The 144,179-nt window shown below is 34.0% G+C and overlaps 10 protein-coding genes and 1 long non-coding RNA gene across 21 annotated transcripts; 7 read left to right on the forward strand and 4 right to left on the reverse strand.

The window, feature by feature from the left end:
• The first annotated feature begins 1,100 nt into the window (after window positions 1-1,100).
• LOC148760441 (uncharacterized) lies at window positions 1,101-7,403 on the forward strand. Its single transcript, XR_016023205.1, has 2 exons — window positions 1,101-6,301; window positions 6,968-7,403. It is a non-coding gene; the product is annotated as an uncharacterized LOC148760441 (long non-coding RNA).
• A 6,145-nt stretch (window positions 7,404-13,548) lies between these two features.
• On the forward strand, window positions 13,549-14,205 carry LOC18586929 (putative protein phosphatase 2C 55). Its single transcript, XM_088810484.1, has 2 exons — window positions 13,549-13,911; window positions 13,975-14,205. Exons 1-2 carry the CDS (start codon window positions 13,549-13,551, stop codon window positions 14,203-14,205), a joined length of 594 nt encoding a protein of 197 aa, XP_088666610.1.
• Window positions 14,206-14,921: 716 nt separating this feature from the next.
• ABO6 (DEA(D/H)-box RNA helicase family protein) lies at window positions 14,922-30,828 on the forward strand. The gene is made up of 19 exons (XM_007010526.3): window positions 14,922-15,365; window positions 15,496-15,650; window positions 15,771-15,858; window positions 15,962-16,198; window positions 16,658-16,753; window positions 18,316-18,504; window positions 18,634-18,793; window positions 18,882-19,012; window positions 19,770-19,940; window positions 21,182-21,454; window positions 23,489-23,683; window positions 24,119-24,322; window positions 24,902-24,971; window positions 25,385-25,533; window positions 26,925-27,233; window positions 27,322-27,381; window positions 28,358-28,510; window positions 28,602-28,712; window positions 29,684-30,828. Exons 1-19 carry the CDS (start codon window positions 15,150-15,152, stop codon window positions 30,143-30,145), a joined length of 3,429 nt encoding a protein of 1,142 aa, XP_007010588.3. The 5' UTR covers window positions 14,922-15,149; the 3' UTR covers window positions 30,146-30,828.
• Window positions 30,829-48,465: 17,637 nt separating this feature from the next.
• On the forward strand, window positions 48,466-55,062 carry ALA1 (aminophospholipid ATPase 1). The gene is made up of 7 exons (XM_018129247.2): window positions 48,466-50,768; window positions 50,871-51,177; window positions 51,900-52,608; window positions 52,700-52,823; window positions 52,955-53,174; window positions 53,606-54,064; window positions 54,585-55,062. The coding sequence occupies exons 1-7, from the start codon at window positions 49,268-49,270 to the stop codon at window positions 54,802-54,804; spliced, it is 3,540 nt and encodes a 1,179-aa protein (XP_017984736.2). The 5' UTR covers window positions 48,466-49,267; the 3' UTR covers window positions 54,805-55,062.
• A 2,477-nt stretch (window positions 55,063-57,539) lies between these two features.
• On the reverse strand, window positions 57,540-62,004 carry LOC18586934 (putative inactive leucine-rich repeat receptor-like protein kinase At3g03770). Of its 2 annotated transcripts, none has more exons than XM_007010535.3 (7): window positions 59,623-61,662; window positions 59,309-59,439; window positions 58,871-59,111; window positions 58,361-58,566; window positions 58,223-58,272; window positions 58,018-58,129; window positions 57,540-57,880 (listed from the first exon to the last, which is right to left on the reverse strand). In XM_007010535.3, the coding sequence occupies exons 1-7, from the start codon at window positions 60,953-60,955 to the stop codon at window positions 57,623-57,625; spliced, it is 2,331 nt and encodes a 776-aa protein (XP_007010597.3). In that variant the 5' UTR covers window positions 60,956-61,662; the 3' UTR covers window positions 57,540-57,622. The 2 variants fall into 2 exon arrangements, with proteins under 2 accessions (XP_007010597.3, XP_088666863.1); XM_088810737.1 differs by having other exon boundaries at window positions 57,821-57,959; window positions 58,069-58,129; window positions 59,623-62,004.
• Window positions 62,005-65,473: 3,469 nt separating this feature from the next.
• On the reverse strand, window positions 65,474-73,297 carry NOL (NYC1-like protein). Of its 2 annotated transcripts, XM_007010538.3 has the most exons (13): window positions 73,009-73,297; window positions 72,722-72,790; window positions 71,845-71,906; window positions 71,635-71,721; window positions 70,800-70,867; window positions 70,660-70,708; window positions 70,505-70,590; window positions 69,371-69,428; window positions 68,259-68,309; window positions 66,488-66,538; window positions 66,355-66,396; window positions 65,834-65,944; window positions 65,474-65,699 (listed from the first exon to the last, which is right to left on the reverse strand). In XM_007010538.3, the coding sequence occupies exons 1-13, from the start codon at window positions 73,295-73,297 to the stop codon at window positions 65,652-65,654; spliced, it is 1,071 nt and encodes a 356-aa protein (XP_007010600.3). In that variant the 3' UTR covers window positions 65,474-65,651. The 2 variants fall into 2 exon arrangements, with proteins under 2 accessions (XP_007010600.3, XP_017984889.2); XM_018129400.2 differs by lacking the exons at window positions 68,259-68,309; window positions 69,371-69,428.
• Window positions 73,298-73,534: 237 nt separating this feature from the next.
• Window positions 73,535-75,507, forward strand: LOC18586937 (pentatricopeptide repeat-containing protein At2g13420, mitochondrial-like). The gene has a single exon (XM_018129399.2). The coding sequence runs from the start codon at window positions 73,535-73,537 to the stop codon at window positions 75,122-75,124; it is 1,590 nt and encodes a 529-aa protein (XP_017984888.2). The 3' UTR covers window positions 75,125-75,507.
• A 954-nt stretch (window positions 75,508-76,461) lies between these two features.
• On the forward strand, window positions 76,462-77,861 carry LOC108663815 (putative B3 domain-containing protein At2g27410). Its single transcript, XM_018129473.2, has one exon. It carries the CDS (start codon window positions 77,005-77,007, stop codon window positions 77,827-77,829), a length of 825 nt encoding a protein of 274 aa, XP_017984962.2. The 5' UTR covers window positions 76,462-77,004; the 3' UTR covers window positions 77,830-77,861.
• Window positions 77,862-80,299: 2,438 nt separating this feature from the next.
• LOC18586938 (uncharacterized) lies at window positions 80,300-86,726 on the reverse strand. 2 transcript variants are annotated; one of them, XM_018129472.2, is made up of 15 exons: window positions 86,283-86,726; window positions 85,971-86,068; window positions 85,485-85,647; window positions 85,269-85,379; window positions 83,806-84,858; window positions 83,568-83,720; window positions 83,371-83,470; window positions 83,190-83,284; window positions 82,811-83,002; window positions 82,673-82,729; window positions 82,523-82,594; window positions 82,251-82,349; window positions 81,480-81,611; window positions 81,199-81,372; window positions 80,300-80,942 (listed from the first exon to the last, which is right to left on the reverse strand). In XM_018129472.2, the coding sequence occupies exons 1-15, from the start codon at window positions 86,682-86,684 to the stop codon at window positions 80,781-80,783; spliced, it is 3,063 nt and encodes a 1,020-aa protein (XP_017984961.2). In that variant the 5' UTR covers window positions 86,685-86,726; the 3' UTR covers window positions 80,300-80,780. The 2 variants fall into 2 exon arrangements, 1 of the variants encoding a protein (XP_017984961.2); XR_001929915.2 differs by lacking the exon at window positions 80,300-80,942 and having other exon boundaries at window positions 81,232-81,372; window positions 81,480-81,625.
• A 1,776-nt stretch (window positions 86,727-88,502) lies between these two features.
• CSTF77 (Tetratricopeptide repeat (TPR)-like superfamily protein) lies at window positions 88,503-116,273 on the reverse strand. 8 transcript variants are annotated; one of them, XM_088802508.1, is made up of 23 exons: window positions 115,941-116,273; window positions 115,803-115,865; window positions 115,577-115,686; window positions 113,432-113,532; window positions 111,665-111,714; window positions 111,395-111,535; window positions 111,148-111,276; window positions 109,845-109,891; window positions 109,294-109,357; window positions 108,199-108,319; window positions 107,962-108,020; window positions 107,811-107,879; window positions 107,309-107,449; window positions 106,945-107,009; window positions 105,947-106,043; window positions 105,579-105,638; window positions 105,056-105,208; window positions 102,929-102,995; window positions 102,736-102,837; window positions 99,023-99,196; window positions 89,894-90,136; window positions 89,153-89,346; window positions 88,503-88,839 (listed from the first exon to the last, which is right to left on the reverse strand). In XM_088802508.1, exons 1-22 carry the CDS (start codon window positions 115,998-116,000, stop codon window positions 89,183-89,185), a joined length of 2,280 nt encoding a protein of 759 aa, XP_088658634.1. In that variant the 5' UTR covers window positions 116,001-116,273; the 3' UTR covers window positions 88,503-88,839; window positions 89,153-89,182. The 8 variants fall into 8 exon arrangements, with proteins under 8 accessions (XP_088658634.1, XP_088658633.1, XP_007010609.3 ...); XM_088802507.1 differs by having other exon boundaries at window positions 111,395-111,553; XM_007010547.3 differs by having other exon boundaries at window positions 111,665-111,726.
• A 592-nt stretch (window positions 116,274-116,865) lies between these two features.
• On the forward strand, window positions 116,866-117,711 carry LOC148760442 (uncharacterized). Its single transcript, XM_088810485.1, has one exon. It carries the CDS (start codon window positions 116,866-116,868, stop codon window positions 117,709-117,711), a length of 846 nt encoding a protein of 281 aa, XP_088666611.1.
• Window positions 117,712-144,179: the final 26,468 nt, after the last annotated feature.

The raw sequence follows: 144,179 nt of genomic DNA on the forward strand, positions 1-144,179 counted from the left end.
TTGTCTTTGGAGAATCAATTCTTCTATTCTGAGATGTTGTTCTTCATGAAGTCTGAAGCTTTCGATCTTTGGAGAATTAATTCTTCTATTTTGAGATGTCGGATCTTTTACAACTAGGTTCAAAGGTGACACTTTTGCAATCATGGAGAATCGATTCTTCTACCTCAAGGTGTCGGTTTTTCGCTATGGTCTGGCACGAAAATTTGAATTTGAGCTTGATTTTGGCATTCCAATCTTATCTAGTTGTACCATTTCTTTCTTGGTCACCAAGTTTTTGAATTTTAATTTGGTACTTTAAGAACCGATATCTTTTCTATGTAGAATTGATTCTTTCTTTTTTGCATTTTTACCTTCTACATTCTATCTCTCTAGAATCGATTCTTTGTCTCTAAGGTGTCGATTCTTCACAAATCTTGAAGCTTCTTCTTTTCTCAGAATTGATTCGTCACTATTGATTTCTACTTAAGAATTGATTTCTCCTTCTACATAATCGATTCTTCCTGTGATCAAGAAATAGATTTTTCCTTCTTCTCATTTAAGAATCAAGTCTTTTCTTTTGAGAATTTGATTCTTAGGCTGGGCACTTTGAATTTTGAAAACAAGAATTCTTTGCAGAACTAAAAGACATTTCTTTAAATTCAAGAGCATGATCATCTATATTCAAAGCATGTTCAATCAATCTTAGCATTTTAATATATCTTTCTCTTAAGTTTAGTTTTAAAATACCTTTGAGGATTTTTTTCTTATTCAAAAGTATTTTTCATTCATTTTAAGCTCATTAAGTTTAATTAATTTTGTCATTTTAAAATAAGAGTAAAGCTAACATATGCCATTTACAAATTTGTTGATTTAGTAATTTATTTTTCATCTAAAGAATAAATTGATAACGCTTGGAAATTACGATCGTATCAAAATCTATTTGGAATCTACGTCAAATTATTGAGATTTGTTCTTTTATATATAAATAAATATATATATATATATATGACATCATTATTACTATTAATGTATTTTTTTATTATTTAATGTCTTGTTAATATTATTAATTTTTTAAATGAGTGAGAATTGGATGATATGTAAAATTCTCGTTGACTGCCGAGTGTCTTTCACTTAAAAAAAACCAGCGTTTAACTGATGAAATGCCAACAGACTTGTCTACTAACTATTACCAAAGGAAAAGATTCTATCGATTTTTTCTTGGTAAGCCAGTGGCTCGAAGCAAATAAAAGGTGTGCGAAGTTTACTGACCACAGAATTTCATCGATAAAGTAGTTACCTGCGCAATTTACCGACCAACGTTGTCGATGGAAGCATCAATCAGTGAAGATATTAAGATGCCGACAGAATTACGGTTGGATTTTTTGTTGATAATGCCTTTGTTCATGTGAGATATGTTAACGATACATTTACTGACTAAATTTTCATCGGTAGTTTCAGTGTTTACATATCGACTGAATTTTCGTTGGTTATTTCATCAGTATTGTTATTTTATATTACCGATAAAAATTTTCATCGATAAATTCGTCTGTAATTCAAATATTAAATCCTGATTGGGATTTCCTCCCACTTTCCCCTTTCTCTTTCACTCTTGTCTCTCACGACCCTTTCTCATCTGAGCTACCTTTGCCTAGTTGTCCCTGACCGGCTGCCGTCTTGTCCAACTGAAGAGTCCCTAAAGTCAACTACTTCCAACCCAGCCCCCATTGGCGGCCCGTTTTGCTTCTGTCGTTTGGCCAGCCATCTTTCCTCTCCCATTCAACCATCTTTCCTCTCCCGTTCGACCCTCCATCCCCCGATAGCCCAAGTAAGGTTGCTAGTGATGTAAACCCTTAACCCCTTTTTTTTCTTTTGAATTTCATCTTAGAATTTGAATTCCATCCTAGAATTTGTTCCTGGTTTTATGCCTAATTTGGTTTAGTGATGATGTGTTAAATATTGTTTTGTGGCTACAAAGTTTGTTGAATATTGGATACTGAATATTGGGTATTAGGATATCAGGGGTTTAGGATTTAGTTGGTTGAATATTGAATAGATTGTTCTACAAATTGTTTAGTTGGGTATTGTTCTACAGATTGGTTTGAATGAATTGCTATTATTCAAAAGACACTGTGTTGATTGTTTTAAGTGCTGGTTTTAATGAATAATGCAAATATTTAATGTATTTTAGGTTTAGTGGTATAATGCAAATATTAAATAATATATTTAATGTAAGTTTGAAGTATTTAGGGAATTTTGTTAAGGTTTTGCTTATCATGTTACGTTTGCAATAGGGTTTAGTATGTAATTAATTAAGTAAGTGAGTAAATTAATTAATTTACTAATTACTATTTAGCATGAAATAATTTGGTTATAGTTATTAGATTTATATTTTATTAATTAAATAAAATCAATAATTTTGGGGCCCTAAACCTTTTTGCTCTTTTAATTATTGGTTCTATGATATTTCCTTTTAAGATTTTATTAAAGATAATTGGAGTCAGTTAAAGAATAGAAATAATAAAAGTCTGAAAATTTGCTGGGGTCGGAAAAATATTTGACTAATAATAAAAGGGTGGCATAAGGATCGGTGTGGTGTGGTTCCAAAGAGAATTGAGATGTTGGAAGTAGAAATCCAAGATTTAAAGACGGTTTGGCAATTAAATTGTTTTGATTTTAGTATGAGGGAAAGGATCATTTCTAAAAAGGCAAAACTATGGGCCTTATAAAGAACAGAGGAGAGGAAATTGAAACAACAGTCTCAGATTAGATGGGTTTCACGAGGCGATTGAAACACCCAGTTTTTTATGCTATGTCCTCTAATAGGAGACGACTCAATAATTTGGGAAGCATCTTCGTGGATGGAGAAATTGTTGAGGACCCATGTTTAATTAAAAAGGAAGTCTTGAAACATTTTTAGAACTTATTTTCTAGTAGAAGAACTTTGAAAATGGTAGATTCACAATGTGGCATTAGGCGCCTAAAAGGGGAATCAACTCTTTCACTAGAGGACCCTTTTTCTGGAATTTGAGGTATGGGATTTTGTCAAAGAAAGTGATGGTGACAAGGATCTTGGGCCTGATGGTTTTAACTTAAAATTTTCAAGTCTTAGTGGTCTGCGATCAAAAAGGATGTCATGGAGTTTGTACAGAATTTCTATAATACTGGGTGTTTGGGTTTTGAGGTAAATGAGAGCTTTATCACTTTGATTCCCAAAAAGAAGAATCCTACCTCAATCGGGGACTATAGACTTATCAATTTGGTTGGAAGTATTTATAAACTAATAGCGAAATTGTTGGTTAATAGATTAAGAAAGGTTATTGGGGAGGTTGTAGAGGCACATCAATTTGCATTCATCTCTGGGAGATAGATTCTAGATTCTACACTATAGCCAATGAGTTAGTGGATACTATGAACAAGAACCGTGAGGGGGGTTTACTGCTAAAGGTAAATTTTGAGAAGGCTTATGGTAGTATTTGTTAGGATTTCATGGAGCTTACTATGGAAACAATATGAGTTGTGTGAGAACTGCATCAGTTTCGGTCGTTGTGAATGGGTCATCAACAAAACCAATTAAGTTGTAGAGAGGGTTGCAACAAAGGTGTCCTCTATCTCCTTTTTTATTCAATCTGGTTGTCAAAGTCTTCAATTGTTTGATGGTGAAGTTGTGAGATATTGGTTTTTGTAAAGGTGTGCCAATTGGCAATAAAGGTTTGCACATGACACATTTGCAATTTGCAAATGATACTCTTCTCTTCTGCAAACTGAATCTTGAATAGCTCTTTAATATGAAACGTGCGTTAAGAAGTTTTTGGATCATGTCTGACCTTAAGATTAATTTTACGAAAAGTTGTTTACTTGGTGTTGGAATGGAAATGGAGATTTTGGAGTTATGGGCATCTAGAATCCATTGTAAGGGAGGTAATCTTCAGACAATATATTTAGGCCTTCCATTGGGTGTGAATTTAGCCTTTTCGTGAATATGAAAACCTCTTATGGGTTGAGTGGAGAATAAACTAGAAGGGTGGAAAGCTAAACTCTTATTTCATAGGGGTAGAGTAACCCTTTTGAAGTTAGTGATTAATAGTCTACCTATTTACTTCATGTCCCTATTTAAAATTTCACATGGAATCCCAGATGAGATTAAAAAGCTTCAACGATGTTTTCTTTGGGGAGGTGCAAATAATAACAGAGGGATGCATTTTATTAGATGGGATATCGTTTGGCATGAAAAGAAGAATGAGGGCTTAGGCCTGGTCGATCTTGAAACCAAAAATAGAAGTCTCTTAACCAAATGGATATGGAGGTATGGGAATGAGAGAGAGCATATATGGAGGAAAATCGTGACAGCTAAGAATGATTATGATCCGCATGCTTTATTGCCTAAAGCTACTGTGTCTCGTAATTGCTCGAAGGTATGGAAATATATTATATCTCCACTAATTTCTACTGACAAATTCTTCTTGCAAGTTAAAGCTAATCTAGGAGTGACCATAAAGGGTGGATATCAATTCCTCTTTGGCATGATTCATGGTTAGAGGACTTAGTCTTAAAGTTGGAATTTCCTAGACTTTTTGCATTGGCTCAAAATAAAAATGGTCGACTCTGCGAGTTTGGACAATAAATGGATGAAGAGTGGCAGTGGCGTATTGAACTTAGAAGGTAGTTATTTGGGTGGGAGTATAAAAATGGATACGGTTGTGGAGTTACTTGAGAGATTTTACATTAAGAGAAAGACTTAGCAATGGCATTATTTGGAAAGCTGCTCCTAGTGGTGTGTTCTCTACTAAGTCTTTTTTCAAAGTTGCTAATATGACTCATTCTATTGAAATTGACTTATAGAAAAAGATTTGGTTTGGGTATGCCCCTTATAGGGTTGAGATATTTGTGTAGCAATTGATGTGGGGAAAAGTAGCCGTTAAAACTAAGTTAGTTAAAAGAAATTTGATTGGAGAGGATCAATCGTTGTGTGTCTTATGTAAAAGGCATCCAAAGACTATCAATCATTTGTTTTTTACTTGTGAAGAGTCTTGGCATGTATGGCGTTTATGGTTATTAGATTGGAACTTTAGCTGGGTTTTTCCTTTTAATGACTAGAATTTTTTTCTTGCGTGGACTTTTGTGTGTATCAACAAGGATAGACTGAAAATTTGGACACTTATTTTCTATGCAATATAGCCTGGTCAATTTGGTTATTTAGAAATAATATTTTATTCAATAGGAAAAGGTGGGATGTCAAGCAGTTGTATGATTTGATTGAATTGAGGATAGCTATGTGGAGTAAAGCTAAATGGCCTCAATGAATAGAATCACAAGAATATATATTCAGAAATCCGAATCTTGTTTCCATAGTTTCCAAATCAAAGTTGGTCAAGGGGATTACCTTGTGGGAGGCACCTTTGTTGGGTTGGGTAAAATTTAATGTGGATGGTGCATCAACTGGTAACCCGGGCAATTTAGGAATTAGGGGAATCTTATGAAACTATAAGGATGATATTATTATTAAATTCTCTAAGTCAGTGGGGATATGTGATGTAAATTTCGCAGAAGTTCTAGCCATCAAAGAAGCTTTTGTCTTGTTCATTAAGTTCCTTAGGAATTCACAATTAAACCTATGAGTAGAGAGTGACTCCAAGAATACAGTGACATGGTTAAATAATCCTTCCAAGGCGCTATGGCGTTGTGGATAGGATATGATACAATTAGGCAGTCTTCAAGAGGTTATTCATCAATGGAAGGTTACACATATGTTGAGAGAAACTAATGGTGAAATGGACTTACTAAGTAAGGAAAAAGTTGATAGGAGGGAGGTACTAGTTCAATTTTTTGGGACTACTGAATAAGTGAAACGTTGAATGTGGTGTGTATGCGTTACTGGATAAATGGGACGTGTCTACTGCTTTTATTTAGATAGGAACCCAGTTATGCCTTGACTGGATATGTATTGTAATCAGATAGGTGTTTTTGCTCTAATCTTGGTAATTGTCATTTCGTATTCAAGTTGGAGATGATTGGTGGGTTGTGTTTAGTCATTGGATTGATGTTGCTGTTATGGCAGTAAGGATGTTTGGTGGAGTCTATTGGCCACAGGATAATGCTATTAATAATTCTGGACGTGAACTGCGGTCTCACCCAGTCAGGGATTATTTTCTGTTTTGTGGTTGGACTTGCTGTATATTCAGGCAGGTGCAATTGTCTGGACATTAGTGACGCAATATTCAACTTCTCTTCCAGGAGTGATATGCGACTAAGCTTCAAACAAGTATTCATTGCTGTTTTTGGTCCAAATATGCAAATCATATTCCCTTCTTGGCTGCTGCGGAAGGTTTGTTGCCTTGGATATAATATATGTTGTGGGATTTTTATGAAATTTGAGGTCATAAAAATTCTACATTTCAAGTCTACAAATCTCCAATTTTGGGTATTTCTTGTATTGGGTTTTATTTTGCTCTCATTGTTATGTTCTTGTAAATCTAAGTCCAAAGCATACTTTTCGTTTTGACATATTGCAATAAAATTGAGTATTTTTCAAAATAAATAAAATCAATAATTTATTAGTGATGTGTTTAATTAAATAAGTAACATTTCATAATTTAAAAAGCAATTCAATAAATAGTGTTTGTTATGTTATTTAATTAAAATCTAATTGTGGAAATTTCCCTTGAAATAAACTACTTTTATTAATCATATTTTATTTGTAATTCTAGTATTTAAAAAATATTTTAAATAAAATGAATAATTTCTTAGGGTTGTTATAATTAATTAAATAAGTGACTAAATTAATTAATTTAATATTTACTTATGTAACATGAAATAATTTGATTGTAGTTATTAAAATTATATTTTAGTACTAATTATTTAAATAATTTTATTAATTAAATAAAATCAATAATTTATTGCGGATATACTTAATTAAATAAGTAACATCTAATAATTTTATTGGGTCTACTTTTAGGACCTTGTTTCTCTTCTGATCTGGGAGTTATTGTAGGTGATGGTTCACTGATCTCATTCTGGAATGATGCATCATGCATGGTTGGAAGATATGATTCTGAAGGTAGTATTCCCAAAATTATTTGCATTAGCAATGAACTAAGAAAGAGGATTATGTGATTATGGTCAATGGACAAATGATGGTTGGCAATGGTAAATCGAACTTAAAAGCCAACTTTTTAGATGGAAATTCAAGCATTAAACACCATTGTGGGGCTATTTAAGGGAATGTACATTGGGTGAGGGATTCAAAGATGGAATCATATAGAAAGCTATACCTTGTGGTATGTTGTCTTCCAAGCCATTTTGTAAAATTGCCAGCAATTCTTATTTAGAATGTGATGAACTCCGGAAAAGAATATGGCTTGGATATGCTCCATATAATGTTGAGATTTTCGTATGGCAATTGATGTGGGAAAAAATTGCAATCAAAATGGAGTTGGTGAAAAAGAAATTTAATTAAAGTTGATCAAGTAATTTGTGTTTTATGCAACAATGATTCTGAGACTGTTTCCCATCTTTTCTTTTCATGCCATGAAACTTGAATATGTAGTTCTCTAATTAGGGTGTTTATTGGGTGTCCTAAAAAACTTTTCCTAGCATGGAGAGATATTGGGAAGAATGACGGTAAAAAGAAAACTTGGTTGTTTGCGTTTTACGCTATAACTTAGTCCATTTGGTTATTTCGAAACGATATTATTTTTAATGGAAAAACTTAAGACATTAGATAGATTTATGACTTGATTAAACTTCAAATAGCAATTTGGAGTATAGTTAAATGGCCAGAGTCAATAATTTCAGTGGATGATGTGTTTATAAACCCAGCTTCAGTTTGGTTAGTTTAGAAACTGGAAAAAATAAGTAAACAAATTATATGTTTGAAACCTCAAACAAAATGGGTTAAATTTAATGTTGGTAGAGTTTCAGCTGACAATTCGGAGAAGGTAGCAATTGGAGGAGTTTTAAGGGATGTTCAGGATAAAATCATTATGAAATTCTCAAAGCAACTACATTTATTAATAAACTAAAATTCATATTTTATTTGTATTTCTAGTTCTTAAAATATATTTTAAATAAAATGAATAATTTACTCATTACTATTTAACATGAAATAATTTGATTATAGTTATTGAATTGATATTTTATTACTAATTAATTTATTAATTTTATTAATTAAACAAAATGAATAATTTATTAGGGACGTACTTAATTAAGTGAGTAATATTTAATAATTTAAAAGGCAATTAGATAAAGGTTGGATTCACTCTCTTTTGAATCCGAAATCATTGCTGCAGCAGTGATCTTTCCTTTGAAGTGGGATACATGATTATTCACTTGAGCAATTTAGGATTGCAAATATATGAATCAGCAGCCTGGACAGAGGTGTGAGTAATAGAGGTGGGCGGAAGGCCATGTTAATTAATTAAATATCTAATTTTGGAAATTTAAAAATCAACTGCTTTTATTAATTAACTAAAATTAATATTTGGAAATGGAATTCTAGTTTTTTTTTTAAAAAAATTTAAATAAAATGAATAATTTATTAAGGTTGTAATAATTAATTAAATAAGCGACTCAATTAATTAATTTACTAATTACTATGTAACATGAAATAATTTGACTATATTTATTAAATTTATATTAAAAAGATTCATGTGTTAGTAATTTATCAATTACATAAATTAGTAAATTTAGTAAAATTTAAAATTATTCAGCACAAGGGTACCGGAGAATTTATAGACAACAAGTCCAAGACTTTCTTTTTAAGTAATATGTGTGTATATATTCAATGTATATGTTGCTTACCAATTAAATAACTTAATAATTTTAATTGATTTTCTATTTGTAGGAATCCTACACTTCAGTTTTATCGTAAAAGTACAATTATGAGCCACTAACTTCGCCGGAGTTTGATCTTGAGGCATGGATCGAGGCCATTGGAGAGCCTAACAATACTTGGACCCACATCTATGGATTTGGCTCTAGAGTCCCTACTTTGAGATTGCTAGCTCCAACTGAGACTTCTGAGTCTACTTGTGGTATTGTCGTTGCATGACCTCCTCTACCTCTTACATCTAAGCCCAGGGGATTTTGACAATTGGTTAGTAACTTTGATACCTTAATGACGTTGGTGGGCAGACTTAATAACTTGTTGGAGTTCATTGCAGTAAGGTTATTGCCTTCAGGCACCTCTAGGTTTTCCTCATCATTATAGTCTGAGTTCCTGCCTTTACGACAGTAGCTAGCAACCACCCCCACCCTTTCAATGAGCTTTGTATTAAATACTTCTTTGGATTATGTTCAAAAATACATTAGATTTTTTTATTAATTATGATTTGTATTACATTGTTATATTTTTTTTATATGCATATATGTTTGCTATATGTTTACTTTTATCAATAACAACATCATATAATAATTTTATTATCAACAGAACAAAATTTAATTAAAAAAATAGTTTTGTAGTTATTATCAATGGAATTATCGATAGATATCATCCATTACCAATGAAATTTATCAGTTACCAATGAAATTTAACCATTACCAACAAAGTTCATACAAATTACCGATGAATCCCAAGCCATCGCGGACAGACATCATCGTGTGAGATTCCAACTCCGTCAACGATCCATTGGTAACATACCAATGGAATTGTCAATGGATTTACTTTGTCACTAATTATCAATGAAAAATTTTCATTATTGACTAAAAACCTGGCTGACAAATTTGACCCTTTTCCAATAAAAATACCGATGAAATATTTAGTCGATAACTTACCAACGAGATATCCCGTTACTGGCGGGTTTGCCATTAGTGACAACCCCATTTTCAAACGAATAACAATAAAAATTTCAGTTAGTAATTTCTGCGGTAATGTGACATACCGACGGAATCAGAACTATTACCGATGAAAATTTCCATAGTAATGCCATGGTTTTTGTAGTGTTTTTCTAATTGTGCCCTCCCATAAAAATGCTCTAGCTCTATCCCTAGACATTACTAAATCTTTAGTCATATATATATATAGAACCGGAGAAGTGAATGAAACCGTTGAATTCAAACTAAAATGAGCTAGGAAGGAGAAAAAAAAAGCCAATATATTCCTTTGAACCCTACTTAATAGTCCTCTTAGAGACATTTCTAATTGCGGATTCAAATATTGAAAAAATCTCAATAAGCAAGTTTGTTTTTCATATTATATTCATTCTCTTTAATTTTTTTAAAAAATTTTCCCAATGAACAATTTTAATCTTAATATATAAAGATTAATTAAGTACTTGACATCATATACGGAATTAAATCTAAGTGAAAGAAATAAAAATAATTGCAAAGGCTTTGTGTTTGTCTTTTATCTTGTATCAAATTTATAATCTTATACATTGCAGTTGGTCAACCAAGTTGATAGTCCTACTCCTACAAGCTTGAAAATGCCATATAATAATGAGCTTAATCATGAAGAAAGTTCATCGATAGTAGAGAATCCGAAATTGGAACTTTGATCCCTACCCATTAAATACCTACCGATAGTGTCATTTAAGCCTTAAGAGCAAAAAGAATCTTGTTACAATTATCAGGCACATAATAAAATGTTTCTCAAATCCTATAGAAAAGGATGTGCAAAGACATTTAAAAGCCAATCGCCTTTGTTGTAGTTAAGTACAAAAGGTTCAATTGTTAATTAACAACAGGTTTCATAATTATTACTTGTTTCTCTTTTCAAAAAAATAAATTATTGCTTTGTTTCTAGTTTGATGAATATTCAATTTGATATATTTTTCAGTGGCTTTTTCCAGTGAAGAAGGCTCTTTGAAGGCAAAAAATATAAGGAAGATATGGAGGATCGAGAAAGTATCTATCGCTCATGAACTAATATGATATGGTGGTGTCTACACTGTCAAACATACATTATTTATTCAACATTTATTATTAGTACTTGAGTACAGACAAATGTAATTATATATGTATTTTTTCAATTTAATGTTAACATAACTAAAAATTTGTTATTGGTTAATATGTATAATTTTTTTATTTAAAAAATTATATATATGTACAATGTCAAATATGTATTATTTATTCAACATTTGTTATTAGTACTTGTATACAGACAGTGTAATTATATATGTATTTTTCCATTTTAACATTAACCATAACTCAAATTTGTTATTGATTTATATGTATAATTTTTTATTTAAAAAACCATGGGAAATAGAAATATTCAATTTTTATTTTAATATGTTTATGTTTAATTTTTCTTCTATGTTTACAATCCAAAAAAAAAGTGAATATTTAATTTGGAAAGAGGAATGATTTATCCATTTCCATTTTAGTGTTTAATAGGTTTACTTTTAATTAATTTTTAATACTCCCTCCAATGAAAAAAGTAATTTATTTTATAGCAAAAAAAGTTGCTTTTATATGTATGTTTCTTTTTTGCAAAGCATATTCAAATTCCATTTTAAATCTAAGCATACATATTTTTTCATTGAAATTTATCGATTAGGCAAACACAGTATGTAAGTTAGAATATTGTTAAACCAATATTCAAATAGCTATGATCTCATGCAAAAGTTAGAACTAACTATTATGACTTATCTTAGAAAATAATATTTTGCTTTCTATAAAAAAAATAGAAATAATTTTTTCTTTTTAGGGGATTACTTGTTAATTTACTATAATTTGCTAGATTGATTGTTAATTTACTATAATTTGCTAAAGTGATTAGATAAATTTTGCACAAAAAAAAAAGAGTGAGAGAAATAATTGGATACACCTATTAGGTTGGTGATTGAAAGCGATTCCGTTAATGTAGTCAGATAGAGTAAGCACCCACAAATAGCTTCATAGGGTATAAGAAAAATTGTCCTACACATAAAAAAATTAGGTAGACAAATCACTAGTCAGGAAATTCATCATAGTCTTAAAGAAGCCAACCAATTTGCAAATGGACCTGCAAAGGATGGTGTTGAAAGGAGGGATAGTTTGCTATTTGTAATTGGTTGATGGTTGGTGCTAACTTATTTATGCAAGGTGTTTTCAAGTGGTATAGTGGCGGATGGAATGGGGGGCCAGGAGGGCTCATTCTGTAAAAAAATTTTAAAATTGCATAATATATTCCTACTTTTTTAGAAATTTACTTTTATAATATTTTTTTTGAGATGCCCTGTAACAATTAATCAACAACTAATTTTAGTAGACTTATGGATTAATGATGTCCAATCTTAGTATGCAATAATTCTTAAAAAATGTCTTAATTTTATACTTAACAAATAATTGAAGTTATTTGTGTAATTCTCACATGATTTTTTTTCCATCTAAGTTACTTTAGGTTTGGCAAACATTAAAGTTTTAATATTATTGTTCTCGCCCCCAAAATGTGAAATCTTGACTCCACCATCGACTGTGTGGTCCAGAGTACTAAGGTCTACCTTTCTTTTTGGTAAGGCTGGACTAGGGTATGGAAGTTTTATGTTTTTTGAGTATTGGTATTTGGTTTTGTGCTATTTATGGTTGTGAAGGGAATGCTAGTTTTTTGTCCCTTTTGATTGTGGTGTCTTTTCTTGGTTTCCCAATTACTTTGGGGGTGTAGGTGTGATTTCTTACATGGGTTTGTTTTTATGGGTGTGGTTGCAAATGTTTTATGTTAGGGGGTCAATAATGAATGTATCTAAAGTTGCTCAAGGAGGGTTGGCTGTTTTGGTTAATTGTGCAGACTTCGTGTAATGAGGTAATATGTGGGCATGAATATGATGAATTTCTCTTTGAAGATGCAGAACTGAACGTATGATTTTAGTAGTTAGTAGAGGATTCTTGGTTGATTAGTGACATCTTGTACAGTTCTATAGCTTTTTGTTTTTGTACATTTTGTGCATATAGTGCTGAGAGGGGCCCGTTATGGAGGAGTGAATATATATAAAAAAAAAAACAAATAAAAGATATGATAATCAATTATGATTTAAGAATGCAAAAATTAAAGCATGCATGGTGGTTATAGCACAAAATAAAAATTTGTCTTATTTAAAATAAAAAAAAAATCTCCACAAATGAATAGTTTAAATGCTTATATTATATATTGTAAATTAATTTTTCAAAGCATTATAAGTTGGTTAGCATAGATTTCTTGCTATAGTTTTCAAGGATATGTGCTATAATTTTATTTTGATAAAAAAATTATTTTAAAGCTTGTGTTTATTATTGTTACAATTTTCAATTCTTATATGAGTCAGAGAAGAATAATTTTAAATAATCCTTATATTAATCGAAGTAGAAGAAAATTGAAAATACTATTCCACTATATATATTTCATTCCCAACTCATACTTCCTAGTTTCAATTTTAGAGTTTTCCTTCTTTGATACAGATCCATTCATCAAAGTTCATCTTATAAATTTTTTTATAAAAAAACACAAAGAAAAAATTTGAAATCATAGACATGCAGACAAAATCGATAGTTGTAACAATCTAGTGAGTCTTGGTAATAAGAGAATATTGAAGAATCGTTGAATTGTTCTTGAACAAATATCTGTAGTAAATCTCTAAGCAAAAACTTGATAATAAAGTCTTTTCAAGCCGAAGATTGAATATGAAACTTGGAGCATGTTATGTTGCAAAGGACAATGAGTTGAAGCCTTTAAGAGAGGATGCTTATTTTATTTGCAATAAGGAACAAACTTTGGATGTGGTTGATGGTGTTGGAGGATGGGCAGCCAAGGGTGGGGATGTAGGCGAATATGCTCGACAGTTGATGGCTAACGTCATCATAGCTGTCCATGAAGAGTATATGCTTAAGAGAAGTGTTGATCTTAGGAGAGTTTTGCATGAAACTTACTTTCATACCAAGGTTGAAGGATCATTGACATCTTGTATTCTCACATTTAAAGCAAGTTTGTTGCATGCTGTGAATGTGCGGGACAATGGGTTCATCGTGTTTAGGGATGCAAAATTAGTCTGTTGATCACCCATTCAACAACGTAATTTCAATTGTCTTTATCGATTGGGGAATAACAAGACTAGTGATAGACCTGATATGGCAATGGAGTTAGTTTTGAGGGTGGAGGCAGGGGACATAGTGGTTCTTGGCATCGATGGGCTACTTGATAACATGTATCCAACAATGATGGAGGAAATCTTGAAGCGCGAAACAAAAGGACAAGAAGGAAGTGTTTGTCTAAAGAAGGTAGCACAACAGGGTATGCGTTGTACAACTCGTTTGACAAGTTTACATCTCTCCATTCGCTGAAGCTGCAAAAAAAGGCAGGACTGAATCATATGGGAGGCAAAGTAGATGACATTACAACTGTTGTAGGGATCATTTCATTTTAAAGAGACTGCAGTTGGACTGCTTCCATTTTTCTCATTCTGATAAATCATTGTCAATGTATTGCTAACATGAGTGTTGATTTGAGTTTGTTACCTTGAGCATTGCTTCATTAATTACTAATTTAATTTTGTCCTTTTGTACGTAATTGATTAAATTATAATAAGAGTCAAACCATTTTCATAGATATATTAAAACATAATTGAATAAAGAGTAATAGGGGTAACCAACCTGTTCTCTACCAGCGGTTGTGATGTGAAACGTAAGTATTTTCATTTAGCTTTTAAAAGTACGGCTTATAAAATTTTACCTTAAAATTTATCTTTTATTTTGATTGTAATATTTAAATATTTATCAAAAATTTATATATATATATATAAATATTCAAATGAATACATTGCTTATATTATATTGATTGATAATATATATTTGAGTATTTAGTTCATTGATTGGTACATGATCACTTTATTTAAAAAGTGAATTAGAATGTATTTTTTCAAATTAAAAAAAATTAGTTGAGAATATTTTTAATATAAATTTAATAGTAAAATATTTGTTAGATATTTTCAATTAACGGGCCAAAGAGGAAACTTTTTTTCATGGGGCTTCATCCATTGGCCATTTCCCTATTAATCGTTTTTTTTTAATTTACAGCCCCATCCTTAAACCCTCCTCCCCACCATCAACAATCCCAAAACCCTAAATCAAATTATCAAACCCTATTCAAAAAATTGAATAATCTTCTCCATTTGATTTTGATAATTTTTTATTGGGGTTTTGCGAACAGAAAGTATAAGAATTTGTTGTATTTATTGAATCATTGAATTGAAATCAAATGTTTGAAAGATGAGACTCTGCTGCCAACAATGCAGAATCCGAAGCTAAGAGGTCTCCTTTTGGGATTCAATTTCACTCATGCCAGAGCGAACACCTTGTTTGATTCACTGCTTTTTCTACTCCCGAGTTCTTCTTCTTCTTCTTCTAATGCTAGGTTTTGTCACCCCAAACGACGGCGTTTCTGCGGGTATGCGGCCGAGCAATTCTCAGATGATGAATACGAGTGCGATTTTGAGAGCCATAAGGTCCTTTTTGTTTCCCCTTTTTTGAGAATTAGCTTATTTATTTTAATAATATGTATGGTAAAGAAGGAGAAACTTGTTTGAATCAAGGCTGGAAATTGATCATTTATGTGATATTATTTATTGATATTAGGCGTCTTCTTCTGTTGCCAACATTGATGAATGGAAATGGAAACTCAGCATGCTGTTACGCAGTGAAAATGACCAAGAAATTGTATCTAGAGATAAAAGAGATAGGAGAGACTATGAACAGATATCAAACCTTGCCAACAGGATGGGACTTTACAGGTTTGTACCATCTCTATTGTGTATAACATTATATTTGATGCACTGAAAATATATGTTAAGATATATTCTTCATGAGAAAGAATGATTCTAGGCCCGGTTATGTGTTCTTATTTTTTTCAGTGAAATGTATGGAAAAGTGGTTGTTGCAAGCAAGGTTCCTCTTCCTAACTATAGGCCAGATTTGGATGATAAGCGGCCGCAACGGGAGGTAACAAGTTTTGGGAGCTGCTGATAAGTTTTATATTCTGTATAGCTTAAAAACAATATTTCCAGAATGGAGAATTGAAATGTTTGATGATTTATTTCGGTAGGTTGTTGTACCATTAGGCTTGCAAAGGAGGGTTGAGGGTTTACTGCAAGAATACCTTGATCGACTGCAGTTAAATTCTGGGAACGTCAGAGACAATTCAGACAATGCGAATTCCATTGATCAGGCTGAATATGTGAACCCAGATGAGAATCCAGATTATTTCCTGGATAATTCTGTTATGGAAAAGGTTCTTCAGAGGAGGAGTTTGCGATTGCGTAATATGCAAAGAGCTTGGCAGGTATGATCTTTTCCCTTTTCTTCTATTTTTTTCTTATCTGCAATGGGAAATAGCTTTGCGGGCATGGCTTGCTTATTATTATTTTTTTCCTTTAATGCTTTTGATATGTTGTCAAATTTGCTTCTTTACTTCGGCAGCATTTGTATCTTTTATTTTCTTGCTTTTGTGCATTCTAAGATATACTTTCATGGTTTTCTTCTTTTCCCCTTTAAAAAAAGCATATTCATCTTTGTTTTTCCCCCTGTACTTTGTATAAGATTTATCTGCAGATGTGATGTTGTATTTATCACTAAAATGTTTGTACTGGTATCAGTAACTGAAATGTTGCAAATGTCAGAAAGCATTACTAGTATAATATGTCTATTATGATTACTATTCCGAGTAGTTATTTAATGAGTATAATGAGTACCATGAACTTCCTTATCTATCTTTATGATCGCTTATCCTTTTTATTTTCAGGAATCACCTGAAGGCAAGAAGATGATGGAATTTCGAAAATCTCTGCCTGCATTCAAGGAAAAGGAAAGGCTGCTTCAGGCAATTGCACGTAATCAGGTTTTGAGTGTGGAACTTTTTTACTCATTTTCAGCAAGCATATCATATCAAACAGACTACCATTATTGCCGAGAGATTTCCTTCTGTTCACTGTTTTGTTTAGAGAAGTTTCTGGTTTTCCATTTCTTTGCATTTGTTTGGTTTCATCCTCCTTATGGATTTGATTCATTATACACAGCTGGCTTGTTTGTTGTTCTGTTGATTATATTATAATTATCGCAGTAGATCTATCTATACCAATACATAAAAAATGACTCCAGCCGGTTCTCTGCTTGGTAGCTGGCAGTAATACTCGCTTTCTTTGGCTGCGGCACTTCAGTTTTTTATGGCTTCATATTGCTGCTGTTGAGCCTGTAACAAAAAAAAAATTGACAGATTCTTTTAATTCTTCACAACTGAAATATTTGCTCCTCCCAAACTTTCTCCTGTTGCAACAAAATTAAAGCACCATGGTGCAGGCCACAGCCTAGTTACATGATTAATATTGATTTTGACTTGTATTAGCATATATATATATATATATATATATATATATATTCCTATATGTTAAGAAAATTGAAGTCACTTGATAATCTTTAAAAGTATGAATTATACCAGTCAAATAGACATCGTTCTTGCTACAAAGACTGACTGAATGACTGGATGTTTGTTGAACATATATCAGGTTAAAGTTTAATCAGTCAACCATAGGATAAGGGTGTTAACTTTTTGTAGTAAGAAATGTGAGAGAAACTTTAGGTCTTGGAAAAGGAAGTCAATTCAGGGTAGAGTCTATTAGAAGTTAGATCTGAAACAAGAATCAACTTATAGAGGGGTATATAAATCAAAAGGAGAAGGTTCACCTGGTAAGAATTATTTCTATTTAAATTAACAGCTTTCGTAGTGTCTCTGTTCCATTAGGTAAAGAAAAATTCTGGGGATAAGGTCCTAATTTACCACTTTACCTAGGATGATGGATCAAATTTACCACCCATCTTTGAACCGGGTGCAATTTTACCACTGTACTTTCTAATTTCGTTCAAAAATGGTCAAAAGTTTCTCATAAAATATTCTTTTACCATTAACTTTTGACCATTTCTAAACCAAATTGTAAAATACAGTGGTAAAATTGCATCTGTTAAAACATGTGTGGTAAATTTGATCCATCATCTTAAGTAGAGTGGTGAATTTAGACCTTATCCCAAAATTTTGGACTGTTGCATATTGTAATTCCTCCTGGTTTTGGAGTTTTGTCATTTTTCTCTAGTCTTTTGTTTTCATTTCTTCAAATTTATTGTGAAACAATAGAAAAGGTACATTTCCTTGTCTGTTATTTAGAATGCCAATTAATCAGTTTCTTGTGGCTTTTTATGTTATGAAACATCATAAATTTGTATGCATGAATTTAGAATATGTTTTCTGTGCAAATGATTACTCTATAATCGCCCTGCTTACAATTTACCACAAACAAAAAAAAAAGAATGAAAAACACCTCAGGAATCTCTCTAAAGTTTATACCACGCCTCATCTTATTCATGCCTGTGCTCTATAGTACCATTCTTAATTGTTTGTTACAACTGTAGGTCATAGTGATATCAGGGGAGACTGGGTGTGGCAAGACCACTCAACTTCCACAATATATATTGGAGTCAGAAATAGAAACTGGTCGTGGAGCATTCTGTAGCATAATTTGCACACAGCCTCGAAGAATATCTGCAATGGCAGTTGCAGAAAGAGTGTCTGCAGAAAGAGGAGAGCCTCTCGGGGAAACAGTGAGTCTTCTCTTTCTGAATAGACAGGCACATGTGAAAAATAATATAAAATTCTTTGCTCAAATGTATTTTTAATTTTGAAAACTTTTTTATTCTTGCTTCCATACTCCAACAGAAATTTTTTGGTAGGTTGGTTATAAAGTTCGATTAGAAGGAATGAAAGGGAAAAATACCCATCTGCTTTTTTGTACCAGTGGTATTTTACTCCGACGGCTGCTAAGTGACCGGAACTTGAATGGTATAACTCATGTTTTTGTTGATGAAATTCATGAACGAGGAATGAATGAAGGTGCTGTCCTAATAAACTCCTTTGGATGTGCATCTCTCTTAAAAAGCAGTCAAGCATGATTCTTAATATTTGAGTTTATGTATTCCAGATTTCCTACTGATTGTGTTGAAGGATCTTCTTCCACGTCGTCGAGATTTGAGGTTAATTTTAATGAGTGCCACTTTGAATGCTGAGCTCTTCTCCAATTATTTTGGCGGGGCACCAAAAATTCACATTCCGGTAAGTCAAAAGTTGAGCTTTCTCTTTGTATACTGATTTGTGGTGTCTATTATTGTAGGTATTCACAAATAAGCAAGCTGGGAGTGTCATTTATCTGAATGATAAATTTTGCTTGATCATCTGTTTCCTTTCTATTTTAGTTGGAAATAAGAGTTTAGGTAGTCATGGTTCCGTTTTTATGCAATTTTTAATTTTTATGTATTTTTGGGTTGGATGAGTTGTACTTCTAATTTACCAAAAAAAATTGTTGAATATTCTCTGGACTCCAATGTGGATTTGTCTCTTCATTCCAAATATGAAAATTTCCTCTCTCCGCACACACACACACACACTTAAATAAAGGAATTCAGTGATAGTTTTGAATGATGTAATTTGTCACCATTGTTACAAAACTTATTTTAAAGAGGATTGATATTGGGAACTTATTGAAATTTATAATAAAAAAGAGATAAATTGTTGACTCATTAAAAATATAATAATGAAATTTTGGTTCCTGCATATAGTCATTCCATTTTTGTCTCCTGAAGGAGTTCATCGATTTTTATTTCCTACCTTGGTTATTTCTCTGGTACGAAAAGGTCTATAATTTGGGCTAGCATTTTTGCCCACTTGTTTTCATTTTTTTCTCTTTTATTGTTGCATCTATTTATCTTGAACCAGTTTGTGATTTATATATATTTTACTTTGGGTTTGGAGATGAGCCTTTTACCCAAACTCTTCATTGGGCAAGTCTAAGTTTATTCATGTTATTATTCAGGGCTTCACATATCCAGTCAGGGCACACTTTCTGGAAGATGTGTTGGAATTCACCGGATATAAGTTGACTTCTTTCAACCAAATTGATGATTATGGCCAAGACAAAATGTGGAAAATGCAGAGACAGCTTGCCCCACGGAAAAGGAAAAACCAGATAACTGCTCTTGTAGAGGTACAGTATAATTACTTGGTTATCAGCTGGGAACACTGTGGCATGTTTGGCTCGAAAAATTGTCACTGTTTGATGTAGTGCAAATGAAAGAGCTTTTGGAAAGATAATGTTTGATTCTAAGCAGTCTAAAATTTGTAGGATTATTGGCATTTGTCTCATGGATGAATACAGTGATATTTTCAACTTTTTGATAATGGAATTTCTTGGGTTGAGCTTCAACCCCTGAAGATTTGACTTGTTGAAGGGGAATACAAACTTCAATTAGGCCAGTTTGGTATGCTTGGCTTCAGTGTTTTATTTCAGAGTTCAGACTCTTGTACTTAGAAGAGGCTATTGTACCAGAAAGTTAATTGTGTTTGGTAATGCATCCAAAAACTTACTTTTGCAATAAGTGCTAGATTCTTGATCTTTTCATCACGAAGTAACTTTAAAATGAACCAAACAATTAGAAAAATGTTCATAATAGCTTTAAAGTAATTATGAACCATCATAATACATTTCTAAACAAGCTTATGGTAAATGTTGTGGTTGATTTGTCTCCAATCAAATGAAAGTATGGTTGTATGTCCTTATACAAGAGCAGGTTCCAATCCCACTTCTAATGCATACTGTTAGAATTCTGCTTCTTTGCAACTAAATTGGCTAGCTTGGGGCTAAATAGCAGTTAAGGCATTAATGCTGCAAGATGAGGATCATTCCATGTCAAGCCTCATACGAAGCTACCTTAGTATGACTGGTACTTGACGATGAGCTGTAGAGTGAAATTAATTTATTCATTGCATTCAGTTTGAACTTTCTGTTGTTCAAACAAAAGTATAGTCTTTTGTTGTAAGATGTAGCCATTTAAGTATTGGATTAAGTGATTTGAGCTTATTTGGGCTTGACATACTTATTTAATTGAGGGTTTTGCAAATCATCTTTTGAGGGTTTACTGAGCAGTAGATAGCATTTCTTTACATCCTATTTTTAATTCTAGTATGGTTTTAAAATAACTTCCCTTAGCAGTTTGGTTCTTTTTTGATCCATGTTATGATTGCTTAATCTATTTTCTTTTGGGTCTGATATGATTGCTTAATTTAAGGCATGGTTTTGTTGTTTTTATTTTTTCTCCTTTCATTTTCTGTGACACTAGTACTTGTGTGTTGTAATGTGTTTGATCAAAACCTGTTAAAGCTAAAATTTCCTAAAAGGTTCTGATTATAGCTCTGAATGTTTGGTCCTTTTTCCTCATATTTCTGCAGGATGCTCTGAACAAATCAAGCTTTGAGAATTATAGTTCTAGGGCACGTGATTCTCTGGCATGTTGGATGCCTGATTGCATAGGATTCAATCTTATTGAGGCAGTTCTATGCCATATATGCCGAAACGAAAGACCAGGTGCTGTGCTAGTATTTATGACTGGTTGGGAAGATATCAGTTGTTTGAGAGATCAACTTAAAGCTCATCCCCTTTTAGGAGATCCTAACAGGGTTCTGCTTCTAACATGCCATGGTTCCATGGCAACATCTGAACAGGTGGGTTTATTTCTGTTCTGTGAATCACCTGAAGTTTCAGGATGAAATTAATGCTTGAAGGTTTTAAAACCATTGAGTACAAGGTCCAAAGGAGTGTAAGATAGGATCATTTGATCAGGTGATGAAAAAAGAGTTTATAGGAGCATTTTTGAACACATGAAATAGAGCTAACTTATATAGTTTTTAATAGCAAAAGAAGTATTTTGGTCTAAATAATTAAAGTATCCACCTTTGGTTAGAATATATACTACAAAAACAATTAGATGTCTATGACTTCACACACACACACACACACACACATTCATTTTAAAGGTTCTAGTCTCTTTCATTTGCTAGAAATTATTGATTATTAGGTCTTTTGAAAGTTTTTAGCAATGTAGTCAATCAAGTGATCATTGAGAAAGCCAGTTTCCATTTTATTTTGAAGCCTTGTTTTAAGAATTTCATGACTAAAAAGGTTGCTCATTTGTCACAATTATGATATCGCAATATATTACACTAATTTAGTTTTAGAATTTGTTTCCACATCAATGATCCTATGATATCAAAAATAAAGACCTTATGCTAAACAAAATTGCTTTCGCATTTTCCCATTAAAGAGTTAATCATTTCAAATAAAATTCACGCTTTTCATCATTAATTAATGGGTACTGAGCAGTTGATTTTCTGAAGAAAATAAAAGAATCTGTTCTGTATAATAAGAAATTGGAAACTAAAGCATAGCTAAGTTGGTCGGCCATGGATGGAAGAAAACTTTGACTAAAGCATAGCTAAGTTGGTTGGCCATGGATGGAAGAAAACTTAGTAAGCTCTGCATTCCTGAGGTTAAAAACCACGAAATCTTAAGGGTTTGCATTGAGTTGTTTTCCATAAAGATAAAGCATTTTTTTGTAGAGGGCAGGGTGAGGGGGAGAGATTGTAGAGGGTAAGGTTCCTCTGAACTTCACTACTGACTACATGCAACATCGTCTTAAACAGGTCTTCTGGATTTATATGCCATCTGTACTATTTAGCTAGCACCAAACTTGAGTTCTATTAAACTCTTTCATGGGCACTATCAAGCTCTGTAATGTCTTGGTTCTTTTTAGCACAATGTTTGAGAGGTTGCAGTGTTTTATTAACAGCTTTTAGACTCTTAACTTCATTTTGAAAATAACAAGAAAGGAAAGAAATTTTAGAAAGTTATGTTGTGTATCATGTGAGGACAGAGAGAAGGTTAATATAGAATATTCGCAGTTTTGGACAAGAAAGAACCAAAATATGGGACAGTGGGCATATCTAACATTAATTCCCATTAAAGTTCAGTAGATCTAAACCCTATTTTATGGTTCTTTAATTGTGCATGTTCAGTGTCATGAATGTTTACTGGTTACAAATTACTGTCTTTCAATTACTTTTTTCTTTTTTCGTTTTTTTTCTCCTTATAAGATATCAATGTAGACATGAGCACCATACCTTCAGCTGTAAATTTACTTCTCTCTCTCTCTCTCGCTTCACTGCTTTGTGTTGGTTCATTACTCCATTTACCCAACAAACGGGTAATTTCACCAGCCTTCCCCTTTTATTAATTCTATGATCAATGAAAATGACTTAACAAGCCCCTTTAGTGAGGCTATTTTTTAAAAATTATTGTCCTTTTTGGTTAAAAAGAATGTGGAATCCAAGCTGGATGTTTCAAAACTGTCATTAACGCTGAAATAAATTTTCCAAAATAGAAAATGCTTTAGAGGTTAAAAATATTGCTGAGATCTGCTGTTCAATTTGGTAGCGAAGTAAATTGTAGAGAATGAACAGAAATGAGCAGCAGTGTTTTACACTCACACATATATAAAATGAGCAGCCTTTCCTAATTAGCTCAAACTTCTTAGCTCATAAACTTAAGAAGCGTACATTCTTGAACTCTCCCAAAGCAAAGCTACTATTAAATTGAAGTTTGTAAAATTTAAGAACTCAGAGGAAAACCTCATTGGAAATTTTTATGCTCTTGCACTAGTGAGTGTTATTCATTTGACTCTCTTCTGTTGTTTTCTGCAGAAACTAATATTTGAGAAATCACCTCCAAATATACGTAAAATTGTTCTTGCTACAAATATGGCAGAGGCAAGCATCACAATCAATGATATAGTTTTTGTGGTAGATTGTGGAAAAGCAAAAGAGACCACTTATGATGCTTTGAATAATACGCCATGTCTGCTACCTTCCTGGATTTCTCAGGCATCAGCCCGGCAAGTAAGTATTCTTGTAATTAGGCTTATATCATTTGGATTTTCCTTTTATATTTACAGTATACTCTGTATATGTATATCTCTATAATATATAATTTTGACCTTGTCAGTTGCTGGGTCACTCAAAACAGAAGTTGTGTTCTGAAATTTTTCAATATCCTAATTGTACATGTGTGCATATCCATTTCTCCAGAGTTGCTTCTTTGTGTCTGCTTGCCTGAGAGTAGAATTGGTTTTTCTGGGGCCTAGTTCAACCTGAGACCTTTTAAAGATGACTGATTTTTAACAGCTATTGGGATGTTTAAAAGAGTTAACACTTTGTTGTGGACTCTGTTGTATCAGCCACTATTTGAATTTTTTTTTTTTGGACGTTTATGGTGCCTACTTTTCTCTTGTCATGGCTGATGTAAGTGGTGTTGGGTAATATTTTGGTTTGCAGAGGAGGGGTAGGGCTGGTCGTGTGCAGCCAGGCGAATGCTACCACCTATACCCCAGATGCGTTTATGAAGCTTTTTCTGAGTATCAACTTCCTGAACTTTTAAGAACTCCTTTGAATTCTCTCTGCTTGCAAATAAAAAGTTTGCAGGTTGAAAGCATTGGAGAATTCTTGTCTGCAGCTTTGCAAGCACCAGAACCCTTGGCTGTAAGCATTATATTGGCCTTTTACTATGTATGGTTTCAAGTATCTGTGTGTCTCCTACCAAGATTGCAATTTGATTTTTTTATGATTTCCTATCTTTATTACAATATTATTTTGCTCTTATAAGAGAACAAAGTTTCCAATTGAAGAAGGATCAGGACTAATACTTCAGTGCAGGATTACACCATATGATGCCATTTACTACTGCTTTGAGCAGCAACTTGGAAATTCAGATAAAATAGACTTATCCTTCTTGATCTGAAAATGGTAAAAGAACAAAATTATAGAAATTTGCTGTGGATGAAAAATGGGTGAGGACATGGTGATGTTTGACTCTATACATAGTAAAGGTGGCTAACGTCTTTTTTGACATACAAAAGAAGAAAAAAGTACAGGGAGAAGAAAGCAATTTCTTACCAGTGCATGCATGAATACCGTTATACATTATGCATGCAAGTGTGTGTGTATCCTTTCATATACCTCTTGGCAATTTTGTTTTCTCTCTTGCCTGTCCATTGGCATTTTTGTTTTCATTTTTATGAATGCTGCACAGTGAGTTGTTGACAAATAAATGAATGACAGGTCCAAAATGCTGTCGGTTTTCTGAAAATGATTGGGGCATTAGATGAGAAGGAAAATCTGACAAGTCTCGGTTAGTTTGCTATTCTTCTGCTGGGTAGATGCATTTTGGTACATATACTTTATACCTATTATTCCCTCCATAAGAAATTGAATGTCTATCTTTCCTTTTTGGGGTGTTGAAGAATTATGTTTTCTTTTTTTTTTTTTATTCTGAACACCTAAAACTAAGACATTTCTAAATTCTACATTATTCTCGTGATTTTTTTTTCAACTTTTTGGATTAAAAACTGTAAAGCAATAATAAATATAAGATATTTTAAAATTTTTAAATAAAAAACTATGAAGTCCAAGTTTTTGTTTTTTTTTTTCCTCTAACTCCTTGTAAATCAAATGTGGACATTCAATGTGGAATGGTGGGAGTACCACCTTTGGCGTTGTTACTTATTTCCTTCTCTTTTGTGTTTTTCCCCTCCTCCCAATCAGGAAAGTTCTTGTCAATGCTTCCTGTAGATCCCAAGCTAGGGAAAATGCTAATCATGGGTGCTATCTTCTGTTGCTTTGATCCTGTTTTAACAATAGTGTCTGGACTTAGTGTCAAGGATCCTTTCCTTTTGCCTCAAGACAAGAAGGATGTAAGTATATAAACATTAGTTTACTTGATGGAATTGAACTTTGTTATTTTGCTCTTGCATCTTTTGATATTGGTTTATATTTGTCGAGAAGTATGACAAAGACCTGACTGGCGTGGTACTATCATATGCTTGTAGGGAATATTTGTATGAATATTTATAATGGTTTCCATTTTTTTTCCTTCGAAATATGCTCCCTTCTCTGTCTTGCCACTCAAATCAAAATTGAGAAAAAAGAAATGTGACCCCTAACAACCATTACTTTTCTGCAGTTGCAGTATACAATGCCTCTGCATCACTGAGTTTTCTATTCTTTTTGTTTTTTGTTTTATCCTTTTTTAGTTTCAAAATGGTTCAGCTGGAAACCAAAATAATGCAGAGGTGAGGGGTGGGGGGTGGAGTGGGGCAGTGTTGGGGGCTGTAATAACTTGAATGGCTGCCTGATCCCCACAAAAGAAAACCTGGTTGCTCTGAATGATTTTTGTTTTGATAGCTGTCCATCATAGTGCTATTTTAAGGTACAAGTTGAAAAGAACTGCTAGTGTTATACTGATAATCGTGGATATGATATTTGAAGTCAGAAAGTTGACTGGGAACAGCTAGAGGGATATATTCTAAACATCTCATGTTGGAATGCTTCTGGAAATCTAATTAGAGAGAGTAGAAACTTTAAATAATGGCTACTGCTTTTGGTATAGTGCAAGAAAGCAAAGTGTCTGTAATCATTTAGTTGGCTTCACAAGTGGAAATAACTGGGATATTGGAGCATTTTGTAGCTATAAAGCTTTCAGAGATTATGAATTAAGAATTTTCTTCGACAAATATAATTGGAGCTTCTAAAGTAGCCTGCCAAAGTAAGCTGAACTTGGCTCAAATATATCTCAGCCATTGACATATATCCTTTTTCTCCATTCCTCCATGTTCAAAGGCCATGCTGGTTAAATATCAAAATCTTTTTCAGAGTGGCTCAAACTCCAACCTGAAATTTGATTGGTTTTTTAAGCTCAACCTCCTGAAAGGAATTGGGGTGTGCTCTTGTTACTCCTAATGAACTGCCAATTGTTTACATGTATTCTGTTATTTATAGCAACCAACCTTTTGAACTCTATATTAACGAAGGTATTCTCTTGGTATTTGCTATTTGAGGCCCATCTCTTCTATGGCTTTATTTTTTGTTATAATGTAGTTAATGGTGTTGTCTTTCTTAATTTTTTTTCTTAGTACTTAATTACTTTTATTTGTAGAAGTTAATTTTTTAATGAGATGACAGTTACTTTGCTAATCATTTAACAATGTAGGCTCACAATATTTATAGATTTTGCTCGTACTAGCAATCCACATGGCTGTTTTAATCTATCAAGTTTCTTTAGCTAATAATCCTTTTTATGTTTTAGTTAGCTGGGACAGCAAAGTCTAGATTTTCAGCAAAAGACTACAGTGATCACATGGCTCTTGTCCGTGCTTATGAAGGTTGGAAGGATGCAGAAAGAGAAGGATCAGTATATGAGTATTGTTGGAGGAACTTCCTGTCTGCACAAACTCTTCAGGCTATTCATTCACTTCGGAAACAATTTAGTTTCATTCTAAGAGAAGCTGGCTTGGTAGACACAGATGCAGGCTCAAACAATAAATTAAGTCATAACCAGTCTCTGGTTCGTGCTGTCATATGCTCTGGACTCTTTCCTGGAATAGCATCTGTAGTGGTAAGGGACCTTTATCGTCTGAACATGCAGCTTCAATATGTCTCACTGATTATATGAGATGACATACCATTGTGTGCTTTATGTGCAGCACAGAGAGACATCAATGTCTTTTAAAACCATGGATGACGGCCAAGTTTTATTGTACGCTGTAAGTGTAAACACCTAATCAAGAAAAATTAATAATACTGTCTACTTTTGTTTTCAATGAAGATCGAACGTCTACTTTGCTCCTAGGCAATCCGTCTTTTTCATCATAGGATACAGCAGTTGCTAATTATTTTTTTTCATTTATATTATGACTCCTTTATGCAAGAAAGTTATTGCTTCTACCCATATTTCTTACTTTTTGAGGTCAATCTTTTTGTCTTTGACCTTTTTGTTTTTAGTTTATTATTAGTTAAACTTTGGAAAAAATTCTTAAGGAATTTTAATTCACAGATTTTCATTCTTTTTTTTTTTTGAAAAAAAAAACAAGTCAAGAATGTATTTAAAGTAACAAGGATCAATATTGAAAAAGTTTGGCCCCCAAAATACAAAACATTGATGGTAATTTTGGGAAGTAATAGCTTATCTAGGAAATTCATGCAGTACCAACCTATCCAGGGGCTAGTTTGGGAATATCCTCAATTATTTATTGTAATTTCTTATTCACCCTACGTGGACAAACTTATTGGTCATTTGACATGATTATGGTTAGTGAATAATGCCATATAAATTTAGGGTGGATGTTGTAAGGGATATATAACCCAGAATTATAAGTTTGTAACTATGTTGTTTAATGTTATGCCTTAGTTACCGAAAAAGAAAAAGGTGAATTTAGGGCTTTAGTGTGCATTACAATATTTAGAGAATTTTTTTTTTTTCAGAACTCTCTCCCTCTCTTTCTCATGCTCACACATATGCATCCCAGTAATTTCTGATAAATCCTTATTTTTCTCCTAACAGTCCCTGAATAATAAAACCTCTAAAACCATTATAACCAGGTTTTCACAATTTTAGAAAACTCTTCTGGTCAGTAAATGGGCTTTCTCTTCCAGTGAAGATGTTTTAGATGTTTTTCATTGCCAATTTAGATTCCAAATGCTGCTGCTATTGCTTGATGCTGGTAATGGTTTTTGCTTCAGAATTCTGTGAATGCACGTTACCAGACTATTCCTTACCCATGGCTAGTCTTTGGTGAAAAAGTAAAGGTCAACACAGTTTTCATACGTGATTCCACTGGTGTATCTGATTCTATGTTGATGCTCTTTGGCGGTGCTCTAAGCTGTGGGGTACAGGTGATTTCATTTGTTGATGAGTACATGTTATTTTCAATCCTAAGGAATTCAACTGCTAGGTATTTCTAATTAATCTCTTGGTTGTTTCCAGGCTGGGCATTTGAAAATGATGCAAGGGTATATCGATTTCTTCATGGATTCTAGCTTGGCAGAGTGCTATTTGAAGCTCAAAGAAGAACTTGATAGACTTATTCAGAAGAAGGTGAGCTAGGATACCTCAAACATATTTGACTGAAAACTTTTAGATGTCCTCCAACAAGATGCATATGCAATTCATATGATGCATTCTTTTAGAGTAGTAGAAATTAGAAAATATGTCTTGTATTAGTGCTGCGCTGGATTCTATTTCTTGTCTTATAATAACATTATTTTGGGTTACTTTTAAAGTGGTTTTTATGACTATATTTATTGTGCTCTACTATTTGAGGGTAAAAACTGTCTGCTCAAGCCATTGATCTGAGGAATCAAGAGTGGAATAGGAATAGATTCTCTGAAAGTGCATCCTTTTCTGGACGATGTAAATATGTTCTTACATGGATGCACTTTCTAGTCTTTATCCTGTTTACTTTTTTTTCTCCTTTTTCTGTATTGTAACTGCAAACTTCTTTAGATTTGTTTATGTTGTACTTCAACTACTTAGATTTTCCCTTATATGTTTTAAAATATATAGTCAAAAATCGAATTTTTTCACTTTGGTGTCTTTACTGTATTTATTTTATTAGCTTAATATATACTGCTTCAATTTGCATGTCAATCTCTTCAGTGTACTTTTTTGTGCTGCCTTATTGTTAATTCTTTGTTATCTTTGATTTTAGGATAGTTACCCATTGTTTGCAAAATATCTGAATGGTTATTGGAAATAGGAAATAACTTCATTGTATCGGTTGACCTTCAGAATCATCGAACCACTGCTTTTCTATTTTTCTTTCATCACATGATTGAATAACTAATTCAAAGATTTCACCAATTCGAGATTATTAATAGATAATTATTCCAATTGCTGGCTTTTAGGACTGAGTTCAGATATAGCATTGATGGAATTTTTTGCTTCAGCTCCATGCTGAGGTGCACCAAATCAGAGCAGCTTACTGAATTAAGTTTTTCTTTTGACTTTTGTATTTTCTGCTTGATGTGTCCTTTGCTTCAAATGATATGTTGCCTTCTTATATGCAGCTTCAAGATCCTAGTGTTGATATTCACAAGGAAGGAAAGTACCTTATGCTTGCCGTTCAAGAGCTAGTGTCTGGAGATCTATGTGAAGGGAGATTTGTTTTTGGCCGTGAATCCAAGAAGCCTAAGGATTCCACTGACAACAGTAGATTCACAAAGGATGGAACAAATCCAAAGAGCTTGCTACAAACTTTGTTGATGAGGGCAGGCCACTCACCTCCAAAATACAAGACGAAGCATCTAAAGACAAATGAGTTTAGGGCACTAGTGGAATTCAAAGGAATGCAGTTTGTGGGAAAGCCTAAGAAAAACAAGCAGCTTGCAGAGAGGGACGCTGCTATAGAGGCATTGGCATGGTTGACTCATACCTCTGACAACAATCAAGACGAAGATGACTCCCCACTTGATGTCACCGACAATATGCTAAAACTTCTTGGAAAGCGTCGAAGATCAAAACGCCGATAGGTTCTGTTTATTGTATGTGTACTTTTCATGGCAGCTGAGGTTTAAACAATGAGAACTTTGGATATCCAGTGTTGATCGTAGTTCAAATCGTTCTCATCAATTCATTACCTGAAGCCAGTAACATAAGATGTACAATGATAGGGGGCTTGAAAGAGGAAGGGGTGAGGTCTGCATCAGTTGTACGAACTTATCGGTGAAAGGAAAAATCAAGATCTCTAAGCAATACATGGCGTAAATTTCAGCATAAACAAGGGTTCAAAATATTGGGAAGCACATAAACATACAAGGATGAAGCGGTTTCAGTTCAATTTTGTCACTTTATAGAACCAGTAGCATCTTTGTTGCAAGCGTGGACTGTCAAAGAAGGCAGTGGTGGCATGTATATGCATATAAGCTGCATATAGGTATGTAAAGAATTTAATAAAACATAGCTGTGCAATGACATTTTTTGCATGCCTTGATGTATGATTCCTTCTTACTGGTAACTTATATTTATTTAAATGGGATCATCATGCATGCCTGATAGAAGTTAGATTAGATGTTAGTCGTGATAGTTGAGTCTTAAGGTCAGGTTTTCTATATTTTGTACTGTTTAGGTGGTTGAATACTATCTGCCCGTCCAGCAAAGAGCTGGTCCTAGTGGTTATAGGCATGGTTAAAGAGTAGCAATTTTTCTTGGCGAAGCATTTCATAATTATTGTATATCCCTTTGTCTGTCCCTCCCTTGCCTTAAAACGTAGTCAGGGAGGCAACAATGATCCCATTCCATATAGCATGTAAGGGGCAAAAGATATTATAATCGTGACATGAGTTGCTGTGGTTTAAGTTATGAGTATTAAATTCTATTAATTACCTTTAATTATTGTTCCAACCCTAAAAGAGAGAGAAAAAAAATTGACTAAAATCAATTAGTTTTAAATTTGGATTTATAATTATTTAAGCAAGTAATGCTTTTTTACTGGCTTCGAAAAGCTTTTTACCAACCAAATTTAAGGGAAGAGAAATCATTACAAAGCACAATGAAAAGCTTCAATGTTCTCTTTTCTCTCATAGTGTCTTTGTTTGTAACAAGGATTGCTGATCCTATCAGGGCATATAATGAGTCAAAATTTTGTTACCAAGGTTTTCATTACTATATTAAAAACCGGAAGTGTCTTTAACAAGCATTGTAGTGCACTTATACTATTTGGTCAAGTTTGTCATGAGGCATTTTTCACCAAAAAACCGTGTGTAATTCATGAAATTTTTTTTATTTTTAAAAAGTTTTAAAGTTATTTTTTTTTTATTTGTCTCCCTCTTACTCTTAGAATTGGGAAAAAAAAAAAAACTTAATGGCTATTAAAAGAAATTTAACCCTCATAAATTAAAAAAGAAAACTCATGTCTTTAAATACGTTCGCATTTAATTGTAACTTGAATAAAATTAACGCATGAAACTTAAATGTAATAAATGATATCATTTTAACATCATCAATGTGTCTCCCTCCTTGTGATTACCCTATAAATAACTCTTTTCCTGGCATGTAAACCTCGTTGGACAAGCCTTTTACCAACCAAATAAAAGAAGAGAAATCAGTAACAAGCATAATGGCAAGCTTCAAAGTTTTGGGTCTCATGATGATTTTGTTTGTAACTAGTGGTGTAGTCATGAGTATAGAGGAGGTGGTTGACCCTATACAGGCCTATAACTGTGAAACCAAAATGAGTTTGAATTGTGTAATGGAGGTTTTCGAAAGTATATGCAATAAAGCCAAAAGTGTTACTGATAAGTGCTGCGGTGAGCTTATGGTGCTTGGTCAAGTTTGCCACAATGCATTATTAAAGAGGACACTTCAACTTCCTAAATTCAAAAACGTTGATGCATCCATACTTTTGAAAAGGAGTATCCAAACGTGGAACAAGTGTGCTTTCGTCGTTGACGGTGTTGCACCATCTCCATCTCTTTGAGAAGGATGTTGGAAATTTTTATACAACAAAAATTCTAAAGAATAATGCCTTCACTATTGTCTGTTTCCATATCACATGAAGATGCTAATAAGGGGTGATGGTCTGTTTTGTCTTCTTTTCTTTTCTATTTCTGTTAAGTTATTATAAATCGTATGTTGCAAATTGTGGAATGTAAAACTAAATTATCAATATACTGAAGAAATGGTTAAAGTTGACTATATATGGTTTTCATTAACTTGCAAAGAATTGAGAAACACTGGATATGGTGACTACCCTAAAACGTAATTCTATTGGCTACCCTTTATCTCTTTAATTGAATTTTAGGCTTAACTGTTTATTTTTATTTTCCTTTTGATTCATGAAATAATATTTTGATGCATGCAAGAAAGTGTCGTAATTAATCCAATCCTAAAGTCGGTGCCCTAAATTCTTCAAATTCCATTTTATTTGCTTTAAACTAAATAGCATTATGAGTGCAAATGTGAAAAATAATTACTCTTTTTGTAATTCTTGATTTTTCTAGTTTAATATCTTGTTATATGTTACAGTCCCTTAAAAGCATTATTGTCTCTTTGTAAGCTTTGATCTCTCCATTTGCCTCCACATTTAGAAAGTTTTATAAAGATCTTAGATAAGAATAACTCTCAAGCCTCCATACCAATGGAAAGCTGAGTGAAACTAGTAATTATGAGTCGTGTGCTCTCGATAAAAAAGAATCTATTTTTCTCTGTATATACAATAAATTCATTTTTATAAGAAGAAATGCAATTTATGTAGAGAAAGTTGACGTAGCTAGTTACATTGAAGATTTATTGATACTAATGGAAAAAGTTTAGTTTCTTCCATTGCGTTTTGTCATGCTACTTTTGAACACACATGTTTTGATGTTCTTTTTCTCTTACATGGTTTTACATAAACTTGTTTTATTCCCATTTATGAGCTTTTGGTCACACATATGGTATTTGAAATTGCATAAAGAACAAGGCCATGAATGACTTATTGAAAGGTGATTTTGCGGAATTGATATGTGAGCTACATGGTGGTTAAAAGTATACTGTGCTTGAATTAAATAGATGAATGAATGAGTATTTGATGTTGGCATGGACAACCTTGGAATAAGGTTTGTTGGTCGTGGAAATTGGCCTTTCTAGCAAGGCATGGTGGTAGACATATTTAATGGTAAGACACAGGATTGTGAGGCCTATCTAGCAAGGCTTGGTGCTAGACACGTGTAATGTTGAGACACATGCTTGTTATTCTTATCTAGCAAGGGCTATGGTGCTAGTCATTGTCGGTCTTAATGGAGTGCTAAAAAGGGGTGAATAGCATCAAAAAAATCTGAAGAAAACTCTTTAAGTTTGAAAAACTTTTGAATGATTTTGAAGTGGAGAGTTTAAAACTTGTTAAGTTAAAAAGCACCAAGTAAAAAGAAGGTAAAGAGCAGTGGACATAACATAAATATTTATAGTGATTCGGTCCCCTTAATTACATCAACTATCTTGATCTTTCAATCAAGGATTTTTAACCTAACTTTACTAAACTAATGGATTTGATAGCTTCCACCAAATTTTTACAAAGTGAGCTTCTAACCCAAGCTCAAAACCTTTACAATGTTCCTTAAGCTTTCCTAAGTTTAATCTTCCCCTGAAAATGCCTCACAAAGAGTATAAAGATGATGGAGTGATAATTCTTTGATATAGAGTTATTTGGGATTAATTTTGATAGTAATTTAGCATAGTTTTTATAATAATGCATAAAAATTGGTAAGTTTTATTTAATTATTTTATGTTAGTTAATTTAGGTGAGTCAATCTAATCCCAATTAATTTTTTCCTTAGTTTGGTATTAATGTAATTAAGATAGGTTGTTATTGATTTATTTGTACTTTTGTAGGCGTTTGATAAAAGAAAAATTTTAGTGAAAGAATAAGAGCAATTTCAAGTTGTAGACTTCCACTGCACATGTTTTCGTATTCCAATCTTAACTCTCTCTACAGAGCTTCAAATGATATAATTCTTAGACCATTGGAAAGATAAAATAAAAATCTACAACTTACATGTTTACCACTTTGCCCAGTTCGGCTTGAAAGGTGGTAAAAAATCTTGTCGAAGTTGACACATAGTAGCAGTCATAGAGCAATTATAATTTCTGATAATTAATTGGTCAAGACCATAGCTCACGTCGTTTGATGAGAAAATTCTGATTGAAATTGACTTCTTTCTTCATCCAACTTGACCTAATTTCAAAACCCTATAAAAACAACCTTTCAGAGGACTTTTAGGGAAAAAAAAACCATATTGACAATTGATAGTCAAGTCACAAAGTCATTAAAGTTACAAAAGAATTTGGAAGATTCAAGGAGATTTGGAAATCAATAATACAATTCTTGGGTTTTTCTATCTTTTTGCTATTCTCTTATTTGTTAGTTTTGTTTTTAATGTTTAAATTTTATTTAATGATGATGTGACTTGATGAAGAGCTAAATTATTAATCTAAGATTATGATTGAACTCAATACGTAGTTTGTTTGATTTATTTATCTTTCTTTTACTTATGTTTAATGGATTTAAGTTATTTATTTTATTCTGTTCTTAATACTTCTAGTTGTTTGGCCATCAATTAGATTGAATTGGAAACCTAGGTTAAACATTGACAAAGGAGATTTAGGTAGACCTTGAATAAAATAGCATATGATCGAATGCACTTAGTTTATTAGGTGATTTAATTTGCATATAGGGTAGACATACACTATAAGCATAAGTAGCCTAAATTAGAGCATGAACTTGATGAATCTTTCTTCAATTTAATTTGTTTAGACATATAGTAAATTAATTGAAAGAGGTATTTTTATGAGAAACTCGACAGAGACTTGTAAATAATTTAAGACTCAAGGTTAGTAACTTAATTCATTAAACTAAGTTAAAAGAGAGAGACAATATTTAGATAAAGTATTAAGAGATCTTATAATTTTAGTTTTGGTAATCACTAGAAGTTAATAAAATAATTTTGCTGATATATTTTAGATTAGTTTTAGTTATTAGTTTATTAGTTTTAATTTTAATTTTAATTGTTTTGATAAAATTAAGATATGTTAATTTTAATAGTTAACAGTAAAAATTAATTCAATTCTCTGTGGGATTGACAGTCTAGTAATCACTATATTATCTTTGCTTTATGTATACTTGTGTGGATACAAAATTGAACAACAAGTTCTAATAGCTAACAGTAAGTATTAATTAAACTTGTTGTTCGATTTTCTTTCATTGAATGTGAAGTTAAAGTTTAACATGAATGAGGCATGTTTTCATCATCTGATGCATCTAGTGAAAGAGATGTTGCAATCGAATGAATCATTACCAAAAAACTTCTATAAATTGAAGACACAGTTGAAGGAACTTAGGCTCGACTATTAAAAAATTCATGCATGTAAGAATAATTGTGTCTTATTTTATAATGAATATTCCAAGTTGTCTTATTGTCCATGTTGTGGTCATCCTCAGTATAAACCGAATAAATCAAAAGGGAATGGAGAAAATATTTCCTTTTAAGATTTGACGATACTTTCCACTAACACCAAGATTGCAAATGTTATAAATGTCAGGCAAAATTGCAAAACATATGACATGGCATGCCACTCACCAATCTAATGATAGAGTGCGTAGGCATCTTGTTGATGGTGAAGCTTGGCAACATTTTAATCGTACCCATCAGTTTTTTGACTTTGAGCCTCGTTACGTCAAACTAGGTTTATGTTCAGATGGTTTCAATCCATTTGTGTCGACAACGAAACCATATTTTGTTTAGCCGATAATACTTACTGTCTATAACTTACCTCCATGAATATGCACGAACCAATCATACATCTTTTTAGTATGGTCATCCTGGATAGGACAAGTCCTGGACAAAATATTAATGTGTTCCTTCAACCTCTAATTAATGAGTTAAAAGTTCAGTGGAACAAAAAAGTGGTCATAAACGATGCCTTTATCACAAAATTTTATTCTATGAGCAACACTCTTGTAGACCATTAATGATTTTCCTTTATATGGTATGTTGTCCAAGTGAAGCACTCATAGACGTTTATCATGTCTATGTTGTATGGAACATGAAAAGAGTTTCTTCTTGGAGTACAAGAAGAAGCCCTGTTTTTTTTTTATTATCATCGGTAATTCTTGTCGATGGATCATCCTTTTTGCTACCAAAAAGATAAATTTAAGAAACGTGTTGAACAAGACTCTCCAATTCCTCGATTATCTTATGTCAAGATCTTGGAACGATTGGAATCAATTCCAAATATCACGTGTGGGATAAAGGTGGGTGATCAAAAGCTACCGGATTTCGATCAAACGTATAATTGGGCTAAGAAATGCATATTTTAAGAGTTATCGTATTGGCAGGTGAATCTCACTCATCACAACTTGGATGTGATGCATATTGAGTGTAACACATTTAACAATATATTCAACATGAAGATTGATGTCCCGAGAAAAATGAAAGACAATATTAACACTCGTTGTGATTTAGAGGTGTATTGTAGGCGATCGAAATTGCACTTAATTGCAAATAATGGTAAACTTTTAAAACTGAAAACCTCATACACTTTACCTAAAAAGCAACGGAAAGCTGTGTGTGCTTGGGTGAAACAGTTACGATTACTAGATGGTTTTGCCTCTAACCTAGCAAATTATGTGAATAAGCAGAAATGAAAATTTTATGGGATTACAAGTCATGATTGTCACGTTTTCCTACAATGGTTGCTCCTAATTGCCTTACGTGATATGGTCCCTCAAGCTATTTGAAGTGCAATCGTTGAGATCTCACATTTCTTCGTGATTTATGTGCAACCGAACTGCATGTTAAGCATATCAATGCATGAGAAGGAAAAATGTGGAAACCATATGCAAATTAAAAAAGATTTTTGCCCTTAGTTTTTTCAACTTAGTGGATCATTTACTGATCTATTTGCCAAACGAAGCTAAGGTTAAAGGATTGGTTTATTATAGATGGATGTATTTGTTTGAGAGGTTACCCTAAAACCATAAATGTAATCAAAATTTTAGTTATTTGATAATTAGAATATAAAAACAAATGTTGATTTTTAGGTTTTTACATCATTTGAAAAAAATGTGAAAAATCGAGCATCAATGGAAGGATCCATTTGTGAAGCATATATCATCGACGAAATATTACCATTTTGTTTGATGTACTTCGAACCTATAATCCCAACAAGAATGAACTGGGTTTCACGAAATGACAACAGTAGAAAGGTTGATGCAGTCAATCATCTGTCAATTTTCACTTATCTCAGTGGACCTTTAGGTCAATTTGAGAAATGTCGATATCTAGAGCAGGAGGAGTTCTACGCTGCCCAACTATATGTACCAATGAATTGCAAAGAGATATTACCATACATTGTGTTAGTATAAGTTTAATCAAACATTTAGAAAATTGTGAATGGAGAATGGTATTAGTTTGTGATTTATGTTCTTCCCATCTATAGGATGTTCAACGATATGGTTAAAAAAAGAGCAGTACGGTACATGTAAGAAAAATTGGAAAAAGTTCGTGACACATCATTTCGTAATTGGTTTAACCAATCTGTAAGTTATATTTAATAAATCAATTTGATTTTGTTAATAATTGAAAGTCATATAACTTTTTCACAAGTATGCCAATAGACGAGTCAAATTGATTCTTGTGTTATCAACTCCTATCACGAACCTAGTCATATGGCAAGGTGTTTCAAACGTTATTACATCAATGGATACAAGTTTCACACATTGGATTATGGTCATAATTGCAAAACGGTGAACAGTGGTGTCCGCATCAAGGGAAGTTGTTATAATGATTACAATCATGACTTTTATGGATTGTTGGTTGATATTGTTGAGTTAGAATACTTTGGTGTCAACAATTGAGTTGTGTTGTTCAAATGTCATTGGTTTGACATCGACAAAGTTGTTCGAGTAGATCTAGTTCACAAGTTAATCAAAATTAGACACAACTAGATTCTTGCTAACAATGAGCCTTTTTATTTTAGCCAAACAAGCAACTCAAGTATACTACACTTTGTATCCATCAAACAAAAGAGATTAACATGATTGGTGAGCAGCGTCAAAATGAAGGCTCACTGTCGATTTCCCATTACGGATAATAAGCAAAGTGATGGGAAAATGATAAATCTTAATGAAAGGATGTATCAAGAAGATGAAGTTTCCTTCTATTCATGATTTAGTCATAGTTTGATCGACCTTGACAATAATACAATTTTTCTTAGTGGTGAATATGAAGAGGTTAATATGTTTATCAATGTTAAACATAATGAAGAAGATGATGAAGTTGAATATAGAGAATATGACAAGATAGAGGAAGAATCAGATGAACAAGATGAAAATAATATCAATGATAATAAAGATGAGAACGAAGAAAATGATTCGTTTGTTTTGTTGATGATTGATGGATTTTTCTTTTTTTTGTAAAACAAATGTACAAATTTATTTTTTGGACTTTTAAATTAAAACCTTATAAAGTTCATTCGTTATATATGTAAGACTAAATGCTCAAATTGAGGCTAAATGTTTAGGCACCTTTTCAATTAAGGGGCAAATATTTCAAGTATAACAATCAAGGTCGAACGCTTTTAGTTCCTGACAATGAAGGGCCAAGGTGAAAGGTTCTAGTGCGTGTAGGACACGTGCATGACGTGGACACTAAATTTTTAATATGACGTGTAACAATTACATTTTCAACATGGCGTGTAACAACTAAATTTTAAAACTCAACGTGTAATACTACATTTTTCAAAACTGTCATGTCATTAGCTCATGCAATTTTTTGTTGTGTGTGATACACCTCCCATCCACCTGTCAACTTAATCCTTAATTGTAAAGAATCGAAATGTTTGGTCCTTGATTGTTATAATTGAAACGTTTGGCCTTTAATTTAAAAAGTACATAAATGTTTAGTCTCAATTTGAGCATTTAGCCTATGTGTAATGTCGTAGATTTATTTATTCACATTTAAATTAATGTTTATATATGTGCATATTTTTTTTTATAGTTATACTAACAGTTGTACATTTTTTTTCTTATTGGATAGACATGGTTAAGTTAAAGAATAAGAAGAATAAAGGCTATCAACGACAAGCCAGTAGCACTGGCCCTTCAGCTACCCCACCTCATGTGCCGCATCCTCTGTCGCATCCTCCCTTTAGACCACGACCTCTCACTTCAACAACAAATGTTTAGGTAGTGCCAAAAGTATCGATGTTGAGTCCAACTACTTTAGTCAAAACCCCCACTCTAGACACTGCTACTGCATCCAACAGCACGTCGTAGGCTAGGGGTTGAGGGATAAGTCTTGGCTTGCTGACTCTGACTCATCCAGACCAATGGATATTTTTGCATCCTCTCAAAGAGAGGTGATTCCTCTACCCTAATTTATTTCATTAATTATATGCAGTCATTTAGTTAATTAATTAATGCGTTATACTAACCAATAAATCTTTTTTGTAGTACTTTTGAGGAGATTGGTGTTACTCCCATGATTACAAAGATTATTAGGAGTAACTTTTGTAGGCCTTAGCCAACATGGAAGCAGGTTCCTCAGGAGCATAAGGATAACATGTGGCGTAAATTCGAGGCAAGATAAAGATATAGTATTATTGTATATTTATAATAATTTTCTGTACTAAAATTTTTTTTGATGTAGGAATCTTCCACATAGGTTGTTGCAAATGCAATGGAGGTCTGATCCATATGGGAGAAAATTCACAAGGAGCACTTCAAAGATTTATAAGGGATGAGCGTGATAAGGCCAAGAAGGAAACAGGTGACCCCGACATGGATCTCTTATTGATGAAGGGTAAGGCACAACTATGGATCATTGTTAAGGTATGGTACTAGCTTGTTGATAACGTTTGGTCCACACTAGAAAGGCAATCACGCTCATGCAAGGTCAAGTAGAGCCGTGTGACAGAGAAAGACGGCAACGTTGCAAAACATACAGGTGGTTCCATGCCTCTCTCCCTACAGAAAAATAGGATGGTATGTGGTTTCATTTTAGTAGTACAAAAATCATTGGATGTTTATATTGGATTATTGGTTGATGTTTATATTGGATATTTTTGCTATTAATTACAATTTGTATTATATTTTCATATTTTTTATATGCATATATAAGTTTACTATATGTTTATTTTATCAATAACAGCATCATATAATAATTTTATTACAAACAAAACAAAATTTAATTCCCAAACAATAAAAAAAACCTTGTTTTGCATATATTACCGACGAAATTCATCAACAAACGATGAAATTCAACAATTATTAACGGAATCATTGACGGAATTCTTCCTTTATCGACGGAGTTCATACAAAATATTGACAGAATGCCAATGAAACTATTGCCATTGCCGAAGGATACTGCTTGTAAGCTTTAATGCCGACTCTGTCGACGATCCTTTGACAATTCAATCAATATTGACCAACAAATATATCGATGAAGCAATTTTGTCAGTATTCATTGATAGAATTTATCAACAGATCTTAATCTGTCAGTACCTTTATCAAAGGAAATTGTAGATAGAGTTTTCCTATCATCGACGAGAAACGCCTGATAGATTTAAACCTTTGCTGATGTAACAACCGACGAATCACTTGGTCGGTATTTTATCGATGGAATAATTCGTCATTGACGACTTTGCCATTACCGATCGTTGAATTTTTGATGGAGTACCAACAAAATATTCTGTCAGTAAAACCATTTTTTTTATAGTGTTTGTCATGCTACTTTTAAGCACAAATGTATTGATGTTCATCTTCACTTACATAGTTGTTATGAAAATTACCCAATAAACAATAAAGATAAAACTTAGAGAAATAAAACAAATAGAAAACCATAAGAATTTATGTGGTTCGGTCTCTTACCTACATTCACATAGTGAAACTGTTCTTTTATTATTGAGAAATTAAAGTACAATAAATTGACCTCTATGATTCCAAACCAACCCAAGATCTCTTGCACACCTTTTCTCAATAACCTCTCAAAAACATTCACTCAAACCACTCTAACTCCACCTAGAACAAAAGATAGAGTTACAAGGTGTTCCCTCTCTAGAGCTCTCAAAGAACTGCTTTCAATTCTAAAGTATAGAGGTCCACTTTTATAATATAAAAGTTCAAAATAGAATGTAATTAGAACTCGATGTGGAATAAAAAGTTTAAAATCATACAACTACTCAATGTTGTACACAAACAAGAATCGTAATCAAATAAAATCTAGAATTTTAGTCAACCTAATACATAGTTTAACATAAACCTATTCTATCTTGATGTATGAGCTTTAGGTAAAAGCTAATTAGAGCTTCTATTGAATCTACATTTTTGTTATTATAATATTTTTATAAATTTGATAACTTCCAATTTGATATATAAACTTTTCAAACAAATATCATTTAATTCTACTATTCAACATTTTTGAAGTGGCTTTTGATAATATCTCATTCCTAATTATTTTATTAAATTTTGGCGTAATATTTAAATAATATGGTTCTATTTTTCTTATTTAAAGTTAACTACGAGAGGAAGAAAAGGAAAACGTATTCAACTTTGCATATATACCAGTAAAAGTGCAGAAGAAAACCCTAATACTGTAGAAAATTGTCAAACTAAATGCATGTTCCTAAACTTTAATGTTCATGAATAAAGACAAGGGGATTAAAAAGAAATCATTTAGGTGCTTTGCAAAAGTAATCCACCATTACATTGATTGGGGTCATACCTTTATTATGCATAATGAAACTTCACGTGCATGTAAAGATTATTCGTTTAACATAAAAACCTAAACTTTAACTTATCAAAACTTATTTATTTGTCTCACAGAAAAAGCTTTAGATTTTTTTCTTCAAAAAACCACATATTAAAAGGTATATTCTAATTCATGAATTTTTTTTCATTTTAATTTCACATATTTTTAATTCTTTTTTTTTTTTTTTTGTCTATCTCCCACTTACTCTTAGGATTGGGAAAAAAAAAACTGAATGGCTATTAATAAAAATTTAATTCCCATATCTTAAGAAGGAAAAACTCATGTCTTTAATATGTCTATGGTTAATTACAACGTGAGGAAACTTAATGCATGAAACTTATATGTAATAAATGATACCATTTTAACATTATCAATGCATCTTCCCCTCCTTGTGATTACCCTATAAATAAATCTTTTATTGGCTTGTAAATCTCGTTGGACAAGCCTTTTACCAACCAAATAAAAGAAGAGAAATCAGCAATAAGCATAATGGCAAGCTTCAATGTATTGTCTCTCTTGGTGGTTTTGTTTGTGACTAGTGGTGCAGTCATGAGTATAGAGGTGGCTGACCCCATACAGGCATATAATTGTGAATCCAAAATGAGTTTGAATTGTGTTATGGGGGTTTTCACAAGTATATTCAATAGCACTGAAATGGTTACAGATAAGTGCTGCGGTGAGCTTATAGTGCTTGGTCAAGTTTGCCACAATGCATTATTAAAGAGGACTCTCCAACTTCCTAAATTTCTAAACATCGATTCATCAGTAATTTTGAAACGGAGTACTCGAACATGGAATAAATGTGCTTTGCTCATTGACAGTATTGCTCAATCTCCTTATCCTTGAGAAGGATGTTTGGAATTTCTTATACAACAAAAGTTCTGAAGAATAACGTACGCTTTCACTATTTTATGTTTCCTAATCATATGAAGATGCTAATAAAGGAAATTTTCCGTTTTGTCTTCTTTTCTTTTCTATTTCTTATAAGTTATTATAAATCATATGTTGCAAACTCTGGAATGTAAAACTAGATTATCAATATCCTAGAGAAATTGTTAAAGCAAACTATGGTTTTTGCTAATTTGCACAAGATTAAAAAACATTGCGATATGATGACTGCCCTAATACATGATTCTATTAGCTAACCCTTTGTCTCTTTAATTTAATTTGGATAAACTCCACATACACCCCTTGTGGTATAACCATTTCTCAGATAACACCCTAAGTTTCTTTCTTTCCCATCCAATATAAAACCTTGTGTTTTATTTTTATTCCCATAGAAGCTAATAGGTTTAATTTTCGGTAAAAAGACAATAAATTCCTGTATCCCTTTATTCCTTTATTTATTTGTCTAGATTTGTTGTATTTCCCGCTGTTTCTTTTCTCTGTTCAAGTACCTTGCTCCCTTTCTTAATAGGTAGAGGAATTGCAGGTTTGTGTTGAATGTGCTAAATTTTGGATCCAACTATGTTTCCTTTCTTTAATTTTTATAAAGGATTTTTTAGTGCAACAAGAACGAAAAATAAATAAATATGAGTTCGAGTAAGAACTCCTGTACCAAGCTGCTTATTGTGTGGACAAAGCGAAGCGCTCGTTCCCTAGCAACTAAGGCAGAGGGCTTTTTTTTTTTTTTTTTTTTTCCGAAAAGCATTCATAAGCTTTCATTCGTTTTCAGATAACAGAACAGAACACCAACAGGGATTAGAGATATTGGTCGGTATCGCCATTTGCCACTTACAAGTAGACTTGATAATTTTAAACACGACACGTTAACACCATAAAAGAAAACAAGAGTTAAACATGTTTTAGGTTTAGTTTTAACGTGTTTCGTGTCTTAACGTGTCAGACACGACAAACACGTTTAAACACATTTACTTAATTGTGTTATCGTGTTTAAACATGCATACATAACACGTTTATTAACTTATTAAAAATTAATAGTTAAATATTATTTTAACTTTTTATAAATAATTTTAAATAATTATTTTAATAAATTTTTTTAATTTTATAAATGTAATAATGTAATTATTAAGATTAAAAATTATGAATGATTTTTTATATTATTAGTATTTGAAAGTTAGATGTTAATGATGTATTTTAGCATATTATATGATAATGAATTTTATAAATATTATTTATATTAAATTTTATTATATTTGATGTTATTATTATTTTTGTTTTGTTATAATTATTTTTATAATTATAAATTTTAAATTTAAATAATAAAATTATATTTAATTGTAAATATTTTTATTTAATTGTGTTAAACGTATTATTAATCGTATCGTGTCATATATTGACACGTTTAATAAACGTGTTAATCGTATCGTATCGTGTTACACGTTTATTAAACGTATACGTATACGTGTTTTAAATTTACGACACGAATATTAAATATGTCGTGTTCGTTTTTAGTCTTAACGTATTTCATGTTTAATCGTGTCTGATACGTTTACGATACGAAAATACGAATTGTCAGGTCTGCCTTCAAGTACACCTCCCTAATATTTTCACATAATCGTCGGTCCCAACAGGGGTATCAAAATAATCCCTGCAACCATAAACAGAAAGGACCTACAAAAAAGACAATCCCCTTATACTGTACAATTTCATAAGGGGCGTCAACCACAATAAATCCATGTTCCTATATACAAAAATCTGCTGTCAATAATATTAACCAATCTAAAGTCGGAAACATCACATGGAAGAAGTTTCAGAACCTCGACTAAGGGGTAGACTGAGGCATTCCTTCATCATAGTAAACATCACAACTTAATTATCACCATAACAGCAAGGATTGCGTACCTAGTGAAGGCAAGGGGCGCTTAACAATCACCATAGTTGCCACAAAAACTACTCCCTTGTATTATCAGTTCAAAGACTGCACTCCAACCCTAACCAAATTTCATAATGGAAAAACAAAAGAAAGAAAAAAACTAAATCTGTAATAAATTTGGCAACCTTAAAATCAAGAAAAGAAACCTATGGATAGATCCAAAACTTAGCACATCCAACACAAACATGCAGTTCCTGCACCTATTAAGAAAGGAAACAAGATACCTAAAAGGAGAGGAAAAACAACTGGAAATACAACCAATTCAAACAAATAAAAAAGGAAAAAAAGGATAAACGATTTTATTATCTTTTTATAGAAAATTAAACTGAATGTTTAACTCGCTAACCCCTATAGGAATAGAAATGAAACATAAAGTTTTATACGAGAAAAAAAAAAACTCAGTGTTATATAAGAAATGGTTATACCACAAGTAGTGTATGTGGAGTTTACTCATTTAATTTTCGGCTTAAGTGTTTATTTTTATTTTCCTTTTGAATCTTGAATTATTATTTTGGACGTATGCAAGAAAATATAGTAATCCAATCCAAAAGTAGGTGCTATAATTTCATCAAATTCCATTTAATATGGAATCAAAAATTCATGAAAAACTTTCTTCATCGCTTTAAACTAAATAGCAGTATGAGTGCAAATGTGAAAAGTAATTGCTCTTTCTATAATTCTTGATTTTCCTAGTTTAATCTGATGCCACATGCTATATTCCTTAACTCAATTACTTAAACGTATTATTTTCTCTTTGTAAGCTTTGCTCTCTCCATTTACACCCACGTTCAGAAAGGTTTATAAAGGTTTTAAATAAGCATAACTTTCAAGTCTCCATATAACCATCGAAAGTGATATGATTTTTTTTTTTTACTTGAAATCCAAGTGAAACTAATTATTATGGGTCGTGTGTCCTTGATGGAAAAAATCTATTTTTCTTTGCATATATAATAAATTCATTTTTATAAGAAGAAATGGAATTTATGTAGAGAAAATTAACAAAACTAATTTCATTGAAGATTTATAGAGTCTCAACTTCTATTTAATATGTTTTTTATTATTAAAGATTTTCATAAGTTTGATCATTTCAATTTTGATATATAAAATTGGGAAAACTAATAATATTTTTATCTCTTTATTTATTTTATGTTTAGGTGTCTATTTGTATTTTTCCTTTCGAGTCCTAAAATATTATTTTTCATGTATTAAAGGAAGTGTTGTAATCCAGCCTGAAAACTTTGTATAATTCTTGATTTTTCGATTTTAATCTCAAGCATCCACATTGAAATCTTTCATAATGCTATTGAGTTTTTCATATTAAAAAAAATGCTTCTTTAATTTAATGTATATTTTCTTAAATTCATAACACTTTGCAAAAATCTATAAATATAAAACACTTAGACAAAAAAAAACTAATGCTGGGTTTACACCAGTCATACACCAACACTAGACATGTTATAGTCCATAATTTAATTACTTGAAAGTTATTATTACCTCTTTATAAGCTTCAATATCTCTTTTTACGTGAGGTTTATCAAGTTTTATGTAAAGGTTTTAAATAAATTTAAGATATAATATTTAAAAAGCATCTCAATTATTTAGGAAAATTCTAATAATCTTTTATATTTTTGCTATGTTCAATTAAATCTTTGTTATTTTATTTTGAACCATAGAAGTCAAAATACTTTTATTGTAAATCAAATAAACTCTTATAACTAGTGATTAATTTAGTCAAAAATAGTATTTATTATTTCACATCACGTGATACTTTGACTAATGATAATTAGTTAATTATTAATCATAAAAACTTATTTAATCTAAAATAAAAGTATAAAAATTTAATTGAACATAACAAAATAATAAAAATTTATTTAAATTTTTTTAAATAATTTAAGAACTTATTTTAATATTATACTTAATATAAAGTTATTAAATATTAATAAACTAAAATATTATGTTACATTATTATTAAATTAATATTTAAAAAAAATAAAATTACTATCAATTTAAATTTAAGAAGTTTAAGTTCAAGTCTTTTTGGGATCTAATCGTTTTAAGTTTGGGTTAATTTGAATTTGGATAAATTTGGGTTTAACTTGTTGACCTTTATTTATCGGATCAAATTTAATTGAGTTCAATTTCAAATAAAATCAAATAACTTTTTCAAATTTCAAATTACCTTTGCGAGGTTTAATTCCTCGAGATGCATATAACAAAAAAAATAAATAAATATATAAATAAATTCTTGTTTTAAAGGTATTGAAGTTTCCAAATGAATTCCAACATAGAATAAAATTCAACAATTATGGTCCACCTTGACGCCATTTGCTTTGAATTTTGGAAATTTGACCTCATTCCTATATACATGGTATTGGAATCATCTAAAGAAAAAAGGCCATCCTTCATTCCGCGATTGAAGACTTTAAGCCTCAAATTCATTAATTACTACATTTCTTTTACAGTTGTAATAAAAATTCCCACAACCAATCTAATCTTTATCCCCAAAAAGGGGAAACCACCTAAAATGTCAAAGCAAAGAGATTGGTTGTATAATTTTTATTTTTATTTTTTTTTTATTTTGAGTTATATTGTTTAAGTAAAAGATTATGTACTAATTAATAAATTAAATGTTCGAGTGTAATTACATAATTTTTTTTATTGCTGCTATTATTCAAAAATATATAAAATTTTTAATATACTTAAAACATTTTCTTAACTTGCTTTATGATAAAAAAATATGAAAAATAAAATCAAAAAGAAAAATTTTAATTTAACAATTATTTTACGGATTATCTCTAAATAATATTCATATTGACTATATTATTAATTTTTTGGAAGTGAGTTTATTCATTTCATTGCCATAAACAAAAGCAGAGTCTCCTTCTTATTCCATCGTCAATAACAAAAGTTTTTAGCTTAATTAAAGGTTATGGGAATAGAGTATGAGATAGAGATAATAAATCTAAGTTAAAATTTTAAAAATTTAAGTTTTAATACAAATTATTTAATTAGAATTATAATACAATATTATTAGACTATAATCTTTTTGAAAGGCAAAGAAAATAAAGACTACAATATCTAGATAGAATTATATTTCAATCCTGTTAGTTTGTTAGAATATAATTATAAATAGGATTAGACCTTTGAATACTGTTGGTTAGAGACTTAGAGTTATATCTAGTAAGATGTTCATTGATAAAACCATTTTTTTCCTTATCCATGTAGAAAGATTCCAATTTTATAAACCTTTATTTAAATTCTAATTTTAATTAAGGCTTAGAGTTAAATATAAACTCAGATGCCAAAATCAACATCATTAATCATTGAATGACAAAGATTGTAGTAATTTTTTTTAAAAAAATAAATTTAACAAAGTAGTAAAACTCTTTCCATTGTAGCATTAATTAATTAATTAATTAATATGCTTATTCTAAGCAGCAGATAATGCTAACCTACTAAATCCAAAAAAAGAAAGGAAGAAAAAGAGCAGCAAGAACAAGCAAAAGAAACATCAATCACCTCTCTCTCTCTCTCTCTGTCTGCCTACTTTCCTGAGAGGGAAACCTCATTTAATAAGACACCCTTTAATTAATAATAATAATAATGGCATTCAGATAGCAGTACCTCTTTTTTGGGAAGTCCACACCTTCTAGAGAAACAGAGACAAAAAATAAATACAAATCAATGAATTGTTGTAATTTTCTCAATCACTGTCCAAGAACCTTCTTCTGTCTTTAATGTCAAAGGGGCAGCCAAACTAGAAGACATTTCCTTTTCCTTGTCAAACAAAATTGGGTTTGGTTTGTCAAATGTAATGAAACGAAAGGGATTTGATCGTTCCTTGTTGCCACCCCATCAAGACTTCCTCAATCTTTTCTTTCTTGTGAAGGCCGCCCTCGTCTCTTAAAATGCCTTTGACTTTGGACATTTCCCTCTCTCAAACACGCCATTGCAACAACAGAAAAGAGAACCCCCCAATCGCCATAATTCCCACATCTTCCTTTCCTTGTACAGATACTCCATTATCCCTTTCGATGGCTTCTTCTTGACGCTACTTACTTAAATTATATACCAACAAAGATTAACAAAAAGGTTCTTTCCTTCCTTCTTTCTTTCTTTGTATGTGTACTTGTACAATATTTATATGTATACATATATTTTGTATGTGTAAATTATTGTGGGGTATGCCCCTGGCTTTACTCTGCTGATTGGAAATCTGGGTTGTCTTTTTTTTTTTTTTGTTTCGTAATATCCGTTGCTGAAGTTTGGTTGAAATCATAGTCTGGGTACTTCTTGAATTTTGTTGATTTATTGACTTTGAGCTGTTAGAGAGGTCTTTGATCCAGAGAACATAGCCACAAAAATGGTTTCTAGATTTTGTTACTGTATTTTATATTCCTCTGATCTAAGATAAGAGAGTTGACGGGGAAGATCATAGCCTCAAAAGTGTTTTTGTAGATTTTGTTAGTGTATTTTATATTCCTCTGATCTAAGATTAGAGAGTTGAAGGGGATCCTGGATTTGTTTTTGGGATGGATTCAAAAACCCCAGTTGAGAATTTGTATAGTATTGAACCCGCCTTAAGTTCCTCCTCAAGGAGGAGCAATTTTTCTATTCAGTCCAAGGCTTCAGGTGGCAATTCGATTAGGGAAGTGACTTTTACTGATTTGGGATCAAAGCCTGTGAGATATGGATCCCATGGTGCTGATTCAGAGACGAATGCCCTGTCACAGAAAGAGATCAATGATGAAGATGCTAGGTTGGTACATATAAATGATCCTGTCAAGACAAATGAGAGGTTTGAGTTTGCTGGGAATTCCATTCGGACAGCAAAGTACTCAATCCTAACATTTGTGCCTAGGAACTTGTTTGAGCAGTTTCATAGAGTTGCCTATATATACTTCCTTGTGATTGCTGTGCTCAATCAGCTGCCTCAGCTTGCGGTATTTGGCCGTGGAGCTTCCATTTTGCCATTGGCAATTGTCCTTCTGGTTACAGCAGTTAAGGATGCATATGAGGACTACAGGCGGCATAGGTCGGATAGGATTGAGAATAATAGGCTAGCATCAGTTCTGGTAAATTATCAATTTCAACAAAAGAAATGGAAGAACATTCAGGTTGGTGAGATAATCAAGCTTCATGCAAATGAAACTATTCCTTGTGATATCGTGCTGCTCTCCACTAGTGATCCAACTGGGGTTGCATACGTGCAGACTATTAATTTGGATGGAGAGTCCAATTTGAAGACACGATATGCAAAACAGGAGACCCTTACGAAGATTCCTGAAGAGGGGAAGATTACTGGGTTGATTAAGTGTGAGAAACCCAACAGGAACATATATGGGTTTCAGGCCAACATGGAAATTGATGGGAAACGGCTGTCTCTTGGTCCCTCCAATATTATTCTTCGTGGCTGTGAGCTCAAAAATACTGCTTGGGCAGTTGGGGTTGCTGTCTATGCTGGCCGTGAGACCAAAGTGATGCTTAACAGCTCAGGGGCCCCATCTAAGAGGAGCCGGCTTGAGACCCATATGAACTTAGAGATAATCATCCTCTCTCTGTTTCTTATTGCTCTATGTACGGTTGTGTCTGTCTGTGCTGCTGTTTGGCTGAGGCGCCACCGGGACGAGTTGGATTTCTTGCCCTTTTACAGAAGAAAAGACTTTTCTGATGGGGAAGAAGATGACTATAATTATTATGGATGGGGAATGGAAATATTTTTCACATTCCTCATGTCAGTAATTGTGTTCCAGATCATGATTCCCATTTCATTGTATATTTCCATGGAGCTAGTCCGGGTTGGTCAGGCTTACTTCATGATTAGAGATACCCAGATGTATGATGAGTCTTCAAATTCACGATTTCAGTGTAGGGCTTTGAATATAAATGAGGACCTAGGACAAATAAAATACGTTTTCTCTGACAAAACCGGTACACTTACTGAGAACAAGATGGAATTTCAATGTGCAAGCATTTGGGGGGTAGATTACAATGGTGGAAAGGCCTCTTCAGTAGATGGTTACTATGTCCAAGGTAAACAACTAATATATCTTTACTACTTCTGTGTGAGAAAGGAATTTTTTTTTTGAGGTTTCTTTAGCATAATTCTGACTTAACTTATTTTTTCTAAATCAGTGGATGGTAAGGTTTTGAGGCCTAAGATGAAGGTAAAGACTGACCCAGAGCTTCTACAGTTTGCGAGGAGTGGAAAAGAGACAAAAGAAGGCAGTCATGTCTATGATTTCTTCCTTGCTCTGGCAGCTTGCAATACAATTGTGCCTCTAATCATAGATACGTCTGATCCTACTGTGAAGTTGATAGATTACCAAGGAGAGTCTCCAGATGAACAGGCATTGGTTTATGCTGCTGCAGCATATGGATTTATGCTGATAGAACGAACTTCTGGCCATATTGTTATTGACATTCAAGGAGAAAGGCAAAGGTAATCTGAAGTGCTGACTTTTATCTACTTGAATTAATTTCCACAGTTTCTGTGATATAGTTATATTATGATGACCTCCACTAGCACCAGTATAGTTACTAAATATGAGTTTTTTGCTATCAATGTTGCCTTATTTTAGTATCAATTTAAGATTTAAGAATTGATATTGAAACTTCTTGTGGTTTGGGGGAAGAAAGAAAAAAAAAAGTTGGGGGTGTGGGGTGGGGTTGTGGGGGAAGGAGATGAAATTGCAATTTGCATGTTTGCTTGATTGCGCCAAGATAGCCTTCTGTTGTCTCTCAACGATGACAAAACTGCAAGATTTGGAATTCTTTTGCCTGATTCAAGCAGTCAAGGTTGATGCAAGGCAGTTTGTCAGATCACTGGAGAGCTAGAATCTGGGAGCCGATGGAATTAAATTCTCTGTGAGAAGCATGGTAGTTATAGATGCAGTTGTGCATACAGTTTTAAAGTTTCTATACATAATATGTTTTTTCCGCCATTTTTTGGTCTTTGTTATAGAGAACAAATATATGATCGAACTCATTCATAACAGTAAACACTCTCATTAAAAAGAAAGAGGCATGTCACAGCATTTTGTACTTTTAAGGCCACATTGGCGTTTGAGATGCTTCAAAAAAAAAAATGTGCTGGTGTTGTACTTCTGGACTTGAATTATATTAATTTTTCAATGTTGAATAAAAATGTTTTGGGCCATGCAGGTTCAATGTTTTGGGTTTGCACGAGTTTGATAGTGATCGGAAGAGGATGTCTGTTATATTGGGGTTCCCTGACAAATCTGTAAAACTGTTTGTAAAAGGTGCTGACACATCCATGTTTAGTGTCATAGAACGATCCTTGAATGTAAATATAATACGCACAACCGAAGCCCATCTTCACTCTTACTCCTCATCGGGTTTGAGAACACTTGTTGTTGGGATGAGAGAACTGAGTACGTCAGAATTTGAGGTATGGCACTCTGCATTTGAGACAGCAAGTACTGCTCTGATGGGTAGAGCCTCTTTGCTTCGGAAGGTTGCTAGCAATATAGAAAACAATCTCTGTGTACTGGGTGCCTCTGGTATTGAAGATAAACTGCAAAAAGGAGTGCCAGAAGCCATCGAGTCTCTTAGAACAGCTGGGATCAAAGTATGGGTGTTGACTGGGGACAAGCAAGAAACTGCCATATCAATTGGGTACTCCTCAAAGCTCTTGACAAGTAAAATGACGCAATTTATAATTAACAGCAACTCTAAGGAGTCATGCAGAAAGAGTTTAGAAGATGCCATCATCATGTCTAAGAAACTCATGACTATATCAGACACTGCAAATAATGCTGGGGGAACTTCGGGAGCTGGTTTAACTCCAGTAGCCTTGATTATTGATGGTACCAGCCTTGTATATATTCTTGACAGTGAACTTGAAGAAACGGTAAGGAGTTAGAGACTTGCCTTGGTTTTTTTGTTTTCTGTTTCTGATATCCTGCATGCTGGTGTGACTTATTTTTCATATTTGGTTGCAGCTCTTCCAATTAGCCTGTAATTGTTCTGTGGTTTTGTGTTGTCGGGTGGCCCCGTTACAAAAAGCCGGAATTGTTGCCCTTGTAAAGAACAGGACTTCAGACATGACACTTGCCATTGGGGATGGTGATCATCATTATCTTGATTTTCTAATCATCGTCTTATGCAAAAAAGAAAAATTAATATTGTCAACTTTTATCTGCCTTTTATTTTGGTGGTTTGGGCTGATTTAAGAAATTCTTCTGGAAACTTGACAGGTGCTAATGATGTTTCAATGATCCAAATGGCGGATGTGGGAGTTGGCATCAGTGGCCAAGAGGGTAGGCAGGCTGTAATGGCATCAGATTTTGCAATGGGGCAGTTTAGATTCTTAGTTTCTCTTTTATTGGTCCATGGCCATTGGAATTACCAGCGGATGGGCTACATGATATTATACAATTTTTACAGGAATGCAGTGTTTGTCCTTCTTTTATTTTGGTAAGTTTTAGATAGAGTGCTTGCTCAATTATATTATTTATTCTTGTACTTGTGCTAAATGCAAATATTCAACCTTCATTGGGTAATTGTTGGCGGTTTAAGCAAGCCTTGATCGCCTGAGAGACTTTATCTTTTGGTTTTTTCTAACTGGGCATATAGGGGGGTTAAGGCTATTAAATGTCCTCATTGCATGCTTTTAAATGTATCTGATTGATCTGTTACTTGTACACTCCTCTATTACTGTTCTAGACAAGCCTATCTCCCTCAAAAAATAAAAATAAAAAAGTACTATTTTTCCTTTGCTCAATTAGGATAAAGATATTGAATTTTGATCCCAGCTGGTTCCAAATCATAATTTACACTTTATTTAGAATAGAAGTTGAATTGCTTTTTGGTCAATTGATTAAATTTCATCTGCATGCTTTGTGCAGGTATGTGCTCTTTACTTGTTTCACATTGACTACTGCAATCACTGAGTGGAGCAGTGTGTTGTATTCTGTAATCTACACATCAGTGCCTACGATTGTTGTTGGTATTCTTGACAAGGACTTAAGTAGAAGGACTCTTTTAAAGGATCCTCAGCTGTATGGGGCTGGGCACAGACAAGAGTGCTACAACAAAAGACTCTTTTGGATAACAATGATTGATACTTTCTGGCAAAGTGCAGTTGTCTTTTTTATTCCTCTTCTCGCTTACTGGGGCAGCACCATTGATGGATCAAGTATAGGAGATCTTTGGACAATTGCAGTTGTTATATTGGTTAATTTGCACTTGGCCATGGATGTCATCCGGTGGAATTGGATAACTCATGCAGCCATTTGGGGATCTATAATTGCAACATGCATCTGCGTCATCATTATCGATGCTTTACCATCATTAGTTGGGTACTGGTAAGCCCCTTTATCATCTGATTTGATATCTGTAGTTTTATTTTCTTTAATTTAGCTTATTACTTTCTTTTGAATGATGAAGCATGTTGGGATAATTTTTGTCATACTTTCCCCATAACATACCTTAAAAGATTAGGTTTTTTCCTTGCCTGCTAACAGAGCAAAAGCATGTAATACAAATATATATTAATACATGCATACATATAGATATGCTTGTGCCTGTGTGTGTATGTGATATGAACATGCATATGAATACATGTACACATCCAAGTTTTCAGAGTTTCTGTGTGCTTAGCAGCAGCCCCGTGGTTAGGAAATCTCAATTATGACTTGTTGCCCTAAGGAAAATGACAATTGTTATTGATGGTAAAAAATGTCCTTAGTCGATTCTAAACTGCTATTGAGTTACCATAGATCAGTACTCCAGTTATGCATTTAGAGTAAATGATTTATTGAATTTTTAGAATTTTAATTCTCAATGTATATTGTCTGACAATTGGCAAATGATATGAATTGACAGGGCCATCTTTAAAATTGCAAGGACGGGATTGTTTTGGTTGTGTTTGCTTGCCATCATTGTAGTTGCACTAGTTCCGCGTTTTGTTGTGAAAGTTCTCTATCAATTGTACACACCTTGTGATGTTCAGATTGCAAGGGAAGCTGAAAAGTTTCAGAGTCAGAGGGCGACTGGAGCTTTAGAAGTAGAAATGAATCCAATCTTGGACCCTCCAAGGAGATGAAAGGTGATTTTGTTCCTTCACCCCTATTTCTTTTTGTAAAGTATCATGTTTCTTCAGGCTTCTGCAGAGTATTATTGTTCATTGCCGGATTTTCATTGTTTGCTATCCAAAGGATAGAGGTGTTATTCCTTAGGTTTGTAGTTTACGCAGTTGTAGCTAATAAAATTATTTCATGTAAACTAGCTTTGTTTACAGCACAGAGAATCATACAAAGAAACATACACGAAATTTTCAATGAATAGAGTTTTTTCTCATATACATTCTTGATTGTATTCCGACTGGAAATTATGAGGCTATTTAAATCTGTTTTAATTATGTAACTTTATGATCCATGATGTTAATACCACATTGGGCAATGACCTTGTTAAAAGCCTTCAACCTCATGAAGTTGCATTCATGGGGGGACAACAGAGATCCTGATGAGCTGTCATTCTTCTAAATATGATTGAGTTGGAGGAGCATGAGATGATCTTGCTGTCTATAATCTTGAAACGCCAACCTTGTGGCAATTACCAAAATAGAGAACAAGATCTACATCTTTGATCTTGTCAAACAAGTAACAGCAACATGTTGACCAAGATCCTGCAGTTGGCCTGCAAGTTCAAACCAAAACATGAGAGGATCAAAGGGGACAAATATGCATGTCACACATTTTGGGAATACTTCTTGGACTTTTCCAAGGTCTTGCGTTATTTTTCTTTTAAAGAAAGAAGCCAGCAGGCTTTAGCAGGTTTGGGTACTATGGTGAGTTTCTAGAGGTAAATTTATGGGAGTGAGGTAGTGTGATGCATGATATCATTTGTTTACACGCGACACGACAACACGATACGAATATGACAAATTTAAGAGAGTTTACATTTTAACTAATCGTGTTTCATGTATTAATCATGTGAAATTTATTTATTACATTTAAAATCTTTCAAGACACGATTAATTAATCGTATTATCATATATTTATATAATTCATGATCTATTTATTATTCATTTATTTAATTGTGTTCATATGTCATGTAAGCAAGTTTAATACACGATTGAGGTCTATTTATTGATTTATATAAATATATATATATTTTATAATAATTAAGATTTATTGATATTGAATTTTATTATATTTTATAAGTATTACAATATTTACAATTTTTGTTGTAAATTAAAATAATAGAATTATATTTCAATTGTAAATATTTTAGTTTAATCGTTTAATCATGTTAATCGTATCAATCGTGTTGATCATGTAAACAAATCATGTTGTGACATATAAAATTTAACCCAACACGTCTAACAAACATATTAACATCATCACGTCATGTTACACATTTCTTAATATATCCGTGTACGTATTCATGATTTTGATACAATTAATTAATCATGTCGTGTTTGTATTTACATATATAAACGATTAGTATTTTATATTTACATGACATGGTTAAAACACGAATTATCAGATCTATATACTTTCGGTCAATAGTGCTCTTACCCTAAGCCAACCTGTATAATTTAAACCACATGGTTTTTGTTGTCATATTTGGTTAAGCAGATCAAATTAGAACAAGGGCATGCAGTCTATAATTCAATGTCCCTGCCATTTATGTAAAAGTGTCTAAAAAAATGTATCAGCTGGAACCTTTCATGCGCATAAGTTAAGGGCACATTTGGTTCATAGAACATTTGACTCTTGCTCGAAATATATTGTCATGATTTTCAAATATGTCTTTGTTTGGTATGATTTATGGGTTGGGATCTAAAATTTGATAATATCGAAAGTAATCTCATTCGATGTTATATTTATACGCTATTTGTTTTTGAGTAGGATTGTGATTTTTGTTTAGTTAATTTTCAAAAATTTCAAAAATCAAAATACTAGAAAGCTATTTAAATTTAGGTTTTTGATTGTTTTTGCCCTAAGTTATATATTTTTTTTTGAGAGACTAAATTATTTCAATTTATACACTGACCCAAAAATTAAAATATTGAAAAAAAAACTTAATTTGATTGCTTTTGTTGAAAATGGCAGTTAATTTAGTCAGATTGAACTCAATAAAAAGATTAATTAGGTTACATTTGTGAAAAATGGTAGTAAATTTTCCTGCAAAAAATCAAAATTAAATCTTGCTTTTGTTTCCCTGTTTTCTAGAGAAATCTTACAAATCTATTTAAAAAATAAAAAAGAATATTACGTAGTCGTTTGCCTGTCCCTAACATTTGTTTGTAAGTTTACTGGTGTCTATTAGCATACTAGAATAAAAGCTATTTCCTTGTAAATATGCTTTGTCTCTATCATACAATCTATATGTTTTAACAGTTGAGCAAGCTTATATTAAAATGGGAATGACAACTTACAAGAAAGTATGGGCATTTGGGGAAGAACTTGCAGTTAGTAGATCATATGATTGAAGTTAATGAAGAGGGTGTAACCAATACTATCAATGCAATGCAATGCAAGGTTAGTTCTTATTATGTCACGTGATGTTGACATTTGATTCACATAATGAAATGACCCACAATGGACATTATCAACCCCTCTCGCTGATGGCTAGATAGGCACAGTCGGAATAGGAAAATATCATGATTGGGCAAAAATTTAACAGTTTTTATCAAAGAAAGCATGTGATTTATACTAAAATATGAGTATTAATGCCTTTGTAATAATTTCGATATCTGTAATTTCTGACTGGAAAATTATTTTCTTTGACTAAACATTTTTGTGCCTTGAAAATATGAGAAACATGTTGGAATTTTGTGTCACATGGGTATATAAAATTGATGGGCTAAAACTTGAGTTTGACACATAAACATCAAAACAAAAGTTAAATAAAGGCTACATTTTCTCAAGAGATGATATATTTAGGTGATGGATGTGGTGAGAATCAAGTCTCCATGGATCCTGAAGCTGTGCTGCAAACTGCAAAGTCCAAAGAACATCTTCAACAGAAGGCCTATCACCTGCTTCATCGGAGAGGCATCTGAGGCATATCTCCATCACTGTCTTCAATGACTCAGCTGAGCATTCCTTGACAATTGTTGGATCCACAATGCTTCTTCGAGCTGTATCATCCATCTTATTGCTTACCTGTAACTGCAGCACAAGGCACACAATGACCAAGCGTCACCTTTACTGAACTTGTTCCTAGTCCCAAGGAGTCAAGCTGAAGATACTAATGTATAGGAAGTGAAGAAGAGAAAGTAGATGCTAGGGAAACACTAGCAACTCACAATATCTTTTACAACCATGACATCATTCTGGGACATGATAGGCCTTCCTACCAGAATTTCGACTAAGATTACGCCTATGTCATAGACATCATCTTTATCCTCATGATTTTCCCTGCATATGAAAGAACATGATTACAGGATTAAGACATAAATTAAAGTAATTGTGAAGGCAACTTCGCATTTTCCAATAGAATTAACTATGCACCTTCCTCTAACATTTGCTTTTAGTCCAGGTAAAGAAACTCCAGCACCCCCCTGAAATGGTTTAAAATGAGCTATCGAGTCAAAGAATTGATTTGTAGCAAATGTAACCAATCAGCTTAAAGGAAAAGGTTGATCATACCATTCCCCCATTTTCAGCTAAAAGAGGGAGGTTATAACTGCTAATCTTAGCAAGAAGATTCTGATCCAACAAGACATCTGTTATCTTCAGATTATTTGAAAATACTCCAGGTAGAATCCCTGCATGGAGAAACTGAATACCCTTTGCTACCCCAATTGCAGCTGCTATCCTTTGTGTCCATTTAAGCCTTTGTCCTGGTAACCCTTCTGCAAAACTAGAATGTTAGAGAAGGGTAGCATGAAACTGTAAACATTAACACAGATCTGTCAGTAAGTACAATATGGCAATTCAGCATGTATAACTTACAATATGGGGACAAAGATCCCCAAAATAAATGCATTTCTTATTCAGCTACCCAGGCTGGAAAGCAATAGCAAAAGGATTTACTTAAGAAAGTTTTTGGTTCTCAAGAAGACAGATCATACATAAACCTGTCTTTCTTTTAGTTTAAGTACATTTGCCTCGTGATACATATAATTGCTATTAAGATTCAATAACAAAGAATCGTACCGGAAATGCAACCTCTCAATGTGCCATTTGGAACAAACTCAAATACGAGATTTATGATGCTGACACTTGAATCATCTGGGCAATACTCAAAACAGTGCCCAAGGGCACTAGCCAGGTGGCTATGTCTGAGTTTTGAGATCGTCTCAATATGGTGTGTGTATGTCTGTGAGCTATGCTTCTTTCTCATCTTTAAACTTCTAATGGCAACAAGAGTTCCATCTGCCAGCTTCCCTTTATAAACCTGACATTCTACAGCACGTAAGTTTGATCTAGAATCATCAATTGCATCATGTGAAACTAACAGTGACACATAGCAACCAACTGAACAGATTATATTAGTAAATGATGCAAAGGCACACATACTATACCAAAGATTCATTGTGTGCCTTCTGCGTAACACTTAGTTAGAGAACTATAAAATCTAGATGAGGTGCATACCTGACCATGTGAACCTTCACCGATGATGCTTGAAGGAGTGAAATTATTAGTGGCCTCCTTAAGCTCTTCCAAAGCAAAGACACGATACGCAGGAAAATTAGCTCCCAGTTTCATTGTTTCTGATATATATCCTGCAAATCAAAGATTCACTATATGTCACATGCCATATGCATAAATATTCTTTGTTCTTTTTTTTTTTTTTAAACCCTTTTGCAAAATCCAACTACTTTCCTAAATCTTAAGTTACTCTGCTCTGGTTTGAAAACAATGGAGCCATAGCAAATGGAAGAGAGAAAAGGAAATGAGGATCTTACTTGCATCTGATAGAAGCTTGACTGGGTTGACGGTTGACACTTTCTCCATTATTAACCTTGTGGAAAGTGTCTTCCCGGCAACCCTGTTGTTTCTTCTCTGGATAACCAAAAAACTCAAACTACCTATTACTGCTATTCCAGCAATTCCTCCCACTATACTTGATGCAAGCACCGCCTTAGCATCATGTCTCTTATACTTGAGCTTTCGAGGTAAAACTTTTACAGCCAATGCTTCATTGTGGCAGAAGTTAGAAGGATGCTGCTCTTGTTCTTCATCTGATAAACAATTTCTAGCATACATAACAGCCCTGCTCTTGAAGGTTGGTTGCAGACATGCAGGCAAATCCCCAGTCAAAAGATTTGAGGATAAATTTACAAAAGCAAGTTCATCATTGCAGGACATGTTTTGGAAGAGCCTACCAGTAAGCTTATTAGCAGATACATCGATGTAATTAATTGAAGGCAATGCAAACAAAGATGGCAAAAACGGTCCAACAAATCCGTTGAAAGAAATGTCTAGCTTTTGAAGCTCATAATAGGAGCCTAAATCAGCCGGGATGCCAAACTGAAAACTGTTGTTTCTGAGTACGAGAGTGACCACTTTGTTATGCAAAGCAGGGAAGTGAGGTCCAAAGTAATTGTTTTCTAGATCAAGAACTTGAAGGTTTGTCAATTTCTGAAGATCAGGCACTTCTCCAAACAAGTGATTATTTGCGACACTGAGAATTCGAAGATTCTCCAAGCTTGCAACGGCACTTGGCAGAGTCCCAAAGAGTGAATTATTTTTCAGACTCAAAACCGTCAAAGCATGAAAAGAACTAAGCCAACCTGGAACTTGACCAGTGAACTTGTTATGGTCAAGAAAGAGAGTCTGCAAATTCCACAAATACGAAAGTTCCACTGGAATGAAGCCAGTGAAGTAGTTTGAACTTACATTGAGTATTTCCAGAGAAGACAGCTTACCAATACCACCAGGCAGAGGCCCCCACAAGCCTAGAGAAACCAAAGAGAGGACTTTCAAATTTGATAAACTAACAAGACTTGCAAAGAAAGCATCAATGGAAAAGTTTTGAGGCAATGGAGCGACCCCATTGTTTCCAATAACATGAAGCTGAGTCACATTATCTTCATAGCAAACCACAGTTAACGATGGTGTTGGTTCAATGTTGCAGAAGTCCCAAGTGTTGTCAAAGCTGCTAAGAACTGATGGATAGTTGAGAAGCTGCTGGATTTCCCAGAGGGCATTGGCTTGAGAGGGTTGGAGCTGGTGCGAGAGATGTACAGAATGAAAAAGAGTTAACAGAAATAGTAGAGTGTAAACTGGATTTGCCATAAAAATTTATCAGATGACCATTGGTAGTGGGACAAAGATTCTATATGAGCTTCAGCACTGAAGTATGAGAGACAGAAAGCGTCTTCTTTAATACAAATACTCCTTTTACTAATCCCCTCACTCTTGCTTCTACCTGCTTGTTCTATCCCCTCACACTTGTGCAACACAAACAACAACTCAGATTTTCTGTTTCCACCTTTGTAATAGTATTCGTACTATGCTGTCATAGACTCAACATTCCAATTAATGTTGATTGCCACTTCATTAATCACCACTGTTATACAACAATAACTTTTGTTTTCTTACTTTTAACGAGATAAGGATACATAGCCTGCTATAATCTCTTAGCTAATGACTCTTTCATAGTCTAGACTTATCTTGATCTCGGTGTCTCTAATGGGGAGTCTCATATTAACGAATAGTTAAAGTAGACTTTGATACTACTTGCCATACACTCACACTTCCAATTCAAAAGACGTGCTTATTAAGTGATAGAAAATCTGTATTTGTAAGTTCAAAATCCATTCCTGTAAGCTCAAAATCATAACCATGCTCAACGACATTTGTCACCAGTGGGAAAATTGTGAAGGATGGAATTAAACAAGAAATGGGGTTAAGGCTTCATTTACGTAAGAACGTTGTGTCCTGTAGCTTAAAGCACTGTAGCACAACGTGCAATGGACTGTAGACGTAGGACAGAAAACAGACCAAAACACTGCAGCAACAACATCATAGAATCACGTAAACAAACAAAATGGGATTTTATTTAGTAAAGTTAGAAGCAAGAATTCAGTGATTGCATTGCCCAAAGCACATCAGAATCCTGCAACAATGAAGACATAAGCTAATAAAAGAGTTCATAAAGTGCACAAATAATTACAAGTTACAAGGAAGAAAGCAGATGGAGGGCAGGCGTGTAGCTTTGTCTTGGTATGAAGAAAGCCAGTCGGGACATTGTCCCTGGAAAGAGATGTGCAACGGGCAGCATCTCCTTCTCCAAGATTCGGACTACTTGTTGTCCTTCCCCTTTTTAGTCACTCTGTTTTATCTTCACCTCAAATGGCTCTGTTTAATCTTTTTAGTCACTCTGTTTTATCTGTACCTCAAATGACTCTGTTTAATCACATAATTAAAATCTTTTTCTTAATTTCATAAATTTCACTCTTCTCTCTTTGGAGAATTTAAAACATGATATTTGAAAAAGTTTTTTTGAATTATTTAAAAAAATAAATTTTTGTTTTTCTATTAAATTTAACTAAATCTTTATATTTTATTTTACATTAAATAAGTTCTTATGACATTAGTCAAAATACCACTTATTATTTTATGTCTATGTTACGTTATGCTAACTTTTAAATTAAAATTTTACTATACATTTGGTCTACGAAATGGAATAAGTGAATTATTCAAATTTTGTATACTTGATATAGGCCTTTGTCCTTAATTTTTTGTTCGCATTGACTTTAATTTATGTTATTATAATTTATACCGAAATTTAAATTTTTTTATTCATTTTGATATTTAATGGTTAATAATGTCAAAAAAATAAAAAAAATTATAAAAAATAAATTTTATATAGAGAAATTAAAAAAAATGAAAAAAGAACATAATTCGTGAACATCTCAAAAAATAAATGAAAAAAATGAGATGAAAGTGATATTTAATAAAACCTATCAATTTATCGAATCGATTTGTCTTATTTTAATCATAATATTTTTGGGTTTTACTTGACTTAGAGAATCTTGCCTCCATTTCAAATTGATCCAAGCCTATTTTAGCAACTAATTAAAATGGGAATTAATTGTTTTATGGGATAAAATGAAATAAATTTGAGTACTCTACTTAAACTAACTGATTAATTGGAAAAATATCTTCCTTTCTTTTCGACCTAATATACAAGTTTTAGTGCTTGTTTGGCTTATCCCATGGAAAAGGAAATGGTTCGGTTTTCAAGATTTTAAAATTTTTTAACTTATTCGTCGAGTTCATTTCAATTTTTAGATGAAATTATAAATCAAATAGTAACAAATATTTAATGAGGCTTTTTTTTATATTCTCAGTTTTATTTTAATAACTAATAAAATTATAGAGAGAATTATAATATATATTTTTCACATTCGTTTAATTGATTCTCTAGATTTAATTTATTTTATTCTTTTTAATTAATTTTTTCACTTTAAATGTCAACTTTCTTTGGATATAAAATGCTAAGTAATACTTTAATTAATAAAAATTAATCAACTATTAGTCATGAAATAAAAATTTATTTTATTTGAATTTTTTAAAATAATTTAAAGATATTTTTAAATATTATATCTTAATTTTAAATTCATGACTAATGTAATATTAGGCAAAACTTAGTTGAATAACCAGATGATGAATTTTAGTGGTGGAGTCAAGATTTCAGATTTAAAAAAATAAAAAAATTCAATGTTTGAGGGAAGAAAATTATAAATTATTAAAAAAATAAAAAATAAAATTATAAATATTTAAAATAAAATAAAATAAAAAATATAAATATTTGAAATTTTGGGGGCGGGCCCTTACGATGCCCACCTCCCTCCGCCTGTGATGAGCCTGGTTGTCACGATCTTCGTAACCGATGGGGTGGGGGGACCCAAGGGAGGAAGGTTGGTCCACATGAGTTCACGGGAACGCAACACCGTGACCCAAAATTGACAAGACGAATGTTGCTTTCAAGGTGTGAGACTTGGAACACAAAGCCAAGCCAAGCCAAGTACCATGGAAATCAAGGCAAAACAAAGCCACGTGGCAATGACCCATCAAATAACAATAATGCAAAGGCACTTGGTTTTGTACCCAACAACTTCCTAACTTCCATGCACATTTTGATTGCTGTATTATTGAAGCCACTCAGTCACGGGTGAGTCTCCTATACCCACCGCTTGTCTCTTCTCCTTTTTGGCCGGCAGAGAGTTCTATCTAAGTTTGTTACTCCAACAGGTTTTAAATCTGAATATAAGGTATTCGTACTCTGTATAATTAAGTTAAATATTTATAAAAATATGATTAGTGGCGGAGGTAGCTCAATTTTTAATTGTTTTTTTTTATATTTATGGGTATAAAATTGTAATCATATAAGTTAGTCACTCTTATTTAAATCAAATTTTAAGTTAAATTTTAGAAGTTTGGGTTCAATTCTTTCTAAGTTCAAATTTTAAAATTATTTTTCATTTTCCCTTATAAAGTAAATTCAAATTTTTCTTATAGAATAAAAAATAAATTACTTAACTGCTTAAATTTGAAATTATTTTTTTCTTATAAAGTAAATCTATTTTCCTTATAGAGTAAAAGATGTATTGTTTAATTGTCTAAATTTTAAATTATTTTTCTTTTTTCGTTATAGAGTTAACCCATTTTCCTCTTTATAGTAGAGTAAACCCAAATTTTGAAATTATTTTTCTTTTTTCCATTGCTTAATTGCTTAAAGAGTATAATTGCATAAAGAGTAATTTTTCACTTTAATTTTTCTTAGAATTTTTTTATTAGTTTTGAACATTTATGCAATATGTACTTTTCTAAAAGTCCTTCATTTTTTTAACACAACACTACTAAAATATTTTGTATTATTGTACATAATATGTTATGATCCTATGGAGTAAAAGACACATTACTTAACTGCCCAAAGAGTATCATTTTTTATTTTGATTTTTCGTACAATTTGTTGATTCGATTTAAGCACTTATGCAATATGTCATATGTTAATATGAAAAACTGAACAAGAATGTGATTAAAATATTTAAAAATTTTCAATAATCTTATCTTACTTTTTCTAATTAATAAGTACAAAATGACCGTTAGAACCATTGACACGGATTTAGTTTTCGATGAATTCAAAAGTATTAAAACTCGTTAAACACAACTTATAATGTCTAACGTGAAAACTATTTATATTGATAAATTTGAAAATTTATATTCAAACTTTAGATAAAAATTTTTTGTTATAATTTTATTTTATTTTAAAAATGATTAATTTTTTATTCCGAATCGAATTATTGACTCGATCCATGACTTTGTATGTTTATTTTTTAGCCACTTCTCTTACAAAATCTTGAATTCGCCACTGAATATTATTTAAGGGTATCCAATTTCATCTTTTATAAAATGGGTGGTAACTGTGCTGTTCTAGTGGTTAGAATATCAGAGCTAAAAAGCTTCTTGTTCATTGCTAGCATTGGTGTGCAAAAAGGATTGATGCTGCTGTTGGCGACTTGGGAATTCTTCCAGTACAATGCTTCGGATGCATGTGATTTTGCTTAAGGCTTTCAATTCTCTAAATATGCTTTTGCGAATATCCAACACTTTGGAATCAAGTCCACCTTAAATTCCATAATTTAATGTAAAGTGATTATTATTTATTTTAATAAAATATTTAATAAATATGTATATTTACTAAATATTAACTAAAATATTCAAATACAAATTTAAATTAAGATATTTCAAAAATAACGGACACCTTATCCATTGACATTCTTATTTTACGATGCTACATGCGAGTAAAGACAAGATGAATTTCCACATTTTGCATTAACTTATTGCACAATGGTTGAAGATAAAGTGGAAACAGTGGATCAGAACTAATGAAGCAGATAGAAATGGTAAAAGCATCCGGGATAACACAGTATTTAACTATGGATTTGGCCAAAAAGGGGTGGGGGTGTTGAAATATGGAAGTTCAATCTTCAAGCATGTATCTGTTTCTTCTTGCACCAAATGCTAGTCTCTGCATCAAAAGGGCAGGCACAAGGTAGAGAAAGTTAGTGGAAATGCTCTACTTTAATGCAACATAGGTTAAAATATTTGAGGCCAAGTAGTTCAAAAATGATAAACTAACAGAAATTGCTTCCACTTCTTAACTGAAAAGATCTGAGAGTAAGCTTTCAATCCAGTGAGGAACCGAATATAAGTCGGCTTCCATGATCCATTTGCTGGGATGGACCTGATATTTGGGACCAGGTATTCTGCAACCTTTGAACCCCAAGACCCCATCCCCCAAAAAAGAACAGAAAATGATATAAAAAAATGAATAAAGAAAGGGTGACCTTCTTGTCAAAGTAGAAACCAATGAATGTTTTATCGAGAAAAGCAACAGACCTTGGATGACAATAAAGTAAACCAACCAATACACTATCTATGCAAAACTAACCAAATTCTAACAAATTCATTAAGATACTTGCAGTCTTATCTCAGCTCGTGTCTTCGTCTTTGCCATTTTTAAATAGACACTTCAAGTCCATCTTTTTCCTTTCTTTATTTACCTTTTTTTGGATAAATTCATCTTTTTTTTTTATTTGATCAAGCATGACCTTCGACATGTCAACACTAAAATAAATAAAGAACCATAGATGAAGCTTTTATATTGCTACTCTGAGTCTTACCACTTCAGCTGGTTCTGCCAAAACATTGATGAAAAACTTGGCCTGGAAAACCAAATATTAGTTGTTTCAAAAAAGAAAAAAACGAACCAAAATCAGAGCAAGTAACCTAAGAAGTATATGATGCATAGTTGACCTGCTTTGTGGTTGCACCAGACATGAGAAGATCAGTTGTAACCATTCCTGGCTGAAACAAAGAAGAGAAAGCAAATGACCATAGGGAAAAGGAAAAATAGAAATAAATAGCATTTTCTTTTTTCTTTAATCTTTTGGCGGGGTGAAGCATTTGTCATGATCAATTACAACAAGGAACTTCAGATAACATCAACTCTGGAGACCCAAAAATGAGGTCCAGAAGTTTTTCTTTTCTGAAACTTGCATCACACACAAGAAAGGAAAAAGAAAAGGAAATCGAAAGGTCAAATGGCAAGTAGCTACAACACATGGATTAAACAAACAGAGGGGAATACAATTACAAAGGACAACGAGTGAGTATGAATATGCTACTTTCAGGTTAGCATTGAAAGCCAAATTATGCAACAATGGTTAAAACTATTCTGTGCATTCCTTTTCACCTGAGCACCTTTTTACTCCAGGTGCACCACCCACCAAAGGCACAGCAACGAGAGGTGAAAGTTCTCACCTCCCTCTTCAGTAGACATATTGAATTGGCAATAAATTGCTCAACTTAATAATTTTATGATGCGTGGGTGCATGGTCTCATAAGAAATGCATGTATTATCACCTTTACAGACTTGCAAGAAAACAGTACAATCAGCCTTTGACAAAAGCATTTCGAAACTCAAATCATTATCTCTTCTCTGCTTGGTCAAAGTTGAGACCCCAAAATGAGGATTGAATAAATTAAGATTGGTCTTTAAAACCAAAAAAGGTTGATTCACCTCTCTGCATTCACTAGGTTGCCATTGATATCCACAAGCATTACAAATCCAAATAAAACTTTGCATACCGTTTGAACTATAGTTCCTCTTAAAGGGTTTCAAGACTTAATCTGCATGATCCACATCAGTGGTATCATTTAAACTAACCACCAAAGCACATTTGGGCTCATGGAGAATATTTTGGTTATAGAATGAGTCCACAGTAGAACATTGACCTTCTGACAACTGAAGTAAAAACCCTATTGAAGTACCATGAACAGCGGTAATTTGGATAGAAAGTTTTTAGCTTGCAAACTGCATGCAGGTCGTTAGTGGTCATTTTGGAAGGGATAAGACTATTACTTTAGTGGAGCGTACGTAGTAGGTACTATTGTACCTCCTTGCATATAATAAAAATAGTGTCTTAGGGTCATACTTGCTAGCTTTGTGTAAGCTAAAAAACAAAGCATTGGTCTTTATACTCCTTCCAACTGAAAGAGAGTGATAAATGACCACATCAAAGTTTTTGAGGCATATACATATTTTGAAAGAAAATTTAGAAAATAAGGCTCTTGTTCTTTTTTGAGTTCATTTTATGTTATATAGACTTTATTTACGAGGATTTGTTCATATTTAAATAGGTCAGTACCAGATTATTGAGGAAACCATTTGATGATTAAGACATGGAGATTCTGAATATTGATATAGAAACATGAATTTTGAGGTTTGGCAATAGGATTTTAGATTTCAGCTTCAATTTGCACAAAAAAAAAAAAAATCTTCTGATACTGTTTATGTTCCTTAGTATTCTATTTTTTGTACTGTTGGTTCTGCATCATTAATTTTGAGGGGAACCTGTGAAGAACTAATATGAAAGCAACAAATTTAGCTTACTGCACAAACATATCAGGCAGATTTGAAATAAAAACTAGATAAGAAAAGCACAGAAATCAAGAAACATCATTCAACATGACAGGCTTAACTTTAAGAATTGGAAATTAGATGATTCTTTAATGCAAAACATACCGATAGATTATGTACTACTACATTCTTAACATCTTGCATCTGCAGTTCAGCCTGTGAATAAGTCAAAAGACCCAGTATTACAAATGAACTTCCAGAAGGAAAGTGCTTACCAAAGAAAATTTATAAAAACAATAGTACATCGAGAATATTATATTAGTTGGTCTTATTGACCGTATCAAAAAAGTTCAAAGGAGAAAACGAAAGAGAAAGTAGAAATTTTTGACAAGAACGTGTTATGATCTATTGAATTTTCCCATTATATATCTTGTTAGGAGCACCTATGATATCTATCACACTTGTTTTGTCAAAAACTAAACAATTCATATTTCAAATCATCAGAAGAGAGAAACTCTAGAGGGACTCCAAACCACACTCTATATATTAGGATCATTTTGGGGGGAAAGATGCAAGGGGAAAAATCTCTGACAGCCAGTGCACACCAAATACAGATGGTATATGATTTGTCATTCACATATCAGAGTTTTGAAGGGGAAAATAAAGCATTAGATAACACCTGGATCCTACATGCATGCGTAAAGAGTGCATGCAAATGCAGTTACCTATCAAAATCACTTTGACGAAGATGAATTGTGAGCCTCATTATACTAACTTGTAAAAAAAAAAAGGAAAAACAAAAAGAAAGACCCTCTTCTTAAACTTGAATGGTTATAGTTGTATGTCAAACAGAAGCAAATATCCTGAAAAAACTTAATATTGTGATTAAAGGCATTGCTGCACTTATTTTGTAAACTAACACACAAATAAACCTGATTTTTGACAGTAAGCTTTCAGCACCCAATTAGAAGATATGCCATATAAAAAGAACCTCTAGATGTTCTTTCAGAAAGGAAAATTAAAAAAAATATACCAGATCGCTTAGAATAATTCTCAATTGTCAATGTGAAAGAAAGGAAACAATTCAGTCAGTTTCCCCATAAGGTACTGAAATAAAAGCGTGCTACTGAAAGGGTGCATCACTAAAAAACTGGAAAATACAAGAAATTGAACAACATAGTAACATGTCAGATTGGGAAAAAAACTGCCATGGCAGACTGAATTCTTTTGAATGAAATTTACTGCAAGGCACTGTGCGAGAGAAGTTGAGCAAGTACCTGCAGTGATTTTGTCAAATGCACTACACTACGTTTGGTTGCTCCATATGCAGCAAATCTATTAAAAAGGAAGACTGATAATCAAAGAAAAAAAAAACAACTAATAATATGATTGAAGGATTTGAAATACACAATGTGATGCATTGCTTGGAAGGATGGAAATTAAAATATTTAACACAACCCTTGATAGGTTCTTAAGCTGCAATACCTAGGAGAGCACTTCATTAGCATGACTAGAATCATATCAGAATAGTTGACTATAATATTGCAATTATCCTATAAGATACAAGCTAAGCAAGACCCATATTGTCCTACGTGAAACATGCAAATGCCAGACTAACAGAGAGTATCACTTAAATAAAGCATAAAACATTCAACATAATCCTGCTGTGAAGTAGTAATGAAGCAAGATATACAAATGAAAGGCATTATATGTGGCAGTGGGAGCAGGTAATTGATATTGCCGCCATAAGTGGCTGGGATTGCCAGTGAGGATGATGCTGAGACAACTTTGTGCAAATGCAAGATAGAGAGATATTTGTAAAGCAAGATGCCCCAACAGAAACTGAACTGAACAATCCATTTAAAACATCAAGGAGAGATCCAAAATTGAGTTCACTATCAAAATATAAACAATTAAGAAAAAAAACCTTTTTAACGGCATTCACTTGTTTTCAGCAAATCAAGCACTTAAAGAACAATATGAATACACAAATGAAGCTTCACATAATTGTGAGAATTATCAAGGTACTTACGAACCTACTATTAACAAAAGAAAAAATTTGACTCATTTTAGGCAGCAAGGATGCTGGGTCAAAAATTCTAGGAAACAACCAACACAGACTCACAAAAGTTCTTTTCATATCACTGCCCCTTATGTGATTCACCATGAAATTGTTACCAGCTGAATGTATTGTGAACAAGAACAAGCAATAGGGAAATCATCTATGCATGATAGAAATTTCCTATACACACAGCACCCTTTAAGAAGTAAAATGTAACTATATTCGACACATAAAGCTGATTATGTCATGTACAACAACCTCCAGCAGATTGTTTTACAACTTGTGCAAGAAGCGGTTCAAAAAAATAGCACCCAAACTTTCTAGCTAACAAGAATAGGAATTAAAATACCTAGGAGTTGGCCTTCCATCTGAACCAGCTCCATCAATATTGAAAATATGACCGCCTCGAGGCTGCTGCAACATCATCTTAATGGCCTGAGATACAACAATATATCAGAATGGAACTAAACAGGGCCCAGCAAGAAAAATGAAAATAGTCTTTACCTCTCGGCAACAAATCATAAGCCCAAGGGTGTTTGTAGAAACAACTTCACTGCATACAGATAATCCAAAATATAAATCTTTGAAAAAAAAACAAAACCAAGCCTAAAAAAGAAAGAAATGAATGGTATATTGAAGCCCACATAAGATCTTCATCTGATGCTTCTGCCAGTGGTTTATAACTATATGCATTTGATCCTGCATTATTAATCTGCATCATTCTCAACAAAAGGTAAGACTTTAAAAGGAGAAGAGAAACATTGCTGAAGTTATAGGTAAAGGTTTGTGCGGGAAAGAATACAAGACATCATGAATTAAAATGACAATAAATGTAAAAGAGAGAGAAATCATTTTGGGGATTGATTAAGAGATTTGTCAGAAAAGCATGTTCCAAGATATGGAACTACAGTGGAGGTAATGATAAACATATGCAGTACCGCAGATCAACGTTTTAGAGCAACTTCAAACAGAAAACATGCTCACAGCCTACTTTGTAAACTAAAAAACGTCATGTTTGATTGCATCAAATTATGATGAACGGCTCTATAGATTAAATCAACCACATATTTACATGTTTATGACATTGTAGAAATTCACTTTCAAGTCTGGTTACAATGGCTGGAACTGAAAGAAGCCATCATCAACTCATAGTCATATGGCATTCATTGCAAAAATACTACATTACAGACTTTATTATCTTTAGCAGATCATGTGATCTATTCTGAAAATTAAGCTCCGTACATAACTAAATAAATAAATAAAGGACCAAAATAAGGACTTAGCTTCAACATCATTTTCCTATATAGCAGTTTGTTGAATCTTACTCATCAAGACCATCGATCTTGTAAATGACCATGTAAGTAGCTAGAATTTTGAGCATCTAGAGATATCAGAATTATTCCCCAGAAAGAAATTTTCCACCAAAATGATATGAAACATGAAAGAGATAAGTAAAGGGACAAAGATAAGACAAAATACCCAAATATCAATGTCTCCCAGGTTCTTTTGTGCAAATAAAACCAAATTCTTCACATCCTGTGCCTCTCTAATGTCACATTGAGTACCCTGTGAATGAGATTATTCAAAGCAGCATTAAGCCAGAAAAAATTTTATGAGTGGAAAAAAAAGCAGAAAGAATGTAAGAAGAATGTGGAATACAATCATAAAAACAAGTCATAGAGGAGGTACCCACACACGCTGCTCCTCATATTCTTCTCTGAGGCTCTTAACAGCAGATTCCACCCGTTCAGCTGTCCAAATATCAGTTGAGCAAGTGCAACACTAGTCAGTCAATTCCAATTTCTAATTACCTTTCAGATGAAAGCTCTAATCTGATGATTCATCATCATAGGGTGATGAATGAACATCAAACACAAAGTGATGCAAAGTCAACAGAAAATTTCAAGCAGTTCCAATTTCCAATTACCTTTCAGATGGAAAACTCTAATCTCCGATGATTCATCATCTTAGAGCAATAAGTGATGAACATCAAACACAAAATGATGCAAAGTCACCAGAAAAATGCAAGCAGTATTACAATGGTAATCATATCATGGAATGATAATATAAAATATTATCCAAGAATAGCAAGATAGTACACTGCGTATCAAACTCAATATCATTAAACAAAAATTTCAAAATTAATACTCTAATTGAACTTTATACTGAACACTCGTTCTTAATTAAGAATTTCCAATTACAAAACTAAGGGCTGAAAGATTGACAGGGAAAGACAAAGTACAAAAGGGAGAAAGGATCAATTATATCAGCAGTTGACCACCAGAAGATGAAGCTAGATTTATGAATTTCCCTCCACAATATGCTCATGGAAAATTAAGACACAAAAAGAATTCAAGTTTTTAAGATACCCTTTAGATTGATATCTTCAAGGTAACTAACTTCTACTTTCTTTCTCATTACATATTTTTAACGAGACTAAAATACTCTAATATTTTTATCACATTATGCAAATGGCAGACAACTTTAGCAAGTTATATAATAGACAAATTGCAATAGAGCATACGAATTTGCTGATAAGAGTTGAGAGAAGCAGTAGTAGTCTTACCAGATCTTGAACAAATTACGACATTGTCACCTGCTTTGAGAAATTCTTTCGCCAATGCATACCCTATTCCTAAAACCAACAAATTCGCCTTTTTAGCTTTTCTAAAAATCAAAGAAAAATCACTAAAATATGTGTACTTGTGGCTTGTTTAAGCTGTCTCAACAGTTTTTCCTACATTAAAAATGGACTTAAATCTTAAAATCTTCACCCCAAGTTTCTTCTTATCAAGAAATCCAGGCCCTATCCACAAAAATGTCACTAGTAAGCTTTCAGGCAAAAGGAACAACCTTTGCTTGAGCCAGTTATAAGAACGTTGTAAGGAGGAAGCATGGGTTGTGTCTCTCCTGGCGTGGCAGCTTGGGCTTTTACTGATAATGGAGAATAGAAGGAGGTGGTTGGAGTTGGAGAGAAGGCAGAGTTTTGGAGAGAAGCATTAGCAAGGAAAGGTTGAAAATGGGTTGGTTTGGAGATGGGAGGGAAGATAACTGGATGGGCTCCTGGAGACCAAACTGGAGTCAAGAATTGGCAACAAGTAGAAGAAGCAGCAGTCGCCATTGAAGAGATTATAGTCGCCATTGAAGCAGCTTCCAAACTCCAAACTGCACAGACTGTTAGCCGCTGTGGCTATAGTTTATGGCTTCGTTATTATCCACGTGGCATGATGCTGCGCCTCTTCACATGCCAGGTCAGCTCCTGACTGACCCATTTTTTTCCTTCGGGTTTTTTTTCTTCTAACGTTAAAGCTTGAAGCCCCTTTCTTCTCTTTGATTGACTTGAAAGTTGAAAGGATGTTGGCTTGAAGTTGGATCGAAGATGGCGTTTAGATTATGCGGAACACGCACTCTCCCCACCGCCATTTCCCTCCGCTTCCTCCCTCTCTCCTCCCTCCGTTTCCTCTCCTCTCCTTCCCTCAACCTCCCCAAACTCCAACCCTCGGAGGAAGCTGATTCCCTCTCCCAACTCCTCCTCGCCCACCACAACCCTTTCCACTCCATGGAATCCTCCATCCAACTCCACGGCATCTCCCTCTCCCCTTTCCTTCTCGACCAGATTCTCCTCCGCCTTCAACACTCTTCCAAGATTGCCCTCTCCTTCTTTCTCTATTCCAAATCCCTCCCTCCTTCCCCATCTTCCCTCCTCTCCACCACCTCCTACAACCTCATCATCGACGTTCTCGCGAAAGTCCGCCAATTCGACGTCGTTTGGCAGCTCGTTCTCGAAATGGACCAAACAAACATCCCCCCCGATTCCTCCACTTTCATGATCTTGATCCGCCGCTTGATCGCCGCCGGCCTTACCCGTCAAGCAATTCGCTCCTTCGATGATATGGGATGTTTTGTTACTGCTGACAATGAAACTGATACTGACAGTTCTTGTCAAAACAGTTCGTTTTGCTTTTGTTTCTTGCTCGACACACTCTGCAAATACGGCTACGTGAAGGTGGCTGTTGAGATTTTTAACAAGAGGAAATCTGGGTTTCGGGTTGATTCAAAAATGTATACAATCTTAATAAGCGGGTGGTGCAAGATTGGTAGAATCGATATGGCAGAGAGGTTTTTAAAGGAGATGATAGAAAAAGGAATGGAACCCAATGTTGTCACTTACAACGTGATGTTAAACGGGATATGTAGAAGAGTCAGTTTGCATCCCGATGACAGGTTTGACAGAGCAATAAGGAATGCCGAAAAGTTGTTCGACGAAATGCGCCAACGAGGGATTGAGCCTGATGTAACCAGCTTTTCAATCGTTCTACATGTATACAGCAGGGCTCATAAGCCTGAGTTAACACTTGATAAGTTGAAAATAATGAGGGAGAAAGGTATTTGCCCGAGTGTGGCTACATATACTTCAGTTATCAAGTGTCTTTGCTCATGTGGGAGGCTCGAGGAGGCAGAGAAGTTGCTCGGTGAGATGGTGAGTAATGGGGTTTCTCCTTCAGCTGCAACCTATAACTGTTTCTTTAAGGAGTATAGAGGGAGGAAGGATGTGAATGGTGCTTTCAATTTGTATAGGAAGATGAAGGAGGATAGACTATGTGAGTTGAGTTTGCATACATACAACATCTTGCTGGGTATGTGCATGAAGTTGGATCGAATCGAGCTGGCAGAGGAAATCTGGAATGATCTTAAAGGGAGTACAGCAGGGCCTGATTTGGATTCTTACACATTGTTGATTAATGGGTTATGTGGGAAGCAGAAATGGAGAGAGGCATGCCAGCTTTTTGTGGAGATGATAGAGAAGGGTTTACTTCCTCAAAAAGTAACTTTTGAGAGACTATATAAGGGTTTGATACAGTCTAATATGTTGAGGACTTGGAGAAGATTGAAGAAGAAACTTGATGAAGAGTCCTTAATTTTTGGTTCTGAGTTTCAAGACTATCATTTGAAGCCGTATAGGAGATAGTTCACTGTTGTTTTCTTGTATCCTACTCAACTGTGCAATGTTCATTGCTTTGCCAAATTATCAAACTCAGTAAGCTCACTTTTTTGAGAATAGATAGATTGATCCATAACCTACTTGAAACTAATCCCATTCCTCATGGCAACTTATGTTGTATCATCTCAACTTGTTTTGCTGTCATATCTTTCATCTCATTAAGTTGAGAGCTTTTTTTTATATCTATTATCTGATATGCAAAACCATTTCCATATGTCCAGACTTGGGTGCTTCACCTGTACTAAGATACAAATACAGCTGAAATCTAGTTAGATCCATTTCTATAATGTAACATAAGGTGCAATTTTATGCCAGCACGGTAAAGGTAGAAAGACTCAAAAGCAAGGTAAGAGCTGGTAGTTTAATCGTCTGGAGAGCATGTCTAGGATGAGATTATCCTGCTCTTCCTTTTCACCACCAATTGACACATTACCCCTTCAGGTCCAAGAACTTATTGCCACAAAGTTTAACCCCAAAATCCAAAGCATGAGACATGGTTTTGAAATATAAATCCATCATCAGAAGAGAATATATAAATCAGGTCATCTAGCCAATCTGAATCTACCCCAAGTACCCTTTCCATCCGTCTATTCACATTTCCCCACCTGGACTGGTTTTCAAAGAGGTTCTCTACTACCTTTGCCATCTCCATTATATTGCCATTCGAATTCCCAATGGTCAAGCTAATTGACCCATTCATCTTCCTCAAAAAACAAAAGACACGACCCCACAACTAAGATACATTGTTCTCAATCAACTGTTCCCTCAACATTGGATACAGTTCATATAAAAATAAAACCAATAAAGCTTTTGTATATGTGACAGTCAAGAAATTTGTATCATGCATTCCATCAAAAGAAAAAGAAACTATAATATCTATAAACATATCACACGTTCTTCTGATAAAACGAAAAACAGATGGAAATGGAATTTTAAATTCTTGTATCGATACAAGTTACATTGCTGATATTAAAAATTAACTTAAATAACAATTAATCTGAAGTCGGAACCATGATTTTGTCTGGTAAATATTACAGGTGGCTGACCCAACACACAGAAGGCTCCATACATACGTTGTATTTATCAACGGCCGCCATGGGAATCAATCAGAGCATCGGCAGTATGGGTTTTAATGCTCGCTCAAATTCGAGGGCTTCGGTAGTAAATAGTAACCCGAAAATGAAAGAAAAAAAGGGGTATCTGTGAACAGAGTTATTCAAAACTTATAGAAAACGGGGAGGAAGGAACAGAGGACGGAAAACGGGGGATGGAGGGGGCGTTCTGTCCGGTATTCTGACGCCGCTTGCGCCGCCGAGGAGGGAAAGGAAGAGAAGGAGAGGAGGTACGGTGGAGAAAGAGAGAATAAATAGTTAAAGAAAATAGTATTTATCTAAATAAAAAAAAGTAATTAAATAAACCAAAAAATAAAAAAAAAATTCAGTAAAATCTGGAAAGAAAAAAAGGAAGCCAGCTAAGCTTCCAAGACTCTCAGATAATTGGTTTACCCATTTTACATTTGGCTATTGATCGACGGCTGTCATTAATTCTTATCCATTCACGGTTTGTCCCGGTTAAGTGGAAGAGAAACGGAAGTAAGCACTGAGTAGGTGTACTTAACGCATTGGTGTACTTGTACTTCATGTCTTCGGGCCACTTATCTTCAAAACAATCTGTACCGTTAAACAGTCAGGATTACGATGCTTGGTTACAAAGCTAGTATTCCAGTTAGAACAAGGAAATAAAACTTGTATATATTCATATCAACAGCAACTATTTCTTTCGTTGGTTTGTTTATCGACAAATCTACCATTGATTTTGGGTTCTTGGAGAGGTTGAGAAAATCAAAGATGTTAAAAGATTTAGACAATGTCGACGATGGTGGTTCGTGGGAGGAACTGAAGAAGGAGAGTGAAGTAGGGACTGATAATGAAAGCCAGCGGTTAAGCAAACTAACTCTCTTGGCTTTGGAAGGGTTTACGAATGGCTTTGTAATGAAGAAGAATAAGAAGATGATGATCATTGAGAAAAAGGGTATCAAGCGTGGCTTTGGAACTGGAACTGGAAGCAAAAGTCCTTCCGTTGAAGAAGAAAAGGAGGATTACTTGATCAAGAAGCGAAAGAAGCAGAAGACAAGTGATGCCAAGAAGCAGAAGACAGGCATCGAGAAGAAGCAGAAACAGAGAAAGGGTTTCAATCCAGTCGAAGAGCTTAGTGCATTAGGCTTAGAACCACCTCCCGATATGCCTCAAGTATTCAAGGATCGCATCGAGAACTTGGGTGGGACTGACATAAAGCTGGTTATACAGAAGTTCATAAAGCCCACTGACTTGAACCCAGGACACAACCGTTTGTCAATGACATTGAAACAAGTTAGGAATAAGTTTTTAAGTGAAGCTGAGGAGGAAAAATTCAAGAATAATCGGGGGATGGATGTTATACTGATAGAACCATGTCTTGAGGTATCTAAAGTACACTTGACCAAGTGGCTCATCGGAGGGAGCTTTGCATATGTTTTCAAGACTCAGTGGAATCAAATTGTCAAGAACAATGCTGATACTCTCAAGCCAGACGCGGTCGTACAAATTTGGTCGTTTCGAGTGGGACCTGAATCACAGCTTGGTTTTGCCATTATCAAGGTTAAAGAAGGGAAGATGGTCTCTGAAATTCATTAGATAATGAGTTGAAGATTTCCATGAATAAATTGTAGAACAGCCCAAGGCTTTTTTCTTACCAATCTTATTTTAATTTTTTTCTTTCACAGTTAATGTTTCAAATTGTAAATATGTTTAGATTACTTACAAGTGATATTCAATTTAATGATGATGAATTAATTGTTATGATTGTTACAGTGAATGAATACGTTTAGCAAATACCAGCTAATAGATATACATTCCTCTTAGCCTCACCTGATTTTGTCTAGTAAATATTACAGGTGGCTGACCCAACAGACAGAAGGCCACGGAGCTAATATAAATGCATTTGGCAAAACATTTTCTTTCGGCCCTTTAGCCTCACCTGAGTCAGCCAGCACCAAGAATATTTGCAGAAAGAACTATCTGTAGCAGACCAACATGCAACTGGATTATCTTGAAACGATGAATATTTGACAAGAAGCTAGGGTCTTGTCATAAAACAATGTTCTCACATATGTTCCCCACCTTTTTTTTTTTTTGATACAAAGCAATATTCTTACTGTAATTCCTAACCAGCACGTTTGGTTCGCGGAATAGACAGAAATAGAATAAAATTATTATTCTGTGGAAATAGAATAATTATTATTTTGTTTGGTATTGTGAATGGAATAGAGCAGAAATTACTATTATGACTTATCACAGTGTTTGGTTGGTAGAAATAAGATTGAAATAAGAAAAGAATAGATGATACAAAGACAAAAATACCCTTGACCATATTAACAATTATTTTCATAAAAAAATAAAATTATCCTTATTATCATTTAAATATACATTTATCTCAAAAGATAATTATCCATCATAATTATATTTTTTCCTAATTACTAAAAATAATTATAATTTAATCACATATTTTTATAAATAGATAATTATTTAAAAATATAATTTAATTATATTATATTTTATCTGTTTGTATCAATGCAATTATGTATGTTTAGAACTTCTATGATTCTGTAATTGTTGTTAGAATTCTGATATTTGAATTATTTCAATATAATATATGATGTCTAGCTCTACACACACGCGCGCACGCATATATATATATATATATATATATATATATATATATATATATATATATATATATATATATATATTAGTGTGTTGTCTGTTTAATAAGCTCCGGATGGTAATTTTTTTTAATTCAATTGAGAATTATTTATAAGATAGATATATAATAGTAATTATTTTATTATATATAATTGTTGATGTACAGTAATATGTATAAAATATTATTTTACAAAATATGTAAATAGTGTTAGTTATGTACAAAAGTCGAAACAAAATTTGCACTTGGGTCATGGATATTTGACACTATTTGTGCAAAATTGGTGCCTTGGAGAAAGCAATTTAGTTTTAATACCATATGCAGAAGACGAACCTGAAAAACAACACACAAAACAGTTAATCAATTAAGAACAATATTATGGCGTGGGAGGCAGATATCCGGCCTTCACCATCTCCAAAAGCCAAGCTGAGAAACCATATTTGCAAGTAGAGCCACAAACACCTGACACCCATAGCTAAGCAAACCGAAACCCCCATTGTACTGGTCAAAAGCAAAAATCACCAACTAAAGAAGTCAAATCGAAATTTGAAAGACATGTCAATCGAGGCTAGATGTCAAAAACCGACCAGAAGACACGATAAGTCTTCAATTGATCACAATCCAGATCACTAAAGAGAAAGGCGGCAACAAAAAATCAAGGAGAAACGCAATCCTGTGTAAGGGATTGAGAAATGTTCAAACAGAACTATCTAGAAGATTTGCACAAATGAAAGGAGAGAGCAAATAAAATTCAACAACACCAAGCAACACCAGCCCGCATTTCCACCTTCTTTAAAAGCGACCCAAAAAACAGCCACGGGTGAGCGGCTGAGAGAGAGGGGCAGACCCACGGGTGAGCGGCTGAGAGAGAGGGCAGACCCACGGGTGAGAGCGGCTGAGAGAGAGGGCAGACCCACGGGTGAGAGCGAGGGGAAGACCCACGGCTGAGAGAGAGGAAGATGACCAGCTGAGAGAGGAGATGAAGGAGGAAGGATGACTGGCTAAGAGAGGAGATGAACACGGGGGAAGGGTGGCTGATAGAGTAGAGGAAGACGGTCAGCTGAGAGAGAATATGATTTTCGGGAAGGTTGAATCTGCTGAGGAAGATGGGGGAAGGAGGAAGAGAGAGAAAAAAAATAGTTTTTATAGGAATAAAGTGGTGACTTAATTAAACAGTTGAGGGTATTATAGTCAAATTATAATTTAAACTTATTCCCCCGGTCAGAGAATAGATAATACCGGGGGAGAGCGGGTATTAGCCATTCCCACCCCAAAGTCATATTTGAGGAATTTCTATTCCTCAGAATGCCTATTCCGCCCTCTTGTTTGACAACCAAACAAGGGAAACGGAATGGCATGGGAATAGCTAAGCCATTCCCCCAACCAAACATGCAGAACATGATATATATACAAAATTTTCAGTCACAAGATAACTTCCAGTGAACTTCAAGATAGAATATCCATGATTGACTTTTGTAAGCATTGCTTATCATGAACATGTAACAAAATGTAAATCAGGAACTAATATCAACCTGCTGCTAACTGCCTAAATCAACCGCACCACACAATACTGATAGAGTGATATGATTTCCACACCATCAAGAACCTAAAATCTAATTGAAATGTGTACTTTCTACACCAGGATTTTGATTACCAATGGTACAATTGGACTCCACAGGCAGATGGTTGATCAACTCCATAATCTTGATGAAAAGATTAAACCCACTGCCAAACCAACTGATATCTTCAAACTCACCTTGTCTGTCACAAACTCGCAGATTATAGATATGAGCATTTTTAGAGACTATCATTCAAACTGCCCTGATCACACCTTGTATGGCGATAAGGCATCGTAAGTAACAGAAAGCAACTGCATTAATTCTGTTCAATTCGCAAAGGCCTTCCCCAGTCTTGCAGTAGCACTTTCAGAGCTAGGGGTGGTCATCAAGTTTCCACCATCAGACATGTAGAAATTGTTGTAATTAATTCTGGCAACCAGATCAGCCAAATGAGGAAAGTGCCCCACATTGAGCTTGAAAGAGAGGACCTGCATTGTCAAGACAAAAGCCTTTCAATTAGAGAATCCAACTTAGCACATTATGTATCTGCTACTTTAAATGAAAATTCTTGTTGCTCCCACCCCCCAAAAAAATAAACAAACATATTATATGCATGTAAGGATGGATATTTGTCTCTATGCACGCATATTTCACATTCTCAGCAAACACTGAATGAGATGCAAACTGATAGCAACCCCAAATCCAAATAAAAGGCTAATGCAATCAGGAAGGGTTGGAGAGTACTCTAAGGAGGAAAGCAATGCAATCATCAAACTGCTTCTCAATCCGGTCCACTTCCATTTCACATCTGGCCTTAATTGCAGAAACTGTTCCACCACTGCTTAAAGTCTGCTGTATGGAATAGAAGTCCAGAGCTAGTCCAAGAATGCTGTTGATTCGGCTTGCAATCAGAGCCCACTGAGAATCAATGAGATCATCAAGCAATAATCAAATGATAATTCCTGAAAACTTTCAACCTACAAAGAGTACACAAGATTAAATATCAAAATATCTGGAGATTCTACCAGCTTATCTGGAGCCACAAAGCATTGCCGATGAATTGATAACAAGTAGGCCTCATGTACTTCTATAACTTCATCCAGAGACCCAGCAGCTGCCATTCCTTCACAAAGTTCACGCCATGCGCTATGATACACCTGATCACCAAAAGCTAGTCAGAGATTTGAAAGGCTTAGTACTTTTATACACAGAAGCAGCTATCAAAGTCTGCCTTACCACTAAAATGCATTAAATATACATAAATGCATTTTAATTAAATGGCCTGAAGACCTAATAATGTTAATTGTCAGATAACCACCAAATACATGTTTTTGGAACCATGAGCCCCTTATTGAAAACTAGTTAACAGCAGCATCTTATGCAATCTTAATAATACTTGAAAGGATCTCTATACATATATGTATATATAATTAAAAACAAAAGTGATGTCGGGAGAAAAGCCACAAAAAGTTAGTATGTTCAGAGAATTATGAGATAGAGCATTCTTATTTACAAGTAAATGACTCAAAAAGTTTGTATAATAAAGCTAAGAAGTTGATTTGGCTTCCATTTCACATCATGTTTCTCAGACAATCCGACAGTACAAGAGGTCATTAGACACAAATAGGAAGAAGAAAAAAAGGATTAACAAGTATAATGTTAAAAGGACAATGAAATTATAAAAAAAAAAGCTGCAGACAAAAGTTGTAGAAGATGGTTAATGTAAAGTTGAAAAAGAAAAAACAGAAACATAACTTCTAAAAATAAGGTAATATTAGCATCAGGAAAAATCTTACTCTATCCATTACGTATTGGTGAAAAGCATCCACAAAATGAAGGAGTTTTTGCTCCACTAACCAGTGGCGCTTGCGATTGTTTCTTACAGTGCCTTTATCCTGGAAAGTGATTACTCAAAGAATAAACTCATGCATCAAAGAAATACTGACATCAGCATGATTTGGTCTCACAATTGACCACCCATGTCTTCTTGGTGACTGTGCACTATTATGGAGAAATCAATGATTATTTGATAGAAGAGCACTGTGAAAAAAAAAATGAAAAAAATAACCTTCCACATCCATCTCCGAGCTTTATCAAGTGCAAACTTAGCCCGCTTGACCTTCAGCAAGAATGCCATGACCTACATTGAACATAAAACAATTGAGGAACATGCATATTTTTAGATGACAGCACCTTACAACCAAAGTGAGAGTAGTACCTGATTATACTTCTTAATTGCCTCTGAATTAGCTATCAGTTCAAGGGGCCAAGAGACCTGCCATGTTCAATGCATGAATTTTAAGGACATGACTCATAAGTGGGGGAAAGAATAACTAAGATTGACTATGGAATTAACCTTATAAATGAATTTCACAGAGTCAAGGCCATCAATTCCATAGCTGTGTGGACGACTTTTATGCAGAGCTGAAGCAACATTAGCTGTATTAGTTTGCTCATCACCATCAATACCATGAGTCTTGGAAATGGATACCACCAAAGAATCTGGTGCACTGAGTAGCAAGCCATCAGCTGAGTTTCTAATGGATTCCTGTAGTGCATAAGCTTAAAACATTATCCCAATAGGAATTAAAAAAGTGCAAATCAGATGATTGTACATCGCATCAAACTGAGAGATTGGCAACTTTCAACTTTGCAATGTGGGCAAAAGCAACAAATCATCATCCCATTAAATACAAAAGATGCTAGACCAATTAAACCTTTGCTCAACTATTCACCTGCAATATTGTGTTCAACTCAAAATCATCATCCCAAGTTTCTCCTTTATCCAGCTTATTGAATATCACTGTCAAAAAGTGTTGCAACAAATCACCTGAACATAGGAATGTATAAAGAAAATGTCAGAGAACTAAGATCTAATAACCAACCGCCATACATCAGAATCAACACATATAGTACCTGAACCTAACAAGTATATGGCACGCAATACCGCAAGCTCATCCATCAATCTCCAACCATTCATTAACTTTGACAGGATAAGGCTGCCAATATAATCCACCTAGGACATTAAACCCAAACATTATAGATATATAAAAAGCTTGTCACAACTAAACAAATAAGTAAAAACTAAAGGTTTAAGGAATTCAGCAATTTACCTGCTTCTTGATGTAGACAGTGAGACATTCCTGCATAATAACCATAGGAAGTGGGGTAGTCCTTGGCTGAAAAGTTTGAATCCAGCTAAGTACTCTTGATAAAAGGGTGCTATTCTTCTGGAAAGGCAAGAGCTCTGACATGTGGATGTCATCCTGTTTCCAGATTCACTTATGTATCAAAAATGCTTGCAGGGTTTGCGGTAGAAATTGAGTTTAAAAAATATCAATCTAGCAATACCTGTAAAGAAGGAAGAAGAGTAGGAAAGGGAAACAACACTTCCAACAACTTAGTGTCATGCTGAGCACGAAGATGATCAGATTCACCAAACTGGAAACCAAGAGTATAGTTTGTTCCATGAAGTCCAGAAACTAGCTCATTTTTCTCTCCGAAAACAGCTTTTCTTAAGTATTCATCATTTAAAGGAGGTAAGTAAAACTTTTCTGATAAGTTTAGTGCCTTCCAGGAATTCCTGTTCTTATCAAGGAAAGTTTGACACACAGTAAGGACTAGATTTTCTGGACAGAAAGATTGTTGGAGCGAAAATTTATTTTCAACACCTATAACCATATTTTTTGCTTTTGTAGCTGGAAAACAACATGAATCCTTATCTGCAGGCTCTACATCTATAGACTTTTTCTTTAACAATGAATCAACCAAGAAGTTATACCAGATCTTCTCTGAGTATGTTGAAGGTGGCAAGGGTTCAGCAGTCCCATACTCCATGATCTGTTCTTTCACATATGAGAACATGGAAGATATAACTCCAGCTTTGCTCTGGTCACCTTGGCAAAAGTATTGAGAGATGTGATCACCATGGCCTAAAAGACCCGCCAATGAAACACAAAATATTTCAGCCAACGCTAACCCTGTCATGCATTGCCAATGATTCATCTTGTTTATATCGCAGTCATCATGATAACTCTCAAAACCATCATTGCATTTATCATTATTTTTGCTAGAAGGCAATGTTGATGTCATGGGAACATGGCGGATCAGCTGCAATGATTTCCCAGCAGAAACAATTGACTTTGCTATGTCCTTAATAAATAAAGGACACACTAGAAGGTCTCTATTGTTTTGCTCTTTTCCTTTCATAGAACTAGATGTAGAAACAAACTCCTTTTCAGCTGTTTCCTTCTTGTTACTAGTCCCAGGTACATAATCATTGGTATCAGTTGGGGCAGAGGGGTCAACTTTTAACTTGCAATTTTGGACAACCCTTAGTAAATAGCTCTTTTCCCAGAACTCAGCCTCATCAACTGAGATTGCTCTGTTAGCATAAAAGAACATCTGCCAAAAAGACCAAAGACAATGATTGGGAATTTAGGAAGGAGTCTATAACAATGCATTAAAACCTGAAAATAGAACCTATAACAGAAAATCACCTCATCTCCACTGTGTAAAGATATTGCAAATTGGAAGTATAGTGTCAAAGGTACAAAAATCAGAGACAAGAGGCATACTAAAATTCAGCAAATATATGAAGAATGGAATCCTAATTGCAAACTATCATAAGCATTCCCAAAATATTAATGAATTGATATGCCCAACCCCAGTCTTCATAATTGCATCAAGAGAGATTTAAAAAAAGGTAGTTAATGATGGTGCTTCACCATTCCACCAAGATGGAATTTCTGGATATATTGAAGTGAAGAAATTATTTCAGGCTTTAGAATAAATTCAGCTTGAATCAAAATTACCTCCTCAAAAGGATCATCCAGTGTCCCTTCAAAAAGCCAGGAGTCAAGACCCTCAATGTATGGCAGTAAGGTTCCAACAAATATATGAACTAGCATCTGGTATACATCCCCCTGAAATTAGCACAAGCTCTAGTTTTGAATTGCATACACCAAGAAAGTCACACAAATAAGAAGCGACACATGAACACTGATCACTAATGAGAAAGTAGATACAACCTCACCACCTTGCACAAGACATGTTTCACCAAGCTTTAGATAGAGATGGTCAAGGATATGAATAGCAATTTCAGCAGATGGTATACACGAAGTAGGCTCAAAGCATGCTTGGGGAATGGCTTCGTGAACTATTTGCAATAGATATTCAGCACCTGAGCAAAGGCTAATATTAATGAAAAATGATCAGAAAAGTTCACTAGAATAAGAAACCTAATGTCATGACTTAGAACAAAATGAAAAAAAAAGAAACATGTGAATTCGAACTATATGCACACGTACATCTAACACCGAAAGAATGATGCATTACAGGTTCCCTCTGGTACAAATCAAACAATGACACCAATTCAAAAGGCAAAACCAACTCAAAAGTTAACAATAACAAATTATACACCTTGAAATTTCAGAAACTAAAAACACCATGCCACTTAAAATAAAACTAAACGCCTGTAAGTTTTTTAAGGTGAAAGTAAAACAACATATACCAACCTCGATAAAGAACTTGTTAATCCCAACAGGGTCAGCATCGTTTCCCCATTTGAATTGCTGATCTTTGTTTCTTCCTTCAAAGCAATATCACGCAACCTCTGCACTAGACACAACAATGTGACTAAGTTTTCAAAGCATTCATACCAAACACAAGACAACTAACCTTCTCATGCAATGGAAAAAAAAAAAAAATCTTTACCAACTAAGGTACCATTTGATTCACTTTTACTACTCACCCTTTACTTTCAACAGTAAAAAGCCAAAAAAACAAAAACACCCTTTAAATAAAAGAAAAAGAAATGATATTATGACCTTGAGCCATGAAGAAACGGAGGAAGCAAAAGCTCTCAAAGTGGGAGGAGGAGATCTAAGCTGCGTCTCCACTTTAGAAACCGCAATTTGTACAAGTTCCAAACACGTAGCGGCATACATGAATTGGTTGAGGATCGCGCCGAGGCTCAACTGCGACAAATGCGTCACATAAATCCCATTTTTCACACAAAATCGCCGCCCCTTTTGGTCCCAGGAAAACAAGGAACCCGAAAAGCCTTGCAACATCCGAACAACTCCTCGAACCAACTCCATTTCCGTGGTCCTGGCAGAGGAAATCGGGGACGAAAATTGGACGTCATTGTCGGAGAAGACCCCATAGATTTTGTTGATCAAACTTTGAGAAGCATCTGGGTTTGAACTGATTAAACTCGTAGTTTTCATAATAAAAGAAAATTAAAAAAAAAAGTTTTAAGAATGGGGAAATAACAGGAACGAGGAAATGTTGTCTTAGAAAGAGTGGAAAAGTGTTTAAATATTTGAGTGGCCAAAATAGCAAATGGCGCCTGCATGTTTCTTTTATTATTCAATTTAGCCCTTTTATTAATTTCTTTTAGTCCCAAACCTAAATTAATTTAATTTGAACTGCCCAAGAAGTTAACAACTCCTATTAATCTAGATACATTCCGCAGTTTTTAATTTTATAAAAGAATTTATAAATTTATTTCCACGTAATGCTTGAAAAATCTTTTAAATTATTTAAATAATTTTTTATTTTATTAATTCTCAATTATTTCTCCTCTTTTCAATCAAATAAAAATAATATGTATTTAATTATATCTAACAGTTATTTTTTTCCTATATATAAAACCATTTTTTTTCAATTTATGACATTGAATTTTTCTTTTCTAATTTGCTCTTTCTTATTTTAACTTCAATAAAACAAAACTCATTTTCTTAATTTTAATAAAAAATACCTCATTTGAATATTTAACTTTAAATCTTTAAAAATATTTAACCGTCTTGGAATACATTAATGAGAGTCTAAACTTCATTGTATGGTTGAGAAGAATGTGAACTTATTTTTTATATGAATAATTTTTGTATTATGTCAAATATGTTAAAATAACTCTTTCTTACTATAGAAATTATGTGTGAATACTATTATATTGAGATTTATTCATATAAGAATGTATTTATATATTAGCATTTGTTGTGAAAATTGTTTGATTTTTGACATATTTATATATATATATATATATATATATATATATATATATTTTGCATCCAATATCTAATTTAAATTTCTAATTTCATAAATTTAGAATTCTATTTCTCATATTAAATCCTTTAAAATACCATATTTTAGATTTCTTGAAAATTGCCACAATTGGATCTCTTTTCTTTTACTCGTGGTATTTGATGTTGTTTCCTTTATTATGATTAGTCTACTTGATAGTTTTGTGGCTCACTAATTTTTTTTTTTAAATTATGCTTAAAATTGATTTGAATGTAAGTTTGAGTGTTCGATCAGGGTTTACAAGAAAACAATATTAAATTTAAAAAAGATTTTTCTTGCTATTTTGGAATAATTCTTGTAACTTTAAAGTTCAAGCTTTTATTCGTATATGAAAAGGATGTATAAAGGCAGAATATATATATACACTTCTAAATTATAAAAAAAAAAAATTCAAATGATTATCTATTCCTTGATTGCGTTCAATTAAGTTTTTGAATTTTAATTATGAGCTAAACAAACTTTTATATTTTTATTTTGATCTAAATAAACCCTTATTACTAATAATTGAATTAGTTAAAATACTATATCATATATTGACACGTTATAATAGATGATAATATAATATATTAATGTGACATTAACTGTCATATAAATATAAAATAACAAGTATTCTAACCACTCAACTATTAATTATAAGAGTTTATATAATCCACAATAAAAACTAAAAAAACTTAATTGAACTTGATAGAATAATATCAACTTATTTGAATTTTCTTAAATAGTTCTAAACTTTTTTTTAACATTATGACATGTATAAATCTACCTTGTGTACATATGAAAAGATCATTTTAGCAATAAGATGCTGATTTTGAATAAGTTGAAACATTAAGGTATTTAATTTGAAATAACATTAAGGCAACGTTGGAGAACGGGTAATAACATCAGAATTGAACGATGCCATAGGGATACGCTGCTTTGCTCATGAGACCGTTACTGCTCTATCTATCTATACCCTAAAAACCTTTAAACAAGGCTGAAAAATGCCCTGAGTATTGCATTGCCTTTGTAATGTATTTATAATAACAAGAACAATTATGATAATACAAGCTTACAAATTTAAAATTCAACTTGGTACAGCTAGGATAAGCTTCTGAATTTAGCTGAAGATATAATATTCTTTAATCGGATCTGCTGCCATTGCTATCTGAACTCTTGTTTGTGTTTGATGGTTGCTGACTGACTTAGCTTCATCAAGATCAATCTTGTTAGCAATCTGCAATGACAATTGCTGTGCTGTAATCTTTGGGATCTGCATCAGGTTGTGCCCTCCCTCTACCATTGTTGAGTCAGGTTTGCGACCTAAGTTCAACTCAAATCATTAAGTTTGGAAAGTTTTTGCCACCTCCATTGACACTTGACAGCATCTAATTGATTAATTTTCCAAATTCTATAGTGCAACTATCCTCTAATTGTTAGAACCAGGCATCATAAACTCACCAATTAAGTTTATAAAGTTATTATTACCATACAGTAGTATTTTAATCAAATTCTTTCTTACTTCTGGGGCAACTTTAGAATTTATATAAAGAAAAGAATATGGACAACAAAAAGGGAGATGGGGAAAGATAAGAAAACCAAAATTGTAGGGAGAAGATGCATTTATTGAACTAACCAGACATTTCTCAAAAAAGCCAAGAACACATTAGTAAGTACTGCCGGAGAGATCCCCAGAAAGAGCACTTCCATAAGATACTGATCCAGTCTGTGAAGCAGAACCTCCTCGAGCCTTCTGAATTTGCCGTATCCTGAAAACGTCTCTTGGCAGTGGTTGGCTTTGAACTGTTGTAGTTTCATCCTCCTCTTGCCCTGGTAAAATAAGAAAACAATGATAAGCCAAATCTCTCCCTGAAGAGAGATAAGCTTAGAGATGTATTTTAGCTAGCAACTATTTCAAAAGTTGGGCCATTTTGAAAGTGATTGTGATTGTAGATTATACTAAAACAGCATTATTTCATACAATCATATCTCTTTGAGTGAGCTTGTGAATCTCACTTGAAAGAATAGTAATTCTTTTTCTGAATGATGCTGTACTAAGTAAGGCAGTTTAACTCCCCAATTAATTGTAGAGCTACAACCAGTTGAAATCAGCAATCAAATGCCTTGCCAAAAGTGCCAGATGCAATGAACTCTCATAAAAATAACACACTGACTATCTGTGAATCTTCAACACTAACACAAAGTATGTACCTCTGGCCAACAACAGAATAACAGAAAATTACATCTATAAGTGCGATAGCACATCCCACTTATATTGATTTCAACCCACCATGGCTGGTCCCTTATCCCAAGAAGAAATGATAAAAATATGCAGTTAACCCTCAACACATAAGCTATGGATTAGCAAAATTCATACCCATGAATACGGCAGGAAACTTACTGTCTAGATCCTTTCTTTTTCCAAGATGCCTGTCCCTTGGTCTGAAAGATGAGCTACTAGGGATGGGATGGGACTTGCTTGAACCAGAAAGATCACTTGTGCTAGGAGCAGGACCTGTAGTCCTTTGAGATGGGAGGGCAGTTAACTTCTTAGTTTGACCAGTTGGTAAGTCACTCTGCAAACATATGGACAATACAATGTCTACATTTGGTATCGGACCTGTGAAACAAAAAAAAAGAAAAAACCCATAAGAAAGTCATAAACTAGGATAGACATAATTGCACTTGATGACAAAACAAGAAATTAGAACTTATGGAGTATTTACATAACCTCGCTACAAGTGACTAACATCACGCTAATGCATTGTAGAAGACTAAATTTAGCGTCTTGCACAGGATCATGCATGAACAAACAAATTGGTAAATATGAACTGATGCAGGAGCAACTAGCTAAAGAATTGGGACTTTAGGGCTACCATCACTCTATTAGTTTCTAAGGTTCTATGTAAGTGATTGTACACACCATGTTTAAAAGACTAAACTTTACAGCAAGGCATTTCATACATTATAGTGTAAGGCACAAGTAGGGGTAAAGTCTTGGGGTCGGGGGAGGCATGCCTAGCAGGGGCCCTGACCTTTTGGACTCTTTCTCTATATATACCTTTCTCGAACAAAAACGGATAAGTTTGTCTTTGTCTTTGGCCCCTCCTTCACAAAACTTTGTATTAATATGGTAAATTCTCTAATTTGCTAATACTTTTAGTTCTACAACCAACTACTCATTTGATTTTCTAAGATTCTCTTAATGGTACTAGTTGATTTTTAACACCTTAAATTAAGGATTTACCTTTTCAGCTAATCAACAAGCATTTGACACTAAAGGCTGTGTCAAGCAATCTCCTTTTATATTCGGTTGTTATAGTTTGCGCACAAGATGAATTGTGCATATAACTTTATTTTCTTCTTCTATTTCCAATCATCCTTGTAATTTTTCAAGTTTTATAACTTCTATTTAATTTTTATTCAATTCTTTACATATGCAATATGAACTTCAAAGCTTGGAATTTGTATATTTTATACTTATCAAAATCTATTTTTTTTTTACAATTACTAAATTACATTACTATTTCATTTGAATTCAGTTTTGTACATATTATTTCTCAAAAAGGTTCTCATTATTATTCTTATTCTAGCTTCTGCCCCTAGGCATGAGCCTCAAGAAATTAATATATTAAATAAAATATACTTAAATGGGTAAAATAATAATAAAACATTATCCCAAAGTTAAATACACTAGTCAAAAAGTACCAAGACACAGTCCAAAATGAGAGATCGAAAGGGCGTCTTTGAGAGAAGCCGAGAGGAAAACCAAGAGAGGAACCGTGACAGAAACCTTGTGAGAAACCATAGGATAGGATCTAGGAGAGTGAGAGCAGTAGATTGGTGGGACTCCCAAGGGTCGAAGGTGAGTGGTGGGAATGAGGAATTTCACAGAAGGGCTATGGAAGGGGAGGGAAGATTTGGAAAGTCTGACATCCAGCAGCTGGAGAAGAGGAGTGTTCACAGCTTTTGTAGATAATGTGAGCAGAAAAATAGGATGGAAAGAACTTAAGATGTTCTTTGATCAAATTGGGGTAGTGATTGACTGCTTCATGCCCAAACAATCGATGAGAAGGTCTGCCAGATTCGGGTTCATCCGATACTGAACAGCAGAGGAATTGAACAGAGCCATAAGACGGGCAGCATATCCGGTTGGATGGAAGGTTTCTAGTCATCGAAGAGGCTGAGAAGCCTAAGGAAAGGAATGATGAGGAAGGACCTGTGATGCACCAAAACAAGAAGGAGCTCTATGGTGGAGATCAGAAAAGCTCATATAGAGATGTAATAACCTGAGGAGGTAGTGAGGGCAATAGGAGTGGGGTTCGTGCGACACTAACCAAAACCAAACAGGGGCTAAAGGTGGATAGTGTCAAAGTGGACATCAATGAGGAAGAGGTTGAATGGCTCAGGCTGAGTGCAATGGGGAAACTTAGGACCAAAACAAACTGCAAGGCGATTCAGAGTGCATTATTCAGGGAAGAAGTCTCTGCTGGGGGTTTGAATGTCCTTATTAAGTTAATGATATAGAACTTCTTCTTGATCAGTATCCTGAAATTTTTAATGTCTCGTTCAAAGAGATCAAATCATATTGCTTAGCGAACGATGAGAGGATATATATGGTTCGGGTCTGAATTGAAGAACTACCTTGCATCTCTGGCATGCGAGAATTTTTGAAACAATGGGAAATGTTTGGGGAAAGTTCATTCAAACACACTTAGCAACCATAGGCAGGACCAGGTTGGATGTGGTGAGTATCAAGGTTGAAGTGCTAAGCAGGAATATTCCCGCGTGCCCCCAGATCATCGTCAGTGGCAAGCTATACACAATGAGAGCAACAGTGGTTGGAGTGGAATCGTGTGATTTGGACTGTTTGGTGCCTGGAGGGGCTAGAACAACCAGGTCAGGTTATCACCAATCAAACAGTAAGGTTGGATCTAGGGAGAAGAAGGAGATAAAACCTCAACCGTTAATGTAGATGAGGTGGAGTTGGGTTTCAAAGGAACAGTGGTGATGATGTCTAGGGATGGGCAATCGGAAAAGCCAATACAGATGGGTATTGGGAGTCCTCAATTATCGGGGAAAGCTGATGGGTAAAGCTGGCATGGTTGACCAACCAAGGTGCTTCAAATCTTCTGGATTGGAGGGAAACCCGAATGAGGAATTAGCCACACGGGCTGAAGGCCAAGTAATTATGGGCTTGAGAAGTGTGACTGCCCTTCCATCGAGAATGCCAAATGCAGGGGGCCAGGTGACAAAAGAGAATGGGCCCAAAGAAAGAAAAAAGGTAAGGAGAGATGTTCATATGAGCCTTGTGAGGATATTGGGTCGAGAAGGGATGATGGATCTTAAAGTTCAGAAGGGGATCCAGTCCTTCACACAAAGTATGGCCTTTGGGGCCTTAAAAGGCTTTACGTGGATAATGGGGCCAGTCCTAGTAGTCTAAAAAATCAATGAATAATTATATCCAGTCAAGGGAGTGGAAAATGCCCATGTCAGGACCATGAGATAAAAAACAATGAGTTTGGGGGTAAGTGATAGGAAGATGAAGGCTCAATTCCAAATGAGAGTAGGCGGAGTCTAACGAAAATGGGATGACTTAGGATGAAGTTTGATCAGAGGATTCGGTGGTGAATGAGATCTCAAGGGAGACGAGTCAACGATTGTTCAGATATAGGAGAGCTTGAGCGAAGACATAGAGATCCGGGATTATCACATGCTGATGATGTTGTGTTAATTGATTGGATGAGATTGATGGGTAGGATGAACAAAGGAAAGAGCAAAGATCAAGGTAAAAGGGAGAAAAGCCCCAAAGAGCAAGGATGGTAGGGCAGGAAGAAAATTGGCTTAAAGGCAATTAAAGAGTTGGGTACAAGCAGTGGACCAACAAGCAAATGAACGAAAGGAGGCCGAGGATTCTAATTTTTCCTCAGAAAAGAGCTAATGGAGGGATAGTTTGCGATTAAGTGATGGGAATTTGGGGATGGAGAACAATGAATTGGGGGAAAGGGACGCAAGGTGCGAAAAATGCGAAAAGGGAAGACAGTGAAAATTGCTAGTGCCCAAATCAAAAAAAGAGCTTAGAAATATCATGATCTGGGAGGAGGCATCAGCAATGATGGACATATGTAGTGATGGGAATTTGGGGATGGAGAACAATGAATTGGGGGAAAGGGATGCAAGGTGCGAGAAATCGGAAAAGGGAAGACAGTGAAAACATTGCTAGTGCCCAAATAAGATAAGGAGCTTAGAAATGTAATGATCTGGAAGGAGGCATTAGCAATGATGGACATATGTAGTAGTGTGGGTTTGGAGTTTCAAGCGAAAAAGGAAGTACTCCAAGAAATGACAGAATGGGAGGCAATTGGCTTTTGAACTTATCCCAAGACACTGTTCAGGTACGACTATGTATGCTTTTTATTAATGATTATACTATCTTGGAATTTGAGAGGTGCAGGGGTGAAAAAAGGCGAGCACTATGACGAGCGATTACCAAATGCAAGCAGAACATGGTATTTGTACAAAAAACAAATATGCAGAGACCATATGATGGGATTTTTAAAAAGTTATGGCAAAGAGACCGAGTGGTAGGGAGGCCAATGAAGTCAGAAGGTAAAGCGGGTGGCCTTATTAATATGTGGCAGGACTTCTTCAATTGGAGGTCATTTGAGCACAAGAACTATTTGTTGTTGATTAGAATGGTGAGCACATTGAATATCAGATGTTGATTTAGTAACTTTTATGCACCAAATGATGAAGGAAAGCAAAATGGGGTGTGGAATGAGTTGAAATTGGTTGTGGAAAGATCTGGAATTATGTAGGTTCTCGGGGGAGACTTTAATGTGGTAAGAAGAGATGAGGAGAGAATTGGAAGAGGTGAAGTGGGGTGCTTGGTAATGAGGTTTGATGAGTTTATAAATGAAGTGGACTTAGTAGATCTATCTCTGATTGGGAGTAAATTCACATGGTGTAACATCAGAGAGGAGCTAGCATTTATTAGACTTGATCGTTTCCTGGTGGCGGCTGATTTATTGGATAGGAAGGAAAGCTTGGTCCAAAAATGCTTGCCAATCTCGATCTTGGACCACAACCCAATTGTACTAGGATTGGGAGTGGTGGATTGGAGACCCAAGCCTTTCAAGTTTCTCAACTACTAGATGGATGAGAAAAGCTTTAAAACCATTCTTAAGGATTATTGAGACAGCATGGATGAAGGAAATGGGGGAGGGAACAGCCTTGGGAGGAAACTTAAAGGCCTTAAACCAATATTGAAGGAATGGCACAAGCAAATCTCTGAGAACATTCAAGAAAAAATTACCAAGTTGGAGGCTGAGCTTCAGAGTCTTAATGAGATATGGCAGGAAGGGACAGCTGGTCTGGATATCAAATAGGTGGTAATGGCTAAGAGAGCTAAGTTGTGAGATTTGTATAGAATTGAGGAAAGGGAATGGCAACAAAAATCTAGAGTAAAGTGGATAATTGAGGGGGGTTCACAACACTCGTTTCTTCCATATCATGGCCTTAGCAAGATAAAGAACTAACTTGATTCAGCAGCTGAAAATTGATGTAAGGTACGGTCAATCGGAAGAAATAAAAATGCAATGGCTCAATACTTTGCTGAATTCTACAAAAGCAAGAGGGTGTTCATGTTGAGGGAGTTTCATTGTCCATTTAGGGTGTTGAGTACAAAGGCGGCTGATTTTTTGGAAAAATGCTTCTCGGAAAAAGAGGTATGAGATACCCTATGCAATTGTGATGGGAACAAGGCCTCGGGACCCAATGGGTTTAATTTCAGCTTCTTTGAGAATCCGTGGGATGTGGTGAAGGATGATGTAATGAGGAGCTTGGAGGTATTCTTCAAAACAGGAAAATTGGAACATGGAGCTAACAATTCTTTTATCACTTTGATTCCCAAAGTCCAAAACCCTTCCAATATTTTTGAGAATAGGCCGATTAGCCTTGTGAGGAGTTTATATAAAATTTTGGCGAAGCTCCTAGCGAATTGACTCCAAATGGTTATTGGGATTATTAGAGGCAAACAGTTTGCTTTTGTGAAGGGGAGACAGTTGATGGGTTGTGCCTTAATAGCCAACGAGGTAATTGACATTTTAGAGAAAGGGCAAAAAGGAGGATTCCTATTCAAAGTTGACTTTGAGAAGGCCTACGATAGTGTGGACTGGGGTTTCCTTCAGTTTATAATGGGGAAGATAGGGTTTGCGAGGAAGTGGAGGAAATGGATAATGGGTTGCCTAACGACTGATAATATTTCTGTTCTTGTTAATGGCGTCCCAACTGAAGGATGGAAAGAGGCTTATGATAGGGCTGTCTGCTTTCACCATTCTTGTTTAATATTGTGGCAGAGGCTTTTAGCTAGATGATGAGTAAGGCTGAAGTTCTACAATTGTACCAAGGAGTTCCTATTGGTCGGAATGGGCTTGTGATCTCACATCTACAGTTTATCGACAACACTATGATTTTCTACAAACCTCAGCATCAAAATCTTATCAATGCTAAGAGAGTTTTGAGATGCTTTCAACTTGTGTGCAGCCTTAAGAACAATTTCCACAAGAGCAGCCTAATAGGTATTGGTGTGAATGATCAACTGGTTAGAAGAAGAGCAGGAAGGATTGCATGTAGGATAGGGGAACTTCCATCGGTGTACTTGGGGCGAGGCTGAACTCTAAAATAATTTGGAAACCTATCGTAGAATAGTTTGAGACATGCCATGCGGGATGGAAAACAATGGTTCTCTCAATAGGGGTAGAGTTACCCTTCTTCAACTGGTGCTTGTGAGCCTCCCAATCTTCTTCATGTCTTTGTTCCCAATTCTAAGAGAAGTGAAAAATGAGCTGGAAAAAATAAAAAGAAGGTTTCTATGGAGTGGAGTTCAGGAAAAACGGAAAATTCATGACATAGGATGGGATAAGGTCTGTAAATACGAGGATGGTGGGTTGGGTATCATTGATCTGGAAATTAAAAATAGAACGCTTCTTAATAAATGGATATGGAGGTATGGAAGAGAGAGGGATAGCTTATGGAGGGAGGTGATAGTGGAGAAGACCAGAGGGGGTCCCACCAATCTTCTGCTCAAAACAAACACAAACAGGGAGTGTTCCTCTGCTTGGAAAAACATTATTAAGCCTCTTTCACCTATTAACAAATTTTTCATGCAGGTTTTATTTTTCACATGGTTATAGGTAATGAAAGGCGTATCCGGTTTTGGACAGACAGGTGGACCAAGGGCATCCTCAAGGAAAGCTACCCCAAGATTTTTGCACTAGCAACCGACAAAGGTGGGCTGGTCAATGAGTATGGCAAATCGAACAATGAAAATTAGGTGTGGCATATCAATCTAAGACAACATCCTTTTGGATGGGAGGAAAACCAATGGGAACAATTCAAAACCATAGTGGAGTATCATTTATGTAAGGACCTTGAGCACACCTTGGTATGGAAAAGCTCGGCAGCGGGGCAGTTCTCTCTTAAATCTTTCTGCAAAGATGCAATATGGGTCAACAGCCCCGACAAGGGAGTGTGGAAAGAAATTTGAGCCGGCCTTGCTCCGTTTAGAGTTGAGGTCTTCCCTTGGCAGTTGATGCATGAAAGGGTTGCGGTTAAGCATGAGCTGATCAAAAGAGGTATGATTACGGAGGATCTTGCTGGATGCACTTTATGTCATGATGAGATTTAAATTGTTGAGACACTTATTTTTCCATTGCAAAGAAACATGGAGAGTGTGGATAAGATGGTGTGATATATGGGGGGTTAAATGGATCACTCCTAATGATGTGGGAATGTTTTTGAGATTATGGAATAACACTTTAGTGAAACAGGGGGACCAAAAAGTTTGGAAATTGGGGTTTTATGCAATTGTATGGTTGGATTGAGGAATGAAAGGAGGTATGTGCTGGTAAGAGGATTGTTACTGACGGCCATTGGTGAAGGGACATGAGGCTCACAGTGGTGCTTTGTGGGTATAATAGCAAGTACTTCCTCTTCTCCCTTAATGCTCTGTTAATGTGCAGCTGCATCATTTATTTTTGTTATGGCCCTGTTTTTTGTTTTAATCCGAACCCTAATGTGTTGTCATGCTGGGTGTATGTTATTCTGGTGCTTTGTCTGATTGGGTTACAATTGTTTATAGGCTGGGGGTAGGATTTGGTTTTGATGTCAGGTTGAGCTATACAAAGCTGAGTTATTTTTTGTATAGGGAATAGGTGTACGGGGTTTGATCATGGGATCCAGGGGCTTTTGGCTTGGACATTTGTACAGGGGATGGAGTTTTGAGATCAATATACTTTTGGTGATTGTATAATGATCTCAAAACTCTTTTTGAATCAGATGAAGGACTGATTTTCCTTCAATCAATGAATTGTACCTTTCCAAAAAAAAAAAAAAATGCACTAGTCCTTTTCTGAGGACAATTAAAAAAGACAAAAGAGGGCAAAACAAATAATTTTTTGCAAGGATACCAGATTACCAGGGAGTTAAAGGGCCAAAATGAAGTGTTTTGCCCCCTTGAATTTCAAATAAACAAAAGAAACTTGTGATCTTGATTTAGCCGAGTACTAATGACAGTGATAAAAATCTAAATCAAATTGATATTACTGAAAAGCAGAATAGGAGCTTTAACTCTCCCTCTCTTTCCCATCTATTTATCTGTTTCTCGCTCTTAAGTCTTAAATCCACTTTGCCATCTATTGTATCTGGTGTCTCTATATGCCTCTGATAACAACTTAAGCACCACATCCAATGATTTCAAAAGATTTATCCAATTTGCAAAGCTTTGTATCAACTGTTATTTTTTGTTCTAAAGATCTATCAAACCAACTAAACATCTGCTTCAACAACTATCTTTTGGCGAAATAATTTGCCATCTTTCCATCATCTCCTTTTTCTCTTGAAAATCTGAACAGCTAAATCCTAACAACAGGCCTTAATTTATTGTGATTTTGTTGCCTTTTTTCTTTCCTTTCTTTCTTTATTTTTAAATGCAATTGTTGATTCGTTTTAGCACACATTTATGGTGGAAAAGCACAAAAAGCATGAATTGCATGCTATTCTCTTGCTCTGTACTGGTAAATTTAACGCATCAAAGCCACCAAGGCATTCTATGCTTTGAAGCATGCCATAAGGCATGTCTTAGAAACACCATTTAAATCATAGGTTGATATCATTCAGATATAAAAGGTTTCCTAAATCTAAACTCTAGTTTTTCTAGTAGTAATTTCAATTTGAGTTGTGAAGTACAGTTTCTGTTGCTTTCTACTGAGCCCGATGTCTCATTTGACTAAACAAGAAAATGAGAATATCAGTCAAACACACACAACTTTCCAAAGATATCATTCTATTTACGGGGACAATGAAAAACACCAAATCAAACGGACAAATTCAAGCAGACGCATTGCTCCTATTTCGTCCTCAATATGTTGCATTCAGATTATAACTTTATATGATAGACAATTGGTATTACAGGATGCAGAACTGCAGTAAAAGTTTGAAAAGTTACCTTCAAGAGCAGGCAAGTTTGTCAGAAATGCCACCAAAGCAGGCGGTGTTGCTTTCAGTACTTCATCAAATGCATTGGCAGATCCACTGTCTACCGCAGAAATTGTGGGATTTGACAAGGGGTTGGAAGCAGCAAGAATTGCAGGAGCTGTTGTGTTTGGAGGAGCTGCAGTTCCTGCGTATGAACAAGTTCAGTTTAATAAGTATGTACTAATTCAATATGATTCAACAAGCATATAATTCAATGATGTCAAAGTTAAAAACACGATATTTTAACATTCTGGTCATGTCAGTTTCCTGTGGTAAATAAGCAGAAATGCTAAAAAAGAAGCTGTTAACCTTTTCAAGCCTAAAGAATGATTGGAAAACAAATATCATGTGCGGTATACATCTTAACCTTGTTAGATTTTAAACATCCAACCCCCACCCTCTCTCAAAACCTTCCCTCTTCTATTGCTCAAAAGGGGGTGATGACATAAAAAAGGGAATGAAAATGGAAACACCCAAAATCTTAATGACTATAATTCCTACGAATTACACCTAGGAGTATAACTTCATCACATGATCAACCAGCTTCATTACCATTGCAGTTACTCTAAAAACTGTTTTCAACAATTGAAAAGAGCACAGAGTTATACCTGTTTAGAGGGAAAGACTTCAAAAAGAATAATAATAGTAAAAAGTTACATGATTTTATTTAACCTATTTAACTCATTATTCCAGCAACTTCAAAAATTGAGAATCTCAAATCTTTCTTGATTATTTTCCTTCTGCCTATTCAGTTGGCCAAAATTGAACTTAAGGAAAGGTCTCTTATGGCTTTCTATTATGCTAGAGTTTGAGGACCATCAAAAGGATTCCAATACCTAGAGCCAAACTTGATTAATACATCTTCTAACAATTACCAAATCAGGGCTTAGTTATTACTGTATTATTTACAATTTTACAATAATCAAAAGAACCGATACCTGGAGCCAAACTTGGCTCTGACATCTTTTGACAATTACTGAAAAAAGAACATTTTCTATACTTTCTTTTCCTGTGACTAAAACACCAGAACACTAGGCCCTTTGGCAGTATTTTATTGTTCTCTTATCATTTAGCATTCTCAAATCTTTTTTATTTTTTTCTCTTTTATTCTCAGATTTGCTTTGCCAGGATTCACGTCATAGTATTTATAGAAAGATGGATAGCCATAATCCTAGGTATAACATTCCAAATTCTACGAGAACTAGGACACTTTTAATTAAACTGTTTTGCTATCTATAGACAAATGATTTTGGCTTGATTTATTAGTTACTCATGCATGTCTTGTAACTGTTACTTGCCAGTTTTACATCATTAATTGTTCAAATCATCAGAGTATGTCAAAGATTGATCATGTGACAGGATACATACCAGATTTGGTAAAAGGATCTTAGATTGAACTCACAAAACTGAGAAGTTTGTAGAAAAGTTCTAGCTTGGTTAGCTACAATATTGAGATAGCCATAAATAATTCCATAGGTCATTATTGGCACATGGAACAATCCAGCACCATCAGTGACAAGGTCAAATGAAATCGTTTTGTTACCACATGACAGTCCTTACCCCTCTTTATTTTAGAGTGAGTGAGTTGTCATCACTTTATTAACTGCATTAATGATGCCTCTTTCGCCTGTAAATGTGCCTGATATAACCTCAATCTTCAGCAACTCAACCAGACAAATAATACAACTTCTATCTTTACATTCTAAAGATTACCAAACCAAAATCCTAACAAAAACTGAACTTGATGATTTACACACAGAAGAAACTACACCAGGGACAAAACTATGGCATAATCTTGCATAAGATACAAGCAGCTTCTTACCCTCAACTATAGCAATTTAGTGATCTACACTTGCTTTATGTTCTCAAGAGATTGACAATAATTTTATGGCCATACCTAAACGATTGTGACAAACCTCACCTCAACCAGCAAGTAGTGGCAATGAGCACTTTTTGTTCAGATTCTAGTCTGAACAGAACTTGACACTAAGGCAAAGGAAAAATGAGTAAACCCTGACTCAGATTCTAGTTCTCTTTGAAGGAACTCTATATCAACTTAGAAACAACCCTAAAGTACTACTGCATAGAGTGGTATCCCCTTCCCCTCATCCCAACCAAAAGAGAGAGAGAGAGAGAGAGAGAGAGAGTAAATAAGGGAGAGTGCAGTGTCAATAATAAAAATGTAAACTCCAGAAAGAAATTTGCAATGATCTGCAGAGAAGGAATTTAGACTAAAGTAACAAACCAAACATTGAAAGTTGTAAACTCTGGTCCTTCAGCATTCCCTTTATTTAATGTATTTTCCCTTTTGCATATTTATTCTTCTGTTGCAAGCCAATATTCTTTTCTTTGTTTTTGTCCTAGTTTATAGCATTTGATTATTACTACTACAGGTGATAGACTCCTTAGAGTTGCAAAAGGTCTCTTTAGTTTTATATTCCTTGATCACCTGACAGCCGACTATAAATACATTACTTTAAATGGCACATCTATAACTGTTGTTGTGGACATCTGTGTTGAACATTGAAAAACTGCACTTTATTCTTATATTTAATGGTGAAATAATTCAAGACTTGTTAATTATGAGGGTCGAGCATGTGCTTCTCCATTTGATGTGCCATCTGTGACAGACCAGTGTGCCACATACCAAGACATGGACCAAGGTTTTGCACCAATTATAACAGTAATGATCAGTTAGCAATCAACTCAAGCATCCAAAGTTTTATATTTGTAAGTCATAAGTATGGGGGGACAGCTTTTATTCTCAACTTATGTATGTATCAATAAATGACAAATTGCTCCTCTTATCATAAGCATGCTTCCATATTAACCCTAAATGAAAGTTAAACCTACAGCTTAAAACAAATTCACTCCAAGCAATCCAAAATTTTAAAAAATAAAAATAAAAATTTCCCTAAGAGACATAAAACCCTTATTACTAAAGGATTACATAGCTCTTCTATAAAAAAGAACCAAAAAATATTTTTTTTATAGCTTTCTTCTTGCTTTCCTCGAGTTAAACTGATATGTATGACCAATTTCTTTTCAGTCCTGAGCAGAGTTATGGAGGTTATTCTATTGTAACTATTCTACACATCATGGTCCAAATTAGTTTATTATTTGCTGTCAAGATTTTCATAATTAAGTTTGTACTATGGAAAACATACAAAATATTGGAGTTCCTACCTAGTCTAATTTCCAGGCCAAAAATATATAAATAAATAAAACCTACAACTAATTTCCATTGCTCTCATTTTCCATGGCACTTGAATCAATAAAAAATGTTTATGGCAGTTCCCTTAAAGTTGCCAAGGGAAACAGAATCCCACAGGAAAGAATCACAAGATTGTTGAGGTCTATACATAAAATTGTTTATCATAATTATCCAAAAAAAAAATTTATTACATTAAACAATAACTATTCATGCATGGATGATTACATGAGTCTCTATAAAGGACTTCTTATAAGTTTCTATTTCAATCCCACTAAGGACCAATGCATAACATATGTCAAGACTATAATATAAACCTAAAGACAACAAGAAAGATCCTCCATCCATCCACAATCCCCAAAGTTGATAAGGAAAATATATACTATTGAAAGCAATCACATGATTATTGAGGCCTATATTTTGTACCAAAATTAAAGCATGTTACTGAAAAATAATGATTCCAGAATTAATACCAGAATGCTGCCTTGGATCATAAACCACCATCTGAGATATATCTGGATAAAGGACTTTAACAGAAGCAGTTGAATTGCTTGTTGGTGCGGATGGATTCTTATCTGCACAAATGAAAACCAAAATTAGTCCAATGGGTACTAATGGTAGCTAAAGAAGATTTACCTGGAACAAGAACAAATAGCAAAGATTTACCTATTGTCACAGATCCATTAGAGAAAGCTGACTTTTCCACTTTCTTACCAATGTTTTTAGCGAGCCACTGAAGAGAATATCAGTGGAGTTCAAAAATTAGCAATACGAAGTCAATAATTTCAACATAATGACACCAAAAGAAGAAGGTCATCAGTGCTGCCTTTTCCTGTCTCTTTTAGTATTTTGTTTCTATAATTCTTACATCTTACAAATACCATCACAAATACAGTTGTCAAACAAAAAAGAAATCACACATAAAGAAGTTCCAAATTTCATCATATTTATTGCAGAGACACGGGCACCAAGATTGAGCTTCTACACAAGAAAGCCCAAGAGTTAGACTTTCAACACCTACCTGAAGATTGTTTGGTTTTTTATCAATTTAAGAATGGTAGTATCTTTGTGTGATACTTATAAAATAAAATATGAAAAATCAGTAATTCACTGTATGTCTACACTTCCGCTGTCTCAACACCCTAAACCATACTAGATAAATGCTGTTCAAGCTCCAGGCACCTAGCAGGTAGATGTTATTGAGACAGACTTCAATAATCTGGGGCAAGAACAAATCAGAGTATTTGCATTTGACTAGAGGTGTCCAATGGTTGGATTGCATTTGGCTTAGTGAGAAGTTTAAAAGGAGCCCAAGTATGGTTCTACCTTTACAATGCCATTACGTTAACCATATAAAGTACAAAGGTTATGATTAAAATAAAGATAATGCTACTTACAATATGTAAAACATCTATGAACTTGCATACCGCCATTTCTATCATCAAATACACATTTTTCTTATATGGAAATTTCCAACCTCATTACATCAATGAACTTCCAAATTGCCCATCATTCATTAGCATATATCTCTGATTTTACATTTAGGCTTATTTATGACCTACTTCTCAAATCCATCACAACAATCTAAACACTCATCACTTTTTAAACACTCTCCTCCCACCCTCAAAATTTTAATGCATATGCTTTGACAGTGTTTACGAGCATTTTTCAGTTGCTGGGGAAAGGATAGGAGAACTGCTTAAGTCGTTTTTGTGTCTTCCAGTATTACTGGGCCTTTATCTGTGGTTCAAGAGTGACTGGAAGTAATATTTGCTAGTGCAACATTTCAAACTTAAGTAACCTATGTATATGTGTCAGTTCTTCTTGAATTACTGTGGGAGGACAAGTATATGACAGCATCCAACAACAGGTAAATTTTTAAAAGTGTGTGATCCAGGCCATACATATAAGTGCAATGTGAATCTTCTTAGACGTGACACCTGAGCAATCTGTGTGCATTTTATCTTTTTCCCTTATAGGCCTTCAACACTCAGAAATGCAACCAAGCATAAAATCTTCCCTTATTTTGGCTAGTTCCATTTAGATGCCAAAACCCCTGTGCTCGCGAAACACTAACCTAAACGAGAATCAGGTACTCATCAAATTTCCACCTAAAGAGTAAGTTACTATTCACAAATCAAGGCAGCACTAAAAATCCAACAACCAAAGTTTTGTTACCAGTATTAATCCTATATCCAAACTCTTTGGAAGACTTAATCTCACAAATTTCTCGACCTTCTCATATACAAGTAAAAATAGATATTAGCCCCTAAGCCACTGTTCACTAAACATCCTAGTCACATCTCCCGCATTCATTCTCATAACTTGTCCTTCTGCTTAACCATCCTTTCCATTATAATCACCAGAAATCACTTTTTTTTATGTCTCACCAAACATAATTTCTGTTCTAACAGTAATGCATCATACCATCACTTTTTCTCTCTCAAGATTTGTAGCATTAACCAAGTATACAAATTAATAACCTTTATAACTGTCTTTCTCATGCAACTATTTCTTTTTTTCCTAATTTTCTGATTGAAAAGTTTGTTTCTGAAGTGTCACTTCCATCCAACAATTTACAGTCATGACTATCAGAAACTACCAACTCTAAATACAAAAACTAAATGCAAAAGCCAAAAGCGCATGAAGTCAAGGCATCACTGAGAACATCAGTAATTTATTATTTTGGCAACAAGACATGATTATTTACACACAGATCAAACAAATGAATGAAGGATGCAATATAGAATAAACCGTCTCAGACACAAAATGGTATATTCAGATAGGAGTAACCTCTTGTCGGGACAAATGGTCAAGATCCTTGGAAGTACAGGGCCAGAGATCCTTGAAACTGTAGCGTGCTACAACATCTTGTAGAGAACTCTCCAACACAGAAGCAGCCTCTTCACTTTTGCCAGAAAGAGCTTCCTTCCGTCTTTGCTCAACCTATATGAAGACAAATATAGTAGCTCTTATAACGGGCAAAGAAACACAATTACCAAAGATAAAGATTTCAGGGTTAATGTTTAAATCACAAATTCAAGATAATGTTCAATAAAGCTGATCTACCAAGTCTTTGCCAAACAATGTCAGTAGCATTTAGAATAAAATGCTCTGACTCTATGTTTTCCTGTGAATTTAAGAGCCACCATAGTTCCAGTTTCAAAATCAAACTGGAAATCTACAGCAGCTTCAAAATAATATCCAGAACACTTCCATTTATAACAGAAACAAGGGTTCTAAGAAATCTAGAGCAGCTTCAAAATTAAGCTGGAAAACAAAAAGTACCAAGTATGATCCACTAGAAAATTGCTACCTTCAACATGCTAGCTAGATCACCATAAGTTTGCTCAAACTGGGTGAATTGTTTCCAGACCTGCAAAGTAGGGCAGTGTCATGTGCATTTACTACATTGTTAACAAACAATTAGCAAAGTTGCTTTTAAAGAGAAGATTTTCAGTGACACTATCTATATACAAACTTAATTCAACTTGTCCAAGAAAAAAGAGAGTTTCCTTGTACTTGGATGCTCCTAATCATTCAAAACTAAAAAAAAAAAAAAAAAAAAAGAAGAAGGCAAAGATTTAATCACTTTCCAGCATAATTCCACCATAATTTCAATGTAGGAGGAAAAATTTTAACTCTTCATCAGTTTTACATTCAATATTAAGTTAAATATAGTACCTCAATAGATTCTTCTTGTGGTAGTGAGCTTAATGCTCGCTCAAATAATGCCCGGATGTTTCTGTCATCATTCAAACAAGACAAAAAATCTGCATATCTGCACATATCAGAATATAACACTGTCTTTATCCACATTGTACAGCATTAATTGCAATGAAAACAACGCATCATATCGCAAATTTAATTCATTATCCAAAAATATTAAGGCATTTAGCACACTTTGGAACAACAGTTGACACATCAAAGAACACTTTGGACATAAGTTAACAACACCTCAAACCAACTTAGGCACACCAATCAGCATCACTACAAAATGCATTAATGTACATAGGAACGCAGAAAAATTGGTGATGCAGCAGATGACTTTCTTTAACAGAAGACAGATATATTTTAATTTTAAAAATTATACCACAAGTTAGAGAACAGAATTTATGATTGAACTCTTGTTCCTCTCAACAATCTTCTCTTGTAAAACTAAAAACTTCATTTCACTATCTCTAGGACTAAAAAACTTAAAATTGAGAATTTCTAGAAGACAGGGTCATGTATTTTAGTCTTTCGATTTAGACGATTCGCATGGTATTGTCATATCTTCATAAGATTCAAGGACCAACTATTGTCTAAACCTTTTCAAAAAAGTTTGATGACTGAACATGTCAAGTTCTCTCCAACCAACCCCAATTAAAAGAAACTAAACAGTGTTAGACTAACCATGAATTTGAAATGATCTAGATTGAAAGTAAAAATTCTTCTTTGGTTAGCCATTGAAGCAACAAAAGTAATTATGATCAAGGGAAAGGAGTTAATACTTGACTCAGCTTAAAATTTACTGCCATGAAATCTTGAACTTCTGATTTCATCTGAAACCTAATGTATAGTATGCTTATTACTAAGTAACAATGGGAATTTTCAAGAAGAAAGCATCAAAGAGAAACAAATAACTACAATAATATCCAAGCACTATTACATGAGTATAGTTAACAAAACAATAAACTTACTCTAGGATGTATGCAGGCTCATGCATAAAATGTTTCAATCCTGCTTCAAAAACATTGTGAGCAACCTGCATGAAGAATGGCAACAGTAAAAGTTAATCAGCGAGTTTTTTCATAAATAAAATTAGTAACATGGCATTTTTTGGTTGGCAAATAGCCAATTCTATGTTGAATTATTGTTAATAACATTAAACCTACACAATGGTTGTGGAGGGAGAGAAGACATAAGGTACAAGAAAATGAATGGTTCTAATAATCATCATCTTAACTGGCAGTGTTCCTTTATGCCATTCACTTCCAACACATATAAGCTGCCACATTAAAAGTGAAGCTAGTTATATTTTACAGAAAATGAAAGGAATAGCACCTTTGGGTCCTTGTCAAGACAAAAAGCCATCAAAGCATAAGCAACATAAACATGATACGTGCAAGTAGGGGTTTTACGAGCATCTAAGAAATACTTGCGAGCTGCTTCAACACCTTCAGTCCTTCTTATAAAGCGGATAAACTGCAGCCAGGAAACATATGGAATCAATCATTAGACTTAAAAATAATTAGAATTCCAGGAAACATAATTTTCACAAGTCGCTTTTACAGGCCATTACAGACAAACACTTCAGACATACAATTTGGGAAAAATGTAAACTTAGTTTAGAGAGAATAACCCAAGTACATGATCTTTAGGAAGTTTGCTATTGGGGAAGGCTCGGTCCTCTAGTTTTAACCATGTAATACACCATATGCATGTTTAATCACAAGGAGGCAATTAAGCACTATTTGTTTTAACGCTTGCACTGAACGTCGAATATTATTCCAAGCATTACTGTATTGATAAAAGCATTATATTTAACAACCTACAACTTCCTTACTTGTATATGTGCTAGTGCTGTAGTGTCAGCACCATTCCCCAAAGGGCTTTCATATAATTTCTTTGCAGACTGCATCAACAGGTAAGCAAAATCAGAAGGCAAAGAGTCAAAAATTCAAAACTTTAAGTGGAAATATTAACAGTTTTCATACTTGGATTGCTCCACGGGATTCCTCTAGCTCTGCATATGCATACTTTAGCATTTCTGAATCTGAAGATCAAGTAACCAGAAAGCAGATGGAAAGTTAGAAAGGTGACAGAAGAAAAGGGGCACGAGGCTTACTCCAGGCAAAGCAACATACAAAGATAAAAATGGCAAGATGGGAATAAGTCAACAGAAATATTCTAAACAAGTTTCTCCAGTTAAAGAAAGAAGAAGAACCAATTACCAGGAAGAGCCTTCAAGGCTCGCTGAAACACCTTGGTCGCAGCATCCATGGAGCCACTTTTTGCGTGCCATGTAGCATAATCATACCATATATCAGGATAATGGTATAAATACATTAGACACTGGGGACATGAAGAATGCAGCAAACAACAGTACATTAATAAATGCAAAGGATGAGGAAATGCAAAACATTTAGCAAGAAAATAATTTAGACAAAAGAGGACTAATAAATCCATGCATCTATAGATATTGGAACATACTAACCAAAGTCAATGGCTCCCAGGGGGATATAAGTACTAACAAAATTAAGAAAGGGAAACTAAAAAAACCTTTTTATTACAATGTAGATTAAAAGTTAGAAACATTTGAAAATATTTCCACACCTCTAACTATTGCTTCATGTAATTGGCACCCCTTACTCATTGCAGTCGCAGAATTGCTTTTCAAGAGAATATTTTCAGTAACACTATCTCAAGGGAGCAAACCATGAAATGACAACAAATGTCTTGTCAAAAACACTACTTTGTCAACTTTCAGCATAGAATACATCAGGAAGACTTCGTAAAAAAAATGGAAAAGCTTATAATTATACCCCCAATTACCACTCTGCTGGTTTGGTTGATGGCCCACTCTTTTAACTTACCATTTTAAGGCAGTCAAAGCAAGTGCCTAGACACTAAGGCACAATGCTATTCAACAAGATCACCTAGCACCGCTTAAGGTGAGGCAAATTTTTAATTCTACATAAATCAATTATACTTAATGTGGTTTAATATTTTAGTCATTTGCCTTTTTTTTTTTTTTTGAATCTGACATGATTTTGCTCTTTACTAGTTGCTTTTGCTTTATAGTAACTTCCATGAAAGCAAAAAGCAATTAGCAAAAATTAAGTACCAAAACTAGAGCAAACGGATACTAGAGGTCTGAGTTGAGCTCCATTAAATTCCCAAATAAAGCTGAAACCGATTAATGCAGAAGACACTATCCAGAAAAAGTTGGCGAGTTTAGACAAAAGAGCATGGAAATGAGGACTGCATAAGTCAAAGCAGAAAGAAAACATATCAATTATTTAATGAAGTACTGAATATTCAGCTACCTGTTCATAAGTGAATATAATTCGCTTGTTGGAGGAGGCACTATCTATCCTTTGAGGATTTCCTCTGAAACACAGTTAAATCAAAGGTTAAGGATGATTAATCTGATTCAGAATTTGTCCTTTCTAAATTTATTTAATTATTCAGGCACCAGAGAATAAGGGAAACTAAACCTTCAGGATAAGACAATTTGAAACACAACAATGATACAGCTATAGGTGTTCTAGCTATAGTCAGCACAATATTTGCTTCGCTCTTATAGGTGTTCCAAATTCAAAACATGGAAATTGGTGGCAGTCCATGTAACTGCTGACTTGTTTCCAGTTTACATGATATTTATGCTCAGTAGAACTAAATAAAGTCAATCCCCAAAAACAATGGATTAAAATAACAACCCATATCTCATATCATAAATCGTAAAGATAATTTTTTTTAAGGAAAAAATAATAAATATCTATAGTGGGAATGCTCAAGTCAATATATCTTTACCACAGCTGAAATTCAACCATAGAAAAGCATGAAAAGAAGGTGGAAGGAATGCTTTGCTTCTTACTTCTCAAAGGCTAAAAGCCTCTTCCATGTCATCCATTGCATTTCTTCCTGTAAGATCACAATGACATGTTAGAAATGCAGAAACTAAGAATGTAATGCTTTCAATGAAAAAGAACTATTCAGACATTTTAATATAAGCAGCTTTGTAAGTTATATGGGCCTCTGCTCTATCATAAATCACACCACAAAGAAAGCAAGATGGACATTGCAACGCAGACTTTGACGTTTTGCTATATGTTGTTATATTTGCTCATATTTGCATTGTAATTTAGAACTTTTCAAAGCCTAGTTTAGCGCTTGCTTTGTCTAACTGTGTGAACAACGGCTTCAGTTGCTAGGTGCCTCGTTTTATGCAGGAAACTGCCTCCCAAAGTCTTAAAAACAGGTGCAAAGGCCAGCTATAATGCCCGAGCCTTAATTTTGCAGATGGACACTGATGAGAAATTTTTTGGAGCTTGCATACTTTCTACTATTTTAATTTGAGTAACAATCCTATGTTTGTTTATGATAGAAAGTAAAAGATCTCATTCTACCAAGATTTAGTTCAATTTAGAAGTTTGCTGAGTGTTAGCTGGAGCATAGAGCACTAGCGTTAAGGCCTTATTTTTTTATATTTGATGTTGTCTGGACTTAATTTATTCCAAGAGGTTTCATATACTTAATCATTCATCCCTTACAAGGAGTCCATTATCAGACTAGGAGTCTACAAATCAGAGACCTTATAGCAAGTTATGCTAAAGATTGCATGAAGCAAACAACCCCAGGTGTTATCTATTAAGCCTAGAATTTATCCTTTTTTTCATCTCTTCTTCAATTTCAGTCAGTACTGTAAAAACATAAATTCAGATCAACAACCAGCTTTAGTTACTACTCAAGAACTCTAGAAATAATTAACCTTTTATTGACATTCGTTGCCTTTTAAGATCCATAGAAGAGAGACTGAGAGAGTATTGTGTTGGATTTAAAATTAGTACTCGATCCTAAACTCCTTAGTACGAGACTTCTAGCAAACTCTAACCTAAATCACACAGACTAATAATCAAAATCCCACTTAAGCATCATACTTCCAACAAATCCCGGTTTACTTTATCTTAACCCAGTACAATACCACTTCTCAAGCCATCTCTATCCTTTTGCAACTCTTGATGTAGGCATCACAAACACTTGTTTTACAGCAGTTCTATAGTGCTAAGTATTGTCCCTATATATTCAACCCAAATATGTGTGTGTATACTAAAGACTGAACTTCAATGAGCCAATAAAGCAAAAAAAACAAAAAACAAAAACAATTTGCAGGAAATTACCTTGCAAGAGTCGGTTGGTGGTACAGCAAGCATATTCCAATCAATTTCATCCACATATTTCTTCCGTTCCCTATACACAGCCCTTGCACTGTTATATTTTGGTTGATATTCAGAGAGAAGTCCTTTAGCCTGCTCAATAAGATCATTAGCTCAGCAATCGTATATATTTACACAGAATGCATACAACTGCACCAAACTAGCAAATATGAAACTAAAATAAAAAAATTCAGATCATGCAAAACTTTACCAGTTGGCGGCTGACAGAATTTTCAAAATTTTCATAATCCTTCCATAGCTGTTCAACGTGATGAGTTGGAGTAACAATAGCTTTCTGGTAAGCTTTCCGCACTGCAGTCATCCGTTGTGACTCTTCCTGAGTGTTTGCAGCCTGCAAAACCATCTTGTGCTAAGGAGAATAGTATCATACACACACATACACATACATATACACACGTGTGGGTATAAAAGGTGAATAGCAATTTAATGATAATGGAAAATCTAGAAGAATTTAACCAACCGGCAGTGATTTCAAAAATGCAATGTACTCCATCCACACAGGTCCAGATCCTATGTCAGCACCTGATAACATAAGCATCAGAAATTTGGAAAATTAATTTTCTAAACAGGTAATCCCATCTAGTCTTTTGAACAGAAAGTCCTATTTCCAGTAATATATGTTTTTCAAATGCATGTTAAACAGTTTAATTAACTAGATTAATCCATTCTAATAGTTTACATGTTTATTAACGATATAAAGCAAATAATATACATGCCATTGTAGTTGCCTTCCCTTAAATTTCAAAGCAATCCAGGAATAATTATAGGATCCGACTTTAACCATTTCATCTATTGCTCTGATTAATACTGGATTTTTAGTTTAGCAGATTGATATAAGAAATTGAACATGTACTTGATGATCAAACAGTATCTAAACATGGTGGTAGATACTAAAACTTTGTAGAATCAGCCTCTGTAGATACTACTTGGATTTCAGAAAAAAGTTCAAACATCTAAACAAGGATCTCTACAAGACACAAAATGATTTTTTCACTATAGGCCATCAGGAAATAAAGTACATGTCACATCCAGCGCCCTTCTATGGTCTACTAGAAGCAAGGTGAAGCTGGTTTTACACACCAGGGGTGGCTTGGGCATGATGATTCCGGTCACATGGAAACTGGTGCAGCTGGTTTAAATGAAATTGAGAGTTAAATCTTACTCCATTTATCATGCAGCTGAGTTAGTTCTAAACTTAAAGTTACTTGAGTTAAGGGTGGCCAAGTTAATTCAAATTTTGTTGAAAGTTCGGCTGTTTGTTCTCAGTTTAGTTTGCCATTATGTTTAACTCCCAAAAGATTGTTTTGGCTCACAAAATTATTGCCAAATAGGTTCAAAGTTTTCAACCCAAACTAGTATTTGAGTAATCATAGTTTTCTAACAACATTTTTCCAATCCTATCACGATGCCAAACTAGACCCTTGCCTATGACATTTTTTAACCATGAAGTAATACCACTCTGGCCTTCGCATATCCAATGTGTATCTGCATCAGATATTGATAGACATCTGGCACAGATTGTATAGGCATTAAACACGACCTGAAACATCTTGAATACCAACAGATTCAACAAAAAAAAAAAAATGATTTCATTAATTCATACATGGGATGGATGAGACAAACACAAGCGAATACAGCAAATGAAGAGACAAATAGTACTACCATTTACCACAAACATTAATTACAACAGAAGAGAGACGGATTATCACTGTAAATGGAAGGGTCAATTGGCCATTTGAGTTGACCTCAAGTGGCTCTGATCCATGCAGGAGACTTAAAAGTGAAAAGGGAGATATATGGAAGAGATGGAATATGATGCAATGAGGTTGAGGTGTTGCTTACAATTAGTTACATTGTAAGAGGAACATTAAGTCTTTCAGAACAGTCAACAAGGGGCAAGAGGAACATTAAGTCTTTAAAACAGTCATTTCAAGTCACAGTCTCTATTAAAACAAACAAAACTTCCTTATTTCTTCATATTTCATTAAATATAATTTATAGTAAGTCTATTCAAGTGATCATGATGTCCCAATCACAAAATAATGACCACAAAAACCTTACATGCATTGTAGCTCTGTTGCTAAGATTACTTAACAATCCTGTAATCCTCAACTTTTGTTTTCAAATATGATTGAGTGTGTGCACTACATGTCATTTCTAAACTAATAAGATAAGTAATAAGTACTCCAAAAGACCACAGAGCCTTAAGGTTCAAGAGAAAACAAACCAACATAGCCAAGCATAAAATCAAATGCCTTTCTAGTCTCTTCCTGACCCTCTACACCTTTCTTGTCGTTGACCTTCCGGATGAATCGAATATAACAGCGCCTATAAAACAAATAGAAGCATGATGTCGTAAGTTATCAAGTCAAGTTGCCATTCTTTCTAAACAACTCCACTGCACCAAACACCAAAGAAGGCACATTAATGTTGAAACACAACATAAATAATTGAAATCTTTTTATTGGAATTAGATATGGAACATCCTCTAACAAATCATACAACTATGCCCTCATTCATTCCACTCATTTTGCTAATTGTGATTCAAGATTTGCCATGTGGAGGTCAAAACAATGAGAGAGAGAGAGAGAGAAGCCAGCAGCCTACAAAAGTAAGTGTTTGCTTATGATAGTGTCATGAAAAGAAACTAACCAGAAAAAAGTACATTAAAATTAGTGAACAATCAAAGCAAAAATGCAGCAAGTATGAAATTCGCTTGTTCACCAAAGAGCTTTGTTCAGCTTAACAAAGTAATACTGTTTCGGTTCAGTTATTTTTCATTCCATGTTATGGCCCAAAATTCTTTTATTTCCCAGAAGTCAGAGTCTTCTAAGGTTAAAATAAAAAAAAAGACACGCACACATTATGATATCCTTTAGCAGCAAAGATAATGGAGTTAAAAAATAAGATTCATAAATAGAAGGTGGTAAAGAAGCAGTTTAACTTTCAACAACTTTAAAGCATGTTATCAACCCTCTAAAATGATAATTTTCAGAACACCTCATTGAAAGACTGTTGCTCTCTATGGCTCTGTTTGTTTCACAAAAATGAGCTTCCAGAAATCCATTTCCATATTTTCTAATGTTTGGAAGCCAAAAAATTGTGTGATCAAAGGAAAATAAGGAGAAAGCCAACAGGAAAAAGGAGCTCAAAAGGGAAATTGTCTTCTACTTTTGAAAAATGGAAGACAATTTCCACAAGCTCTACCCTGCCTCGAAGCGACACAACAAACCCTCACCCCTTCTAAGCCTTCAATTTCCCACTACAGAACTCCAGTAAACCCATGAATGGCAACCAGCAGTAGTAACTCTGACAACCTTGCAACCTTTTTATTACGGCTTCAAAACCCAAGCTCTGTGGCACTGCTTGTCGATCTCTCTTTCCTTCTTCAAGGACCTTCTCCAGCACCCTCTTCCCCTTCGATGTTCCTTCAAATCACTATTCTATAACCATGTTAAGGAAGCTAGTAAATCCTACTTGATGCTTTGCTGATGGTGGAAGGAAGCATCCTATTTGTTACCATAAGAGGACTTACTATCTACATTTGGCTGTTAGCTTTTGTTTTTTCTTTTTTTGATGGAGGTGGAGGCGGCCTGTTTGCTTTATGCATAGAACATTGTTACAATAAATTGTGCTTTGAATGCAAGAATAAATATTAAATTGCTTATTGAAATTTCAGGGTTCCATTCTTCTGATAGCTTCTGTATATTTGGATGTCTGTTAGCCATAAACTAATCTTTTCTTTCTCAAAACTAATAGTTGAGTTAGCGCCATGAAAGAACTTCTATGTCTTTTTAAAATCTTTTTTATTCTTATGTAAAGATTAAAAATTTTAAAAATTTGCAAATTTTCCATTGGCAGACAAAACAATAGAGAATATTTTCTATAGTGCCATGCAAACAACAAAATATATGAGCCTTTCAGGACAACTCATTTTCCAGAAGCCCATTTCCATGAAACAAACAGAGACAAACATTAGGGTACAAGGAACTACTTGCACAAGCAAAAGGTATACAGAATATTTTTTACCAGAACTACTTATCTTAGCTCAATTCAAACGTTTGGATTTAATTTTTTACTACTTGCTTTTTAGTTCCGGCAGCAATGCAAAACCTGCATCTGAATTTAAAAAATAAAAAAGCAAATAATATTCCAGAATAATAAAAAATCAACAATATAATTTTTTATGAATAACAAAAGGCATGATTTTACTTCTAAATGGAGCGATTACATCTGAATTTGTGTTACATTTTAGTTATTTCTAAAATTCCAAAAGTAACAAATAGCAAAAAAAAAAAAAATACACAAAGCCTTACATTATTCTCTTTTTCTGAAGAAAAACTCAAGAACAATTGAGTAAGAAAGTATTTACCAAAGAGGAATTTGAAGACAATTCAATAAACAGCGACTAAATATTTGTTTGGTAGCATCATCGTTGTTCACCGCCATCTGAGCCTCCACATATTGCCTCCAATATTTTGCCTGAAAATATATATATATTTTTTATTTTGTTTAACATCATAATTATATAATAATATAAGTACATTAAACTTGACATTAAAATTAATAAAAAAGAAAAAGAAGAAGAAGAAATTTACAGCGGTGGGAAAACTTGACAAGAGTTGCTCATAAATTGGGGCAGCCTGTGTAATTGGCAAATGCTAGAACAAAGAAACGAAAAAGTAAGCTAAACAGGAAAAAAAATTCAACAAAAAAATCCAAAAAAAATTGCGAACCAAGGCACTGTTGGCGAGAATTTCAGCCGACTCGACGTTGTATTTGTCAACGGCCGCCATGGGAATCAATCAGGGCATCGGCAGTATGGGTTTTAATGCTCGCTCAAATTTGGGGACTTCGGTAGTAAGTCGTAACCCGAAAATGAAAGGAAAAAAGGGAATCTGTGAACAGAGTAATTTAAAACTTGAAGAAAACGGGGAGGAAGGAACAGAGGACGGAAAACGGGGGATGGAGGGGGCGTTCTGTCCGGTATTCTGACACCGCTTGCGCCGCCGAGGGGGGAAAGGAAGAGAAGGAGAGGAGGTACAGTGGAGAAAGAGAGAATAAATAATTAACTATATAACTTTAAAGAAAATAGTATTTATATAAATAAAAAGAATAAGTAATTAAATAAACAAAAAAATAAAAAATGGAAACCAAGGCAGTAAAATCTGGAAAGAAAGAAAGAAAGCCAGCTAAGCTTCCAAGACTCTCAGATAATTGGTTTACCCATTTTACATTCGCCTATTGATCGACGGCTGTCATTAATTCTTATCTATCTCACAGTTTGTATTTTATGGGAAAAGTCTCAGTTAATTGGAAGTGAAACAGAAGTAAGCACTGAGTAAGTGTACTTAACGAAGAGTAGAGCATTGGTGTACTTGTACTTCATGTCTTCAGCCCCCTTAACTTAAAAAAATCTGTACCGTCAAACAGTCAGGATTATGATGCTTGGTTACGAAGCTATTGATTCTAGTTAGAATTAGGAATCAAAACCTTCTTTTGATTCTAGTTAGAATTAGGAATCAAAACCTTCTTTTGATTCCAGTTAGAATAAGGAATTAAGACTTGTATATATTAACAGCAACTATTTCTTTCGTTGGTTTTTTTATCAACAAATCTACCATTGATCTTGGGTTCTTGGAGAGGTTCAGAAAATCAAAGATGTTAAAATATTTAGACAGTGTTGACGATGGTGGTTCGTGGGAGGAACTGAAGAAGGAGAGTGAAGTAGGGACTAATAATGAAGGCCAGCGGTTAAACAAACTAACTGTCTTGGCGTTGGAAGGGTTTACAAATGGCTTTGTAATGAATACGAAGAAGATGATGATCATGGAGAAAAAAGCTATCAAGCATGACTTTGGAACTGGAACTGGAAGCAAAAGTCCTTCCGTTGAAGAAGAAAAGGAAGACTACTTGATCAAGAAGCAAAAGAAGCAGAAGACAAGTGATGCCAAGAAGCAGAAGACAAGTGATGCCAAGAAGCAGAAGACAGGCATTGAGAAGAAGCAGAACCAGAGAAAGGGTTTCAATCCAGTCGTAGAGCTGAGTGCATTAGGCTTAGAACCACCTCCCGATATGCCTCAAGTATTCAAGAATCGCATTGAGAACTTGGGTGGGACTGACATAAAGCTGGTTATACAGAAGTTCATAAAGCCCACTGATCTGAACCGAGGACACAACCGTTTGTCAATGACATTGAAACAAGTTAGGAATAAGTTTTTAAGTGAAGCTGAGGAGGAAAAATTCAAGAATAATCGGGGGATGGATGTTATACTGATAGAACCATGTCTTGAGGTATCTAAAGTACACTTGACCAAGTGGCTCATCGGAGGGAGCTTTGCATATGTTTTCAAGACTCAGTGGAATCAAATTGTCAAGAACAATGCTGATACTCTCAAGCCAGACGCGGTCGTTCAAATTTGGTCGTTTCGAGTGGGACCTGAATCACAGCTTGGTTTTGCCATTATCAAGGTTAAAGAAGGGAAGATGGTCTCTGAAATTCATTAGATAATGAGTTGAAGATTTCCATGAATAAATTGTAGAACAGCCCAAGGCTTTTTTCTTACCAATCTTATTTTAATTTTTTTCTTTCACAGTTAATGTTTCAAATTGTAAATATGTTTAGATTACTTACAAGTGATATTCAATTTAATGATGATGAATTAATTGTTATGATTGTTACAGTGAATGAATAAGTTTAGCAAATACCAGATAATAGATATACATTCCTCTTAGAATAGCTTGCGTTACAGCATGCGGCTGGCAATGATTACAGAAAGGATGACAGGATGATTTTTATGTAAGCAACATGTAACAGTTGAACATCAGTCCACGGGCTTCATCCAAATCACACAGCAGCGCTAGCTGTTGCTTAACAGGTTATTATACATTCACTGGGCATAAAAGAAGAAGATTGCTGCCTCCTGTCCAGGCTTAACAGATGGCTCTTTGATGTAGTGCAAGATATTAGTGGCATGAATGGTGAGGAAAACAGGAATGTTAATTCAAGGAAGCATCTTATCTGCAATGCTAATACGATGATTATATATATATGTGTATGTATGTATGTATGTATGTATGTATGCTGTTTACATAGATACAGGTTTGATGAGGCTATTTCAAGGGGGAAATACGAGGTTTAAGGACCCTCAATCGATATCAAGGCCTAGTAGTACTATCATGTCGCAGACACATGCGTGTTTATATTCTATATTTACCAAATTAAAGTATACAAAGTTTCCCTTTTTAAAATAAAAAACATAAATAGTACATGCTACAACGTTTAGAATGAATTAAAATAATTTTAAAATTTTGTAATTTGTTTCCTAAAGAAAAAGGTAATTTGTTTCGAAGTGAGCACCTATATCCATAATCAAGTAAGCAAAAGTATGCATAAATATATATAGTTATTATCTTTGAGATACAAATAATTAAGTATATAACTTTAAAGAAATTGATCAATAAATGGTATTCATATGTAAATATATATATATATATATATATATTATATAAAGAGAATAAGTAATTAAATTAACAACATACAAAACCTATCAATTTGCAACAACTGCAAGCATTTTAATTTGATTAATCATATTATTTTACGGGAGAGTATGCTCTTATATTGTTTTACAGGTCCACAGACAAGCCATGGCCAAGCATGTGGGATAGATAACTCAGGCTGAAGCACACCCTCTTAAAGCAATATCTGGGCATTCAATGTCCAAACCCTGCATTCCTTCCATCTGTTGAATCAAAACCAGACACCATATATTAACTGCTCTTCAACATTCAAACAGAAACTGCCATGCTATAAGATGCAACATTGCCCAGAAAAGCTTAGAAAAGCAAAGAAAGAAAGAAAAAACTTAAACTTTCATCACCATATATTAGTACTAACTTGAGTTGAAGGAAAATGAATGAAAGCATTCAGTCCATATCCTCAACAACATCCACATGCAAACAAATAATGGAACAGAACAAATAAGCTACATTCATGGGAAAAGAGTGACGAAATTTCAATTATTGGAGCAAGGTTTTTGCCTTGCTAGCTACCTCTTTTTTTGTAGCATGTTAGCCATCGATGTCTTTCCAACAAGGTTAAAAGGGGAATGGTTCAGAACTTCAAATCCAGGACAAGGCCATATTCAAAGAGGAATGCTGTCAACCTTCAACGGGTTTGACTCAGAACACATAAAAATGAGTGTGACATGGTAAGAAAGAGAATAACATGAATTAAGAAATTAACTGTAACAAATCAAACTAAAAACATTTGCTTTCAAACATCAATGATTAGAATTTCCAAATGCTGATAACAACTTAGAACCAAAATAAGATACACACAAGAGATTTGAATGTGTAGAACTAATTTGATCTGAATAATCACTTACAAGGACTCTTATGTTAACATTTTTCCTATTAGTGAGAAAACCTACTAGATAAACTGCCTAAGGTAAATAAGGGTATAAGAATATACAAAAACATAGTTCCTAATTACCGACCAAAAGAACTGTGGAGATATGGTGTCAGCAAAAGTTACACCCTCATACAGAAGACATCTTCTTAAAGTATTCATGAGCATTGATTATTCCATTCAAAATCCTGCTCTCCCATCCTCCTCAAATACTAGTCCAGATATTGCTAATTTTATATGACAATTGAATAGTTTGACTTCTTAGTAATACTAATTACTAAACATTTAATTTTTGACTGTCAAACACTCTAGTTCCAACTACGTATCCTGTTGTCATGTGCATAAGTATAAGTAAGAAAATAAAAACTTGAATGGGGACATACCCGGAGAGATCAATCACAAAATTAAGTACACCCCACTTTCGTCCTCATAGATATCATAGAGATCAATCACATTTGGTTTGGGTGAAACATTTTCCACAATCTCTCATAACCAAAATCTCATTGGTTAACAAGGCATCCGAAATGGAAATCTGATTCCATGTTGGCAATCCCATTGAAAATAGCTAAAACAGGTGTTGTAACAATTAGGGGTGATGTCGACCAGTCATGGAGCAATCAATAGAGGAAGTATCCAGCTTGAGTAGGTGCGTCTTTCTTTACAGAACCTGAAAGGGAATGTCTCGGTATGTTGCATGCCTTTTTGTCTGTTGGTAATATGGTTATTGGTTTGTGGAACAGTGAATTTTGAAAGATGGGGCAGATTATTGCTCATGTGCATCCCATAACGTAATAGAGGCTGTGCTAAGAATATGTTTTTGGTTCAGACAATGAAGTATGTATCAGGAGATGAATCTGGGCTTTTTGGTTTTTTAAGGGGTGTATACTGTATTAGAAGAAGGTATGCAAGCTTATCAAGGCACTCTATGGCCTGAAGTAGGCTCCAAGAGCCTGGTATATAAGAATTGATGATCATTTCAAAGATTCAGGGTTTCAGAGGGGCATAAATGAGTCAACATTATATCTGAAGAGTGAAAATGGCACTATCTTACTCATTGTAGCACTCTATGTTGATCATGTTTAGATTACTGGACTTGAAGGTCAATATCTGGCTAAGTTTAAAACTCCAATAAAGAAGGTGTTCGAAATGACAGACTTGGGCGAAATGATTTATTTTCTTGGGATGGAGGTTATACAATCTACTGGTAAGGTTGTTTTACATCAAGGGAAATATGCAAAGGACTTACTTATCAGGTTCAAAATGAGTATGTGCAAGGCTGTAAGTACTCCTTTAAGTACTGGCGCAAAGTTTTGCAGGGATGATGGTATTGCTAAGGCAAATGGGCAGTTATATAGAAGCATCATTGGTTCTTTGCTATATTTAGTAGCTACAAGGCTTGATATACTGTTTGCTACATGTTTACTGTCAAGGTTCATGCAAGATCCTATAGAGACTCACTTTACAGCAACAAAGAAGATCTTGAGGTATGTGAAGGGAACTGTGGATTATGGATTAGTGTACATGAAGCAAGAGAGCAGTCAGCTGGTAGGTTTTGCTACGAACGGCATGATTAGAGCGTCAACGCAGCGGAATAAAAAAAATTAAAATAAAAAAAAAACCATGCCTCCTACCTTTGGATCACCTTGGTTGTTTAATGCAAAGTTATGTACCACATAAAATCAGAAAAAGAATGTACCTTTTCAAGTGATATCGTAATCAAATGGATTCCTTTTGGTGACAAAACAAGAACACCTTTGGTGTGAAAGAATCCCAGCCACTCAATCGCTTGGCTTCCAATGATGCACACATGATTGCAACGGATCCTTCTCAAGGAGAGAGCTTTATGCCACAGGCTTGTGCTAGCAAGTGGACAATGATTTGTCCTCTTTTCTTCTTTGATTTCCAGCAAAGAATCAAAGGAGAAGTTTTCAAAAGAAAATAAACTTCTCAAGAGTGGCAGCACTGAAGAGAAAATCCCTTTTTTTTTCTTTGTTTCCTTCTCATTTCTTAGAAAAAAAGAGTGGCTATAACGTAATATTTATATTAGGTTTAACTTATTAAAATTTGCAAAATAAGTTATTAATATTATAACAAATATAATATTTAACCAATACCTAATTAAACTCTTTTAATTAGGTCCTTAGTAGTTAAAACCTAGAATTTAATTTAAGTCTAACTTAAATCATCACACTCTCAATTTAATCCAAATTACAACCTTTGTGTGTGATCCATTAGGTTCTTAACATGTTGGCAATGGAATTCAATTATAATATTATTAATTAATTAATTTAAATGAATCATATTCAATTTTAAATTAATTAATTCAATTTCATAGACCATGATTGGCATCTAGCAATGCATCATGGGCACCCAATTGTTAGGAGAGTCAAAGGATATTTTGACAACCTTTCAGTGTACAGTTTTTCAATGTAATTCATTCCCTCATCATATATCCCGAAGATGATAAGAGCTTGGTGCAGTGCCTACTCTTATTGATCTCTATATTTGTTCTTGCAGTTAAATCATTAGCTTTATGGAGATTTATGAAACTCATTTCATAATCTCCTAATCACCTTGGCCAAGGATTTAATTAAGCTAATATCAACCAAGAACAAATGAGATATTTCCCCTTGAATCACTTGGGGTGATGATTCCTATCTTGACCACTCATTTACCTTCACATGTTCATGCTATACTCAAAAGCATCCTGTTTTGGCATCTTTGGTTAAGCACTCATAGGGATGAAATCAAAACATAGCACTCCACACATAAGACAACTTGGTGTCTCAAGTCTATGAAGTATTTACACAACTGACACATGAGAAGTATTGCATAGACACTTGAGTGAAATACCAAATGCACTTCTCATGGCGGGTCATGTTTAGTGAACTCTCTCTCCCATGGCAAGCACCCACATGCTAGTTCCAAGTATCTCTATACTTCAACTTATGAGAATGATTGCTTACTTCACAAGTAAGGAACATAACATGTGCCAATCTTTAAGCATTATTGATGCCCTGTCTCAATAATACAATAATCAGGAACTTTTAGGAACAATGCTTTAATGCATAAGGATCTCATAATTGTATCCCAATACAATTTCTTTGTAAGGCATATATAGTTCCACGGGCTTTATTTACATAAGTACAAAAAGTAATTAAATCACAAACTTATGGATAAAGAACTATCTCAATGTTATTATGAATAACAAATGTCATACATGAATATCTCAAAATTGCAATTTCCATACAACCACAGATTGGCTTGTAGGGCTTATACTAACAAGTTTTTCAGATAGTGATTAGGCTGGTTCTTTAGATGATTCTAAAAGCATAAGAGGGTTTTGTTTCTCTTTTGGCAGTGCAATGTTTTCTTGGAATTCAAAGGAGTAACAAGTGGTTGCTCAATCAACAACTGATGCTGAGTACATTGTTTGTGCAACTGCTACTAACCATGCTCTATGGTTAAGGAAGTTACTAGTTGAGCTAGGATTCAAGCAAGTGAAGGGAACTCTGATCAATGTTGACAACATGTCAACAATTGTTATCACAAATAACCCAATTGAACAGGGAAGAACAAAGCATATTAGAGTCAAGTGCCACGCCCTAAGAAATGCCGTGAAGGAAGGAGAAATTGAATTGGTTCATTGTGCAACTACTGATCAGGTCGCTGATATTTTCACCAAAAGTTTGGGAAATGAGATATTTGAGTATTTGAGATTGTGTCTTGAAGTTCTTCAAATTGAGAATTATGGGGTTATTTTGACAAGTAATTCTCAATCTGGAAGCAGGGCTGATTGAAGATCAGGCGATAAGCAACAGCTTTGAAGGTTGAAGAATACACTTGGAGCATAAAGGATGGCGTTTCTCAATTGAATAGGCTAGAGGCTTCAAAACATATCGTTTTAATATTTGTTTAAAGTTGTTGTCCTCAAAACAATGTGATGTTTGTCGTTTGAGTTTGCTGTTATTTTACTTAGTCTTATACGCATCTTTGTAATGTTGTTTAGTTAAGTTTAAATTCAGCTGAGTCTTATACGTGCCTTATGGTGTCGTTTTAGTCTGTTTTTCATTTTTTGTTTCAAGGCCTAACGAACATGGTTGGTATGGTTCACTTTACCGTTGAGCTGTGTTTTGGTAAATGTGAAATTGAGTGCTTGATTTGATTTGTTAAGAAATATTGTTAAGTATAGAAGTTTAAATACTAAAAGTTGAATATAAAGAGGTGCTTTTTGCCATCAAAAGAAAAATCTCTACGGCTCTAGTTGCTCTCTACTTCTTCCTCTACTCCTCTATTTTCATATTTTAATTTTTTTCAGAGAAATTTCAGTAAATTTTTCTTCATTTACAAATAGCTTTGCAATGAATAAGAAGATGATCTTTGAGAAGAAAGGTATAAAGCGTTGCTTTGAAATCGAAAGCAAAAGTCCCACTAAAGAAGAAAAAGAAGACTTCTTGATCTAGAAGCAAAAAAAACAGAAAACAAGCAATAGTAAAAAGCAAAAGCCAAGCAGTGAGAAGAAGTAGAAGATAGGTAGTGAGCAGAAGCAAAACTAGAGAAAGAGTTCCGACCCATTCACCGAGCTTACTGCCTTAGGTTTAGAACGACCTCCAGATATGTGTAAAGTGTTCAAGAATCGCATTGAAAACTTAAGTGGGACTGGCATAAAGCTGGTTATATAGAAGTTCATAAAGCTTACTGATTTGAATCCGGGGCACAATTGTTTGTCAATGGCATTGAAACAAGTTAGGAATAGGTATGTGGGTGAAGCTGAGGAGGAAAAATTCAAGAATAATTGGGGGATGGATATTATATCGGTAGAACCATGTCTTGATGTATCTAAAGTGCACTTGACCAAGTGGCTCATTGAAGGGTGCTTTGCCCATGTTTTCAAGACTCAATGGAATCAAGTTATTAGGAACAATGCTGATACTCTTAAGCTAGATGCGATTGTACAAATTTGGTCATTCCAAGTCAATTTGGTTTTGCCATAATCAAGGTTAAAGATGGGAAGATGATTTTTGAAATTAGTTAGGTAATGAGTCAAAAATACCAATGTATACAAAATTCTAAATTGTAGAATGGCTGAAGGTTTTTTTCTTATCAATCTTATTTAATTTTTTTTAAGTTGTAATTGGGTTTAGATTACTTACATGTAATTCATTTTATCGATAAATTTTTGCTTCAAATTATTCAATTTACAAATCATCATGGTGAATGAATAAGCATAGCGAATCTTTATTTTTTATTTTGTTTTCCACTACTTTATCTTGTAACTGAGCATCAATGCAAGTCTAGGCTCGAACTTGAACTCAAAAACCATTAAGCAGCTCCACTAGTAGTAGTTGGCAGCAACCCAATATACCATTTTTCAGTAGATAGTAATACTTGTAATGTTATGTTATGATGAGGAGGGGTTGGCAGTTGATTTTACTTTTGATAGTAAGAAACTTGTGTTTAGTCTTTTAATAGTTTGTATTAGAGTTGTTATGTCCACAACCGATTGATTGGCTAAACAAGGTGTTGAGTTTTAGATTGACTAGAATTGTAAATCTTATTTGACTAGGTTTTTGAGATGATTTAATGTTTTTACATATCAACATTAAGTAGTTGTATGGTTTTAAACTTATTTGACTAGAATTCATATCAAATACCTTTAGGTTGACCAAAATTCTAGATCTTATTTGACTAGAATTCTTTATCTTATTTCTCCTTTATAATAAAGCAAAATTAAAGGTATTTGATATGAATTAATGTTTTTACATATCAAAGTTTGGCGAAAAGAATATTTCAAAGGTCGATTACTCTTCATTTTTTTTATGCAATGGATAAAAGAGTTGAACATGAAATAAATCCTGTTAGAACTGATTCAATTTTTAAGATAATTTCAATGATTACTTAATAACAACACTTTCAAATTATAAAAGTAAAAAAAAAAAATTAATTTAAAATGGTAATTTTGAAATATACTCAATAAATATGTCCATTTTCGTCAATCAAAAGTTTTACTCACATCTATGATTTTATATATATATATATATATATATATATATTATAAATTATAGCAATTTAATTTTGTAATTTATTAATTATAGATACCCTATATATTTGTATATAGGATAATTTTTCTTATACTTGATGAGAATTTTTTAATATTTTACTCTAGTTAGTTCTCATTTCTATAGAAAACAAAGAATGCAGTAGCCACCAATATTATTTTTTAGGTCGAGATACATGCTCAAGGTTATTGAAATCATGAAACATTCAATAGATCTTTCATTTTGAAAATAATGTAATTATGAAGAAATTTGAGAACAATATGTTTCACGTACTTAATTGATTATAACTGTAGAGTTTCCATCAAAAAGTGAAAAAGAAGTATTTTTTTAGACTGATATAAGATATTATAATTTTTCGTTATAAATTTTATTGACTTAACAAAAAAATTATAAATTTTATTGTCATACATTATTGAAACTTTGCAAAGAGGACTTGATGAAACATCAACAATGAAAATGCACTTGTCTCATACTTGTGCCAATATATCATTATCTTTAAGTAAAGGATTTTGAATTTTTCACTAGTGCTTCATGGCTACTTGACCGAACTTGACAAGTTCATTATAACAATTATCGGTGATAGTTCTTTCTGAACGTGCTTGCGAAAATTCAGTAACACAATGTCAGTTCATCTTGATCTTGCTTTCGCAATTATTTTCCCCTTGATTGGATCAATATCTAGAGCCATGATGGTTCCATTTGCCAAAATGACAAAAATTCCTAAAATAATGTAACCATTTAAACTTGCCATTGCAACCTTAATAAATGAACAATGGTTTCTCTTATTTTGATGGGTAGAAGACTTTGATATTGCTACAAATTTCACTTACAACAAAATTGATCATTTATACTTTACAGGTTACAGGAATAAAAAGGTGACATACATTTAGGGCTTTTAAAAGACATCAATTACATTTTAGCTTCAATATCATTAAGTACACTTAAATCTTAGTTTATTGGTTGGCATAAATCAGAATTGCTTGTATTTCTTAATTCATTACTCTAGTATCTATTGAGATTTTTGTTTTCTTAATAGCTTCACTTGATGTGCTATATATAGTTATAAATATGTAAAGCATTGAGAAATATTGTCTTTTCCTTTTTTTTTATTGTTTCTATATTTTTTTCTACTATTTAGTAAAAATAAAATTAAAATACCTAAAAAATTTCTAAATTGTTCAAATAAATTAAAATAAATTTTTATTTTTTATTGGTTTACTTAAGTCCCTTTGAGTCAAATAAGTCTTTATAATAACTAATGGTTAATTGATTGTTGTTAGTCAAAATGTCAATTGTCACTTGAAATTGTCACATATTTGCAATGGCATGTAGCAATCCTCTTGTGTAATGTTTACAACTGATTGGGATTTACTAGTGATTTTGATGTTTGCTTGCAATGTTCTTTTGCATTCTTATTCTAGTTCCACCTTCATATAGTAATCGAGTATATGGTTGATTGTGCTTGGTATTAATGCAAGCAACTGATAACTGTTAACAGTGTTGTTTTGGCATAGCTACTTCGCTTTGTTTATGATGTTGCTCTATGTTAGTTATCATGTAGATACGTCTATCATTGTATCACTATTGGCATTGTTTTTGTTTTAGTGGTGATGTCGTAATGTTATCATTGTAATACCATGTGGCAACATCTGTTGATACTTGATATATGGTATTAGTAGATCGCTTGTTCTACCTAGTAATTCATTAGAAGCTAAGCATTTTTTCTATTTAAGATCCAATTATGGGTTTTGATTTGAAGTCTGGTTTCGGCTATTTCTGATTTGTCCAATATAGCTTTTGCTGGATACTTAATGAAATGAATTATACCTTTGGTGCAAAACGTTTTAGAGTGTTACCCTTGTTATTTGTCTTCTGTTGCTTTGATGCTACTTCTGCTTTCTTAGCCTTCTTTTCATCCTTAGTTTTCTTGATCCTTTCCTTGGGAGAGTAGCTTCCCTGGCAGCATCACGAACTTTTGGTTTCTCACTTCTCTTTTGAATCACCTCTAGGGTGGCACCCACAATGGATCTAGAGTAAGGTTTTTGAGTGGCAGGTCTCCTCTTTTTCACGGGCTCTTGGGCAATGTCCTTCTTGTATTGCTTTGTAGTGGCACATTGACGTCATATATTGACACGTCATAATAGATGATGACGTAATATGATAACATGGATGTGTGGTATTTTTACCCTTTACATTAACTTTATGTGGACATAAAGTAACAAGTGACATTTGAGTTATGATAATTAATTAACCACTAGTTATAAAAGTGTATTTGGTCTAAAATAAAAATATAAAAATTAATTGAACGTAATAGAAAAATAAAGATATATTAAATTTTCTTAAATAATTCTAGAATTTTTTTCGACATTATGCTTAAAATTAAAGTAGAGATAAAATAATTGGACATAGAGAAAATGAAAAAAATTATAATTTAATGCTAATTAAGTGATTTTTTTCACCAAACACAAACAACGTGATTATTAAAAACACGTTCATCACCAAAATTACACTCCAGTCTACCAATTTTTTATTTTTAAATTATTTATTTATTATTTTAGAGAAGTTTATTAGGTGGATTAAGACAAATGAATCGATGATATTGAGTTAGAGTTACTTTTAAGTATTGTTGGTCCCAAGTAAATGTGCTAGAAGGGGGGTGAATAACACTTGTTACCTCTTAGTAAGATGAGGAACTAATTTGAAAAGCAATGAAAATAAAAATAGAGTAGACAATGTGCAGGAATTTAGAGTGGTTCGGTCCAGGACCTACATCCACTACCTTGATTATTCAACCAATGATTTTCCAAACTAATCTACTATGAACAGTGAAATTCGCAAGCTTTTACCAAGCTTTGCAATGGCTTTTACCAGGCCTAGCCAAAACCTTTCACAATAGTTTTTACCGGGATCAACTAAAACCCAACAATTAACTTTTCAAGGCTAAGTTAGAACCAATACCCAATCAAGCAATCATAGCTTGAATGAATCCCTTAGAGTTACTCGCTCACTCTAAGAATACAAAGAGAGAAGTGATAAGAGTGTACCTATGATCACAAGGTTGATTTAAGTGGTATAAAGTGAAGTGTAGATCACAATTACAAAGATAGGAGTTGAGTGCAGTAAATGAGTAGAGAGTATTTGTAGGTTTTTAAGCTCTTTTGTGTTCTTGAAAGGCTTGATTATATTTTTAGTTGTTGGAAGTCCCTTTTATACATGGAAAATCAACTCTGAAATGTGTTAGATAATATTTGACCGTTGGAAACAATTTTGTTGCAGTTCTGGCCATTAATCTGTCTTCTAGTGCACAATTCAAATTTTCTAGCAGAATGCTTTTAGTCGACTAACCGATATCTTAGTCAATTAAGTCGTCTTTGTCTTCTGATCCCAGTTTCTGGTAGTGTGCACTTAGTCGACTAACTTATTTCTTGGTCGACTAAGTTGGTTCTGTCTTGAAGTCTAGATTTTTGGCAGTAGCTTCTTAGTCAACTAATCCATTCCTTGGTCGACTAAGTCTTTTCTGTCCCTCAATACTCTTCAGCCTGTCAACTTTTGGTTTAAATTTTAGCTGACTAACTCTTCATTAATCAACTAAGGGGCTTCTGTCTTGTTGATCAATTATGACTTCCTTATTCTTATGTTTTTTGATATGTGCATTTGAATGATTGATTAATTATTTGCATACAATTTTTGTCCTGCACACTCAAGTAAAGATATTAGATACAAATGAATGGGAATATTTTATTATCATGAAAAACTAATGAAGCCAACAATCTCCCCTTTTTTGATGATGACAAAACATTCCTTAGTTAACAACACAGTGTCCTTTTATTCTTTTTAGTTTTGCACAAAAATGGAGGTTTTCCTCCCCCTAAGTGTGTGCTCCCCTTTAGTGTGTGCAAAGTTTTATTATTAATCTCTGCATGTTTATATTCTTGTCATACAGAAAATGACAAGTAAAGGTTCAAATTTTTGACAGAATATATTTATACAAGCTTGTGGAATAATGAACAGTAAGTGATAAGATGACAGAACATTATTACTGTTTTAGTTTGCTGTCTGTCATATTGTTTCTAGACTTAATTCATTCTAAAGCTAAATGCCATAAATGATCCAGTCAAAAATATCAGCATTCATATTTATTTTCATTTAAATTTTACTCATAATATTATCTTAGTAATTAATTGTTAGCATAACAACTCAATATCAACACCAAAGCAGCAGTAGAAACTCAATGGCAGATTCTTCAATAACATATTTAAATATTCAACCATCAACTTGTAAACATAAACAACAATAAACCACAATACTATGTCTTTCAGCATTCAAAAGCATTTAATAGCAAAGTTAAATTTAATTGTTCAATTGTCAAAGCAAAAACAACACAAAAACAGCATAAAGATAAAAAAAATCAATCAATATTCCTAAATTACCCCTAGTTCTTTTCTACCCTCTTTCTATCTCCTTAGTTTTCTATCTCCTAATTCTCCCTTTTTTTGTCATCATCAAATCTAAAGGGGGCTTCAATCCTCTAAAGAAGACGAAGGAGTAGATTCATTAGTGCGATAAAAAATATTTAGAGGCTCGGGAGAGGGTTCTGGTGGTGATTGTTCAGAGGATGATTTGTCTAAAATTTCCAAGGGGTCTTGAGGAGAGGAAATAGTTACTGGTCTAGCCTTTTCAGCAATTCTGGAGGATTTTCTTCTTTTGAGGAATTTGGTCTTGGTTGTGATTCTCTTGATACCTTTTTCAGGTGGTTTTGATTTGGCCTGTGGAGTTGCAATAGCTTTCTCTTTTTATTTCCCAAACTACTTCTTTGCTGTGTGTGATGGTTTAGTAAATGCTAACTTTTGAACTTGTGCTTTGGCTGCTTCCTTTTTTGCCTATTCTTCCCTGACCATCTGATAGAAGACATCCACAATCGATACTTCCTCTAAATTGGGAGGAGAAGGCTACTCTTTCTCAAGTTCTGAAAGGGATGGGGGATTTTTATCAAGTGAACCAATCACCTCAATCTCTTGTTCTGACTCAACTTCCTTTTAAGGCTCAGGTGAGGGAGTTTTTCTTGGTTAATCCACTTCAGGTTCATGACCCTCCCCATGGAAAGCAGAACCTTTAGCACCTTGCCCTCTTGCAAGACTTAGAGTTGTAAAGGTGTCTGCAGTAGCAGGTTCAGAAGGCATTTTTTCTTTTGCCTTTAGCTCTTTTTCCAGCTCTACTAATCTTCAATTTTCTCTATCCTCACGGTTTGGTCAGTTAACTTCCCATCTATCCTCATAAGCAAATTCAGGAACATCTCATTTGAGAATTGAAAGGAGGTTGGTTCAAATTGTGTTGGGAGTGAAGACTCTTTTCCAGAAGTGGCCTTGGGGGTTTTAACATAGGTTTCTCAATATAGTTTATACCTCATTTTAGGCAAACTTTCAAGATAAATGGCTTGGTCTCTATTCTTCACCTTGTCTGTTTCATACTTAGAGCACCAAATACCTTTCTTCTGTACTAGTGAAGTAATGATATTTCCATATGGCAGATTTATCTTATCCTTTATACAGGCTCTTCTCATCCTTTTAACCATAAATCGACCTAGGTTCAGGGGAGTACCATTAAATGCATGCTTCATTAACCATAAGTCTTGAAGGCTAATGTAGCTAAAACTACCACTTTTGCTATGAATGTTTGCTGCTATAAAGTAATGCAAAATTCTAATTTGAGGACTTGTAATTAGACCAACATTACTTTTGGAGGAGTATTTTTCCTTTTTCCCTATGATTATTTCCCACAGAGATAAGGGGTCATAATTTTCAGAGAATTCAAACTCACCCTCCTCACATTCGATTTTAAGTAAACTCAATAAATCAGCAACAGTAATAGTAAATTCCTTTCCATTCAAAAAGACATTCAGACTATCCTAAAAAATATTCATCAGGCTCCTCTAGTTCATCCTTGTCTAGTGCTATACTTGCATAAAATTTTTTAACTAAACTAGCACTATAGGATCGATTCTTAAATGTACTGAACTTCTTCAGTTTTAATTCCTCAAAATAATCTGATAAGCTTGTTTCAATTTTTGGAATTTCATTAAAATTGTCTTAGTCAATGAATTTACTACAAGTGATAGGGGCATTCTCTAATTTCCTGTATCTATCTTTATGGGCTCTGTTTCTAAATTTGGAGGATGGGATATTACTGTCACAGCCCAATTCCCGAGCCATGACGGGCACAAGGACCCAATGGCATAGCCCACTAGGCCTAAGCAAGCCTCTCAATATACACTTGTATATTAACCCATCTATCTAGCATATTTCTTTAAGAATAAGCTTAATAGTGTTCAAATGTCGACTTCTCCAACGTAACTCATAAAACCCAAGTGAATGCTCACATTAACATCATAATTCAAATCATACATAGATAGTTTGTCAATATATCTTTGCAATTCACATTAAACATATACAAAGACTTTGACATCAGCGGAGTGACTCTGGATGGGGAGATATAACTACTGAGTGTCAAGACACCTACCCAAGGGATGAGGGTACACGGACACCTCAATCTACGTATAAACCACTACTGAATCTGAAAACATGAAGTTGAAAACGTGAGTATAAACTCAGTGAGTGAACATAGGAAGGGAACAAGCATCAATACAGGAAGTTTTAGAAATCATGATGCATTTATGTTAAAGACAATGCAATTTAACTCAATTTCTTGTCACAATGGAATCTGTCTTTACTGCGGTGAAAATCAAGTGGAAACCGTTTCTCAAGTTTTAATATTCAAATTTCACATGCATTTCAATCATATACCATATTCATGAACTTTTATTTCATAACATAGACACACACACATATATATAGATAAACACCAATACCACCATAGTCTCATCTAACTCATGTGCATCCCCCCACATCTTGCGCACGGGCACTCTCATCATCCAACTCTCTCACCACCATCATCACCAGCATGTGCATTCCCCCACATTGTGCACATGCTCGGTTATCATTATCACACAATATCCAGCACTAATGCACAACATATATATATCAACATAATATAGTAGTACAAGAATCCATAACAGCCACATGTCACAACATAGAAACAATTTATGAAAGTTTTGTTCCTAAGGCACCCGTTTTAAGAAAATATTAGATAAAATCATTCAAAGGTTTTATGCAAACACATTCATAATCCCAAAGCAATTTGAAATGCAAGTTCACTCACCTTACGATAGTGAGATAGTACATCGCTATTTGATCGGAGGTGTCTATGATTATTTTCACTGGCCGGTCGCTTGTTATTTAGTTCGACATGCCCCCACAAGACTCTAACCCTATCTTTGCATTTCCTAGCAATAATATGAACTCAATATATTTAATTACATATGGATACGGGTAGCACTTCAAACAATTAATCCTTACTCTAATTCACCATTCACTTATTATTTTTATTATCATTATTATTTTAAAACTAGCTAAATCTATTATTGATTTTCTTACTATTGACATTTACCTTTATATATTGTACTTACACAAATTTTCATGTTTTAAATATTGTCTAACAATTCTAGGACATTTATACCAAATAATTCAACTTATTTTATGTCATTATATCACACATTCAATCCAATGAATTGGACTACTCAACAACATACTTCATAATGGATCCATAAAAAAAAAAAAGCTTGGTTTTAATTCTTTTTACCTCAATTGAGCTCAGATGCTACCGCAAGTAAAACATTGCAGCCCACCGGGCCAACTTTGCCAAATGCATTGTTGGAGGCCCAAGGAAATAATTATTTATATATATATATATATATATATATATATATTTTCTTTCTTCCCCGTCTCTTTCACTCTCTCTCTTTTTCTCTTCTTCCCCACCAGTCAACAACAACTTTCTTCTCTCTCTTTTCACTCACAAACTGGCAGCTTAAGCTATTGTTTTCTCCCTTACAAACCCAACAGCACCAGTTCTTGTTTTCTCTCTCAAATTTGTAGCAAAACTCTTTCTTTTTCCTCTCAAAATTTGTAGCAAAACTCTCTTTTTTTCCCTCTTAAAATTTATAGCAAAACTCTCTCTATTTCCCTCTCAAAATTTGCAACACAACTCTTTCTATTTCTTTACAAAAATTTGCAGCAAAACTCTCTCTATTTCCCTCTCAAAATTTACAGCAAAACTTTGTCTTTTTCCTCTTAAAATTTTGCAGCTCAAAGCTTCTCTTTTTACTCCTCTAAGCGGTGGCAGTTGCCATTTTTTTTTTGCTCTATTCCAGCCCTCTCTTTCTCCCTTGGCCGACGGCTTCCCCTTTGCTCTCTCTCTCACACCGACTTCTTTCTTTCCTTTTTTTTTTCTTCTTCACTTAGCCGACTTTATCCCCATTTTGACAAGTCAATCTACTTGTCAAATGTTTTAGTTTCTTTTCTACCTTTATTGATTGTATTAAGCTAGCCCCTACCATCATTTATTTTTCTTCTCTTTGTCCACTTTGGCCGGCTTAATCTTTTATCCATCCATTTTTTTTTGTTGACTTTTCTTGCACTTTCCTTCAAGTATTGATCACATGCCCATTTATCCTCATTTTGCCATTCATTTCTTCTTCTTTATTGTCTTCCTTGATCGGCCATGTGGTTAGAATGCAAGTCAACAATTGCTTGGAACCTTTACCACTGCTTTACTTGACTTTTCCTTCCCATTTCACTATTGCCTCATCTTTTCTCCTCATTTTCTTTGTCTTTTCCTTTCTTCATACATAAGCCTTACATTTCCAACAAATCTTACATGGATGGCCAGCCATGAGGAACAAAAAGAAAAGTCAAAGCTTCCTTTGAAAGCTTTGACCAAACTTTGTAACAAAATTATTATTTTACCCTTCAAGGTTATCATCATTTTAATTAAGTTCTCCCAAAATCTTTAAATCTCCAATTTCCTTCTATTATCTTCTTTTACATATGTACCAATAAAATATAAAGTTTGTACCCTAACGCGGTGTTCCCATAATATTTAAAATATTATTTACCCTGCGCTATCTTTATTTAATAAAGACAAGCGGCCCCATTAATGTCATTTTTCTCCGAAATTTCCTCGTTCTTCCTCTCTCCCACTTATATTGACCATATACTCCTTCTTCATGAAAAATTTCGACATTGAATAAAATATTAATATTTTAATATTATTTTATTAATAAAATATTATTTTATTCTAAAAATTTTCTCATCTCCTTGGTACCCAAAATACCTTATTATACCTTAATTGACACACGATAAGTTTTATTTGTCACTACATCAAAGTACAGAGTATTACAATTTCCCCCACTTAAATAGAATTCGTCCTCGAATTCACGTCGGTGTTAAGTTATCAATCTCACATTACGATCTTATTCCATTTCTCCTTTTATAGCGAATTTCGATTTATTCACCTCATTCACCTCCAGTTCAACTTGAATACTTCACTTATGTCTATTATTATCCTTTAGAATCATATTAGTAGTACCTTTCACAATCATGATCTCTTATAGTGAGACTCTAAACATACCTCTATCATTATCATTAAATTTGAACCATAACTCCATCTCAATCATACCGATTTCGATCACATATTATACTTACTTATGTATACTTAATCACCATTTTATTATTTCGCTCTTTGCTAAACTTCTCAACATTGATTCATTCATCTTATCCCCATACGCTATTATGTAGCCTACAGCATTAAAAACATGCCATAGTTATTTCTGTACATAGTCTCAACATTAAGAAAGGTTAATGCCTTCGTTTATTCCCACATACTCATGTTTACCTTCAATTTCTGCAACTTCAATCTTCTTAATCGTATTAATCCATCTTATATGGCTTAACCACATTATAGATTACATTTCCTTAGTATCATTTCTTTGACTATTTCTTTAAAATTTCTTATATCAACATAGCTCAACTTCTGATGGGATATTTTATCATTGTACTATCTATACAACTCATCAATTATTCAGTTCAAATCTCAAATTACTTAGAACGATTTGTTGGCTCCATTAGTTTTTTATGATAATAAAACATTCCCATTTATATGTGTCTAATTCCTTTATTTAAGTGTGCAGGAAATTAATATATGAAATTAATTTCTTAAATCTTTAAAGAGTATTTTTGAAAGAAAAAGAGGGATAAAATCAACAAGATGTAACTGAATAACAAGGAGGAAGCTTGTTGGTTAAACAAGGAAGAACATTAGTTGACCAAATTTCAAATTAAAGAAATGGCAGGCTGAAGAGTTTAAGAAATAGAACCAACTTAGTCAACCAAGTCAGTCGACTAAGTACCCTCTGCCAGAATCTGTAAACCAGAAACATAATCAACTTAGTCAACCAAGTTAGTCGACTAAGAGCTTTCTGTCTACAACTTGAACCAGAGCACTATAAGACAGATTAATGGCTAAAACTCATCTTCAACTGTTTTGAACGGGCATAAACTGCCCAACTGCCATTAGAGTTGCATCACCAAGTATAAAAGGGTCTTTTAACAATGAGAAAGTAGTTTTTTGAAGCATTAAATGAGATTTGAGCTATAGAAAGTTGAAAAACCAGAAAAGTTTCGCTGCACTTGTCTGCACCTCAATGCCTACTCTTTGCATTTGTGATTAGCACTCAATCCTGTACCAATCAGATCATCTAGTGATCATAGGTACTTTTTTTTACCATTTCTTCTTGTATACTTAGAGTGAGGGAGTCACTCTAAGGGGTTGTTCAAGCTTGGGAAAGCTTGAATGTTATAGGTTGTGGTTGAGCCTTGGAAAACCATGTTGGGTTTTAGTTGAGCCCGAGAAAAACTAAAGTAAAGGTTGTGGTTGAGCTTGCGAAAAGCCATTGTAAAAGCTTGGTGGAAGCTTGTGAATTTTACCAGATTCTTAGTGAATTGTTGGGAAAATCCTTAGTTGGATAATCAAGGTAGTGGATGTAAGTCTTGGATCGAACCACTATAAATTGCTATCCATTGTCTACTCTGTTTTTACTTTCCTTGTTTTGGAAATTAGTTCCTCATCTTGTCAAGAGCCAAATTATGCTATTCACCCCCCTCTAGCACATATTAACAAGACCAAAAATTTGTATCAGAGCTAGTTCCCTGTTTTTAAGGCTTAACATCCTTTGGGAGGATCCAAATGGCTCAACAAAAAACTATAGTTGTTGAGGGACAATTAACAAACAGACCACCTCTGTTTGATGGCTTTAATTATCCCTATTGAAGCACTAGAATGTCAATCTATGTTAAGGCTATTGATTATGAAATGTGGGACGTCATAACTGATGGACCCTTTATGCCCTCAACCATAAATGTAGTTACAAATGAGTTTATGCTTAAGCCAAGGTCAGAATGGACTAAGGTAGAAACTAAGAAGGTTCAAGTAAACTCTAAGGCCATCAACACATTACATTGTGCCTTGACCCCCTCTGAATTTAGCAAAGTCTTAAGCTGTACAACAACTAAACAGGTGTGGAAAAAACTTAGAATAATCCATGAAGGGACTTCTCAAGTAAAGGAGTCCAAAATTGTTCTCTTAACACATAGCTATGAAATGTTCAAAATGGAGCCTACTGAAGACATCACCAGCATGTTTGATAGGTTTACAAATATTACAAATAAGTTAAGTCAGCTAGGCAAGCATATCCCTGAACATGAATTAGTTAAGAGACTACTTAGATGCCTACCAAAATCTTGGAAACCAAAAGTCACTGCCATTAGAGAAGCTAAAGACTTGAACATCATCACTCTCGATGAGATATGTGGTTCTTTTCTCACTCATGAGTTAGAGCTCAAGGAAGAAGAAGAAGAAGACCGAAGGGAAGCAAAGGAAAAAAAAAGGAGAATTGCACTTAAAGCCAACATTTTTGAAGAATAGCTGGAAGAGCTTTCCTGTGATGATGATGAAGATTTAGCTTTAGTTGCAAGAAAATTCAAAAAACTAATGAGCAGAAGAAATCGAAGGCTAACTAGAAGAGGTTTCAGGAAAGACCAGGGTGCTTCATGGAAAATTAGGGACAAAAATGACTCCAATAAAAAGGAAGAGATGATCTGCTACGAATGCAAAAAACTAGGTCACTTCAAGTCCGAGTGTCCATTGCTGAAAGATGAAACCCCTAAGAAAAATAAGAGATCCAAGAAAGCAATGGTGGCTGCTGCATGGTCGGACAGTGACACATCAAGCTCTGAAACTGATGATGAAAAATTAGAAGAAAAAGTAAACATCTGTCTAATGGCACAAGAGGATGAAACAGAGGTACCCTTATCCCTCTGCATTAATTCTTATGATGATTTACAGGATGAATATGAATGCCTCTATGATGAATTTGAAAAACTTTTTTCAAAATACAAGTCATTGAAGAAAAGGGCTGCACTACTTGAAAATGATTTGAAACAAATCAAACAAGAGTTCACCTCTGTTTTTGAGCAAAGAAATATTTTGCAAACTGAGTTAGAACACTCAAAAACAGATTTTGAGTCTTTAAAACAAGAGCTAAAAAATAAGTCTGAAGTCTTGCAAATAACTCTTGATGAAAACACAACTCTTAAATGCTTGAAAAATGAATCTTCAAAAAGAGATGTATACCACAATAAATTTTCAACTAAAGCATTATCTACATGTTATAATTGTGGTAAACATGGTCATTTGTCATATGACTATTTTAAGAAAAAGAAAGTGCAGAAAGTTAAGAAAATTTAGGTTCCTAAGGGATCCTTTGATGCAACAAACACTGAAGGACCCATCAAAGTATGGGTACCTATAAAGAAAAACTAAAATTCTGCTTTGTAGGTTGAGTTGAACTTAAAAGAGACATGTTCAAGAGCTTAACTTGGGAAGAAACAGCCTTGGTACTTGGATAGTGGCTGTTCGCAGCACATGACAGGACATGAAGAACTGTTTGCTCAGTTGAAAAAGAGAAAGGGAGGAACCGTATCCTTTAGAGATGATTCAAAAGGCAAAATCCATGGTATAGGTACGGTTGGTAAGAGTCTTCAAACTCAAATTAGTTATGTGTTGCTAGTTAAAGGCTTAAAGCATAATCTTCTAAGTATTAGTCAATTATGTGATAAAGGATTTAAAGTATGCTTTCATTCAACTGAATGTGAAATGATTGATATGAGTACAAATAAAAATCTCATTTGTAGGAAAAAGGTTGAAGAATATGTATGTAATTTTTCTTGAAGACCTTGATGCGAATAGTGAAGTTTGTTTTGTTATAAATGCTAAAAATGATAGCTGGTTATAGCATAGGAGATTAGGACATGTAAGCATGCATACAATGTCTAAATTAATAAAGAAAAATCTTATTGCTGGACTGCTGAAATTGAAATTTGAAAAAGATAAGATATGTGATGCTTGCCAAGTAAGAAAACAAGTTAGAACATCCTTTAAGACTAAGAAAATAGTGTCAACATCAAGACCTCTTGAATTGTTACACATTGATCTATTTGGTCCAATAAGCACAACTAGCTTAGGAGGTAAATCTTATGGCTTTATAATAGTTGATGACTATTCTAGATATACTTGGGTGTACTTCCTTGCTCATAAGAATGATGCTCTACAAGCATTCTTAAGTTATTGTAAGAAAGTAGAAAATGAAAAAGGACTAGCCATAGTCAGCATAAAGAGTGACCATTGAGGAGAATTTGAGAATGATGAGTTTTAAAAACTTTGCAATGAAAAGGGGTTGGATCATAATTTTTTTGCACCTAGAACACCCCAGCAAAATGGAGTTGTAGAGAGGAAAAACAGAACATTAAAACAAATGGCTAGGACCATGTTATGTGAGAACAACCTACCTAAATATCTTTGGGCTGAGGTAGTAAATACAACAACATATATTCTTAATAGAGTCTCAATAAGACCCTTGATTTCAAAGACTCCATATGAACTTTACAAAGGTAGGAAACCAAATATTTCTGACCTTAGGAGTTTTAGCTGTAAATGCTTTGTATTGAACAATGGAAAATAGCCCCTAGGGAAGTTTGATGCAAAGAGCGATGAAGCAATATTTTTAGGATATGCATTAAACTCAAAGGCCTATAGAGTTTTTAACAAAAGGACTCTAACCATTGAAGAGTCAGTCCATGTAGTTTTTGATGAGTCAAACACTTTACAAAAAGAAGTTCATAATGATGATGATGATATAGAAATTCTAGAAAAATAAATGGAGGAAATGAACTTAGAGAACAATAAAAATAATTAGGAAAGCTCATCTAGAAGAGAAAATGAAACTCCAATTCTAGAAAATCTGCAAAAAGTAGAAAATCAGTATGATGATCTACCAAGGAGTTGGAGATTTGTAAGAGATCACCCACAAGACTAAATAATAGATGACATTTCACAAGGAGTTAGAACTAGAATAGCAACTAGAGAAACCTATGAGTTTTTAGCCTTTATATCTCAAATTGAACCTAAAAACTTTGAAGAAGCTGAAAAGGAGGAAAGTTGGATAATGGCCATGCAAGAAGAACTTGATCAATTCACTAGGAATCAAGTATGGTCATTGGTGCCTAGACCTTCAAATCATCCTATTGTTGGTACCAAATGGGTATTTAGAAATAAAGTAGATGAGCAAGGAAATATAGTTAGAAACAAAGCTAGGCTGGTAGCAAAAGGATACAATCAAGAAGAAAGAATGGATTATGATGAAACCTTTACTACCGTAGCTAGGATTGAAGCCATAAGGTTGTTTCTAGCTTTTGCATGCTTCATGAATTTTAAGTTGTACCAAATGGATGTAAAAAGTGCATTCTTAAATGGACTAATTCAAGAAGAAGGTTTTGTAGAATAACCACTTAGTTTTGAAGATTTTGAAAAGTCTGATCATGTTTTTAAACCTCACAAAGCATTGTATGGATTGAAACAAGCTCCTAGAGCTTGGTATGAGAGGTTTTCAAAATTTAGTTGAAAATGGATATGATAGAGGCAGCATTGATACTACATTGTTCATTAAGAGATATCTAAATGATTTAATTATTGTACAAATATATGTGGATGATATTATATTCGATGCAACTAATGAAGCTTTATGCAAGATCTTTGTGAAGGAAATGCAAGGTGAATTTGAGGCGAGCATGATGGAAGAGTTGAAGTACTTCCTTGGTCTTCAAATTAAGCAAAGTAAATAAGGGATCTTCATCAATCAAGAAAGATATACTCATGATATGCTCAAGAAATTTGATGTGCTGAAACTAAAATCAACTTCCACACTAATGAGTCCATCCACCAAACTCGATTTAGATGAAAAAGGTAAAGATGTAGATCAAAAGCTCCATAGAGGTATGATCTGCTCTTTTCTTTACTTAACAGCAAGTAGACTAGACATTCAGTTTTGTGTATGCTTTTGTTCTAGATTTCAGTCACAACCTAAGGAATCACACCTAACAACTGTTAAGAGAATTTTTAGATACCTCATAGACACTCAAGAACTAGGAATATGGTACTCTAGAAACTCAACTCGTAACTTAGTTGGATATTCAGATGCTGACTTTGCTGACAGCAGAACTGATGGGAAAAGCACTAGTGGAACATGCCAATTTTTAGGAAGGATGCTTGTGTCTTGGTCCAGTAAGAAGCAAAACTCAATAGCACTATCTACAGCAGAGGCTGAATATGTTTCATTAGGTAGTTGCTGTGCACAAATCCTTTGGATCAAGCAACATTTAAAAGACTATGGAATAATTATGCATAATGTACCAATATACTGTGATAACACAGGTGCAATCAATATATCAAAAAATTTTATGCAACATTCTAGGATTAAGCACATTGAAATTAGACACCATTTCATTAGAGATTATGTAGTGAAAAATGACATTAAAATAGACTTTGTGAATACTCTACACCAATTAGCAGACATTTTTACCAAACCACTGAGTGAAGATAGATTTTGTGAGATTAGAAGAAATTTAGAGATGGTTAATGTGAAGGAATTATAAGAAAATCTTTGACTCTCACATTGAAAATAAAATGCATTCAGTCGACTAAGAAATTCTTAGTCAATTAAGAGTGGCCTGACATTCTTAAATAATAAGACTTGGTGAGTTTAATGAAAAAGGAGTAACTTGTGGTAAAAATTTGATTTACCAGGTGTAAAGAGGAAAAGAGCAGAGTTGCCAAAGGTAAATAATCAAAATTTTAGAGGGAGATTTGAAAATATAAAGAAATACAAGTGGGGCGGTTCTTAAAGGAAGATGAGAAGTTTTCTGAGCAATAACTGCTGCCAACCTTTTCTCCCCTCTCCTCTACAACCCGCTGTTCTGAAAATAAAAACCTAAATTTTCTTAGTTGCCTCTAAAACTGACTCAGACCTTCAGGAATTTTCAAAACCAAAATGCCCAGAACTTCTCAAAGTAAAGAAGTATCAGAGAAAAAGAAAAAAAAAAGGCCAATGGAAGAAGAAACTGGAACAGAAAGTCTGAAGAAGAAACAGAAAATTGTGCCTGCCTTAATGAAGGAAATAGTCGAGAAGCTGAAGGAAAATAAGTAGAAAATGCACAAGAAGAAAGATACAAAACCCTCACTCCAAAAAGGTATCAATTCCTCTTATTCTTCAAAATTTAGAAATAAGCTGCATGAGTATCGTTTCAAGAATATAGAAAATGCACCAATCTCCTGCGAAAAGTTCATTGACTGGAAGAGTTTTAAGAAAAATGTAGAAATCCTGACCAGTCTATTTGAGTACTTTGATGAACTTAAACTTAAAGGTTACAACACCTTTAAGAATAGGTCATATAGTCCAAGTCTGGTTAAGGAATTTTACTCTGGCATTGCTCTGAAAGAAAAGGAATTAGCAGAATCTGATGACTATGTAGAAGATAGGCTGAATGTCTATTTGAATGGAAAAGAGCTTACTGTAACTGCTGAAGATTTAGGGAATCTGCTGAAAATAGAAGGTGAATTAGGTGAATTTGAACTTCCAGAAAAATATGATCCGTCCTCACTGTAGGAGATCATCACTGGAAGAAAAGAAAAATACTCCTCTAAAAGTAATTCATGACTGATAATTAATCCACAGATTAAGATACTGCATTACTTTATTGTTTCAAATATTCAAGGGGGGAGTGGAAGTTTTAGCTATATCAGCTTGTAAGATCTTTGGCTGATGGAGCATGCTTTTAATGGAGTGTTTCTAAATTTGGGGAGATTCATGATTAAGAAAATGAGAAGTGCCTACAGACTTGATAAGGTCAATCTGCCATATGGGAATGTGATTACATCCCTGGTACAGAAGAAAGGAATATGGGCTAAAAGGTATGGTATGGACCTAGTGAAAACCAGAGACCAAGCCATTTATTATGGCAACTTAATTAAGATGGGGTATGTGCTAGATGGAGAGAAATTTATCAAAACCTCTAAAACTAGCCTAAGAAAAGATCACAGTCTGCCTACTCAACCTGAAAAAGCTCATTCCAAATTTTTCAATGAGATGATTTTTAATTTGCTTATGAGGATTGATGGTAAGCTAACTAACCAAGGAGTGAAGCTACAGAAAATGAAAGATAAGATCATTGAGTTAGAAAACAAGCTGAAGGAAAAGAAAAACATGGGGTATGAGCTTGTGGCTGCAAACAGTTCTGCCACATCCAGCACTGTACCTACACAGCAAGGTGCTAAAGGTTCAACAAGGCTAGCAGAGAAGTCTACAAGTTTTGACACTCAAGTAAAAGGCTCTACCTACAAGTCTGCCAATCCTGTTCTGCAAATTGAGGACTCCCCACTAGGAGTTAAACAGCTAGCCAAATCACCCTCCCTTGAACCTCAAAGCAAAAATGACTCAGAACAAGGGACTGAAGTAGCTGGTGCAGAAATTGAGAAACAGCAAGCCTCTTCTCCGAATTCAGAGGAAGTTTCCATTATGGACATTTTTCATCAAATGGTTAGAGAGGAACAAGTTGAAAAAGACACTGTCAAGACAACAACTTAGAAGGATGGTGCAAATGTAAGAAAAGGAAAGAAACCTGCTTCAACTCTCAAAGTAAAGGCAAAAACAGGGAAACTAGAAGCTACCACAGCACCACCAACTGAGACAAAACAACCAACCAAAGGAAGGAAGACTATGGCAACCAAGACATCTTTTCTCAAAAGAAGAAAGTCTTTCAGATTGGTAGAAAAGTCCAAACCAGTTTCAGCCTCTTCTCCTCGCAGTCTAGTTCATATTTCAAACAAATCGACTCCAGAATCCTCTCCTAGAAAGTCATCTCCTCTCCGAGAACCTTCTCCATTTCCTCTTAATCTTTTTTATGGAACTAAATCCTCACCCTTTACCTCATCCGATGAGTAGAATTCCCCTCCTTTGATGTTGACAAAAAAGGGGAGAAGTATGGTACTAGGGACTAGGGGAGCAGAAACTAGGAACTAGAAAATAATGTTTAAAAAAAAATAAAAAATATTACGGTAGAGGAACCAAGAACTTAGGAAAGGAAATAAAGTAGAACCAGAGGAGCATAAAATTAGAGAAATAGGAGATAGAAAGCATAACTAGTCCAGGGGCATTTTCAGAA

Source organism: Theobroma cacao, chromosome 10 (assembly GCF_053813885.1).
Source record: "Theobroma cacao isolate CCN51 chromosome 10, ASM5381388v1, whole genome shotgun sequence".
NCBI classification, from domain to species: domain Eukaryota; kingdom Viridiplantae; phylum Streptophyta; class Magnoliopsida; order Malvales; family Malvaceae; genus Theobroma; species Theobroma cacao.

Bases quoted from the DNA above. Each gene is read 5' to 3' on its own strand.
- LOC18586929 (XM_088810484.1), top strand. From the start codon at position 13,549: ATGAAACTTGGAGCATGTTATGTTGCAAAGGACAATGAGTTGAAGCCT. The intron at 13,912-13,974 runs GTCTGTTGATCA...GGGAATAACAAG, and splicing joins TGTTTAGGGATGCAAAATTA to ACTAGTGATAGACCTGATAT.
- ABO6 (XM_007010526.3), top strand. From the start codon at position 15,150: ATGCAGAATCCGAAGCTAAGAGGTCTCCTTTTGGGATTCAATTTCACT. The intron at 18,505-18,633 runs GTGAGTCTTCTC...ATTTTTTGGTAG, and splicing joins GAGAGCCTCTCGGGGAAACA to GTTGGTTATAAAGTTCGATT. The intron at 23,684-24,118 runs GTAAGTATTCTT...TTTGGTTTGCAG, and splicing joins CTCAGGCATCAGCCCGGCAA to AGGAGGGGTAGGGCTGGTCG.
- ALA1 (XM_018129247.2), top strand. From the start codon at position 49,268: ATGGATTCAAAAACCCCAGTTGAGAATTTGTATAGTATTGAACCCGCC. The intron at 51,178-51,899 runs GTAATCTGAAGT...TGGGCCATGCAG, and splicing joins ATTCAAGGAGAAAGGCAAAG to GTTCAATGTTTTGGGTTTGC. The intron at 54,065-54,584 runs GTAAGCCCCTTT...ATGAATTGACAG, and splicing joins CCATCATTAGTTGGGTACTG to GGCCATCTTTAAAATTGCAA.
- LOC18586934 (XM_007010535.3), bottom strand. From the start codon at position 60,955: ATGGCAAATCCAGTTTACACTCTACTATTTCTGTTAACTCTTTTTCAT. The intron at 58,130-58,222 runs GTGCATAGTTAA...TTTCATATGCAG, and splicing joins AAAGCAAATGTTAGAGGAAG to GGAAAATCATGAGGATAAAG. The intron at 57,881-58,017 runs GTGAGTTGCTAG...CTTGTGCTGCAG, and splicing joins TCATGGTTGTAAAAGATATT to TTACAGGTAAGCAATAAGAT.
- NOL (XM_007010538.3), bottom strand. From the start codon at position 73,297: ATGGCGACTATAATCTCTTCAATGGCGACTGCTGCTTCTTCTACTTGT. The intron at 70,709-70,799 runs GTGGGCTTCAAT...ATCTGTATGCAG, and splicing joins GCATCAGATGAAGATCTTAT to TGAAGTTGTTTCTACAAACA. The intron at 66,539-68,258 runs GTATGTTTTGCA...TCTTTGTTTCAG, and splicing joins TAGTAGTACATAATCTATCG to CCAGGAATGGTTACAACTGA.
- LOC18586937 (XM_018129399.2), top strand. From the start codon at position 73,535: ATGGCGTTTAGATTATGCGGAACACGCACTCTCCCCACCGCCATTTCC.
- LOC108663815 (XM_018129473.2), top strand. From the start codon at position 77,005: ATGTTAAAAGATTTAGACAATGTCGACGATGGTGGTTCGTGGGAGGAA.
- LOC18586938 (XM_018129472.2), bottom strand. From the start codon at position 86,684: ATGAAAACTACGAGTTTAATCAGTTCAAACCCAGATGCTTCTCAAAGT. The intron at 83,003-83,189 runs GTGAATAGTTGA...TATGCACTACAG, and splicing joins AGTTGAACACAATATTGCAG to GAATCCATTAGAAACTCAGC. The intron at 82,730-82,810 runs GTTAATTCCATA...TGAACATGGCAG, and splicing joins CTGTGAAATTCATTTATAAG to GTCTCTTGGCCCCTTGAACT.
- CSTF77 (XM_018129328.2), bottom strand. From the start codon at position 116,000: ATGGCGGCCGTTGACAAATACAACGTCGAGTCGGCTGAAATTCTCGCC. The intron at 111,554-111,664 runs GTTGGTTAAATT...TATTCTCCTTAG, and splicing joins CATTTTTGAAATCACTGCCG to CACAAGATGGTTTTGCAGGC. The intron at 102,838-102,928 runs GTAAATCTTTGC...TCATTTGTGCAG, and splicing joins TAATGGATCTGTGACAATAG to ATAAGAATCCATCCGCACCA.
- LOC148760442 (XM_088810485.1), top strand. From the start codon at position 116,866: ATGTTAAAATATTTAGACAGTGTTGACGATGGTGGTTCGTGGGAGGAA.